General features: G+C 36.0%; 1 protein-coding gene across 1 annotated transcript; it reads left to right on the top strand.

Moving 5' to 3' along the window:
* The first annotated feature begins 38,341 nt into the window (after nucleotides 1-38,341).
* On the top strand, nucleotides 38,342-138,095 carry LOC129218051 (alanine--glyoxylate aminotransferase-like). Its single transcript, XM_054852235.1, has 11 exons — nucleotides 38,342-38,751; nucleotides 46,814-46,972; nucleotides 50,807-50,999; nucleotides 73,329-73,393; nucleotides 74,669-74,769; nucleotides 108,003-108,073; nucleotides 115,294-115,378; nucleotides 124,623-124,718; nucleotides 126,703-126,868; nucleotides 126,955-127,037; nucleotides 137,780-138,095. Exons 2-11 carry the CDS (start codon nucleotides 46,817-46,819, stop codon nucleotides 137,934-137,936), a joined length of 1,173 nt encoding a protein of 390 aa, XP_054708210.1. The 5' UTR covers nucleotides 38,342-38,751; nucleotides 46,814-46,816; the 3' UTR covers nucleotides 137,937-138,095.
* Nucleotides 138,096-144,179: the final 6,084 nt, after the last annotated feature.

Genomic DNA, 144,179 nt, shown 5'->3' with positions numbered 1-144,179 from the left:
AAATAAATACCTTTGTGTCAAAAAGTAAAATAAGAAGTGACACAACGTCAGAAAAACACAAATTACAGATTACTCCAGACACGTGCTTCGGCGTTACAAGGAAACGCCTTTTTCAATGCAAAAAAAAAAAAAATGAGCTTTCGGATGTCTTTTCCTCCATAAGCTCATTTCTTTTGCGTTGAAAAAGGCGTTCCTTGTAACGCCGAAACACGTGTCTGCAGTAGTCTGCAATCGTGCTTTTTGGCTTTGTTATTTCTTATTTTACATTCTAGATTGTTTACTATATGCAGTAGAACGAACCTTCCATGGCCGAATCTTCGGATACTCCGAACAGTTTTTTTTTTTTTTTTTTTTTTTTTATGGAAAATATTACCGGAAGAGAACTAAATGTGTTAAAGAAAAAAAAAGAAAAAGAATTTTTCAGCACATATTGATTTGAAACACAAAATTGAAAAAAAAAAAAAAAAACAGAAAAAAACCCGCAATACAGGATTACCTCATTTACCTTTAACTAAAAATATTAAAATAAACTTTACTTGAAATTTACTTTACATTAAAGATGTTTTGAGGTGAAGAGACAGGTCGAGTTTTCACTGGTGAAGTGATGATACTTTTGACGAGGAAGAAACACTATTCCTTAGGTCTCATAAACATAATGTCTGTTCGTGAAACCTAGAGTCTTTTACTATGTTTCACTGATTTTAAATATTTTTTTCCTATAGCAGAACTATATTTTACTTTTTCAGCTTCAGAATGAAAAGTAAGAATATTCTCTGATCAATTTCTTCTAAAACCAGTCATCTTGTGTTGAATGTATACTAGAAATAAAAATGGGATTGAATATTTATTTCGTTGAAATGGAAATTTCTTTGCATAGGTATTCGCTGCAATGAGATTTTACTGTACTATTTAATGATTTTTTTTTATCATTGATTAAATTTATTATTATTTTATTTATTTATTTATTTATTTTATTTTATTTTATTTTATTTTATTTTATTTTTTTTTTTTTTTTTTGATATTTTTTTGACTTAAGATTTTCTCTTCAAATTTACCAGCTGTTAGTGAATCTTGCTATTATAAAACTACGCATTCCACAATTGTGTTTGTGGCAAAGAAAGGAGGGCTAATGGAATGCACTGATACGACAGCGAACCTGTTTCCGTATTCATCTATCTCTCCTGGGAGTGTCTGAAGTCCTTTATTCGCATCGCATTCTAAGCCTTTCTGAATAGATATCTTTTTGGGGTGCAAACAGCTCACACACACGTGTTGTATTTTCTACCTTGTCACTCTATAATAGTAAAAGCAACGCGATGTGATAACTGCTATTTCTTAACCGACTCACGTATTTGCACGTAATATCACGTTTTGTTAAAAAGCCCACAAGACGGACTTGCACGTAGAAAACTGCCAGAGAAAAAGCTACCTCCAAAAGGCCCAGGCCGTGAAATTCCTTCTTCGTTCCCCCTCTGATCTCCCGGGGAGAGAGGCGTTGCTTTATCTTCCCCTTCTACACGCTCTGTTAAATCCGAAAGGACACTTGTAAAACCTTTCATTTGTACCTTACTATTCAAGTTGTAATGGAAATCGCGGTGGAGACATCCTAACTAGCATTTTATTTTAAATTATCTTATTAATTTGTTAGGAGCTTTGATGAAGGCATATTTGAATGTGTAATATGAAATCATTGTAATTTATATCACACAGTCAACTATGACTATCAGACGTAATAAATCAGTGGCTATATAAAAGAGGTACTAATGCTGATGGGAAAAAGTTCTTGAAATAAGTTTAATAGCAATCATCATCATATAAAAGCCAGAATCTGTAATCGAATAACGCTCTAACATTACCAAGACTGGATGTCGCGCCATAGAATGCGAGATGGTGTTACTTTGATCTTGAACCACTTAAAATTCAGTAATTTCATTTATAATTTGATTATAGTTTTCGGCAACGTAGCGTGTCAAAATAGAGCAGAGCAGTGCTCTATTTTTTTACTATTTTACTATTAAGGTTTTATTATTTTAAATTTAATAAGTGAATTTGTGAAACATTCAGAAGAGGTAACTTGGTTGTCCGTTTTCAGCTCATACCATTAGGCAAAACAAGACGCATGTTTTATTTTGCTAAGCGTTTTGTAAAAAGTCAAATTATACTATAGTGAAATCCCGTTACAACAAACTTCAAAGGACCCTGCAATACCTTCGTTATAACGGGAGTTTCATTGCAATTTAATTTACGCCTCGCAATGGCAATTAAAAGAGGAATAAAGGAGGAATTTCAGGAATAAACATTTACTTTGCTAAAACAGATATTTTGTTGCATTGCTATTTGAAGTAACGGGATTTCACTGAATAAAAATGTAACGTGTAACTACAAAAGTATGTATCTTCAGTTCCAATTTTTTCGTTAATGCGGCTTTTTCTCTCATTTCAACAACGTCATGAAATAGAGAGTTTCAAAGTGGCCCTCTATTTTTTTTTTTAAAGTAGCGCCAAACTTACTGCCCTTGAAGCTGATCGATCTGGCCCGAATCTAAAATTATATTTTGTTAGCTTCCAAAACAACCGATTCTATTTTCGGCACTCTTAAAAACAGGTGAAAACTTCATATCAATTAAAAAAGCTTGAAATAGTTGATAAAAGCAATTCTTGGTTTGAAATTTTTTTTCCTTTTGAGCGTTTTCCCATGGTATCAAGAAAACAAAATTGAGAATATTTAGCTTTTGTATGTGTTCCGGGCCGAGAAATTTATGAAAATCGTGCTCACATGTATCCCAGGAATGTTCATTTGTGCCTTCCCTACCCTCATTGCGGCACATGTGAACAATTGAAGACAATTTTTTTTTTTTTTTTTTTTGAAACCATATATAATAGAGAATTTTTTTAAAAATCTCAAAACATTCCATGACTCTAAGAAAAAACTATTCAATCATGGAAGTATTTTTGCGCTGAGAAATTGATAATAATTTTTGAAATATAAACAAATGAAATAAAAAGAAAAGAGGATCACGAGCTGACTATTTTGTTACGAACAAATACAGTGCGGCGGGCCCAAAAAAAATCTTTATATTTAGTTGGCAATTAAAAACTTTACATGCAAACTTCTTATTATAATTTTACTTGGCATGCTCCGTTGTTATTTGCTCGAATACCGAATATTCGTCTAGATTGTGGCCGAATATTTGGTATTCGGCCAATTCACAAAGGAGCATGCCAAGTAAAATCACGACAAGAAAAAGTTATGTAAAATATTTAATTGCTAACCAAATGTAAAGTTTTTTTTGCCAGCACTGCACAAACTATGCAGAATCTATTTTTATATTTTTGTGAAAGTATCTCTTATACCCACGGAGATATAAGCATTTCTTTCAAAAATGCCCATTTTATTTTAAGGTTTTCGGCTCAGAGCACGCAGAGTTTTCCGTTACTAAACTTTCAAAATATTTGACAGCATACAAGAGAAACATAACAATAAAATTTTAAATTCAAATATTGAAAATTTGTTGAAATATGAACGTTTAAACAGTTGAGTTTTCACTGCGCATGCGTGAAAGACATCAATTTATAACCTTAGTAATCCAAAGCCCAGATAGATTCTGCACCTCGTGATAAAATTCCAGCTCGATATCTTAAAAATTCAAAAGGTTATCAGCGACGTAATGAGCCGAATTTCAATAATTCTTTGATAGGCGACGACTCGTGAGGGATCGTTCGCAAATAATCTGTTTTTATCACGAATTACTCTGAATGACGGTTGGCAAGTGTTACCAGTTAGCGGACAATCCCCCACGAGTCTTCGCGTATCAAAGAATTACTGAAATTCGGCTCATTAGATATCTTACAACTTTTTGAATTTTTAAGATATCGAGCTGGAATTTTATCACGAGGAGCAGAATCTATCTAGGCTTTGGATTACTAAGGTTATAAATTGATATCTTTCGTACATGCGCAGTGAAAACTCAACTGCTTTATACGTTCATATTTCAACAAATTTTTAATATTTTAATTTCAAATTTAATTATTATGTTTATCTTGAATGCTGTCAAATATTCTGACAGTTTAGTAACAGTTGACGGAAAACTCTGCGTGCTATGAGCCGAAAACCTTAAAATAAAATAGGCATTTTTGAAAGAAATGCTTATATCTCCGTGGGTATAAGAGATACTTTCATAAAAATATAAAAATAGATTCTATATAGTTTGCACAGTGCTGGCAAAAAAATAAAATCTTTACATTTGGTTAACAATTGAAAATTTTACATAACTTTTTCTTGTCGTGATTTCACTTGACATGCTCCCTTGTGAATTGGCCGAATACCAAATATTCGGTCACAATCTAGAAGAATATTCGGTATTCGACCAAATAACAACGGAGCATGCCAAGTAAAATTATAAAAAGAAGTTTGCATGTAAAGGTTTTAATTGCCAACTAAATGTAAATTTTTTTTGCCGGCACTGTATTATGTAGGTTAGTTTGGTTTGCTTTTTAGTTACATTAAAATTTAGGTCACAATACGTGCGTAAAAGTGAAATTTCGACTAAGACGAACAAAAATTTCTGATATCTTCACTGGAAACATTTGTAATTGAATACCAGTAAACAGTGGTGGCTCGTGGGAGGTAGAGGGGTCCCGGTCTCCCTCCCTTTTTTCAGACAATAATTTATAACATTGATTTATTTAACCTTTTTTGTGCGAAAGTGCTTGAAATAAAAAAGAAATAAAAAAAGGATTGTACCGTATTTTCCTGCGTATAAATGCGGTAAGGGGAGGGGGGTGCGAGTGCGCCCATTATCTGGCTCCCTCACTTTTTCAAGGCACGAGCCGCCACTGCCAGTAAATAGTACTATCACTAAATATATCAGTGCTGTATGTACGGTGTGGATTTTTAGGGTTCAAACCACCTCCGAAAATTTTCAAGCCATTCCAAAAAATGCTTTTTATTGCTTTTTTTTTTTTTTTTTGCTAAAAAATTTGTTATTACTATATATTTCATTCATTTATCTATTTTCGCACTTCACTTGAAAAAAAAATACACAATTGCTATTGAAAGAGTGTGAAAACTCACGACTTTATCTTTAATATTTATTATTTATAATGTAATTATTGCGAACATTCTTTTTTACGAAACGATACAGCGAAGCAAATTTTCCTCCAAATTTTAAATACTTGACTCACGCTGAGAAAAAGATTAAAATTCTTTAAATTTGAAAGTGCATTTCTATTATTTAATGTACCTTATTCCTAAAAAAATATGACTTCAAGAGGCATCACTTCGAATGCGCGTATATAAGTACACGCATCTAATCTATTTGAGTTTTTATAAAAAGAAGTATAGTGAATGAATTGGATTTCTTTCCTTTATTTATGAGATGCGTCATTTTTTACATTAGTATGTTAATGTCCTTAAGGCAGCATCTCTCCTTTAAATAACCTATTGTAGCAAAAAACAATAAATAAACAAATTAAATCAAATTTCATTAACCATATAAATTTAACGAGAAATAGGTTAGGTAAAATCCTCCCCGAAATAAATGCCTGATTACGGTCCTGAAATATGTATTAGAAGTACGTATCAGAATTAGGAAAAAAAATCCCTACAACTTTAACTATAAAATCTTAGATTAGAAGAAATTTTCACGAAATTATTTTGAAAAAAAAAAAAAAAAATGCATAATAGTGGAACTACCCAATGTCTTTTTGGTATTTCTTTTCTAACTCCCAACCCCTTCCCATCTGCCGTGTTTTACATCAAATATTTATCGACTTATTATCGTCTGTAACGTTTATATTTCTTTGTGTTAATTTAATATCATCAGCGTTATCTAGTTTCTCTCTCTCTCTTGTTAGTAATTGTAACAACAAAAGAAATTAGACGGAATAGTGGAAATATTTTTATGGAATGTGAAAATGTTGACAATGTTTTTCTCGCCTGTTATTGGCAAAAAATTAAATATTTCATATTTTAAAGTAAATAATGTGCTTGCTTAATTTTGTTTTAACCATACAAAATTTTTCGCAGAAAAAAAATTAGGAAAATTGACCAATATATTATTTGATTATCCGGGGAAATTATTCGATTAAGTGGGGATACTTTACATTGCATCTATGGAGAAATATTTGATCCAAAAAAAATTTATTTGTATAGGCGGTGAAAATTAGTAGTTTCTGAACGGAAAAATATACTGTAATTTATAAAAATATGGTTCAACAAAAAAAATTATTATTATTGTTAATACTTTTCAAAATTGGCTATTTTTCTGATGTAAAATAATTTATTTTGGAGAAAATTTAGGAATTCTAAAAGACCTTTTCTTCATTGCAAGAAAATACAGCTATAGATTCAACTTCCACAACTCCACGTGGCTCCAATGAAGCGTAGAAGGGAAAAGAATGTGGGCGGAACTGGAACTTCACTTGTCATGATTCAAAAGGGATTATCTCCTTTAGACTCAACCTTGTTTCGTCTTGTTTGGGGGAAGGCATTTCACAGGTGAAAGTACGTGGCCACCAGAATGGCATTGTGAACTGGGAAGCCCTGTGCTAAAAAAAGCATTTTTTGGAAATTCCTGTTTTCGTGGGCGGGTTAAATCTTATTTTTTTTTAAAAAGGAAAAACAGGAAGAACATATTGATTAGAAGGAAAACTACTAGCCTCAACTTGGGGTTTGGGACCACAAAAAGCAACAGCATAAGTAAAGGTGGTTTTGAACGATTTTACGGAACAATTTGCATTATTTTTACCATAGAAATTCAAATATTTCGGGGGGCAGCATCCCTTCCCCTTCGTTCTCCTAAACTACATCATTGCAGATTGATACATTTAATTGATTCACGTTATGCCACGATTTTTTTGCACTACGTTTAGTTTACACAAACTAAAACGCCACACAAGTTTAGATTCAGCTGACTCTTTGTAATAAAATAAAAACGTCCAACTAGATTCTCTCTCTGTTTACATATATTTATAATCGACTAGTATGGGGGACAACTGCCCCCTTTTCTTCCAAAAGAAAAGGTTCCTATTATTTTATAAAAATTAAAAAATGTAGCATCGAATTGAAAGAAGTACCATATGACCATTAATCCCAATATTTGAGGTCGTGCCCCGGACATTTTGAGAAAAAGTCTGTTAATCAATAATGACGTTAAAATTAAATTTTAGAAAAAGTCACCTGTACAGGCACCGCCTACCTACCCCCCTCCCCTCATGTATCTCCAACTTTTTTGTGCACCAGCTGCTTATATTCTCTCTAATTATATCTTTATCTCTCGCACTCTTGCAAGGAAAGTGACACAACTCAAAATTTGAGAAAAACGTACTAGATATTTATTTTAAATCTAAATTTAGTGCTCTTTTTTTGCCAACAAAACTCGCACAATACTTCTGGCATATGTCGAATTTCTCGGGTAGAGAAAGAATTTCCGATCCCGCAATGCGATATAATTTCAAGTCGTCAGGATGCATCCCACCCCTCCTAGGAGCTCTGAAACATTTAACTGAGACACCCAGCATATATAATTATGCATCATGATTCGCTGCAGTTTTTTCAGTTCGAGCTTTACCAGGTGTATGAGAAGCGTTTCGGAATTTCATCTTAAAATAATTAATATTTTCCTTTGAAAACATTTGCATAAAAGGTGCAATACGTAATATTTTTCTATTTTTAAATAAAAACTTGAAGCACTTGGTGATTAATAAGTTTAACATCGTTTAAAACAGCACCAATTTGCAAAAAAAAAAAAAAAAAAGGTGCAGATAGAAGGGTATTGCAGTGAAGAAGAGGATTGCAATGAGAAACTTGTAATATAAGATGTGAGCTTTGGATGTTATAAGGTAATCAGAACATCCAATAAAGTCCATACCTAAGTTTAAAAAATTTTTGCTATGAAAAAGGTCTTTCTTGCCCCCCCCCCCTTTTTCCCGAAACATGTGACTGGAGTTTTTGGTAAACTTGTGCTGTTTCCAAAGTTGTTGATTTTTTCCCCATTTACTTTTTAGTTCAGATATTTATTTATTTCATACTAGGAAATTTATTAAGAGCTTGACGGAAAGGCATTCTGTAGAGAAAAGAAAAGCGCAAAACAGATATCCGTATAACAAGTTAGAATTTTATCTTGAGAGGGGTTTGTCGTAACAGTTCGTAAATAAATATATTTCAGAAGACTTGAATTGCAAATATCAGTCCAAGTTCAGGATTAATTGTAAGTGATAAGTATTGTAGATTACCTCGAATGTTTAGGGGAGTACTCTCATCACATTGAATTTGCTCTAAAAACCTTTCATACTTCCTCTTCAAGAGTTCATAAAGCATAAGAGTTTCGTGAAGGTATTACATACTTCATAAAAAATAATTTAATTAATGGAAAAGTATGCATTTTATACCAATAAGCTCGTACCTTTTTGCTTCGAAAAACGGGCTTGTAACTCGAAAACAGATGTCAGCATTTTTTTTTTGGGGGGGGGGGAATTTGCATTTTTTTAAAACCAAAATGGTGCTTTTATTTCATTATTTTAAACCGCTTGTAAACATGATCTTTTTTATTTGCAAACATTAAAAATTTAATTTTACGGAACTGTGTTGTGTGACAAGAAAATTTTCCTCTCAATTCCGGATTTAACGCAAAAAATCGAAAAGAATTAATAATAATAATAAAAAAAAAGATACATGACATAACCCACATTATTAGATAAAGTTCATATTCCATCGGACAATAGTGTCACTTTGAGTTCCTAGGGACGCTAGTGCCATGAACTTTCATTTTATAAGAGAGATTAAATTTATGATATTTTTGAAAAAGTATAATTGACAGGTTATTTATATTTGAACAGATAAATAAAGATTTTATGTTGGCACGCTAGTTATACTTTTATATTTATTTCAGACTAAGATTTCTAATTCAAATCTTTTTGTATTTGATAATTAATTATAATGAAAACTTCATTTTCCGCATTTTGCGAGAATATTCATTTTTAGTACCTAATTTCAATCTAAAAATACACAATTTCTGAGTACACATCCATTTCAAGCAGCGTTAGGATGAACTTACTCATAGCTCTCGAACACGTGCGCCTGTCCAGTGAGCGGAAATAAATTAGATCGACAACTGACTCTCCACCTACTCGCGGTTGCTCCATTTTCGGAATTTATCTTATGACACCCGCGGTTAGTTGCTTCGAGTACTGCAGGAAAGTCCACTGCCCCTACTCAAGGGGCTCGGGCTACGCAGTTAAAGGCACATAAACCTCACCCCGAGCTCAGCTCGGGCTACGCAGTTAAGAGGTTAAAACCGCAGTCATTTTCGTGAGCTCCGAAAGCCTGAAATAGTCTCTGGTTAACATTTTTTCGGTCACGGAAATTTCGTCCGAGAAAGTACCGACACCGTTCGATTTAAGACGTTAGCAATCGCAAGAAACTTCCTAACATACTCGAAACATCTCCGTGGACGTGTATGGCATTCTTAGAATCTTGAATCATCGACCACGGAGCAGCGAGAAAATCCGCCACTCTCCTGACGATGCGCAAGGCTACCGTTCCACGCAGCGTGGCATTTTCCGCCTCGTTCACCTCTTCCTTCGACTCATTCATGACCGCATCCTTTAAAAACGACGAAGATGGCTTCATGGTTTGTTTTTTAACTACCCACACTTTACTTTAACTAATACGCCTATCACGAGCGCGTAAGAAACGTCCGTAAATCGTTGAAGGGGAATTTCGTCGATGAGAACAGAAACTCGAACGTGATACTTAAGGTAATGGCAAAACTAGCATGACGAGGAAAAAAAATGGTTGGGTAAAAGAATTCGTGCTAATCTCGTATTGAAACAAACCTACTCTTAAATAACCAAAAAAAAAATTTTTTTTTTTTTTTTTTTTCACCTTTGGTAAAATTGAAATTTGAATCTGTATGACCCATCAATTTTTTTTCGTTTCATCGAGTTTTGTCCCATTTTTTCTCCAAGTAGCCGCAACTGACGCGATTACCGAATTCTCAAATCTCTACTCCATTCCGAAACCCGGATTCCTTCGGAATTTCACTCGCGTCAACGATTCCTCGTTCGCAGGAAACCTGTTCCTTTTCTCCAGAGCTCTGAGGACAGTCGACGTCTTTCGGAGGAACCAAATTGGTATCGGATTCGGAACCCTCTAATTCTCGTTCGGAAGAAAAAGGTTTTCCGTCTTTGTCGCGATTGGAAGTCGCGAAACAAAAAAATCTACCACTGGTTAATTTCGAGAGCTTTTTCGAATCGTCGAACGCTTGTTCGGCAAACAGTTTCGTGAGATACTTAGGTAAGGCGGCGGAAAAGGCTTCACGACAGAATTGATGCTCTTCGTCGGTCTTCCAAGATCCATCGACGTACGTCAGACCAATGTCTTTTAAAAATTGAATGACGTTAGAGGATTCCAAGGCTTTTAACGGAAACTTTAGTTGCAATTTCCCGTCACCCAACCGAATGCTAAAATATTCCACGTCGCCGTGTCCTTCGGTAAGGGAAGTTCTGTAATCACCCACGTTCACGTTCTCGATTAAAATTTCTCTCGTCGGGATCATCGTCTTTATTTGTTCGTTTCCTGTTACGCGGGTGCATCTCTTCCTAAGTCATGCTCTTCATCAAACGATCAACGAATACGTAAAACTTTATGACTCAAAAAATGACAAAGTCCAAGCGAAATAAACGAAGATTGAAACCTTCAACACATCAAAAAAAAAAAAAAAATTATTATTATTATTATTTTTATGCCTTTGGAAAAAATTAACTTTGAAATTGAATCTCATGACTATTGGGTGCAAATCCTAAGTGTTGAATTTTTTCAATCCATGCGATATTTTTGTTTCGCGGACGCACCTCTCCCTAGCTCTCCATCAAAAGATCATCCAATGCGTCGACCGTATGGTCACCCGTCGAATCAAGTGAAATAACGCTCTCGTCGTCGGTTTTCATTTTTTTCGCCGATCCGTGCACGCCTTCGTCAGGTTCGTCGCAGATTGCCGGTAAAAGACTTGATTCGTTTTCCGCGCAAACGTCTTCTAGGGTTCTCTTCGCGGAATCGGTCACCGGCTTTACACTCGTCTCGTCTTCGTCACCGTTTTCGTTTTCGTAGGGCACGAAATTGAATTTGGCCTTAGCGCGTTCCTCGAAGCTGTCGTCGAAGAACGAACGGTCGAAGATCAACATGTCTTTGCATTTACCTCCGAGCTTGAAAAAGTGCGAGCCGTCGCTTTGGAAGATCATGCGATTCGTTAATTGGAGGTGTAAGATCCCGTAAAAATCGTCGCGGTAGCCGTACGTTTCCAAGATCCTGGTCCTTGAAACGTTCGCGATCGCTCCGTTTTCGAATACCTTGGTATGGAGGGGACACCATTGTTTCTTTCTCCGCGATAAATTGGCCCGACGACACCAAATGCAAGCGAACGTACAATCGGGAATGAAAAACCGACTAGTACCGTAGTAATTCGGCACGGATTCCTCCAGGTCCGACGCCAAACCCAAACCGATGGCTTCCAAGGCATCGCATTGCTTTTCGATGAGGATGGTGGTCACCGTCGTCACGTCGGTTGGGTTCTGTTTGAATTCGAACGTGGCGAATCGCCACAAACCGAATACGAGCACCTGTAAATGATCGGAGTGGGCGATTTTCTGTAGCTTACAATTAGCCTTCTGCATGTGAGGAAGCCATCTGACTTTCGAAATCGGATTGTTTTCAACAACGTCTCTCCATTGCGGTGTGACGAGATTTATCACGGTCGGACGCATCATTTTGAAATCATTGAGATATTCAGAAACGAAGGGATTCTGCAAGACGCGAAGAAGGTTCGTTCCCTCGTCGTTCATTTTCCTTTATTAACAGAATTTTTCGATGGATGAAAAAATTACCCTTTTTAATTCAAAACACCAAACTAGAGATTCTTAGAGGCGTTCGATCTTTATGTGTAGTGTTTACTTTAAAGGAAAAAAAAAAAAAATTTTTTTTTTTAAACGTTCGCTCTCGAACTCCAAGCGATCGGGAAAATCGTTCGGAGAAATCAAAGTCTTTTCACGTCGAAGGTTCGTCTCGTTTTTTTCCGCGTCGTCCATTTTGACGAAATGATGTTTCTTGGCCCCGCACGCGACACAGGTACCGTACGCCATGGGTCTATGGTTTTTCGAGTAAGATCACACGACGTCCTTCGTTTCCGTGGGGTTCTTGCATTTGTTGCATCGGATTAGCATTGCGCTTTTCTTTTCTTTCGGAAGAAGCGCAACGCTAATCCGATGCAACACATGCAAGATTCTCCCCTTCCAAGATTGGCACTCGAGCGAATACTGGCCGAGCCTTTTTTTTTTCCTCCCGTCCCTCCTTTCGTGACACGGAACGGGTTCCGACCTATCGCGAGAAGGGAGGGCGTTTTCAGGGATGCGCGCGTCTTTCTCGTCTCTCCCCTTAAATAGCGGCTCGCATCGCAAGACTTGCCGTCCTTCTTCTCTCTCTCGTCATGGCGAAGGCGACGCCCGTCTGTCCCACGAAATTGCTGTATCGTCTCGAGGCCGGCGATCTTTACGTCCCGGTCTACGATCCGCCTTACGAGTACAACCTGAGGATCCTCACGTTCCGGGACGGTTCGAAGTTCCTAAGGTATTTCGTCCTCAACGGTAAAGTCTTATTCGTGGACGAATTCCTCTGTGTCTTGGACCCCAGACATCCTTCTGACGACGACGACGGCCAAGAACCCACGTCTTCGACGGAATTGTGCCGAGAACACTTTCACGCGGGGGTCCTGGCTCTCGATTACGAACAACAACAACGGAAGAGAAACGGGGAACGAGAAGAACGGAAACCCGTAACGCCCGACGGATCACCGAAACTCTCTCGGTCGTCTTGGCCACCGAGTTCTCAACCAGCGGGATCCCGCAGCGAAAGCCCGAAGGATGACGATGACGACGAGGAGGGGAATAATCCGTACAAGAGCTACGGTCATCACCGAAGAATGCGACGATTACTTCAAGACGGTTGTCAGTTACGAAAAAATGCGAGGCGTTCGAGAATTCTTGCTCGGATCTTCTAAAAGGAAGCGTTTTGCCGACTGAAGCAGCCCCGACTCTCGTAAAGAAAGCCAGTTCTTTGGATTTCCAAGTCGCACGTCGGTTCTTTGCACGAGAACTAACGTGCGAAAAAAAAATCCCAGTATTGGTTTCCGTTCGTGACGCTGTTTGTTTTCGCGGTTTTTTTCCTTTTTGGGAATTTAAGCGAATGTTCGATCTCAGGTTTAAAAAACACTAGGCGATCGATGATCGTTGCGTTCCATCGTTCGTTTCCAGAGACTCACGCGGAACAAAGGAGTAACCCATCGACTCTGCTATTTCAAGGTAAAAAAAATTACGTCAATGTAAAGATGCTCGAATTCCGTTGAAAATGACAAAGTCCAATTCGTCGAAACCTTTCACGATCCAAAAGCAATTACATTTGTTTCGAGATCGTTCTAATTTGTAGGAGGGTCTTGGTTTTGGAAGAAATGAAAGGCCAACGACTTGAGCACGACGTTTACCGATTTCAAGTGCTCGTGTTTCTCGTCGCAACTCTGCGATTTTCGTTTTGCAAGGCGTTCTCCGAATCGTTTTCCCCCTTCGAATCGTCTTTCAACGCGGGCGGCGTTTTCGTTCTTCGAGTCCCGATCTTCTCGCGAATCGGTGAAAGATGCGCACTCGAATCCTAAGGCAACGCGAAACGGGGATTTAAAACTTGGACTTGAGAACGAGCCACCGTTTTCTTTGCCTTACGCCATGTTAAATTTTCGTGTAGGCGGTAAAAAAAAGGCGCAACGTTCAGGATCTAATCGAGTACCTGAGACAGATCCGATGGAGTAGTCGCAACGTCGTGTAGTGAAAATTTCAATGGTACAAGGCTAAAACCCAAGGAAGCCTTCGTTTTAGCCTTACGGCATGTAAAATTCCATGTAGAGGTAAAAAAAATGACGTCACGTGGTGGATCTAATCGTTTCCCCCGTGTAGGATCCGATCGTTTACCCCAGAGGGATCCGATCCTTTTCCCCAGAGGGATCCGATCATTTACCCCAGAGAGATCCGATCGTTTACCCCAGAGAGATCCGATCGTTTACCCAACATTCGATCCGATCGTTTACCCAACATGCGATCCGATCGTTTACCCCAGAGGGATCCGATCATTTACCCGACATTCGATCCGATCGATTACTCGTCACGTGGCGTATTCGAAGTTTCTATGGTACAAGGCTAAAACCCAAGAAAGCCCCCCAGTTTCAGCCTCCTTGTAAAATTCCCATGTAGGCTATTCCATGTTTCGCTTTGCAAGACCCACCAGTTACTTTAACCCAATCAAGCATTCTTTTTTCCCGCAATACCGATCGCGATTCGTTTCACGAACAAACGGATGTTTGATGTCAGGTTAAAAAAACACTAAGCGATCGACGATCGTTGCGTTCCCTCGTTCGTTTTCAGAGACTCAAGCGGAAAAAAAATAATAACCTATCGGCTTTGCTATTTCAAGGTAAAAAAAATTACGTCAATGAAGACCCGAATCGTTACGTGTTTTCACCGCAGAGTGATCATTGAGACTCTCACGTCGAAATACTTGGCAATTCTTCTGAGTCGTGGCTTCTTTTAACGGCGAAACGAAGATCATCGCGTTTTCTTGGCTGCACGCATGAAACAAGCTTTGTTCCGAGCGGTCCGCGAAGGTAAAAAAAGTGTTTCCTATTTCAGCAACTTCGCGTCCTCGAGCGAGAGAAACGACGTAGAGATCCCATTGCGCTAGTCCGAAAAAAGTCCAATTCATCGAAACATCGCGCGATCTAAGCTCGAGCTTTCAAATTCAAAAGTACATAAAAAAAAAAAAAAAAAAAAAAATTTTGATGTACCTTTGAACTTGTTCTTGAACTTTGTCATTTTTTTGAACACGAATTTTTTTTTTTCTAAACCTGACGTAAACTCTTGGCGAAATCATTAGCGCGTTTCCTTGTTCTGCACGGATGAAAGACGTTTGCTTCACGAAACCCACGCAGGTTGAGTTAGCCGATCCACACTCTGATTTCTTTGAGAAAAACGAGACCCGTTTAAAGATTCCATTTCCTCGACAAATTAAATGAAAGTCCCATTCCTAAAAAAAAACGAATCCCGATAGAGGCAAGCTCAACGTTTGGTTTTCGTAAAGCCTTGGTTTCCTAGAAGCGAATCGCCGATCTTCGACGTCGCTCATCGACGTAACGCTGAAATCAAAGTCAAGTGGATTCCGACGTGACCACTCAGAACGCCGAATTGGCTCGGGCGCGCATGAGCAGAAGAATCAAGTTTTCGCCTCGGCGAGGAACGACGCCGACGCTAAGCGTGTTCGATTCTAGGAACCAATGCTTAAGTTAGGTCGACGTGATTGGATGTCAGTTAGCCATGAAATGCGAAAAGGGCCGCTTCGAAGACGAGTTCCGTACCGCGAGCAGACCGTAAAATTACGGATCTCTTCGTGTTTCCCGGTTCGCGACCGTACAAAGATTTAAATGCCCAATGTGCCCAGGAGAAAGAAGGAACGTTGTTGTTTCGCTCGTGACCTAGCGAAGTAACGTCTCTACCGTAGGAGAAACCGAGATGATCATTGATCGGACTTTTACCTGCTGCGTAGGAAATTGCAAGAGCAGCTACGAAATGCCTATTTGTTCGGTTTTCCCAAAAAACTACGATGTACGAAGTAAACACGTTGCTCTCCGCTCTCATCGAGTCGGGAATTCAAGAAAAAACGTCCGTCAAGTCTCGCAAAACAAATATTTTTCATCCTTGCAGCACAAGTAAACGGGTTACCCATTTCGTCAAGTGTTTGCATCTAGTTTGGAGAATAATTCCAAAGTCCAACACGGTTAAAAGTCAAAAGCTCGTCATTTAAAATTTCGAGCTCTCAAAAAAATATTATGAAAAATTTTTTTTTTTTTTTTTTTTTTTTTTAAACCTGACGTAAACTCTTGGCGAAATCATTAGCGCGTTTCCTTGTTCTGCACGGATGAAAGACGTTTCCTTCACGAAGCCCACGCAGGTTGAGTTAGCCGATCCACCCTCTGATTTACGAGGGATTCGTTTCTCTCGAGGACGTGAAATTCCTGAAAGGGGAACACTGCGCGAACCTCGCCCATTAAAAGGTCTTCATCCGTGCAGCAGAATTGAAATTGAAATTCCATGCCGCGAGAGGACCGTAAAATACGAGACGTTTCGCACTTTACGGTCAAAGACCGTGTTAGAAGGCATTGTTCCAAGACGCCCTTCCGGGACGCCATCCAAGGAATCGCAGTATTTTTTTAAATATTTAACGCTTATGCCAATAGCATTTCGGAACAAAGAGATGGGCTATTCCGCGATTCACCAGAAATAACGTCCTCAATTACGAACTCTGCCACATTCGAAGAGGTAGGGAAATGATCATCGCTCATCAATCCCAAGATTCCGGCGATGGCGTCCCACGGTACTTATAATGCGGTATTCGACCGCAAAACACGAAACATTCCGTATTTTACGGTCTTCACGCGGTACTCTTGCTTCGAGCATCTTTGTGTTTTTTTTTAGGGTAGCTACCGAAGCAGTAAGCATTCGGTAGCTACCCTAATGTTTGGGGTTTTTTTCTAAGTCCACGGTCACGAAATGCTAGAAAGTGTTCGTTGTCCCGTGAGCGATTCTGGGCGTGGAGTCAAATGTGAAGAAAAAAACATAGACGTCTTTTGAAGCCAGCATGTCGGTTTGAGGAAAAAAACCCGTTAGCAATTTCGCACGCAAAAGGAAGATCGTCGTGCGTTCTCGTTGGACGACAAATGCCTGTTTCGCGACGCAGGTAAAAAATGGCCCTGCAACTACTGCGAGAAAAAATGAGCTTACGCAAAAAATCAAATTTCGTGAGAACGAAAAAATGAAGTCCGATTCCGTAAAAAAAATTTCATGATTCAAGCAAGCTCAAAGAAATTTGCAAAAAAAAAAAATTTTTTTTTTCCTAAAATTAATTTGTTAGGGCTTTCATGGCTCAGGACTTTAGGATTTTCGAAAAAAATTGGTTTTTGTCTTTTTACCCGAATTGGAAATTTTCGCGTCCGTTCAACATGTTCCGTCATTCCAGCGATTTCAAACGTTCTTTTAATTTCCAACTCGCTTCCGTCATGTTCTCACAGAGCCATTTCACGATCAAGTTCAGGGCCTCCGACGTCTTCCCCAGTTCGGACAAGAGTTTACCGTTCCAACCCTGCACCTGAGCGAGCCACTCTCGGTAAATTTCCTTGATCTGAGTCTGCGCTTCGGTACGAACTCTCTCGATCTCCACGTCTTTACGGGACAACTTATCGTCGCAGTCCTTGTAGACGTATTCCTCTCTAAGTTCGGCGATTTCCGTCTTGAGGTTGGAATTTAGTTTCTCCAGGCGCCGGGAAAGCTTAGAAAGGTTGGTCTTCTCGTGCTTCAAGGCGTCGTTCTTGTTCTTCGAATAGGTTGCTTCCGTCTTCAGTACGGCCATTTCGTTTCTCAACGCGACGTTCTCGTTCTTCACGGCATCGATTTCCGTCTTCAGCGCAGCGTCTTCCGCCGTTCGAGTCGTCGGTTCTCTTCCCTCAACCGACGGGTTTCTGCCTGGCACTCGAACTTGAATCGCTCCATTTCGTCGGCCATGCGTTTCTGTCGGGGACCGAGCTCGTAGAGTACTTTACCTTCCAAGGCCTCGAAGAAGTCATTTCCGCAGGCCACCTGTTTCCGCAGCCAATCCGAATCGGAGAGCGATTCGTTTTCCGCATTGCGCAACAAGGGCATCACGTAACCGTTCGAGAGGAACAACGCGTTCTCCGGCATCCGGTTCGTTCCTGGTTTCCTTAAGGGTTCGGGTTCCAAGTCTCTCCTCAGGGGAACGACGCATCGCCTCAGAGAACACGCCTCCGAGAGCGGAGACATCCATTCCCTCTTGTGGCTCACGGCATTCGTCTTCTTTTCCAAGTGCCATCCGTCGATGCGTTTGCTACCGTTGGCCTGGAGCATGTACGCCTGCAAACCACTTTCGAATCGCATGCTCCTGAAGAGCGGAGCGTGCAACTGCACGGGTCTCTCGATGTAGTAATGGTGGTAAAAATGAGGACCGCCGTCGGAGTCTTCTTCGTTCCCTGATTCCGTCTGCCGCCAGTCTTCTTCCCAGTCTCTCGGGGGAACGTGCCCGAGGTTCCGGAACGTCCCGTCGCACGTCGATTTCGGCATCGAGACGTAAGCGATGACCCTCGCCAAATGCATGGCGTTCTTGATGGGTTTGCAGAGTTTCAGTTTCTCGTTCTTTGCGACCCTCCCGTCGGAAGAACGGACGCCCGCCCAGAACCGCTTGAAGGCGTCCGGACCCTTCGGGGAGCAAACCACCAGGTGCCGATGAAGGATGTTGGCCCAGCCGGCATGCTGCTGCAGCCCGAAAATCTTCGACGTTTTCTTGAATCCGTCGCAGAGGCAACTCCAGGGCAGTACCAAGATCGACGATTCCGCGAACAGGCGTCGGAACTCGGAGAAAAGGGCCGCTTTCAGCATGACGTGGTACCACGACGCCACGCCATCGGTCTCGTATTGCTTCATGACGTATTCCAAGTCGGATCCCAATCCCGACTCTTCGCTGAGAACGCCCTCGGGAATCTCACGGAAGAAGGTGCGCGTGCGGAATCTCGCCAGCAAATCGCCGATCTCGTAAAATCCTTCGTAACCGCTCCTCCTCTCGTGACCATTCATGTCCTTCGGGCGACACGTCATCCGAGGCTTGCCCATTCGCGAATCGTAGCAAGACGAACAGACGTCGAGCAAACCTTCGTCGTCATCGGTCTCGTTGCGTTCTCGTTCTTCTTCCTCGTTGCGTTCTTCTTCTCGTCGTCGTTCTGCGTCTCGCGTTTTCTCGATTCGTACCAACAGGCACGACGACGCGTGTTTCGCGTTATAACGCACACCGGGTCTCTCGAACTCTATCCCGCACCAGGGACAGAAACACCGTTCGGGCAAGGCATGAACCTCAGCGACGTGCTCTCTCATCTCGAGCACCGATTTCCCCGTCCCGCACGAGAAACAAGTCAAGGAAACGTCTCGGTATCGCACGATGCGGTTCTTGTAGCCGTTCCTACCTAATTCGCGTTTCCGATCGTTCAGGGCAGACATCCCTTTTTTACGTTCAAGGCTCGTTGAGAAAAAAATGTAGTTCCGTTTCAAGAAAACGCCGGACAAACACACCGACGGTTCAGAAAAATACGAAATCTTTCACGTTTCCCAGGTAACCTTAGAAGAACAAAGTGATTAAACGAGAAAAAATAAGCGAAAGTTCTGAAAAAAAAATCTTTCAACGCTTCGAAACACGCGAGACCTTTTAAATACGTAAAAAAAAAAAACTTAGGCGTTGGGCGATGGGCCCTTCGGGCCCTTTTCATTTGAATGCTGGCAAGGTGGCATTCAAAAGAGTTTTACGCAATTTGAATTGCAATACCTGTATGATCTTAGCTTCAGCGGTCAAGCGAATTCCGGATGTCGTTAGATGAATTCTTAGAGAGAATCAGTTATCCAAAACCATGGACCAATGCATGATGATGAATGGAAACAGCATCGAGAACATTAGTCGGAATCCAGAGGCATTTGAACACATTCTAGAGGACGTAGGATTTTATTTCAAGACCATTGGACCAGAGTTCATTGGTACGATACCAAATATCAGGAGATAAAACCTAAAGACGAGCGAAACATGAAGCACGAAGCATGAAGAATGAAGCATGAAGAATGAAGCATGAAGAATGAAGCAAGAAACATGAAGCAGGAAGCATGACGCATGAAGAATGAAGCACGAAGCATGAAGCACGGAGCATGAAGAATGAATCAAGAAGCATGAAGCATGGAGCACGAAGCACGAGGCATGAAGCATGAAGCACGAAGCATGAAGCACGAAGCATGAAGCACGAAGCATGAAGAATGAATCAAGAAGCATGAAGCATGGAGCACGAAGCACGAGGCATGAAGCATGAAGCATGAAGCACGAAGCATGAAGCACGAAGCAAGAAGCACGAAGCATGAAGCACGAAGCATGAAGAATGAATCATGAAGCATTAATAGACGAGAACCGTAAATTCTACGGAAGTTAAAAATGTATGGTCTGAAAAATCAAAGGACATCAACTGCGGTTAAATGAGAACAATAAGCAATTCAAATTGCTCAAATTTTTTTTCTTTTTTTTTCACGTATTGAGTTTTGAACTCCCGCAGATCTCGAATCCTCAAAAGATTGAAGTTAACGTTTTTTTTTCGAGGGTTTCTTTTCTCGCCGAATCTCCTTCAAATCATCACGCATCGTTCTCGCCGAATCTCCTTTTCATCCGTCCCGCATCACGTTGCACTCATGAATCACCCCGCATCCCATTCCAAACACCCTTCCGAACGTCTCGCTCAACCATTTCAACGACAACCATTCCCAGTCGCAAGTAGCGGATCGCCAGTAGCTGGAAAAGTAATGCATTTGCCAATTTGACCTCAATCTGTCAATCAATGTCAATTTGACCTCAATCTGTCAATCAATCAATCAATCAATCAATCAATCTGTCAATCGATCAATCAATGTCAAAACTTTTTTTTTTTTCGAACTTCAATTTGTATTTGGCTCAGGGAAAAAATGAGAGCTCATCAAACGACGAGCAATTTGTTTCGGGACTCGCGAAACAGGTGACCTTCATGACGTCACATGCCAGCCACGCCCACTGGGTGACGTCATGAAGGTCACGCGTCGCGGTTTTCGACCGCCAGGGAATACGGAATAGTCCGATTTGCGGTTCGTCACTTTTGTGTCTCGAGTGATTGGTTCATGAGATGTGACGAGTTGGTTTTTGTCATTTTTTAGGGGACCAACGAAAAGGGATTTTGCAGCACGCAGCTAAGAGACGGCAATGATCTTCGTTTCGTCTTTAAAAGGAGCCACGATCTGCGGTGAGATTTTTCGGTAAAAGACCGGCTCAACGACGATTAGGTTTCGCGCATTCGTTAAAGAAATTAGAACATGGATCGGCTAACTCTTTTACGCCTGGGTCTCGTAAAATTAATTAAATTAATTAGCAGCGAGCTAATTAGCAGCAATCAAACACAATTAGTAGCAAGCTCAATCAGAACCGTAAAAAAAAAGAAAAAAAAAAGCTTTAGCTTCCTTTTGGATTGGGAGGCGTTTCGACGAGTTGGACTTTGTCATTTTTTTGAACCAACGAAAAGGGATCTTACAGGACGTAGCCAAGAAACCGTAGTGATCTTCGTTTCGTGTTTAAGAGAAGCCACGACTCAGGGGAATCACTCTGCGGTTAAAATAACGTTTTCTTCGGTAAAAATTTTCGGGTTTTTTTGGTAAAAGACCGGCTCAGCGACGATTACGTTTCGCGCATTCGTGAAAGAAATGAGAGGGTGAATCGGCTAACTCTTTTATGCCTGGGTCTCGTGAAGTTTACGTCGGGTTTAGAAAACAATTCGGGTTAAAAAAAGTGACAAAATTCGAAACATGGCTAAAACTCGGGCTTTCAAACACAATTAGCAGCAAGCTCAATCACAACCGTAAAAAAAAAAAAATCCTTTTTTTTTTTTTTTTTTTTTTTTTTTTTTACGGTTGTGGTTGAGGTTTCGGAGATCTCGAATCTTGAACTTTTTCAAATATTGGAACATTACGCTTTTGTTTTGAGGGTTTCGTTTTCCTACGTGATGGATCATGGCGTCGCGAGAGACCTCTCCTCTCCTTTCGTGGCCAGTCGACGTCGATCCCGGAGACGGTCGCTTTCTATGGAACGAGGCATGTCAATGACCGCGTGCGAACCGTAAATCTGCGGTCTTTAAGACAGATCGCGGTCTTTTACCGCGGTCAGACAGTCCCTCAATATTTTTTTCGAGCAACGGGACCCCGGAGGAAAAACCAAAGACGGGGCAACCAACCGCTCGGTGAGCATATGGGTTTCAGCGCCCCCACACGATCGTCGCGAGAACCTCCGCAACGCTGTAACAGGGCTCGGAGAGCGCCTCCTAGTGATTTTTTCCAGGAACCTTCGCAACGCTGTAAGAGAAACGGACTCGGAGAGCGCCTCCTAGTGATTTTTTCCAGGAACCTTCGCAACGCTGTAGGAGAAACGGGCTTGGAGAGCGCCACCTAGTGATTTTTTCCAGGAACCTTCGCAACGCTGTAAGAGAAACGGACTTGGAGAGCGCCTCCTAGTGATTTTTTACGAGAATCACTTCAGAACTGTTCGCGAACCTTGGTCATCGTCACGAAACAGCGCCATCTGCCTCGTTCACGACGCCACCTCGCGAATTTTTACGAGAACCACTTCAGATCTGTACGCGAACCTTGGTTAGCCTCGCCTGGAAACAGCGCCATCTGCGTCGTTCACGATGCCACCTCGCGAATTTTTACGAGAACCATCTTAGAACTGTACGCGAACCTTGGTCAAATCGCCTGGAAACAGCGCCATATGCCTCGTTCACGATGCCACCTTGCGAATTTTACGAGAACCATCTTAGAACTGTATGCGAACCTTTTTCGATTTCGCTTGGAAACAGCGCCATCTGCCTCGTTCACGAGGCCATCTCGCGATTTTTACGAGAATCACTTCACACCTGTACAAGAATCTTGGTTAGCCTTGCATGGAAACAGCGCCATCTGCGTCGTTCACGATGCCACCTGACGAATTTTACGAGAACCATCTTAGACCTGTACGCGAACCTTGGTCAAATCGCCTGGAAACAGCGCCATCTGCGTCGTTCACGAGGCCACCTGACGAATTTTACGAGAACCATCTTAGACCTGTATGCGAACCTTGGTCAAATCGCCTGGAAACAGCACCATCTGCGTCGTTCACGAGGGCACCTGACGAATTTTACGAGAACCACTTCAGACCTGTACCCGAATCTTGGTTAGCCTCGCATGGAAACAGCGCCAGCTGCTCGTTCACGAGGCCACCTGACGAATTTTACGAGAACCACTTCAGACCAGTACGCGAACCTTGGTCAAATCGCCTGGAAACAGCGCCATCTGCTCGTTCACGTTGTCACCTGGTGAATTTTTACGAGAATCACTTCAGAACTGCGCGCGAACGTTAGTGTTTGTTTTCGATTCGAACGTTACTTTCTGTAGGTTCACGCAAACACGGTTAAAAAAACGTAATCTCCTTAGATCTCTTAGAGGTTCTGGACCTCAGGGGTTCGGAGGAAGAGAGAATGGCATTTAGAAAAAAAATTGAAGTTTGATGAAAATCGGAATACGGATCCAACGATCCCTCAAACACTCGAACTCAAATATTTTTGAAGTTTGAAGATTCGATTAGGAATGAGATTCAAAAAATTGAACTTGTATTTTTTTGGAAATCATCAACGTGAAATGACGACGATCGCTTTCTTTTGAGATTGTCACGTTTTTCAAGTCAAGTGTTTTTTTTTCTTCAAACAACTTACATTTTTACTTCACGCGTTGAAGATGTTGGCATTTTAAAACTTTACGACTCCAAAAATGACAAAGTCCAGCATTTGCGAAATAAACGAAGATTGAAACCTCCAACACATCCAAAGAGTTCCTTTAAAAAAAAATGAAAAAAAAAATAAAAATTTCATGTTTAAATTTTAGGTTCTTGATCTTAGGGTTTCAAAAAAAATGGGACTTTGAAAATTTCGAAAGTTTGCAGGAAATTGGATCTGCTTCCGATCGATCGATTATTTCAACGTTTTCCTCCGGGCCTTACCAAGATTGCAAGGATCTACGGCCCGAGACAAGCGCTAACTTTAGCTACGGCCAACTCCAGTAATTTCGCATTCATGTCCTGCAGCAACCTCTCCATGTTTCTGATGTACGAAATCTTTTCCCCGTACGTCTTGGCGAGTGTCCGATACTTCTGCGAATCGAAGAAATGTTTCGTCGTCCTGATCCGGCATCTACTACGGCCACCACTCGAGTCGAAGCAACGACGACGGCACAGCGGGCACGTCCGGTCCGAATTCGTCCGCTTGGCGGTAGCGAACCATTCTGAAATACAAGCCTGATGAAAAGAGTGACCGCACGCTAGTTTTTTCCCGTCGCAACGGACGATTGCGTCCAGGCAAACGGAACATGTCAATCGTCCTCCCCTTCGCTCTCTCGCTGAAACGTCGCGAAGCTCTTCCATGTCCGATACTTCGGCGACGACCATCTCCAACCGATCGTCGGGAAATCGTTCCGTGAGAGCCTTTCTCGTCTCGTTCAGTAGTCGCGTCAAATCGAAGTACGTAAATAGGTAACGATCGGGATGGATGCCCATAGCGAAGAAGGGCTCGATTTTGCTCACGAAATCCAATTCGAAGTCCTCCAATTCCAGCAAAACTGCGTTGCAAGCGATCAATTTCGTATTCCGAATCATGACGGAAATCGTTGATTCGAAACGTGCTGCTGGAATCTTTTGTAGCTCACAGAGGAAGGCAAAAAAAAATTTTTTTTTTTTTTTTTTTTTTGAGAGAGTTTAAAGTGTTTTGTGTTTTGGGAAGTTTGAATGTTTTTTTGCTCTGGGGAATTCGAATGTTTTTTTGTTTTGGGAGTATGAATGTTTTTTTGTTTTGGGAGTTTGAATGTTTTTTTGTTTTGGGAGTTTGAATGTTTTTTTGTTTTGGGACTTTGAATGTTTTTTTTTGTTTTGGGAATTCGAATGTTTTTTTTGTTTTGGGAATTCGAATGTTTTTTTGTTTTGGGAAATTTGAATGTTTTTTTGTTTTGGGAGTTTGAATGTTTTTTTGTTTTGGGAGTTTGAATGTTTTTTGTTGTCATTAAAAAACCTTAGTCGGTAAGGAAATAAATGATCGAAACACACACACACACTAACACACACACACACACACACACTTAAAAACTACACACGTTTCCATCAAACCACGTACCGTTCAAGATGCTGGTTACTCTCTCCCTCTTTCGAGCTTCTATGACGCACAAAACTAAAAAAACTACGCACGATGAAATGAGCGATGCGAGCTGCTTTGCATTTTCTTTTTTCGACACCAACTCATACATCGTAAAAACACCCAGCAACCTAACAGATAAAAGCACGCACGCGTGTTTGCTCGAAACGCCCTTTTCGAGACCTGTGTAGATGTTAAATCCAATCTAAACTTTAAACAACAAATACAAACTTTAAAAAATAAACTACACTTGTTTCTATTAAACCACATATCGTTCAAGATGTCCTTTTTTTCGAGACCTTAAAAAAACCGAGGTGTTAATGTTTGCGTGTGTGTGAAATAAAACAGTACACAATCGTTTCGCGAGCTTTTATTGTTTCCGTCCTGCAAAAAGAAAAAAAAAGAAACGTCCAAGGGTCTTCATCTGTAAATTTAGTTGTTCACAGAGAATAGTTCGTGTAATCCAAGTTCTATTCTCCGAGTACTGCTGAAAACATTGGCATACACACTCAAAAAAAAAATAGCATTAGTATGAGGATGCTCATTGAAATATTAGAGAAAAAGAGAGAGAGAGAGAGAGAGCGAGAGAGATAAATAAAAATGACTTACCCGTCTTCATCTGTAAATTTAGTTGTTCCAAGTTCTATTCGTCGACGCTTTCGCAGTTTATAAAATTTTGATCTGGATTGGAACCATCTTACGTTGTCACCGGTGGGTTTCCAACGGATACAATCCTAGTTATTTACGGACCAATTAATAAGTCCCACGCGAAATAAGATGCCAAAGAGATAGAGAGATATTTGTCGACGCTTTCGTAGTTTATAAAATTTTGATCTGGATTGGAACCATCTTACGTTGTCACCGTTAGGTTTTCAACGGTTACAATCCTAGTTATTTACGGACCAATTAATAAGTCCCACGCGAAATAAGATGCCAAAGAGATAGAGAGATAAATTAAAATGACTTACCCGTGTTCATCTGTAGTAAAATTTTTTCACAGAGAATAGTTCGTGTAATCCATGTTCTATTCTCTGGTTACGGCTTGAAGACGTCTGCACTGCTTCGGAGAGGAGGAAACACCGTAATTCCGCACAAAACTTGGTCTTCATCTGTAGTCACGAAGAATAGTTCGCGTAATCCATGTTCTATTCTCCGGGTACGGCTTGAAGATGTCTGCACTGTTTCGGTCCAGCTTCTTCGGGGGGTCCAGTTGATCCAAGATCCCGCCCTGAAAAAAAAAACAAAAGAAACAACGGCAGCGACACAAATATCTAATACAACATACATAAACGTAACAGACTATACACAAAAGGCTGTAAGGATCCTTACAAGTACCTAGTTGTATTCGATTTGCTATAAACTTACGAATTTTTTAAAACGCGGACAGTAAAATATCGCAATTTACTGTTTGGGCTAAAATAAAAATTTAACTTAAAACTGCAATTCGAATACCACTAGAAACGAACACATTACAAAAAAAAAATAGATCATATACCAACACACATACACAAACACAGAGAGAGAGAGAGAGAGGGAGAAATAAATACTTAAAACATACTTACTTTGCCGTGAAAATTTCCAAATTGAAGTCCAGTTGGTTTGCAGATGGCGAGTCCAAGTATAGAGTTACAAGTCCAACAGATGGCAGAGGCATTTACAAAGTTAAAACAGCTGACAAAGTTTGAATAACCATTCTAGAAGAGGAACGGAGTTTTATACTCACAGAAATAGGTCACGCAAAAAATTTGCAGCAATCACAGATCGAAACCTCAAAAAATCTTGAGGGAAAAAAAAAACTGACCTTGACCTTGACCCTGACCTTGAACTTAACATTGACCTTGACCTTGACCCTTCAACACTTATTACCTGCGTCCATGGGGGGTCCATACCACCGTCCTTTAGTGGTATCCAGCAAGCCAAGGGTTTCATACTTACCTAAACGCTGAAAGAGCTCCGGAGGCACGTCTTCACTCTTCGGAGTACCAGATCCAACTGATCCAAACTAGGCAAACGCGCTCCCTTTTATACCCATCAGCCAGTCGTAGCTCAAAATACGAAAAAAATTTGTAACTCGAGAACGGTTCAACGTAGAGACTTGAAACCACCATCATTGGATGAAGAATTAAATTCTCCATCTAGTAAAAATAGTTTCGAGTCTCTGCGTCCATTCGTTCTCGAGTTATGAATTACTTTAGATTTAGCGGAAAATCTAAAAAAATTCGTAACTCGAGGACGAATGAACGTAGAGACCCGAAACCGGTGTCAATCGAAGCAAAATTAAATTTTCCATCTAATCATGGTGGTTTCAAGTCTCTACACCGATTCATTCTCGAGTTACGAATTTTTTTTAGATTTTCCGCTAAACATAAAAAAATTCGTAACTCGAGAACGAATCGGTGTAGAGACTTGAAACTACCATGATTAGATGGAGATTTTAATTCTACATCTAGTAAAGGTAGTTTCGTGTCTCTACGTCCATTCGTTCTCGAGTTACGAATTAGTTCATGTTTAGCGTTAAATCTAAAGTAATTCATAACTCGAAAACGAATGAACGTAGAGACTCGAAACCGGTGTCAATCGACGGGGAACAAAATTTACCTTCGAATGACACCGGTTTCATCACTCCGAGAGACGTTCAGATTTAGCGGAAAATCTAAAAAAAAAATCGTAACTCGAGAAAGAATGGACGTAGGGACTCGGAACCGGTGTCAATCGACGAAGAATAAAATTTACCTTCGAAAGACACCGGTTTCAAGTCTCTACACCGATTCGTTCTCGAGATACGAATTTTTTTATGTTTAACGCTAAATCTAAAAAAATTCGTAACTCGAGAACGAATGGACGTAGAGACTTGAAACTACCATCATTGCATGAAGAATTAAATTTTCCATCTTGTAAAGGTAGTTTCGTGTCTCTACACCGATTCGTTTTTGAGCTACGAATTTTTTTAGATTTAACGGTAAATCTAAAGTAATTCATAACTCGAGAACGAATGGACGTAGAGACTTGAAACTGCCATGATTAGATGGAAAATTTAATTTTACTTCGAATGACACCGGTTTTGAGTCTCTACGTTCATTTGTTCTCAAGTTACGAATTTGTTTAGATTAGCGTTAAATCTAAAAAAATTCGTAACTCGAGAACGAATCGACGTAGAGATTCGGAAGTACCATCATTAGACGACGAACAAAAATTACCTTCAAATGATACCCGTCGCATTTCCATCGGTCGTTTTCTCGGAGTTACGAATTATTTCAGGTTTAACACTAAATCTAAAAAAATTCGTTGTTCGAAAACGAATCGGTGTAGAGACACGAAACTACCTTTACTAGATGGAGAATTTAATTCTTCATGGAATGATGGTAGTTTCAAGTCTCTACGTCCATTCGTTCTCGAGTTATGAATTACTTTAGATTTAACGCTAAACATGAACTAATTCGTAACTTGAGAACGAATGGACGTAGAGACACGAAACTACCTTTACTAGATGTAGAATTAAAATCTCCATCTAATCATGGTAGTTTCAAGTCTCTACACCGATTCGTTCTCGAGTTACGATTTTTTTATGTTTAGCGGAAAATCTAAAAAAAATTCGTAACTCGAGAACGAATCGGTGTAGAGACTTGAAACCACCATGATTGGATGGAAAATTTAATTTTGCTTCGATTGACACCGGTTTCGGGTCTCTACGTCCATTCGTCCTTGAGTTACGAATTTTTTTTAGATTTTCCGCTAAATCTAAAGTAATTCATAACTCGAGAACGAATGGACGCAGAGACTCGAAACTATTTTTACTAGATGGAAAATTTAATTCTTCATCCAATGATGGTAGTTTCAAGTCTCTACGTTGAACCGTTCTCGAGTTACAAATTTTTTTCGTATTCTAAGCTACGACTAGCTGATGGGTATAAAAGGGAGCGCGTTTGCCTAGTTTTGATCAGTTGGATCTGGTACTCCGAAGAGTGAAGACGTGCCTCCGGAGCTCCTTCAGCGTTTAGGTAAGTATGAAACCCTTGGCTTGCTGGATACCACTAAAGGAGGGTGGTATGGACCCCCCATGGACGCAGGTAATAAGTGTTGAAGGGTCAAGGTCAAGGTCAATGTCAAGTTCAAGGTCAAGGTCAGTTTTTTTTCCCCTCAAGATTTTTTGAGGTTTCGATCTGTGATTGCTGCAAATTTTTTGCGTGACCTATTTCTGTGAGTATAAAACTCCGTTCCTCTTCTAGAATGGTTATTCTAACTTTGTCAGCTGTTTTAACTTTGTAAATACATTTTCCCATCTGTTGGACTTGTAGTTTTTTCATCTGTTAGAACTTTGTGTGAATACCTCGGCCACCTGTTGGAACTTGTAATTCTTGAAGGAGTGAAGTTGTAAATACCTCTGCCATCTGTTGGACTTGTAACTCTATACTTGGACTCGCCATCTGCAAACCAACTGGACTTCAATTTGGAAATTTTCACGGCAAAGTAAGTATGTTTTATGTATTTATTTCTCTCTCTCTCTCTCTCTCTGTGTGTGTGTGTTTGTGTATGTAAGTTGGTATATGATCTATTTTTTTTTTTGTAATGTGTTCGTTTCTAGTGGTATTCGAATTGCAGTTTTAAGTTAAATTTTTATTTTAGCCCAAACAGTAAACTGCGATATTTTACAGTCCGCGTTTTAAAAAATTCGTAAGTTTATAGCAAATCGAATACAACTAGGTACTTGTAAGGATCCTTACAGCCTTTTGTGTATAGTCTGTTACGTTTATGTATGTTGTATTAGATATTTGTGTCGCTGCCGTTGTTTCTTTTGTTTTTTTTTTCAGGGGGGGATCTTGGATCAACTGGACCCCCCGAAGAAGCTGGACCGAAACAGTGCAGACATCTTCAAGCCGTACCCGGAGAATAGAACATGGATTACACGAACTATTCTCCGTAACTACAGATGAAGACCAAGTTTTGTGCGGAATTCCGGTGTTTCCTCCTCTCCGAAGCAGTGCAGACGTCCTCAAGCCGTACCCGGAGAATAGAACATGGATTACACGAACTATTCTCCGTGAACAATTTTTTGCTACAGATGAAGACGGGTAAGTCATTTTAATTTATCTCTCTATCTCTTTGGCATCTTATTTCGCGTGGGACTTATTAATTGGTCCGTAAATAACTAGGATTGTAACCGTTGGAAACCTAACCGTGACAACGTAAGATGGTTCCAATCCAGATCAAAATTTTATAAACTACGAAAGCGTCGACAAATATCTCTCTCTATCTCTTTGGCATCTTATTTCGCGTGGGACTTATTAATTGGTCCGTAAATAACTAGGATTGTAACCGTTGGAAACCTAACGGTGACAACGTAAGATGGTTCCAATCCAGATAAAAATTTTATAAACTACAAAAGCGTCGACAAATATCTCTCTCTATCTCTTTGGCATCTTATTTCGCGTGGAACTTATTAATTGGTCCGTAAATAACTAGGATTGTAACCGTTGGAAACCTAACGGTGACAATGTAAGATGGTTCCAATCCAGATCAAAATTTTATAAACTACAGATGAAGACGAATAGAACTCTATCTCTTTGGCATCTTATTTCGCGTGGGACTTATTAATTGGTCCGTAAATAACTAGGATGGTATCCGTTGGAAACCTAACGGTGACAACGTAAGATGGTTCCAATCCAGATCAAAATTTTATAAACTACGAAAGCGTCGACGAATAGAACTTGGAACAACTAAATTTACAGATGAAGACGGGTAAGTCATTTTTATTTATCTCACTCGCTCTCTCTCTCTCTCTCTCTCTCTCTAATACTTCAATGAGGATCCTCATTCTAATGCTATTTTTTTTGGAGTGTGTATGCCAATGTTTTCAGCAGTACCCGGAGAATAGAACTTGGATTACACGAACTATTCTCTGTGAACAACTAAATTTACAGATGAAGACCCTTGGACGTCTCTTTCTTTTCTTTTTGCAGGACGGAAACAATAAAAGCTCTCGAAACGATTGTGTACTGTTTTATTTCACACACACGCAAACATTAACACCTCGGTTTTTTTAAGGTCTCGAAAAAAAGGACATCTTGTACGATATGTGGTTTGATTGAAACAAGTGTAGTTTATTTTTTAAAGTTTGTATTTGTTGTTTAAAGTTTAGATTGGATTTAACATCGACACAGGTGAATTTAACATCGGGTAGTGGTTGCGGTGGGCTCCAATCTGAAAACAATTATGTGTTTACGATGTAAATCTCGAAACTTTATGTTTTGAGCGGTAATATTTCACGTCTTGAAACTTTCGAACAAATCCCAAACGCTTTTACGATGTAAATCTCGAAACTTTATGTTTCGAGTGGTAATATTTCACGTCTCGAAACTTTCGAACAAATCCCAAACGCTTTTACGGTGTAAATCTCGGAACTTTATGTTCCAAACAAATCCAAACGCGTTTACTATGTAAATCTCGGAACTTTATGTTCCGAGTGGTAATATTTCACGTCTCTATGTTCCAAACACAAATCCAAACGCGTTTACTATGTAAATCTCGGAACTTTATGTTCCGATTGGTAATATTTTCACGCATATGAGTCTCGAAACTTTACGTTCCGAGCAAATTCAAACGCGTTTACGATGTAGTTTAACATCGGGTAGTGGTTATGGTGGGTCCAATCTAAAAAAAATTCGAACGCGTTTACGATGTAAATCTCGGAACTTTATGTTCCGAGTGGTAATATTTTCACGCATATGAGTCTCGAAACTTTACGTTCCGAGCAAATTCAAACGCGTTTACGATGTAATTCTTGGAGCTTCATCCCCATGCAATATAGGTTTCCGGAAACTAATTCTCAGAATTGAAAAAAGGGGATTGCATGAAATCGCAAACGTTTATGTGGGATCGTTTTTTTTTTCCTTCGATGATCTGAAACGCGTAGAAAAATACGATCGCGTGCGTGTTTTTTACCAGTCTTGTATTTTTTGTGTGTTGGGTGTTTTTTACGTTCTTGTGAGTCTCGAAAAGAGCGTTTTGAGCAAACCCGCGTGCGTGCTTTTATCTGTTAGGTTGGTGGGTGTTTTTACGATGTATGAGTTGGTGTCGAAAAAAGAAAATGCAAAGCATCTCGCGGACATTTGATCGTGCGTAGTTTTTTTAGTTTTGTGTGTCATAGAAGCTCGAAAGAGGGAGAGAGTAACGAGCATCTTGAACGGTACGTGGTTTGATGGAAGCGTGTGTAGTTTTTAAGTGTGTGTGTGTGTGTGTGTGTTTCGATCATTTTTTTCCTTACCGACTAAGGTTTTTAATGACAACAAAAAACATTCGAACTCCCAAAACAAAAAAACATTCAAACTCCCAAAACAAAAAAACATTCAAATTTCCCAAAACAAAAAAACATTCGAATTCCCAAAACAAAAAAAACATTCGAATTCCCAAAACAAAAAAAGCATTCAAACTCCCAAAACAAAAAAACATTCAAACTCCCAAAACAAAAAAACATTCAAACTCCCAAAACAAAAAAACATTCGAATTCCCAAAACAAAAAAACATTCGAATTCCCAAAACAAAAAAAACATTCAAACTCCCAAAACAAAAAAACATTCAAACTCCCAAAACAAAAAAACATTCAAACTCCCAAAACAAAAAAACATTCAAACTCCCATAACAAAAAAACATTCAAACTCCCAAAACAAAAAAACATTCAAACTCCCAAAACAAAAAAACATTCGAATTCCCCAGAGCAAAAAAACATTCAAACTCCCAAAACAAAAAAACATTCGAATTCCCCAGAGCAAAAAAACATTCAAACTTCCCAAAACACAAAACACTTTAAAATCTCAAAAAAAAAAAAAAAATTTTTTTCTTTTTTTTTTTTTTTTGCCTTCCTCTGTGAGCTACAAAAGATTCCAGCAGCACGTTTCGAATCAACGATTTCCGTCATGATTCGGAATACGAAATTGATCGCTTGCAACGCAGTTTTGCGTGAATTGGAGGACTTCGAATTGGATTTCGTGAGCAAAATCAAGCCCTTCCTCGCCATGGGCATCCATCCCGATCGTTACCTAATTACGTATTCGATTCGACGCGACTACTGAACGAGACGAGAAAGGATCTCACGGAACGATTTCCCGACGATCGGTTGGAGATGGTCGTCGCCGAAGTATCGGACATGGAAGAGCTTCGCGACGTTTCAGCGAGAGAGCAAAGGGGAGGACGATTGACATGTTCCGTTTGCCTGGACGCAATTGTCCGTTGCGACGGGAAAAACTAGCGTGCGGTCACTCTTTTCATCAGGCTTGTATTTCAGAATGGTTCGCTACCGCCAAGCGGACGAATTCGGACCGGACGTGCCCGCTGTGCCGTCGTCGTTGCTTCGACTCGAGTGGTGGCCGTAGTAGATGCCGGATCAGGACGACGAAAAATTTCTTCGATTCGCAGAAGTATCGGACACTCGCCAAGACGTACGGGGAAAAGATTTCGTACATCAGAAACATGGAGAGGTTGCTGCAGGAAATGAATGCGAAATTACTGGAGTTGGCCGTAGCTAAAGTGAGCGCTTGTCTCGGGCCGTAGATCCTTGCAATCTTGGTAAGGCCCGGAGGAAAACGTTGAAATAATCGATCGATCGGAAGCAGATCCAATTTCCTGCAAACTTTCGAAATTTTCAAAGTCCCATTTTTTTTGAAACCCTAAGATCAAGAACCTAAAATTTAAACATGAAAAAAATTTTTTTTTTATTTTTTAAAGGAACTCTTTGGATGTGTTGGAGGTTTCAATCTTCGTTTATTTCGCAAATGCTGGACTTTGTCCTTTTTGGAGTCGTAAAGTTTAAAAATGCCAACATCTTCAACGCGTGAAGTAAAAATGTAAGTTGTTTGAAGAAAAAAAAAACACTTGACTTGAAAAACGTGACAATCTCAAAAGAAAGCGATCGTCGTCATTTCAGTTTGATGATTTCCAAAAAAATACAAGTTCAATTTTTTGAATCTCATTCCTAATCGAATCTTCAAACTTCAAAAATATTTGAGTTCGAGTGTTTGAGGGATCGTTGGATCCGTATTCCGATTTTCATCAAACTTCAATTTTTTTTCTAAATGCCATTCTCTCTTCCTCCGAACCCCTGAGGTCCAGAACCTCTAAGAGATCTAAGGAGATTACGTTTTTTTAACCGTGTTTGCGTGAACCTACAGAAAGTAACGTTCGAATCGAAAACAAACACTAACGTTCGCGCGCAGTTCTGAAGTGATTCTCGTAAAAATTCACCAGGTGACAACGTGAACGAGCAGATGGCGCTGTTTCCAGGCGATTTGACCAAGGTTTCCGTACTAGTCTGAAGTGGTTCTCGTAAAATTCGTCAGGTGGCCTCGTGAACGAGCAGATGGCGCTGTTTCCATGCGAGGCTAAACAGATTCGGGTACAGGTCTGAAGTGGTTCTCGTAAAATTCGTCATGTGCCCTCGTGAACGACGCAGATGGCGCTGTTTCCAGGCGATTTGACCAAGGTTCGCATACAGGTCTAAGATGGTTCTCGTAAAATTCGTCAGGTGGCCTCGTGAACGACGCAGATGGCGCTGTTTCCAGGCGATTTGACCAAGGTTCGCGTACAGGTCTAAGATGGTTCTCGTAAAATTCGTCAGGTAGCATCGTGAACGACGCAGATGGCGCTGTTTCCATGCGAGGCTAACCAAGATTCTTGTACAGGTCTGAAGTGATTCTCGTAAAAATCGCGAGATGGCCTCGTGAACGCGGCAGATGGCGCTGTTTCCAAGCGAAATCGAAAAAGGTTCGCATACAGTTCTAAGATGGTTCTCGTAAAAATCGCAAGGTGGCATCGTGAACGAGGCATATGGCGCTGTTTCCAGGCGATTTGACCAAGGTTCGCGTACAGTTCTAAGATGGTTCTCGTAAAAATTCGCGAGGTGGCGTCGTGAACGAGGCAGATGGCGCTGTTTCTTGACGATGACCAAGGTTCGCGAACAGTTCTGAAGTGATTCTCGTAAAAAATCACTAGGAGGCGCTCTCCTAGCCCGTTTCTCTTACAGCGTTGCGAAGGTTCTTGGAAAAAAATCACTAGGTGGCGCTCTCCAAGCCCGTTTCTCTTACAGCGTTGCGAAGGTTCCTGGAAAAAATCACTAGGAGGCGCTCTCCGAGCCCTGTTACAGCGTTGCGGAGGTTCTCGCGACGATCGTGTGGGGGCGCCGAAACCCATATGCTCACCGAGCGGTTGGTTGCCCCGTCTTTGGTTTTTCCTCCGGGGTCCCGTTGCTCGAAAAAAATATTGAGGGACTGTACCTACGGGGTTTGGCGCCATGGCGAACTTCAGAAATTGCCCCCCCCCCCCCAGTTAGCCCCAGAAGTAGAAGTCACCGAAGGTCACTGTGACTTCCCAAAAACGTTTTTTTTGGGGGGGGGGGGACATTCGACGAATTGATTTGATAAATCAGGAGACACAACTTCAAAATTTCCCCCACTTTTTTTTTTAATTGTTTTCAATGATGCCCAATGTTCCTTCGCAGTAGATGTTATGTATATGTGTGCATGCTCGAATTTTATCATTCGGTAAAGTTGGGATTTCATTCAGCAAATTGAGAATTTTTCCCTCCCCAAAAATTTTAGTTCTTCCCACATCATTTCACATAAATTTAATTAAACCAATACTATTTGCAATGCGTTAATAAATACAAGTTATGTACGTTCTTGAGCCAAATGCGAATCAACATTGTTCGTTCCGTTTATAGCGCAATGTATCTATTATTTTTCAAAACACCTTTAACCTTTAATAGAGTTTTTTTCAAATCAGAAACCACTAGGAGAATGTACAATAAACATAACTTACACATTTACTAAAAAAAAGAAAGAAACCTTAATTTTAAAAAATAAATAAAATAAAAATCCAAGCATTTAAAAAATGCTATTATAGCAAAAAAAAAAAGCATGACTAATCTGAAATTGACTAAAAAGCACGACCGTTTACCATTTACATACAGGCAAAATAAAAGTAATAAATTCATATTAGCTAATTAAGGCCTCCCAATATTTTGTTCAAATAAGATTATGCTTATATTATCTCTTACAATAAGACTTAGCCTAAGAAAAACAATTCCCTTCAAACTATACACTACAAAATATCGCCCCTCCCCGAAAAAAAAAAGGAATCATTCGGCATAGAACGCCCTCCACCACCGCTCCCAGTTAAACAAATTGTGTGAATAAGTCTAGCTAACTTAATGAATCGGAATAGAATTTCACGAGAGGGGTAAAATTCCCTTATTATTATAATTATTAATTAAGGATTGTTTCATTTTCCCCTCTAGCTCTTTTGCCAGTTTTTTTTTTTTTTTTTTGAGCAATCACGATTGCTTATTGTTCTCACTTGACTGTTTTTGGCGTCCTATCATTTTATTTTCCCACCGCCACCCTCGCACCATCACCGTCGACCGGCTCCTCACGATGCTGCTCCTCTAGCGAAAGCTGTCTCCAGGTCGCATCCATGTAATACACACACGCGCATACATACACAACTACACACACACACAAATACATACACCTACACACACAAACAAAAACACACACACATACACACAACTACCCACAAATTCATGCCTGCACACAGAAACAAACACATATGCCTACACACACATACACATACCCCCCCCCACACACACATTCATACACACAACTACCCACACACTTATGCCAGCACACAGACACAAACACACATGCCTACACACACTTTGCTTGCGTTCGACGAGCACGACTGGTAGCGACCGGTTAGTTAATCACGTGACAGCTAATGATCACGTGCTCCAATCAACTGCTTAGAATGGTAACCGGTTGATCATAGGACGCTGCGGTTAGTAAATGGTTACTTACTGGTCGACCGGTGAGGTTCGTCGAACGCAACCATACACATACCCCCTACACACAAACACACATAACCCCCACACACAAACATACACGCCTACATACACCCACTCGTGATTGCGAAAAACATAATTTGAATTCAAGATGTCAAAGATCAAATTAATTGTTTTTTTTTTTTTTTTTTGAGCAATCACGATTGCTTATTGTTCTCATTTGACCGTTTTTGAGGTCCGTGCCTTTTTCAGCTTGGACCAGAAGCCTCTGCAGCACCACCGCCCACCGTCCTCTGCAGGCGGCGCGGCGCGGCTGCTTCGGCCCTGAGCTATCCGCTTCTCCTGGTCGGAGGCGTCCATGTCCTACACGTACGCTCACATACATACACACACACACACGCCTACGTGCATACACACAGGTCTACGCACACACACAAGCCTACACACTTACACACACAACTAAGCACATGTAACCGCCCAAGAGGAGATGCAGGCCTGGGGGGGGGGGGGCAGGAGCTGTTTCTAGAAACAATAACTCCAATGAGTAGGGTCCTGTCTCAGTTCGTGATTGCGAAAAACATAATTTGAATTCAAAATTTCAGAATTGAAATTAATTTTCTTTTATTATTATTATTATTATTATTATTTTTTTTTTTTGCAGAAGTATTTTTCTACTTGTATGGTCAATTTTTCAAAAAAATTTTCAAAACAAACCTGTTTTTCTTTCCTTTTTTTAAATATTAGTCGAAATGTCCCCCCCCCCCTTCAGCTGCTGCGCCCCTGGCGAGAGCCACTCCTGTCAACCCCTTGGTACGCTGCTACCTTTGTCGATAATTCCTTGACATTTCTATCACCTGGTTTGTTTACATCATATTATCATAAAACTAGATAGGCTTGGTTTCGAGTACAAAAAAAAAAAAAAAAAGAAAGAAAGAAAAAGAAAAAAGGAAAAAAAAAAACCAATAGCGAACAACACCCATTCTAGCCACTGTTAAAACCACTGAAGTTTACCTCGCTGTTGGAGAGAGCGCCATCTAGTGGTAGGCTCGGTTTCGAGTACAGAAAAAACGTCGCAGAACAACGGTATATGATTCTGATAAAGCGGATCTTTAGCCAGAGGCACAACTTAATGCTAGGAGGAAAGACTTGTGCACGTTGGGGTGCATTTGGAAACAAGGGTCGGTGCCTCGGTGCCACTCGGAAACGCTGCGGTCGTTTTTTGTAGGGACTCTAGTTTTTTGGCGATCGACTTGGTAGCAACGGTAGCAACCTGTCGTAGCGCAGTCTGGAAGCGGTTAGCGAGGTCACATACGTCACAAAGCCTGTGTTGGCCAATCCGGTCGTGTTTCATGTTTTGATCGTAACGCACGTGACTTTCCCCCCCCCATTACGAAAGTTATGCTTTGATTGGAGCGTCGTTTGCTGCTGAACAACTACCGCGGTGTAACCACGAGCGTTCGGAAACACAGCTGTTCTACCAGGTTTTCTAGAGAAATTCCAAATACGTCATAAACTCACCGGTCTAACCACGCGGTTTAACCGGTGGATCGTTTCCGAACTCAGCCTTGATGTACATATGAATCACACAATGATTACACATGAATGATGATCACATTACGATTAGTTGGTGTAGTAAAATTTGAAATTTATGGAGATTCACAAAATTCCGTTGAAATGATGTTTTTCCTCCAAATGAAAGAAGGAGGATGAAATGGAAATGTTTGCGCGGCTCGTTTGAATTTCTTTTCTCGATATTCGTACTGAACATCGAAAATTTTATTGTCACAATATGCGTTCTTAACATTTTCTTTTCTTTTTTTTTTTTTTTGACTTCAGACGAGAAATATTCGGTTACTATTTCACCTGCATTTTTGATAGAGTTTGCACATCAGTAATTTTTAGATAAGCACTTTTATCGTATTTGCAAGGTATCGTTGTTATCTCTTAATGTGATTGAATTGAAAACAATAGGTGTATAAATGTTTCCTTAAGGTTTTTATTTTTTCGCCTGCTTTTGTTCGTAAGTAATATTTTTCTCAATGATTGAAGTTTTAAGCTACTTGATCTCTATGACATTATAAACTAAATATTTTGTTCTGAATATTTCTTATCATGTACACCAAATCACGATCTAATTCTTACTAGCAGCTCTTTTCCTCATAAAATATTTACTCTATGTTTGTGTGAATATTTTGGTACAAATACTGTCATGATGATTGCCCAACCAAAACATTACTTAAAAGTTTAAAGTAGAAAGTTTTAGATCATCTGTTAGTTGCTTCCACTTATTTCTAAACCTGCAGAAACATCGTGTAGGGCAAAAATTCCCCAAGGATGCTACAATCAAATCTCAGTCAAAATATTGTTTCAACTATAGATAGTAAATGTCATGTCTGCGAAAGTAGGATGGAAAAACTTGATGTTGCTCAACCAATGTTTGGATAATAGCGATAACTATGTAGAAAAAATAAGCATGTGTTGGTAACTTGTTGAGTATGCAGCCAGGCCAGTCATTTCAAAATTTTCTGTTGTGTGTGGGGGGGGGGAGGGGGAGGAGCAAAGGACATCTGTTCAATTAATTTTTAGGGAAAAAACAACAAAATATGGACGAAAATGCCTAATTTCAAAATGTTTGTAAAATCCAAGGGGTCAGTTGCCCTTCTATACTTTGATTGTCCAAATGAAGAACCTACAGCCTGGTACCTTTATCTTCTAAAACATCTTGATATTTTAAGAAATTTAATTACTTACAAATTTATCAAAAGGTGGCTTGTATAGGGGGAAGGGGCAACTGCCCCCTCACTTTCAAGTCTAGGGACCTTGCGCTCTTACTTTTCAGAGTTACTTCCACTTTTCAGTGGAAGGAAGAAGTCCACACTGGCCATCCGTTCAGATTTTAGATTTCAATTTCCAAATTTTTAGAGGTCCTTTAATGAGTGATGTCAATAATATAGTCCAGTTATAAAAAAAAATCAGTTTCAGGGCAATGCCCCCTAACCCTTAACACCCTAAACTTCTTTTGACCCCCCTCCCTGTTTTTGGTGCACCAGCTGCCTATGATTTACTGCTATATTCCCAGACATAGATTCAGGTCCGTGACCAAAAATTCATAAAGGGAGGGTTTTAAAGTTATTACTCCTTGCCCACATTGTCAAGAAACTAATGGGTCATTGATTTCCGTTTGATCGTCGCAATCAGGAGCTATGGCACAGCCACAGGATGGGTTTTGTGGTAAAAACCCCTCCCAGGGCTGAAACAAATTCATTTCCCCTGCACAAATTAAGGGGGAAAAAACAGTATTTGAACTTTTCCTAGCCGGGTGCGTTTCAACTAAATATCTTACCGTTTTTAATGATCGGGAAGTAGTCATGCATTACTTTCCAATTCTTAAATATACAAGTCATGTTTCATGATGAGCAGTTTAAAGAGCTGAAATGATCCCAACAAAGCGCTAGAGGGTCTTGGTCCTTTAGCATCATAGGCGGCTTGTTTGGGGGGGGAGGGCGGTCAAAGAGGGCAACTGCCCCCTACATTTCCAAATGTAAAGGGGCCTTGCCCCCCTCACTTTTCAGTGTTAAAAATTAATGATGGATTGAAAAATTATTTTTTATAGGCTTTATTGATTTATTTTACGAAAGTAAAAAGCTAAAGATCCTAAAGGAATTAACTTTGCTTATCTTATTTCATCAGAGTGGAACTTTACAAAGGAGGGAGAGTCTATGGTGGCCATCTGTGCCGATTTTTGATGCTTGATTCCACAGCGTTTTAGAAGTTCTGAAATCATTAATATTAAAAGCCATTCAGTAATATAGCTCAATTTTCCAAAAAAAAAAAAAGTCTCAGGGGTCATGCCCCCTAACCCCTACACTACACTTCTTTTGACACCCCCCCCTTTTTTCATGCACCAGCTGCCTATGCTTAGCACTTCTATTGCTGCACAAATCTTTATTGCAAAACCAAGTGAGAGGAAGCCTTCCCAATTCTGATCTAAAGATCAAACTGTTATTAGCTAGCGTTTGACAATCGTAAAGACATTGATGTATTTGAGGAAGACTTTTCAATGTACTCGCAAAAAAAAAAAAAAAAAAAAAGAAATGAATATAAGTTTAAAATAAAGCTAATGAAAAATATACTGAGCTGTTTCTCTCTTTCTTAGTTTTAAAGTCATAATGATATTAATGCAAATTATAAAATATTTTAAAGCAAGTTATTTAAATGAATAATTACTCATCCACAGAAACTCTTTGCTTAGGAAAAATTGAATATTTTCACATTATAAATGAATGGGAAAGAAAGCAATAATTTTGGATTTTGAAAACCCTCGCCAAAAATTGTTTCTGACTGCATCACTGATAAGGGATGCAACAGAGGTAAGGGTTTCAACCCTGGTTTTAAACCATGTTACCAAGGGCGCCCATATAGGGGGGTAAGTGGGGGCTCAAGGCCCACCTTAGAACTTTCTTGCTTTTAGTACTTTTTTATTTGCAAAATGAAAAAAAAAAAAACATTTTTTCTCCACAAATTTAGGAATAAGTTATTAAAAATGTTAAATTTTAATAACTCTAATCTGTGCTTAAATTAGTTTAAATATGGAAAATATCCTGCTAATCCATGGGGAAATATGCGCCTCCCCCCTTTAAATTTTTGTATATGGGCGGCCATGTTACCAATACTACCATGATATTTTTTTACATGTATAACTACTGTTATGACCCCCCACCCACCTAGTGGCCAGTATCAGATCCAAGGGGTGGGGGTGCTAAGAGGGGCTATAGTCCCCTTCAATTTTCAGAGACTTTTAATACTGCAAAATTTCAGAGACTTTTAATACTGCAATACATTTGCGAATTTAAATGTGCATTACATTTAAATATAACTACTATATATAGTGGTATATTTATAGAAAAGAGGGGGAGCTAGGAGACTGTAGCCCCTCCCATTCTCCCATTTGGTCAAAACATAAAAACAGATTAAAATGTGATCTGCAATGGAATGGAAAAGCTTGGAGGAAATAGTTTCGTTCTGCAATTTTTTTTTTTTTTTTTAAATCTGAAAGTTATAACTTTAAAACTAAACCATTCACATATATTTAACTAAGTCCTCAGGTTAAGAGAGCTATAGCCAACCCCCCCCCCCCCCCATGAGGTCAGAAAAACAAAACCAAAATTTCAAAGATTTCAAATACTTCAATACTTTTCCAAATTTAAATCTGCATTATATTTAAGTAAATATATACACTGTGGCATATTAACGGTGAGTTGAGGGGGGGGGGGGGGGCTAAAGGAACTGTAGCTCCTTCTCCCATTCGGTCAAAACGTACAACAGATTACAATGGGATTTGCAATGGCATGGGAAGACTTGGAGGAAATAGCTTCATCCTGATGATATCAGTTTCAAATTCAAAGCTATATATTTTATTTCATTCTCAGGTTAACGAGCCTATAGCCCCCCCCCCCCCCTCCTCCTTCCAATGAAGTCAGAACTTGCACTGGATAAAACCGAATTTAAGGAGATTTTAAACACTGCAATACTTTTACAAAGAGAGCCTAAAACTGCTTTTAGGCCTCTAATGTCATCAAAAATTACTTGCATTTTTAGTACACTATTTTCAAATATTTCTGGAGAAAATTTTCTACGTTTTTTTTTTTTTTTTCCAATTTACATAATATTCACCCCCTTTTTTGTACAAACATAGAATGAAATTTATTTTGGAGTTTTAATTTCAAACTACTTCAGGCGTGAAACTGCTCCTATATGTACATTTACCGTCGCCTAAGTGAGCTTATGTTTTTAGTACGGAGAAGGGATCCCGAATCTCCTTAACCTAACAATACCATAAAAAAAGCATTAAGATTGCGTTTCTAGCTTTAATGTAGAAATTTTGTAGTGACAGAACTCAAACACTATGGCTAAAAAAGATTCCTTTTTAGGACTTCAAGCTTGAAGCATATCCTTTGGAGACAACTCATTTCATCAAAATGTAAATTAAAATTGTGTTTTTAGAACTTCAATATCAATCAGAAGACAGCCCGGAACCCCAAGGCGTCTTCTAGCATCGTCCATGAGGGCCTGAAATGCCATTTTTAAAGACTTCGATTTCAAAAAAATCTGGAGAAGATCTTCGAACACTCACTCTTTTCCTAATATTACTATAAAAATATAGAATAAATTGTGTGTTTGAAACTTCATTTTCTAAATTTAGCCGAAGAAGATACCTAAATTCTTCTCTACACGCTTAACATCTTTAAACAGAACCAAAAATTGCTCTTCTAAGATTTCAACTTTTATAAACTTCCGGAGGGGTAGACTCAAGAACCTCCTCCCTAGTATCAAACACAGATGGCTTTAAATTTCGTTTTAGAAAAATTCCTCAGGAGAATCCCTGAATCTTTTTTCTTCACATGCAACCTAAAAATGACTTTTGGAAAGAGATTTCGGGAGGGAAAGAGGCCGATATAGTCAAGAGGAGGCAGGGGGTATTCTTTCCTCTATGCTTACCAAACCTAAACCTTAAGTCACATCTTTAGGACCTCACTTTTGAAAAAATTCCGGAATAAAGACCTGACATCACTTTCGTGACATTAGGAGATTAAGGCGTACAGTTGAGTTTTTTTCGATCTTTAGGGTCAATAAACTTCCAGAGACAGCCCGTGAACTTTTTCTATTTCCCCAGATGAAACGCCACCAAGGACAAGCCTTTTGAAGACTTAGTTGTTAAAAATATTTTCATAGAGAGCCTCCAAAAATTTCCATTTTCTAAACTTAACCAATCATCGACTAAAATTGTGTCTTTCCAGACTTTACTGACGAAACTTTTCCAGAGGGTCTCCCAACCCTCTTAATTTCCTAAACGTCACCAGTTATAGCCTAAATTGGACTGTTCAATGTCAAAAGACTTCCGGAGGAGAGCCACCTAGTACCGGAAGTTGTGTAAAACTCCTTCTTAAAAGACTCCAATTTTGAAAATTTTCAAAGTAAATCACCAAAGAATTCCTCTCCTAGCTTCTCCAAAGGTAGCTTGATTTTCCCGAGTGCTAGAGGGAAAAACTTTGAGAGAGAGCAGCGAAATCTTTAGGGCCCTTCCCTAGGCAAGCAGTTTTCAATGTTAATAAGTCTTCATGCTAATTTTTTTCAATTTTCTTCATTCAATTTCTTAGGTCGTTGGGCCCCTTAAGGACGCCCCTCCTAACATCGGTGGGGTCTGCGGGTACGTAAATCTGGGCCTGCCCTGGACCTTCACAGATAGCATAAAATTGCGTTTTTAACCTTTTATTTGTACAAATTTCTGGAAAAGAGCATTCAATTCCCTATATCGCTAAAGCAAGCTTGAAATTCACTGTAGTAAGGGAAAATATTCGGGAAGGAACCTCAACCCCATCTCACCTAACTTTACCGCCAAAACGTTTTGAAAATTTCATTTCTGGCATCAATTTTTAAATTTCTGCGGGGAGAGTCCTGACCCCTTCACAACATCTGCTTCTTTTTACTACCTTTCTCTAGCAATGGCTGGGGTATAATGTTTATACTCTAGCTTTTATCTTCGTTTTTTCGATAGGGAGCCATACCATGTTTGCAGACCTCTTTCTGTTCATGCGAATGTGTTTTTATCTACCAGTGTGATAATCTACTCAGCTTTATAAGAGGTTTTTGCCTGAGCATGGTTTTAGCTACTTCAGACTTATGAGCATAAATTTAGAACGCAGCTGCAATCTCCGGATGCTGCAACTGACATTTTCAGTGTTTGCTTACAATTCCGTCTTAGCTCTGGTCATGGGGCCGTAATTTGTAGCTGTATATCCACTTATTTCCCGAGGGACTCCCATCTGGTATGTCACGTCAGTGACAGGAACAGGGGACCCTCGGGGGTAATGTATATCCAAATGATGTGCATATAGTGTTTTCTGACCTTTGAAATGTTCACGAAATTATTTATATTCTTCAGTATACTATATAAGTTTATTTCAAGTAAAAAACCGTATTTAAAGTCCTGAATTTAAATTTTGCGGGAGAGGGACCCCTTGTAGAGAAAATTTCATATTGTTTAAACAAGGGTGGATGTCCCTCTAAGAGCGATGCCCCCCCCCCCCCAACTGAGATTGACAGTATCCACAAAAACGACGAAAAAGACCCTCTAAAACGGTGACGCTCCACTTGGACTGAGGTTAGCCCCTCCCCCTCCTTGCTCAAGTTCTAGATCCACCACTTCTAGTGGCCACAGCCAGAGTTTTCAAAATACAATTTCAGTCAGTAAAATGGGGAATGTAATAAATTGTAGCAATGCTTCAAATTTTCATTTTGCTCTGTATTGATTTTTCTCAAATGATAGAGGTTTAACCCTTAAAACCTTTCCCCTTGGACAGTGCTTTACATAAATTCATTTTTGTAATGGGAACTCTCGTAAAGCATGTGTAAGGGGAGGTGGGGGCACGTTGATCCACTTTTTTGCTTATCATTTTTCATCTTACCAAAAAAATTTAATGAGCAGTTCAATTTTCTACAATAAGTTTTACTAACCACTTCTCAACACCACAGATTTTTCTGGAAGTGTTGAATTGATAAATTTTTTTATATTAATATTTTAACAGAACTTCGTAAGTCCGCCTGGTGAGGCACATTGGATCGCATAACTCAAACAATATTTGTTGTAATTTTAATAATAAATACTATCAAACTTTGTAACTACCTCTTTTTTGTGTGTAGGGTGAAAAATATGGAGTTTAAAGATCAATATACCATATTAAATTGATGTTAATAGATAAATCTTCTTCATTTAAAAACAGCAATAAGTATTCACCATTAGTACACAAGTATTTTTTAAAATTCAAACAAAAAATCAATTATTGAACATTCATGAGACAATTAATGCAGGTTAAAGTTAATTAAAGATGCGTTAAATGATATCTGGGAATGTAAGTGCTACTTCTTGAGCTTTGGAAGTAGCACTTTTATTGGACTGGGTTTTGGAAGGTTACTTTTATGCAAAGTTACATCAATATTTGAGGAGAAAAGATCTTTTTTCTTCTTCATTGCATTGCATCTTCTTATACTAATACCATATATTTCAAAGAAAAAGTACAATAAAATTAACAGCTTTAAGTTAGCACGTCTTTGTGTTCTAAAATCAAAATTGGATAATCTTAAGTAAAACTATATTTTTTTATTGCTTTAATCAATTATTTGTTTTATTTTGTTTCTATGTAGTAATGCTTGTTTAGTAAAAAAAAAAAAAAAATGTTTAATACAGGAACTTTGTTCACTCTTACAAAACAATTGTCTGCAAAAATTTAAAAGTATATTTGAAAATATAAATAGTAAAAAAGTGCAGAGAGATATGAAATAAATCTTTTGGTAAAATTAATTTAGTATAATTTTTGTTAAATAATTATAAAATATATCTTTGCTTTTTTTACCCTAGGTTTAGGTTAATATTATTTCAAAACATGTGTAACATGAAATGAAATGAATATATAATATAGAAACAGTGAGAATATTGTTATAATTATTGAGATTTAAGAGAAAAAAAAGTTTTAAAATTATGTGGGGTAGATTGGTTTGGTCCAACATGCCCCACAAAGAGTAGACCAACCTACCTCACCTTCTTAATCTGAAAAAGTGCTGTCATACTTTTTTTCTTTTTGACAAAAAATGAAAACATTGCCAATTAGTATGAACTAAATAAACTAACTTTAAGAAAGGAGTTCAATTTTTTTCCCCGCAATCTTGATGAAAACCATTAAAAAAATTAAGTTAGTTTCCAGAAAATTACTCAGGACTACTGAAATAACACTTTCTGGAATAAAAATTGTTCAATATACCATGTGATTTCATTATCAGATTTGTAGGACCATATGTTCTATTTGTTAGTCATAAAATAAAATAAAAAATATCAATAGTATTAAAATAATTGAGACCGGTCCAACGTGCCCCACCTCCTCCTACCTCTTCTAATGAAAGTGGAGGAAACATGATTAATTCTTAATAATTAAGCTCATTTAATGTAATACATGTATGTGCTGTAAAATAATTATTTTTAAAAATTATTTGACTTTAAGATAATACTTTTTCACTACATAATTTTTCAGATAATGGCTTTTATGATTCCCCCTCCTTCATCATTACTCTTACCTCTTCATATTCCTCAAAAACTTCTTTTGGGCCCTGGACCATCAAACTGTTCGGAAAATATATTGAAAGCATCTTCTTTCCAGATGCTTGGTCATTTAGATGAAGATTTTCTGAATGTAGGTACAATAATTTATATTAAATTATGCATTATTATCTATCTATTGCTTGATGAAGGTTTCCTTGGATTTTAGATGATGCTAAGACCTGTTGATTTGAGTCCTGATTGACTTTAAGCCAAATTTCTCACCTTAGCCAAAATTGACATTTAAAGAGATTAAAACCATAAATGTCTTCTAGTAACTAAAAATTAATATATTACCTATGTAATTTATGTACTTCTGACCTTCAGAAATTTAAAATTAGAATCTAAACATATTTCAATGGACATTAAAAATATATCAAACTGTTTTGTTGTTGCATCAATCCCTATTGTGAGTCGAAACAATTTTTTTTTCTTTCTTCAGAACCACTGACTAACTATGCTAACTTTTCAAAAACTGATTTCTTATCGTTACGAAGTTTGAACCAAATTAATTGTAATGAGCATTTTTGCAATCATCTGCTTCAACCTGTGTATTAGATGTTGAATAAAAGTTGAACAAAATGAGCATGTGATCAGGCCCGTGAAACTAGCAAGACACAAGCTATTATACAGCTTGAGGAGTTTGAGTTTTCCAGGGAGGAGATTCTATTTCATTTGAAAAAAATTAAAGCAGCTAAAGCTCTGGGACCAGATCATATTTATCCAAAAATTTTAGTTGAATGTGCAAAGGAATTATTGGATAATATTTTAAATATTTTCAATGCTTCTTATAACTTAGGGACAGTGCCAGAGGACTGAAAACTGGCTAACATAACATCCCTCTTCAAGAAAAGGTCTAAAGGTAATGCAGGGAATTATAGACCTGTAAGTTTGACTTCAGTAAGCAGTGGCGCAGCCATGGGAGGGGTTTTGGGGTTAAAACCCCTCCCAGAACACAAGCACATTCATTTCCTCCGTTAAAATCAAGGGAATAAAAGCAGAGAGTGTTTGAGCTTTTCCAAGCAGAATAGGTTTCAACAAAATATCTTACTACTTTTAATGATCGGGAAGCAGTCGAAAATTACTTTTCAATTCTTAAATATAAATGTTATATTTCATGATGAGCACTCCACATTCCCACCGGTATAAGATAGCTAAAATGGTGTTAATAAAGCTCTACAGGGTATCGTGGTCCCTCAGCAGTTCCATCATTGCACAAATCCTTTTTAGGGAAATTTAGAGAGAGGAAGCCTACAAAGAGAGAGAGTCTACTGCACCAGATTTTCTGATGCTCTTTACCAATTCTCATCTAAAGATCGAAACAGTTATTAGCTAGCATTTGACACTCATCAAGACATGAATGTATTTGAGGAAGAGGTTTTAAATGATCTGGAAGAAAAAAAAATGAATGCAAGATTTAAGTAAAAATAATGATAAATATTCTGTGCTTTTTCCCACTTCATTTTATAGTGATATCAATATGAATTATTAATTGTTTTTAAGCAAGTACTTAGAATGAATAATTACTTATATATAGAAACTCTTTGATATTGAATAATTACGCATTGTAAATGAATGGGAAAGAAAGCAACAGTTTTCGATTTTGAAAACCTCTCCCAGAAAAATTTTCTAACTGCGCCACTGGTTGTAAGATTTTTGAAACTTTGATCAAGATTAGGATTGTGAGTTTCTTAGAGACTAATTGTCTGTTGACTAGTTTGCGTATGGTTTCAGGAAAGGTTAATCCTGTGCTACTAATTTATTACATTTCTATGACAAGGTTACATTGGCTTTAGAAAACAAGTGGATGTTGTTTATATTGATTTTCAAAAAGCTTTTGATGAGGTACCGCATGTTGTTCTTCTCTGCAAACTAGGTGCTATAGGAATAGGAAGAAAAACTTTAGTTTGGGTTAGGAATTGGCTGATTGGAAGGAAACAAAGAGTTGTTGTGAGGGGAAATCATTCTAAATGGAGTGATATTTTAAGCCGGATTCCTCAGGAATCAGTTTTAGGGCCTCTGTTGCTTATTATTTTTATGAATGACATCAATGAAGATATTTTTGGAAACATCAATTGTTTTGCTGATGATGTAAAAGTTATGGGGATTGTAAAAAATGAAGAACAAGTAAAATAGCTTCAAGAGAATTTAGATCATATTACTAAGTGGGCGGATAGGTGGGGTATGGCAGTTAATAAAGGGAAATGTCAAGCGCTACACTTAGGTCATGGAAATAAGTGTACAAGTTATCATTTACAGGGTTCAGTCATTAGTTAGGCAGAAAATGTTATTGATCTGGGTATCTTAATAAATGAGGATTTCAAGTTTAGTCAACAGTGCAGCATTGCAAGTAACAAAGCCAACAGAATGCTTGGGTTTATCGATAGATCTATTTCAAACAAATCTATGTAGGTTCTCCTGCCTTTATATAGGAGTATGCTGTTCAGTTTTGGTTGCCTTATCTGTGGAAAGATATTTTTGTATTGGAAAGGGTTCAAAGAAAGGTAACTAGATTAGTAAGGGAACTTTCAGATTTAGATTATGATACCAGACGTAATACGCTTAATGTGTATAGCCTGAAACAAAAGAGAGTCAGAGAGGACATGATTCAGGTGTTTATCAAAATGAAAGATGGTAGTGGATTAAATTTTATCACGGAAAGCAGGAGGAGGGGTCATTGTTTTAAGCTATTCAAATATCAGGCTAACCTAGAAATTAGGAAAAATTACCACTTTAGTAGGGTCGTGGGCCCTTGGAACAGCTTAACAGAAGAGGCGGTAATGAGCAAAGGGGTGGATAACTTTAAGAAGGCCATTGATCATTATTGGGGACTAATAAACTGACTAGGACCAGCCTAGCGGAGCCCAGAAGCCTGTTGCTAACAGTCACATTTGTATTTCTGATTTGGAATTTTTCTTATGGGGGGGGAGTACAATGGATGCATGCTCAATGCATTTTTTATCAAAAAACAACAAAAACCGGGACCACTTATGTGTAATAATATTAATTTTTCATTTCTGGGAGGGAGAGTAATTAACCTCCCTCGACCCCCCCCCCCCCAAATGATGCGCCTGCATGTGGTGTTCAAGAAAACAAATTTTATAAAAAATATGGAAAAAGAGGCCATACTTTTCTGCAGAGTTGGATTAGTGGTGACTTAGTTAAGTGCTGGTTGCAATGAGATGTAAATATTAAAAGTATCTACTACATAATATTTAAATGTAATAATATTATTACATATATGTAATATATGGGTGAATAGTGTAAATATAATGAGTAAACATGAGTAGTGTAAATATAAAATATTGAGCTTGGAGTGGCAGTAGCTTTTTTTTTTATTAATGGGATTGGGATTTTGATTTTGTGCAATATGAATTACAACCTTTTTGTTCGAAAAAAGAAAAACCTCAAGCTTCAGAGCCTTCCAACTCTATGTCCTTACTTTTTGGTTCCCTGGGGCCATGCCCCAGGAGCTCACACCTTAATCTGGCCCTGTCTTTTTGAAAATTTTAAATGTTCTCAACCCATTGATATATACAAGGTCGTGTACAGTGGGAAGGGAAACAGGAACACCTTTGGCCCAAGCCCAAAGGGGGGCCAAGATTTTTTAAAAGAGGGTTAAATATATGCAGGGACATAGGGGTAAACAATATGGAGGAGGGCTAGTAAAAGTCATTTGTGACAAGCCCTAAAATGTCTGTGCATGCCCCAGAATATATATAATATATAATCTCAAAGCAGCTTTCCTTTGTCTTTAGCGTTTTAAAATTTTGTTTATTCCTCCCTGCTGTTATTTTTGCTTTTTTAATTGTTTATTACTGTTATTGTTTGTATATTGCTTTGCATATTTTTAGTTAAATGTTTTTTTTCTGTGTTTTTTGTTTTATGTTATAATATATTATCCTTTCCATTTTTTTAATGCTTTAAGATAATGGAAGAAGTGAAAAATGGAATCAAATATGCTTTTCAAACAAATAATCCCATGACTTTTGCGGTCAGTGGAACAGGACATTGTGCAATGGAAGCAGCCCTTTGTAACATTTTGGAGCAGAGAGACGTCCTTCTTGTTGCATCATCAAGTATTTGGGGAGACAGAGCTGTTGAAATTGGAAGACGAATAGGTAAAAACAAATATTCACAATTTTCTGTTATATTTTTGTCTCATTTGCATAAACTTGTTAAATGTTAGTCTATTTTGAAGAGGCATGAGATTCTTCCTTAGATCCGCAATTTTTCTCTTTTTTGTCATTTTCCTCTTTTTTTGTTATTTCTGTAATGTTTTCCTGAAATTCGTTTTTTTCTATGGTAATGTGTAAAATTGTTATTTTTTTCCCTTGGCGAGGCTACTGTTGAAAGAAGGTTTTCAATGTATTTATTTGGGGCAAAGCAAAATGTTCACTAATGATCCCTTCAAAGTTGTTCACTTTTTGTCTTTTTTTTCTGTGTTTATCTTGTGTTATCGGTACTTTAAATTTCACTATTAAACTACTATTTTTGATCATAAGATTTAATCTTATTGTAAAAAATATCAGGAAAGACTTTTAAATTTTTTTTCTCTCTTCCTGTTCTTATTTACTGTATCAATTGCATTGAAATGTGCAATCTCTTTGTATTCTTGGCAGGATTTCAAATTTTTGCCTTCAGAGCGTTCAGCAATTGTCTTAAAAGTGTAGATAAACGTTTTTGAATATTTTCTTTTAATCTAGATTTTGAAAAAATTCACGTTTGCAGAAGAAAAATACAAGTTCTTTACAGTAAAAGAACCAATGTAACTTTAATACCTTTCAAGTCAAAGTAAAATGTGTCAAAATATGGTTTTTAAAGTTTATCAAAATTTAGAACATTTGTGTAGTTTTGGTGTATTAAAAAATATTCAGAAGTAGAAAATTTGCACAACAGTTTGCGAAATTTTAATCCTTAAATCATGGTACCAAAATGAAACACATCCCTTTTTTCTTTTGCCAAACTACAATAGTGAAAAGATGCAGCTGCCTGTTTTGGTGGTTGACTCCCGCTTTTCAGCGAATCCCTGCTTTTTCGTTCTTTTCTTTTTTCACTCCCATTTTTTTATTAACTTTCCCTTTGAAAAAATTAATGTTTTGATATTTGAGTAAAATTTTTGATGATTAATTTTACCACTTTTTGATTGTTCATAGGTGTATTTGATTATAAAATGCCCCCCCCCCTCCAACCCACCACATATTGCACCAGAGATCCCTTCAGTTTTTCACCGTAAATTCAGCGACGAGTTTGGTAGACTCAAACAGTTTAGAATTATTTTTAAACTTCCACATATCTTTCTGTTTGCCATTGCTTTTTGAGCTTCCATTTCTAGAATAAAGACAGGAATGACCTTGTAATGCAATGGAAAGCAATTTTTAGTGAATTAAATATGTATTTTGCTAAAAATTACTTTTTTTGTAGAATTTGTATCTATTTTGAAAATGAATTATTTTATTCAATGAGCTTTTAAAAAATATATCTACTATTTGAATATTTAAATTAAATTTTCTTAATTTGTTCTTCATTTTAGTAAAACTTTGTATTTCAAAAACATGTCAACATCAATCATGTGCTTTGGCGAATGTTGCATGTTGTGTTTCATCCATTTGGGTCCTCTAAATCTCCCCCCCCCCCACTCCCATTTTGAAAAATGAACTTTTTTTCCTATGTCAGTTTAAATTGACTTATTTACCAGTTAAAATTGACTTTTACAGTTACAATACAGTTTAAATTGACTTTTTTTCCTATGTCAGTTTAAATTGACTGGCGGTTTTGGCCACTAGAGGGCGCCTGTGATGCAGGGAGTGTTATTGCTGCTAATTTGATAAGTGTTTTTTTACTATAATTTTTCATTATTACTGTCTAGTTTTAGGTTTTTTTACTTCACTTTATCATGTAATTTAGTTTTATTGTGTTTTGGGGGCTCATTTTTGCTGTTATTGTATTCTTGAAGTGTTTTTGCATTTTTTGGAGCTAAGCCTAACATGTGGTGATCTCCTGGTTTTTGATCTTGTGTGCTTTATTGGGTGTAGCAACTGTTTATTTACTGCTGTTTTTAGTATTTATTCTGTGTTTTTTTTGCATTTTTATCTTTCTGTTTTGCCTTTTGGAACATATTCACTGAGTAGAAATGGGTGTTATATGCATTATGAAAGAGGTAAAGAGTGGGAAGGGGGACAGGTGGATCTCTTGTGATTTATGTCATATGTTCTGCCTGTATAAGGGGGAAAATGAGTCTGTTTTTGAGGAGGATTATATTTGCACTAAATGTGCTGAACTCTCAGACTTAAGACTTAAGATGCTAGTTTTGGAAGCCCAGTTAGCATTAGGGTGTAGGCCAGTTGTAGAGGGTATAAATGTTCCAGAGATTAAGGGGGAAGTTTCAAATGAGGATTTAGATTGGGAAACTAAGGGTGTAATTTTGGGGGACTCTATGGTAAGGGAGGTGGGTAACACAGTTGGGAGAGTAAAGCGTAAGGTGGCTAGGTGTTGTTTACCAGGGGCTCGGGTAAAAGACGTTAATATGGTTGCTGAAAAGAAGGGAGTATTGAATAAGGAGGACATGGTTACTTTGTGGGTGGGAACAAATGATGTAGGCCACAGTAAAAATGAGGAGTTTTCTAGGGAATGGGAATCCCTGTTGGATAAAGCAACCAGCTTTTCGACGAATGTCCAAGTGGTTGGTTTGCTTCCAAGGTATGGGGTGCATAGGAGCTGGCTAAATCAACGTGCAAGGTGTATGAACTTGCTACTGAAGTCAATTTGCGAAAAGCGCAGTATCAGGTTCATTGATGTATGGAGTCATTGTAAACGGGATTGGATTGCTAGGGATGGCCTGCAGCTGAGCTCTACAGGGGTCAAAATGGTTAGTGGATTAATTTTAAGGGCTTTGGAGTCAAAAAACTAAGTTGGAATGGGGAGCATGGTTCAAGCATCAGGTATCGAGAGAATGAAATTTTTTTGGGTATTGCTAGAAATGGAAATAAAGTGACGAACAAGAGTAGTAATGTTAACAATTGTAATTTAGGAAATTTCAGGGTGTTAAATGAAAGCAACTTAGGCATGCTTAAAGTTTTCTATACCAATGCTCGCAGTATTAGGAACAAGATGGATGAATTGAAAAGCATAGTTATGAATGAGAAGTTGGATGTTATTGGAATTACAGAGACATGGGCTACCGAATCTGATGTAGAGTTATTACATATTGCTGGGTATAATTTGTTCAGACAGGATAGAGTAGGTAAAAGAGGTGGTGGGGTTTTATTTTATGTTAGAGACAATTTTATTTGCAATGAATTGGTCATAAATGATAAGCCTACTGATATTGATATGGTTTGGCTGGAGTTGATGAGTAGTAAGGGCAAAAAGCTACGCTTTGGAAACATTTATAGGCCACCTAATTCAAACCAGGGACAAGATGAACAGATGTACCGTATTATTAGTGACATGTCCAGTAAGGGATCCGTTATCATAATGGGGGATTTCAATTTTCCGGGTATTGATTGGAATAATTTTTGTCCTGGTAATGGCAAAGAAGAGGAATTTTTAAAAGTAATTGGTGACTGTTTCTTAGATCAAGTTGTAACTCAGGGAACTCGAGAGGAGGCGATTTTGGATCTAGTTTTTTGTGACATAGGTAGTTTTGTTCAGGGGTTGTGTGTAGGGGCGCATATTGGAGATAGTGATCATAACAGCATTAGGTTCCGTGTTAAATTTGAAGTGTGCAAAGATGATAATTTTAGGTTTGTGCCCAATTTCAGAAACACTGATTTTGTTGCACTTAGGCAGAGCTTGAAAGAGGTTTTTTCGTCAGGATTGGAAAATAGCGACGTAGATCAGCAGTGGACGGAATTTAAGGATAAACTTGCTAAAACGGTTGGGGACTATGTTCCATTTCGGAGAAAAGGTGTTAGTACCAAAATTTGGCCCATGTGGTTCTCCAGGGAGACTAAAGAAGCTCTTAATTATAAGCAAGCCACTTTTCGTAAGTTTAAAGAAACTGGTCAGAGTGCGGAGAGGCTCCAGTATGGTAAGGCAAGGCGAAATTTTAAGTATTTGGTACGGATTCAGAAAAGGGAATTGGAGCAAAGGCTGGCAGATGACATTGATGGGAACCTAAGAGGTTTTTTGCTTACGCTAATTCTGGGAAAGCTCGAAACAGTCAAATTGGGCCTTTGGTTAATGAGTATGGAAATTTAATCCAAAACGATAGGGATATTGCAAATGTTCTAAATAACTTTTCTTCCAGTGTGTTTAACGATAACTGTATCTCAACAGTTGACACTAACAAGACACAAGCTATTATACAGCTTGAGGATTTTGTATTTTCCAGAGAGGAGGTTTTATTTCATTTGAAAAAGATTAAAGCAACTAAAGCTCCGGGACCAGATAATATTTATCCAAAAATTTTAGTTGAATGCACAGAGGAATTAGTGGATGTTATTTTGAATATTTTCAATGCTTCTTATAACTCGGGGACGGTGCCAGAGGACTGGAAGCTGGCTAACATAACGCCACTCTTCAAGAAGGGGTCTAAAGGTATTGCTGGGAATTATAGACCTGTAAGTTTGACTTCAGTGATTTGTAAGATTTTCGAAACTTTGATCAAAATTAAGATCATGAAATTCTTAGAGACTAACGGTCTGTTGACTAGTTTGCAGCATGGTTTCAGGAAAGGTAAATCCTGTACTACTAATTTATTGCATTTCTACGACAAGGTTACCTCAGCTTTAGATAACAAAAAATGTGTGGATGTTGTTTATATTGATTTTCAAAAAGCTTTTGACAAGGTACCGCATGTTGCTCTTCTCAGCAAGTTAGCTGACATTGGAATAGGAGGAAAAACTTTACTTTGGGTTAGAAATTGGCTTACTGGTAGAAAGCAAAGAGTAGTTGTGAGAGGAAATCATTCTAATTGGAGTGATGTTTTAAGTGGGGTTCCTCAGGGATCAGTTTTAGGGCCTCTTTTGTTTATTATATTTATGAATGACATCAATGAAAATATTTCGGGAAGCATGAATTGTTTTGCTGACGATGTAAAAGTTATGGGGATTGTCGAAAATGAAGAACAAGTAAAACAGCTGCAAGAGGATTTAGATCATATTACTAAGTGGGCAGATAAATGGGGTATGGCAGTTAATGTAGGGAAATGTCAAGTGCTACACTTAGGTCATGGAAATAAGCGTATGAGATATCGTTTACAGGGTTCAGTCATAAATCAGGCAGAAAATGTTATGGATCTGGGTATCTTTATAAATCAGGACTTCAAGTTTAGTCAACAGTGCAGTATTGCTAGTAACAAAGCCAACAAAATGCTTGGGTTCATCAATAGATCTATTTCAAACAAATCTAAGAAAGTTCTTCTGCCTTTATATAGGAGTTTAGTAAGACCTCATTTGGAGTATGCTGTTCAGTTTTGGTCGCCTTATCTGAAGAAAGATATTTTTGTATTGGAAAGGGTTCAAAGAAGGGTAACTAAATTAGTAAGGGGACTCTCAGATTTAGATTATGATACCAGACTTAATAGGCTTAACATGTATAGCCTGGAGCAAAGGAGAGTCAGAGGGGACATGATTCAGTTATTTAAATTTATCAAAATGAAAGATGTAAATGGATTAAATTTTTGCGGGGAAAGCAGGACAAGGGGTCATTGTTTTAAGCTATTTAAATCTCAGGCTAACTTGGAAATCAGGAAAAACTACTACTTTAGCAGGGTCGTGGGCACTTGGAATAGCTTACCGGAAGAGGCGGTAATGAGCAAAGGAGTGGATAGCTTTAAGAGGGCCATTGATCTTCATTGGGGACTAATTAATTGACTAGGACCAGCCTAGCTGGGCCCAGAGCCTGTTGCTGGTCGTCACATTTGTATTTGTATTTGTATTTGGTTTCTTATTTTAATATTATTATTTTATGACACATTATTGATTTTAACATGATTGATTTTACGGAGAAGTATAAATTTTGAACAAGTATTCTTATTTTTCATTTGTTTTGAACATACATATGCTTGCATTGGTTTCTTAGATTTTTCATAGTACAGTGCCCGCCGCTTATTAAAATCACATTCGTTCTGAGGACATTTGATTTTATAAAGCGGCTGATTTTATAAACCGACACTCATGCACTGAAAAAAAATATAAGGTTTTCAAGTATAAATACTCTAAAAAAGGAATAAATTACAATTACCGTATTTTCGGGAATAAGCGCCGCGGTGCATACAAGAAAAACAGTAAAAATAATGCCTGTGCGGCGCATATAATGAGTGCGGCGGGTACAGTGTCGTTTTTATTTTTTTCAAGTAAAAAAAAAATATCTGAGTTTTTGTCAAAAAGTTGAAAATGCTGCCAATAGATGGCGCCACATCGATTCCTTTTATTTTGCGAAATCCTTTGCCCTTCGACCTAAGGCGACGAGGTCGAAACGGGGAGGGAGAGGAGGTGAGTCAGCGATTGCACGTGTTTCACTGAGGAGAGAAACGCAGAATCACGTGGGTGAGCAAGCACCATCGGAGCGAAGGGGGGACAGTGGGTCAGGGGAGGAGCATTGTTAGGGGGGGGGTAGCCGTTCCAGTTCTCTAAAGGGGATTTACTCTTGTCACAAAAGTGGGTTGCTCGGAGTGGTCAAGCGACCTAATTGGAAACTTGTTTCTCTGTCTCCTAGCTCTAATTTTAGTCACTCACATCGTCGCTTCTTTTGCTATAGTTCGTGCGTTTCTTGCTTATCTTTTTTTCACCGAGTTACTTTGAAATGGCTCCTAAACGACTGAGAAGCTATACTGCAGCCTTCAAGTTAGAAGTAGTTTCGAAGGCAGAATCAATAGGAACAGAGGCGTAGGAACTTTGTAGAAGTAGGGAGAGCTGGGACAGTAAAAGAAGTGTCTGGAATCTGAGGGGTAGAAGCAGAGGCGCAACCAGAAAATAATTTTTTTTAAGGGGGAGACGGGGGGGGGGGTGAGGCTTTTAAACGTTTTTCCCCATAAAAAATTGACTTCGAAGCTTCCATCTCTTCTTGAATATTGTATATATACAATTGTTTATGGAGAGAATGAGGTGATTAAACTTCTGGTTTTGAAAAGGAGTCGATTAGTACTCGAAGATGAGTACGTAGAAATAGAGGTGTTTCGGGGTCTCTTCCGGAAAATTTTCAAAATTCTTGTTTTAAAATCGAACTTATAGGTGATCTTTGATAATGTTAAGGGGAGATAAGGTTTGAAAACCCTCCCTGAAAAATTTTCGAAATTAATGTCTTAAAACGCGATTATATACCATATTTGTTGCCTTTAGTGAAAATATGACTCGAAGGATTGTCCTCGATCGATTTTTCAAACGATTTACATCTCCGTCCCAATATTTCGAATTGGAAGTCCTAAAAACGTAATTGTAGACAACCTTCAATGATGGCAGGGGAAAAGGCTGTACTAGGGCTCTACTCTGGAAATTTTTCAAAATTGAAGTCCTAATAAAGGGCGTTTTTCAATGATGTAATCAGAAAAAGTTCAGAGGTTTCTTAATTTTTTCGAAATTGTAGTTGCTGAAAAACGCGACTGTGGATCATATTTGTTGGCGTTAGGGGTCCAGCAATTTTTTTGAAATTGAAGTCCCAAAAATGGAATATTACATAATCTCCCATGTTGTTGGAGGGCAAGGCATTCAAAGAACTCTCTTCCGGAAATTTTCAGGGAATTGAGCCTTGAAAACAAAATTTCAGGCGCTTTGTAATAGTTTTGGAGGAAAGGGGATGCTTCGACAGCGTAGCATTTAGAAGACTTTCTTATTTTCTGAGAACTAGAAAAAAGGGAATGGATGAAACAGGAGGGAGGAAAAACAGAACGTTGGATATGTGTTAAAATGAATTGTTCACTATATATTATATTGTTCAGATAAATTTTTAGTTTAAAGTCTTTGAGTCTTTGATAGAAACTATAAAATATTGTTGGCTTTTTTTCTGCAATAATAGATGAAAGGTAACAATTTTGGCTTAAAAATATATCTGTAAGTGATGAAAAAATCGTAATTTTGAGAAAGCAAAAAAAAAAAAAATAATAATAATAATTTGAATTTTGACATCTGGAATTCAAATTATGTTTTTCGCAATCACGAGTGTGTGTGTGTGTGTGTATGTAGGCGTGTGTGTTTGTGTCTGTGTGCAGGTATGAGTGTGTGGGTAGTTATGTGTATGAGTGTTTGTGGTAGGGGGGGGGAATGTGTATGTGTGTGTAGGAATATGTGTCTGTGTGTAGGCATGAGTGTGTGGGTAGTTGTGTGTATGAGTGTTTGTGGGTAGGGGGGAATGTGTATGTGTGTAGGCATATATGTATGAGTGTTTGTGGTGGGGGGGGAATGTGTATGTGTGTGCGTAGGAATATGTGTTTGCGTCTGTGTGTAGGCATGAGTGTGTGGGTAGTTGTGTGTATGAGTGTTTGTGGTAGGGGGAATGTGTATGTGTGTGTAGGCATGAGTGTGTGGGTAGTTGTGTGTATACAAAAACAGAAAGCTGACGTTTTCCGCCGTAAAATCAATGATAAATAAGCTCAAAACATTTTGGAACAACGTCTTACTTAAAAATAAAAATAAATTCAACATTTTGGGTTAAATTGTTGCATAATTGTAAATAGAAAAAAAAAATGAGAAATTAAATCTAAAGAACTTAGTTGGGATCAGTTAATCAGGACAGTGAAGGTGTTCTTGTTTGAGGGTGCAGGACTTGGAAGTTTGAAATTTTTCGATGAATCATGCTGTTCAGTGAAATATTTTTAAAAACAATTTTAAATTATTAGCCCAAAATTTGGCAATCGGAAACAACTCTGTTTTTTTTAATCAAGATAACGATAAGAAGCACACGTTTGCGTTTGGTGCCTCAAATATTGTCATTAAGCTTAGAAATATCTCCTCAATCGCCATATTTAAACTTAATAGAACATATTTGGAGATATCTGGTGGATATATTACGAAAATACACTATTGAAACGGAAAACGAATTAGAAACAGTAAGACTCGAAGTGTGGCTGAACACTTACTCAGAAATTGTTCAAAAAAGAATGAAAGAAAAAAAAAAAAAACAATGAAATCTATTCCCAGACGTTTAAAAGCTGTTGCTGATACTGCATGATATTCTACTAAATAATAACTTAGTAAAAAGTTAGATTATTTACTAGTTTTTTGACATTTTTTCAAAGTGTACGAAGACTTTGATGAGATCAAGTTTCTGGCACTTTTTGATTATTGATTTCTTAAAAATCAAGTTTTATTATGTTATTAACAATTTTCATGTAGTTTTGTTAAAAAATAAATCATAGATCTTATAACTAAATACCCGTTCCAAAATATTAATTTTAACGAATCGATAATGGCGTATTTCATTGAAAATCGTAAGTGTACGAATACTTTTGGGAGCCACTGTAAGTTTTTGGAAAGTTGAAATTATTTGAACAAGTTCAACATTATTTGAACAAGTACAAACAATCTTAGTAACCTTTTTTCAGTCATGTCTGGAACACCTTCCATGTTATTCATATTTAAATGCCAAACTGGCTCATTATTATCTCTTTTTGTGATCATTGGACTCATGGCGAATCCAGGGGGGCTATGAGGCTGCAGCCACCCCCATACCAGAAATAAATTCTTTCACCCTCTGTCTATGCATCTTAATGTTAAAAAATATATATATAATATCCTACATCCATTCTATCTTTATCAATTAATTTGTTTTCACTCTTCTTAAGGTTGATACACAAATTTGCGATAGTGACAGATACAGGAGTGTTAGTTTTCCGAAATTTCCCTTCAAATTTCTGAACTTTTTCCCTACCTGTTCTAAATATTTATACATTTACTCACTGAAAGAAGGAAAGGAGAAAAAAGTGTAGGTATAATAGCTACTTGTTTTTCTTTCTTTCTCTCTCTTTAATTTTCGTGTTTAATATCAATTCTTAAAATTTTGTCTTCTTTCTCGCTGTTTTTCACTATTTGTTTAACATCTTTCAGCTTTTCTTTCTTCTATTTCATTTACATCACCTTGTCAGCGTAATTGTTTTGCATCCTTAACAAGAATTGAAAATTTTGCCTTCAAATTGCATAACAAATATGTCTAAACAAATGAAAAAACTTTGGATATACATTTAAAATTTAGAATTTTAACACTGAATACTAAATTTCAGATAATTTCAAATTTAACTCAGAAAGATTCATTAGCCATTAACACCCCTAGATAGCAGATAATGATACAGAACACTTTCGTTTACATCGATAAACTTTGGTAATGACAAGGAGACCTCAGCAAGAATTTTAACTACCTCAGCCGCCCCCAGAATAAAATTCTGGATTCGCCACCGCATTGGACAAATGAACCGCGTGCAAAACCAATAAAAATATGAACTGAACTGCAATGCCGCTCTCGAAAGCCGAAACACGAGCTCAAGGTGGGAGCAAATCCATATTGGTACTGGTACTGATTTTCGCTGGCCGCGGGGGTAGAGCCCACTTTTCCGCATTTCTGGAATCAAGAGATATTTTAACAGTAAAAAAAAAGGGTGAAGGTGAATTCAAGTGCACTGACCACTCCGTCTGCCCCCTGCTTTTGTTGCTTATTGGGTGGAAATTCCGAAATTCCCAGAAAAGGCAGATCACATTTTTGAAATCGGGTTTGAGGAAATCAATGTACGGCAATAAGCTGCAATGCTAGAATTTTCCGGGGGAGCTGAGCCGGTTTGAAATATTCCAGTGGGAGCTCAAGCTCCCCTAGCTCCCCCGGTTCCGACGCCTATGAATAGGAAATCGTCCTGCGGCCAGAGAATTTGGAATCGATGAGAGATGCGTTCGCCGTTGGAGGACATAAAAGTCCACTATCGAAGCAATGCCGAAGGCAAAACGTGCTAGACGGGGACGAGCAGCTCACTGGCCGGAGTTGGAGCGAGACCTCAAAAAGTGGATCTTGGAGCAGCGTTCAAAAGGACTCTTCGTTACAACTGTTCGGGTCCGAATTCAGGCCCGGAACATCGCTGCGAACATGAGCATCGCCAATTTCAAAGGCAATGCGAATTGGTGCTTCCGCTTCATGAAGAGAAACAAATTGTCTGTCAGGTTCCGGACAACTGTGGGGCAAAGCCTTCCGGCCGATTGGGAGGAAAAGAAGCAGAAGTTTCTGGCCTACGTCGAAAGGCTGAAGATTGAAAAGAACTTCCTGCCATCACAACTTGTGAACATGGATGAAGTCCCCTTGACATTCGACAGCCCGCCGACAAGAACAGTAACTTCTGCTGGGGAAAGGAGCGTCCCCATTACGACCACAGGAAACGAAAAGACTTCGTTTACCTGTGTTTTAGCATGTACGGCCAGCGGGGAGAAGTTAAAACCTATGCTTATCTTTAAGCGAAATATGCTCCCCAAGGACACCTTCCCATCGACCCTCATTATACACTGCAACGAGAAGGGCTGGATGAATGAGCCTCTGATGTTAGACTTGATAACTTACGATGTTTAAACGAAAAGCCGAAACGCTAAATTTCGTAAGTCAGTCAACAATGTTACATGCTTATACAAGCAGAGATAATATCACACAGTGGAAGGTGCAGAATCAAATGTTAATGTGAAGAAATGAACATTGGAAACTTGTTTAAAATCTTACCAAAAATTTATTGGTCCGTAGAAACTAAAATAAATAAACTAACAAAATAAGTTTATAAGAATAAACCCTGGCCATAAGTGGAGGCGGAGATCGCAACTCCCCAACACCTATCGGACCTAACTCACAAGAGGCTGACGAACACAAAAGAGAGAGAGAGAACCATTGGAATCGTTCACTATTTATACTTGCCTCATTTGCATATGATTGGGCATCAAAGGATGCCAACCTAAAACTGAAACTTTACACGTTCCGAAAGAGTTGAGAAGTTAATTTAATTTGAATAATGTAAATTTTATATTACATTACATTAGGAATGAGAACGCGGATAAATATCGTTTACCGATGTCTATCATATCCCCCCTTCTCATTCAGTAATGTTATTAAACTTTGAATTTTTATACAATTTTAATAGATTCAAGTATAACCCAAAAAAATCCACAAAGGGCCAGGCTTAATCTTTTACAAAAATTTAACAATTCAACAATAAACAAATATGGATATATATCCATCATAATACATCATCCATCAGCAGCTGCAGCTCAATGCATCACCGCTTATTTGATTGAAGTCCTTTCTCAAAAAGGTCCTTCTTGCCTATAGATGATTCAAAGTCCAAGGAACTAGTAGTAAGTCCAAGATTAACATTTCCACTTCAAACTATCTTGTCAAACTGTAATTGACAAAAATACTCGAAACTGTATCTTTGAAAAAGATGGGCACAATGATTTGACAAAAAAAAATTTTTTTTCACAATGACAAAATCATTTAAAATGCTAAGTTTCTAAAGATAAACTCTTGTCATTGAATCAAATTCCTCCATCTCAAAGATTAAACGAACGAGAAATTTGAAAAAGAATTTCAGTTGTTACAAAAATATTTATACTTTAATACCCCATTATATTTATTATACTAAACAATTTAATACTATAATAATTAACGAAATATTTGTTCACAAAAACGATTCAGTTCAAAACGGGTCTGCTGCTTCGTAAAAATATCGGCCTTGTTGGATTTACTACCTACATGTTTTACGGTAAAAATGTCCCGTTGAATCAAATCACGAACAAAAAATAATTTTACATCAACATGTTTTGTATAGTGATTTTCAATCGGAGATTTAACAAAGTCAATGGCCGATTGATTATCAACGTACATTACAGATTTAATTTTACTTTTTCTAACAATTCCCCAGCGTAAACATTCGTTTAATACACGGTCAAACCACATAAGCTCTTTAGACACTTCACAAAGGGCCACAAATTCACTTTCCATCGTGGAAAGGCTAATACAACGTTCCTTGAAGGTTCGCCTTTCAATCGGCACATTATCCAACAAAATTAACTGCCCCCCCCCCCCCCCCCCCCCCGAGTGAAGTTCGATCATCTCGATTAGCTGCATAATCGGCGTCAGAAAAAGCTATTAATTGGGTTCTATTACAATTTAATATAAGTTTTAAATCTTTTGTTTGAAAAACATAACCCAGAAGTTTTAAAAGACCGTTCCAATGAATGACACCAGGATTGCTTTGAAATTGACTGAAGATATTGACCGCATAACAAATGTCCGGTCTCGTTCTGCTCGCAATGAAAGAAAGACAACCCAACAAATTACAATAAGGAATCTTTGACATTTCAAATTTTTCATTTTCTGTATTAGGACAATTCGATTTCGAAAAAACAGTACCTTTACAAATGGGCAATGATGAAACCGGAAAATTAAAATGTTTGAACTTTTCAAAAACTTCAATGATATATTTCGTTTGAAACAAATTCAAACCATTTTCAGTTCTTTCAAATTCAACACCTAACAGTTTTTTCGTTTTTCCGAGAACTTTTAAGTCAAAATTTTTCCTAAGTAAATTTAAAACATGATTTAAATTCTTATCTTTCCATGCGAGCAAAACAATATCGTCAACATACAACAATAAAATGACACATGGATTACAAATATAAACACAATTACATTCTTCAAATTTCTGAAAACCAATTTTCAATAAAACACTGTTTATCTCCAAAAACCACATACGGCCACTCTGGTGCAATCCGTAAATTGCTTTGTTAAGCTTACAAACTAGATTTTCTTTCCCTTCTATTGCAAAACCCGGTGGTTGTCTCATAAAGATGCATTCTTTTAGAGGTGCATATAAATAAGCATTTTTTACATCGCACTGCAAATTGAACCAACCTTCTGATATTTTCAAAGAAAAGAAAAATAGAACCAATGAAAAATGAATCGTCGGACTAAAAGTCTGATCGTACGATTCAGGGGATTGTGCATATCCCTGAGCAAAAAGTCTCCCATGATACCTAACAATTTTTCCTGATTCATCTCTTTTAACATTGAAAACCCATCTTGATCTGATTGGTTTTTCATTTGCAGGCAAAGATGTTAAATCCCACACTTTTCTAGAATGCATAACCTCTAATTCATCCCTCATTGAATCTAACCACTGGTCCTTTTGCTTGGATTTAAGAACCTGTTTGTAATTCTTAGGAATTACAATTTCATCATCTAGTCATAAGTTACATGAATTTAAATGAACAGTTTGATCAGAAATTTCACTTTGATATAGATTTTTACCATTAAAATCAAATAAATGTGGCTTAAACAAAATAGCATTTATAGAACAATATTTTTCAACATCATTTAAAGAACGCAATTGTTTAGAAGAATGTTTCTCATAAAAATAAATATCAGTAGGAGATTTATCTGACCTTGGGATTGCTTTCCTCACCCATTCTGTTTCACGCAGCTGGGCGCGTGTTGGGTTTTCCCCATTTTCACTCAAGTCAGAATTCGAATCTGATTCATCCCCGCTCGTCTCGCTTTCACTCTCATCAGAAGATAAGAATTTAGACGGCGTACTCGGGCTTTCACTTCCGTTATCCGATTCGGAATTCGATTCATTTTCTGAATTTTCAGAATCTGATTGAATATTTGACCATTTGAGACAGGGACCCAGCACAGCTCCACTAGAATCACTCTCTGATATATTTTAAAAAGTTTCTTTGTAATAAACATTTTCATTAAAATTTACATTTATACTTTCAAAAATTTTTCCGCTTTCGGGAATCCAGATACGAAAACCCTTAGTGTTAAATGAATAGCCCAAAAATATACCTTTTTTGACTTTAACATCAAGTTTATGTCTCTGCTGACGGGGTGTTCCAAGATAACACAAAACACCGAAAGGTTTGACGTGCCTAGCACTTGGCTTACGTCCACCATATAACTCAAAAGGTGTTTTAGTTTGTCCTGAGTGACAAATCCTATTCCAAGTTTAATTGAAATAAAGCATAGCATCCGGCCAAAATCTTTTACTTAGCCCGCTTTCTTCCAATAATACTGTTGCATCATTAGCGGCGGAGCGATTGTACACTTCGGCCAAACCATTCATCTCTGGACTGAAAATATTGGTTAACTCATGTTTTATACCGTTATCCAAACAATAATTGTCAAAAACTTTATTTACGAATTCTCCCCCGTTGTCAGTTCTAACAGCTTTTACTTTGAGATTTAAAAATCTTTCAGCACGCTTTATGTGCCTTATGAAAGTTTCTGGTACTTTGTTCTTTTCACTAATTGGATACAAAGCAGATTTACGTGAAAAATCATCAATGATTGATAAATAAAAACGTTCCCCCTTATTTCCCTTAATATTACATGGACCCCACACATCAGCATGAAGTAATTCGAGGGGACACTTGGACCGTATTTTACCTATTGGTTTAAATGAAACACGTTTAAATTTACCAATTTTACAATTTTCACAATCTATTTTTACATTTTTGAATTTAGGCAGGCCATGGACACACTCAAATTCACCGCTCTTTCTGATACTATCGGTGTTAATATGTGCCAGCCTTCTATGCCACAATTCTAATTTTTCTACATTAGAGCATTCAATTTTCTCATTTTCGAAATGATCATTACTTTTATTTGGTTTTATATTTTCTTGATACGATTTATTATACAAAATTTGAGGTTTTACAAAATAAATGCCATTTCTTAAAATTGCTCTAAATATAAATCCATTTCGACCAGATATCGCCACGGAGCCGTTTCCCCCTTCAAACTTAGCACCCCCCTTATTGAATTTAGTACCCGATAACAAATTTTGACGCAGATTAGGAGAGTACATTACATCTTTTAAAACAATGATAGTATCATCAAACTTTAATTTCACAGTTCCCATCCCCAAAATGGGGAAAGTTTCATTTCTAACGGCTACAGCCATTTCTTTGTTTCGCAATGGTTTAAAGTCCTCAAAAGTACTATGAATGTTGACGAAATGATGGGTGGAACCAGTGTCGAAAATAAATTCATCTGGGTCTTCTGATACTTCATTTAGATGTACTTCGGAAATGAAAAAGTTCTGGTACTTACACGCTTCCTTTTCCACTGATGGGGAACTGCACCTTGCAGTTTTCTTGCTCGCCTTCCTCTTATTCCGGATTGGTGATCTTGACTTTCTGTTTCGTTGTTCGAGGTCCTTGTCAACACTCTTATAGCCGGGTTTATTACAATTAAAACAAACTAGTTTCCCTTTTACTCCTTTCTTGTCAAAGTTACCCAGTTTCTTTACAAAGTTAACCCTGCCGATAATTTTATCATCCTCATCTTTTAGTCGAATTCGCGATTCCTCGGCAATAAGTTCGCTGACTACTTTATTAAATGTGAATTCCTGTGCAGTAGTTCTAAGAATAACTTGACAAATATTGTCAAATTCTGAGGGCAAATGACGCAAAATTTGAAAAATCAAATAATTTTCAGAGAAATTCGCGTCTATAGCATTAATTCTTTCGAAAATTTGCCGAGTACGTGCAGCGAAAAGATTTATCGACTCTTCCTCTTTTATACGACATTGGGATAATTCCGAAAACAATGTCATATGCTGACAACGATTGTCAGGAAAGAAGTGATCTTTCAAAGCCTTCCAGGCATCGGCCGCGTTAACCTGATTTTCGATTATCTTTTTGAAATTTTTCTCCAAATTTAAATAAATTATGGATAGGGCCACATCTTGTCGATTTTGAAAATTACGAATCTCTTGCTCAGTAGCCTTTTTTCATCATTAGAAAAAGGTTCTTTTTCAATGCCATTTACAATCTTCCACAGACCTTGTTCCATTATGACAAATTTAATATCCGATGGCCAACTCACATAGTTGTCAGACCTTAATTTTTCGATAGGAACACTCTGGGATGCCATGATTGATAAGAACATGAAAAACGCCAAAAAAAAAAATAAATAAATAAAAAAAACCTAATTTCAAAAAAAAAAAACAACCAACAAAATCTCAAAATATCCCCGAAAAAAAACCTAAAAAGTGCAACTGTTACAGCTTCCCCCCTGGAACAAGTCCAGGTCTTCCGCTGAATTTAGCAGCCACTATTCTGCCTAACACCAAACCAACTATATCCCCCCATAAAATGCAAACGAAACGTCTGAGAAAAGTTTACACTACACATGGCTTAAAGATTCGATACAAATTTCCAAAAAGTAAAAGAAAAACTTCTATTTTCACAGTTTTCATTCAATGCCGATGCGGGGAAAACAATTTGAAAAGATTTCCAAACACTTGTCATCTACCGATTCAGCAAAAAGACAAGTCAGTTACAACATTCCATTTCATCACAAAAACACGAAGTCTAATACTCTACTCTGCTGACAATTCGAAAACATCTTAATACATTTATATTACTCATGATACTGAACACGTAATTATTATGATACAATTGGGTAGGGCTGGGCCCATAACCCTTATGATAACTTACGATGTTTAAACGAAAAGCCGAAAGGCTAAATTTCGTAAGTCAGTCAACAATGTTACATGCTTATACAAGCAGAGATAATATCACACAGTGGAAGGTGCAGAATCAAATGTTAATGTGAAGAAATGAACATTGGAAACTTGTTTAAAATCTTACCAAAAATTTATTGGTCCATAGAAACTAAAATAAATAAACTAACAAAATAAGTTTATAAGAATAAACCCTGGCCATAAGTGGAGGCGGAGTTCGCAACTCCCCAACACCTATCGGACCTAACTCACAAGAGGCTGACGAACACAAAAGAGAGAGAGAGAACCATTGGAATCGTTCACTATTTATACTTGCCTCATTTGCATATGATTGGGCATCAAAGGATGCCAACCTAAAACTGAAACTTTACACGTTCCGAAAGAGTTGAGAAGTTAATTTAATTTGAATAAAGTAAATTTTATATTACATTACATTAGGAATGAGAACGCGGATAAATATCGTTTACCGATGTCTATCAGGACTGACTCAACGAAATTAGGCGCAAGAGAAAAGGCTCTTTCTTCCAGCCGAGTGGCATGCTAATTTTCAACTCCATGGCGGCGCACAAGACCGACGCTGTGAAGGAGGGCGCTCGGACATGTTCGGCTTCCCTAGCCGTCATCCGGGGGGGGGGGGGGGGGGCTGACAAAGAAATTACAGCCGTTGGATTTGGCTCCCAATCATGCCTTCAAGTGCCACATGCGGCAACAATGGGAGTCATGGATGGCAAACGGTCTTCACGACTACACGAAGGGCGGCAACCTCAGGAAAGCGTCGTTCGGAGAAGTGGCCAAGTGGGTGGATGCAGCTTGGAATGCTGTGAAGCCTAGCACCATCATTTCCGGCTTCGCGCAGCCAGGAATAATTCCCCCAGTCCCGGATGTAGCAGAGGAAGATGGCGATTCCGACGATGGAGAAAATAGTCCGGAGTTAGATGAAGGCTTCTTGGGGCTGTTTGCGTCGGACAGCGAGGAGAGTGTTGGCATAAAATATTATTTTATTTTATTTTTTTTCTCGGTCCACAGCCGATAATTTAAAGAAAATAATTTAAAGTTAAATGTACCTACTTTAAGCCCAGTCTGGTAAAAGTAGAACTTGTCAACTAGTTGGTGCTAACACTTCAATCGACAATTCCCCCACGCCATAATTAATGGCGACTGTTTACTGAAACCATTGAAGATTGCATGTCCCGATGTGTCGATTCAGAAAAAGTTGAGTTGTCAGCTGATTGATTCGAATTAATTCCACTTGTCGACCGCACGTGCTATGGAGAGGAGTACGAATATTCGCGGCAGTGGAATAAACAAATGAGTGATGGTTGAAGTAGAAGTTAGTGTGGTGACGTCATCGAGGCATGGAATCTCATTGGCTGATAAAACATATATATTGTGGCGAGTGGCAGCACTCTGGGCAGTCTCTCGCTTCTCTCAACGATCCCCAGTTGTTTTGATCGTGAAGCCTAGTCCGGCTCACGTGTGGGGGGGGGGGTTTCCCCGCGATGCTAGCGGGGTTTTTTTGTGGTGTGTAAATCTAAATCTTCCAAGTCCTGGAATTAGTATGAGTCCAGGTGAAGAAACACTTGTGTTGTGTCCGGCCAATTAATATTGCCGGGGAAGTGAGTTCCTATATGTCTACCTGAGATGTTCACCGATCTACGAACTGTCTAATGTTGCCTTCCCATTACGGACGTTCCTGAAGTGTGATCCGGGGGGACCTTTTGTGTTGCTTCAAGTTGATCCTTCGGACTGGCCAGCGACTACATCGACATATTGGTGACATTTTTCCTTTATTTACTGGAACCACTTTTGTTATGATATTTTGGGGGTGTTATTTTATGGGGATGTTATAAAAATTCTAGTCATATTTAATAAATGTATTTTTCTGAAACATGTTTTTTTGCTTGTCTCCAACTTGACATTACACGGCCAGTTAATGTTGGCTTAGTTTAAATATCTTAACCTTTGGATTTTAAACTTAACTTTAATTATGCCAACAGAGAGTGAATTCGACGGATTCTGAATCGCCGATTCGTAGTGGATGCGACCCACTTACCAAAGCGTGCCTATAGTGGATGCGACCCACTGATCAAAGCGTGCCTATAGTGGCGCCGACCACTTAAAAAAACGTGGAGCGCTATGAGGAGATGGGTCCGCGTCCCGCGATCTGGATAACCAACCAATGTCTCCTCCCCAGGTATTTAGATTATATTAATAGTAAAAATTTCTATTGTTAGGTTAATTAAAAATATTTCTTTTATTTACATTTCATTCCAGCCTTTTTTTACTACTAACTGTGCTTTTAAGTTGTTTAATGGCGGGAGCGGCGCTTATACCGGGTGCGGCGCTTATATTAAATTATTTTTTGGGGTAGAAAATATTACGATGCGGCGCATACACCGGGTGCGGCGCTTATTCCCGAAAATACGGTAGTTGTATTTTATTTTTAGTCTAGTTGTATTGTATTATTTTAGTTCAGTTGCAAAATACAGTTGATATTTTAACTTACATAAGGTACATTTTTAAAATTTCACAAGGGTCTTAAAATATTGACTTATTGTTGTTTGAGTAAGAGAATTTGAAAGTAAAGATTGAGAAATCCCTAATTTAATTGCAACATCACACTAACTACATTTAGGAAACTTGTCATACTTATTCAAAATTTCGGATTAATCTTTCACACTCAAGTCATCACGACTTGCTAGCTAACAATTTTAATTTAATTGTAAAAATGAACTGTCAACCCCTGTAGATAGCTGAATGTGCACGAACTGATTGAAACTCAGTGGCCTGGCTGCAAGTCGAAACAGATATGCGAAGTGGAAACAGGCTGCTAAATATATGGCTCTGAAACAGTTCTCTTGTGGCTGCTTCATTCTTCTTTTTTTTTTTCATTCAACTAACTCCCCCAAGAAAAAAAAACGTACAACCTTCACCTTTTTTTTTCCGTTTTTGTTTATGTGAATTTGTTATTTTATTAGTGCTGCACTGTTTTAAATCTTGAAAGAAAAAAAAAATTCCTGGTTCTATTCAGAGAAGAATTGGCATATGCTCTCTAAAATTTTGATTTTATAAAACGGCGAGGATGATTTTATTAAAGGATAACTCTAACATATTTTGATATAGTAATGATTCTGTTCTTCCAGATTTGATTTTATAAACCGGCTGATTTTATAATCCAGTGATTTTGTTAGTGGCGGGCACTGTAATTTTTCTTGTTGGGACCTATGCAATTGAGCTGAATGTTATTAAATGAATATTCATATTTTTTGACTGTTTCATTTGTTTTGTTATGTTGGAGAAGTTGATAACTGATTTTGGAGCATATCAAAAGTGTCTTCTATTAGGCAACTTGCATTGAAAGACTAAAAACTGTATTTTTCTTTTCCTTTGCCTCACTAAATATTTATGAATTTACCACACTTTTTTGAATAACAGAATTCTCGTCTTTAGTGCTTTTATCACCAGAAGCTATCTTGCTTTGCACATGAAAAGATTGAAAAAAAAAAAAAAAACTTAATGTTGCCAAAAAACAAAAAACAGATTTTTGATTAAAAAAAATATTTCCAGATTTTATTTATTTTTTTTTGAGGTTGGCAACCCTGATTATGTTTTCAGCAATGAAATTAAATCTTTCTCTAAACACTTATATGCTATGATCTCCCACATCAAATTTGGTAAATATTTTTTGAAGAATTTGAAGAAAAAAAAAATTACAATAGGAGAGGATAGATAATTACAAAAGCCATTTATTTCTTATTTTTCACTGGTTTCAAGAAGCCACCCTGCATAATATCTTTGTTAAAGTACTTTGAATTCTACTGTGAATTTGGTCTCCCATGAAAATTTCAAACAGATTTAAATGTATGACTTAAACATTTTGTATGTTTTTCTGTTTTTAAATTTCCATATTTACTGCTCTCATTTTTACTTCCTTTTACAAAAAAGGAAGTATTGTATTCGCGAAAAAATTTTTACTCAAAAATCGCCCTTAATTTCCATTTTGCTCACCCCCAAATGAATGTTGAGTTTTTTTTTCGATTCGACCACATGCGGAAAAGTGCCTAAGAATGTATAGACACGCGAAATATCCATTTTGACCATCACCGAGGTAATTACAACGACTTTTCTCGTGACGTCTGTATGTATGTGCGTATGTGTGTATGTGCGTATGTGCGTATGTATCTCGCATAACTCAAAAATGGTATGCCCTAGAAAGTTGAAATTTGGTACATAGACTCGTAGTGGGGTCTAGTTGTGCACCTCCCCTTTTGGTTGCTTTCGGATGTTCCTAAGGGGGTCTTTTGCACCTTTTTGGGGGGAAATCATTGTTAATTTCGATGTAAACTCAAGTGGCGTTATAATTTGTCGGACACTTGGCGATATATCGCCAGTCTTTTGGTCGCCAAGTTTTGTCGCCAACTTGGCGACAAATTTGGCGGAGTTTTTTTTTTTTTGGTTTCAATTTGGCCATTGTTGGTGATATTTAGAGAATAAATATTGAATCACATTAAAATAGCAAATAATGGGGAAATGACATTAAATTGGAGTAAAAGGAAGTCATGTGATGCACACATCAGCTCGTTTCTTTTCAGCAATCTCATGTATGTTGTGAGAAAAATGTACAATTTTTAGTAAAATTTAGAATATGAAACTTGGTGAGCAGTTTTTTGTATGATGATTACTTTCCATACTCCCTGAGTTTAAAATTTTATACCATCATTCTAATCATTTTTATAAAAATTAAAGATAAAAATAAATTTTAAGTAAGAATTTGTAATAGCTAGTTTAGTTGTTAATATCTCAAATCGTGTGTCGACTTTAGACATTTCAAGGGATTTTAAGTTGGCGAAACCAAGAGAGCTGACTATACTACTCTGATAATTGTGTGTGTGTTTTGCTTTGAGTTTTATATTTAGTTACTCAGTTTAGTACTAATATGAGTGCATAAATATATCAAAGATGGGGACTTAAGAATCCATATCCATCAATTAAAACATATGCATGTTTTTTTTTTTATAAATAGGTGCTGATTGTTACCAATTAAGCATTGAAAGTGGTGATATCCTTAGTGTAAATGAATTAGAGAAGGTACATTTTAGTTATCTTTTTAATGCTATTGATCAGGTCTGTCAGATTTAAAAAAAAAAAAAAAACTAGCTGTTTTTTTTTGTTTAAAACCTTTTAAAAAAGCTGACTTTTCTTTGAAAAAGCCTGCTTTTTTTAAGGAATTTTTTGTATTGTAATTTCATCAAAATGATAGTTATATTTATATCCATAAGGCAGTTATTACTGTATTAACAAATTTCATGAAACAATACTAAAACTTAGGTAGTTGTTAGATAACATTGTACAGTACAAGTATTAAAAGAAAAAAAAACTATTACTATTCATTTGGAAATTAGTCTTGTTAAATGGAATTTAAATGACTTACATTGTGCTTTAGTTTTCTGACAGGAGCCAAAGCTTTAAAAAGAAAAACAAAAATAAAAAAAAACTGCCAAATGACATCCAATTTTTACAGGGTGCATCAAGCAGCTTTTTCCGCTTGTCTAATTCACTGCCTCACGTAAGCTACTTATAGTGTGGTATGTGCACACATAACGCATGATGTATATGTCTAATTTTTCGTTTTCAGCAGATCGTCCAGGGCAGACCCGAATACTCGCTCATCTGGTTACCAGACGAATGCTCTACCGATCGAGCTATTCAGCACTGTTGCTCGCAGCTCAAGTTAAACTTATAAATTTATCTGAAAAACTTAATCCGATGATTTCAAACAGGTTTTTTTGACAGAAAAGATAATTTTAAGACCATGGGTCTATTTTTCGTCATTAGTTAGTTCAATAAGCTTTAAAATGAGGTATAAATCAAAGAAATCAATCAAGAATTGAAGAAGATTTTGGGTAGGAACAAAAAACAGGCTACAAAGATAGTATATAAGGATATTTTTGAAAAAATATGATGCTTAGCCTCCTGGGGAGAAGGGGTTGCTCTATTGGAAAGGTGGCTCAAATTTGATAACAATTGTAGTGAAATAAAAATACTATGCCTATGAAAGTGCAAAGGTTTAATCTCCTCTTTATTTTTGATTTTAACAATTTAATTTTAAAAGTTAAAATTTTTGGATGATACACTATGCTTCATTGGATCATTGGTAATTCTTTCATAGTCCTCATTGTTTTGAAATGATCAAACAGCTTACATATTTCAGTATAATTTTTTCGCAAAAGTCTACTTGGTCAAGAACTGAATGATATAGTAAATAATACAACTTTTTACACTTTTGCAACTATTCGTAACTACAGTGAATATTGCTAATGTAATGCTGAAAGTGATTTTTGAAGGTATACATTGTTGTTCTAGGCTTTGAACAATTTCCTGCCAAAAGCAGCTTTTTTCTGTCATGGCGACAGTAGTACTGGAGTGTTACAACCTTTAGATGGGTTTGCTGGTGTTCTCAAAAAGTAAATTTGCTCTTTATTTTAAAATTCTCATTTTTACATTAATATATTTGAGAACATTTATTAATATGGATAACTTAAATAACACTTAACAGATGAGTCATTCCATGTCAAATCAACCACAAAAATGGGATTTTAGCACCCACTGTCTTGGATATGGATGAAATTTGACATACCTCTCTCTTTTCAAGTAAAAAGCAACCCCCCCCCCAAGTATTTTTTCTTTCAACCTCAATGTGTCTTGATTTTAGCCTTTTGAAATTTTGCATAATAGTTTTCCTTGATATGATTTTTTTTTTAAATTTTTAATATGAAAATTGAAATTTGGATATAATTTTTTTTCATAAAAAGTGTTGTCAAAATTCTGAATTGCGACATGAGCGTCAGCTTTAAAAATAATTTAGAATCAGAATTCTCAGTAATTATAACAAAATTTTTAATATAAACTGTGTTGAATGACTGCAAGACTTGAAAGTGAGCTAGGTTTAATTCAAAATATTTGCTTCTATCGAGAAACGTATATTGGTATTTATTATAGGATTTATAATATTTTATTTGAACTGCACTTTTGCAAGGGTCTGGCCAGAGGATATTTGGGTCCGTTAACAAACCCTTCACAAAAATACGATCAACCAAAACGGACCTTTCACAAAATCCCGATCAATCAAAATGACCCTTCACAAAATTCTGATAAACAAGAAGGGATCTTTCACAAATTGTTTATTGAAAGAGCAAATTTAAAAGTAAAATAACGCATATTTCCGTGTATAAAACCGATAAATTTTTTAACCTTTTTAAAAGTCAAATTAGAGGAATCAGCTTATACAAAATTTTCTAATTTTGAAAAGAAAAAAAATTGGCACTCTTGTGATGCTCCTGCAAGCGTTAAATAATTGCTACTGCCAAATAAATATAATGCTTGTTGTTTTTTTCTTGAAAAGAAATTAACAGCTGAAATTAAGTTTGGTTTTAAATAATTTTGTTTGTTTGTTTTATCAAGTTAATTAGCAGCTGTGTTGTTGTAAACTTTTCTGAAAAGGCGAACGGTAAACACTTTTCTCCCAGCTCATGATTTAATAAACAATAATAATATACATCAGCGAAATGAACTTAGCATTGCAAAGGGATGGTAAGGGTGGGGGAAAAATATGATTGCTTCAGATAGGGTTACAAACTTCAAAATTATCCCCACTTATCATCTGGCATTAAATTATATGTTTAAACATTTATAATGACTTGATTAGAAAATATTCTCATCATTTTATTAGCTTGTCAATATTTGCGTTTTTACGGTGGGTGTGGAGCAATGTTTAACTGTTATTTTGGAAGAAAATTATTTGGGTTTGATTTTTCGATGCTAACAAGGATGATAAACTTTAAATAAACTCTTTTACTTACCGTTTTTTTTCTTTAGATTTCTACATTTTGAAAAATGCAATCTTTTAACATCCAATATTAGAATCATGTTTTGTTCTTTTTCAAACTAACTTCGCTTTATTAGGATGCAAATAAAAAGTCTTTTTATTTTTATTAGAACTCTTATTTCAAGTTTTTTTTAAGTAGAATTCCATTTTCTTTCATGAATCAAAAAATAAAATGCTGAATCGATGGTTTATTATTTTTTTTGCTTCAACTGTGTGTCCACAGATATTAATGATATGTTTATCATAGGACTCTAAAATGCAATTTTCAAATAATTTTATCAAAAATATTTCTTTTACAAGCCGTTTTTATACTTTTGAAGCCATCACTTTTGTGATATAGTAATCACATATTTTTCATTGATTCGCGTTTTTATTTCATGTGTTCTGATTTTTTATTTAATGGCGTCGTTTCCGAGTTTTCGGCGACCATGTTTTCCCTTCTTCCTCCCGCGATGTGTTGTCTCCCGCCTTTTTCGCTCATTGGCCGTAGGCGTGGTCTTGTTCGGTGATGTCATTTTCCCGCGTTCCCATTCGCTGCGCTAGGTGATGCCGCGTATGGATATCTGTTTTTCACGCGACCGCGTGGGTTTTTAGTTGGATGTCTCAAAATATTTACGTGGAGAGTCGTGTGCTAGCCGTGATACGTGACGGAGCGTTGGTTGGGAGCACGGACGCTTGACCTGTGAATGAGTCGTATGCAATGGCGACGACTGCGATGCAAAATCTTGATGCATCGGCATAAAAAAGGATGTAAATTGTAAAATAATTGCACAGGAGCCTTAGAGCCCTGTATCTCTAAAAAAATGATAGTTTAGTTACGAATGTGATCCTATATTTAATCTAGTTTTTCTAAAAAAAGATTGAAAAATGTTCGCTTCCACGTGGAAGTAGCTCCGATCATGCACGGATGAAAACCCTTTCTTTTTTTACACGATGATCATTGCATATGATCAGAAAGGACTGGTGATGCACCTGTAGCTGGTGAGACCAGGATAGTGAAAGCGGTACGCGCGGTCGACATGAATTTAGTTCTGATTCCCGCTGCGCCATTTTCGTCCTGTGTAATGGTGATTTCTCCGTCATCGCCGTGGTATAGCGGCCGGCTCCATGGGGTTTTACATCATCTTCCTCGCTGATGTCTCTACGATGAGTTCTTTCGCTGCAACAACAGGTCGCGCCCTTTTTTAAGCCTCCCCATGTACGATGCACATCCCTCTGCTGTGACAACGTAATTCTCTGCAATAGACTGAACTGTGAACTTAACTTACCTAAATTTTTCATATTGTAATCTTTTATATTCCCTTCCATGTTTTGATTACGCCGCGGGAGCTCCCTAGGATCTTGATATTCGTCGTGTAAGTGATGATCATCGGAATAAATTTTCACATGTGACGCGAAATGAGTTGTGCTTATTGTGTCTCCACTACATGGGGGTAAGTCAAACCTTTTCTCTGTGTTCCACGTAGGCACCAAACATTGAGATGTCCTGGAGTTTTGCGGAAACACTTAAAATACGATCGGCCTAAATTTTTTTCCTCATTTGTTTTTTTTTTTTTTTAAATTTAAGTTGGTGGTTCATGTTTTCTAACAAATTCGAAAGAATTAACCACATTTCCACCACAAGTGGTGCCTTTTAACCAGTGTTTTGGTGCTTGCATGGAATTATTTTTAGTGAGATAAATGTGTGCAAAAATATTTGAGATTTTAATTGTTCTTTTGTTATATTGCATAATATGATCTTTTGTATTTTTGATATGCTGTGTAGTATGTTTTATGATAACATTATTGTGTTTCATTTATTAATGGGGGGAAAGTTTTGGTTTTGAAAGTGTTTTTTTTTTTGCACACATTTGTGTTATTGCATGCACAGAGTTACTGTTGCCAGAATTTGTTTATTATGTTTTTATGGTTTTCAATTACCCATGTGAGCAGTTAACGATAATTGGGCTATTTTTGAATTGTGTAATCTCTAATTTGGCATCGTGGATCCTACCACTAAGGGGTGTTACAGTCTCCGAACTCGTGGACTTCCACCACCTTTTGGACTATTAGAAAGTAATTCTGTTAGGCGAGGCAAAATGGCCAATGATAGTCAATCCGACGACGGGATGAATATGCCCAACAATAACAGATCCATAAATTTTCCCATTACAGCTTTTGCTGGGGATCCTGAAAGTTTGGAGTGGTTTTTGTCACAAGTGAGCCAAATGAAAGAGATTAATGGATGGGATGATGCTACTGTCCTTTTTTTTTTGAAAACTAAACTCACGGGGTCTGCACAATTTTATTTTTAAACAAATCCAAGTTGTATGGCAATTGTAAAATTTCATGAAGCATGTGAAAAGTTGCGTGCATTTTTTTCATTACCAGTGATGTCGTCTGTGTCTTTGGCACAATTTCAGGCCATCACACACGTCCAGGGCGAAAATATGCTCAGCCTTGCTCATAGGATCGAAAGAGCGGCTCATCAGGCATACACAAAATTGAAGGATGATAAGGCTTTGTCTCATATTAAGAGTATGCAGTTTATTCAGGCTGTTCCAAAATGCCTTAAGGATAAATTGATTGACTGCGATACTGCTGAATTTCAAGAATTAGTTAACAAAGCCCACAAAATTTTTTGTATGCTTGAGGGATCCCATCTTTCAATGACTAATGCTTTACATACACAGGGCCAGAGCAGTGCAAACCCACAAGTTGAAGCATTGGCTCAACAGGTCCAAAATTTGACTGCGACTTTAGATAAATTTATCAAATCATGTCGCATATGCTCACAGGGAAGCCACCTTTTGTCTGATTGCCCTATGTGGAACTCTCGGAGTAATAAACCTGACTCTTCAAATTCTCGGTCAAATGAATCGACTCGACCCAGTTCTGTTCACTGTTTATTTTGTGGTAAACCAAATCATGTAATGGCTGTGTGCCGGGCATTTTTAGCCACAAACGCCAGTATGCCGAGACCTATTAATCAGGCACCTGAATTTTCTGCTCCTCGATTTCTACATAGGCCAAGATTTGACCCACCTTTTCAACATAACCCTGTTAGGGAAAATTTTCAACCAAATCAATTTGCTCCTCAGCAGTCTTTAAACTTCAGGGGGGTTCATCAATAGGGGATGCCATGACTCCACCCTCCGACACCAATTCTCAAAATGTCCCTAGGTATTCAAATACATATCCCGACTTAAGCAAATTTTTGAATGAGCCAATGGCAAACTCTCCACAGCATGTAGGGGAATTTTTAATGTCCTTTTCGACTCAGGCCGATAAAAAAAAGATTCATGAGTACATATTTAATCCATACACTAACTGCACCCTGCCTATCGTTATTGCTAATTTTGGTGATTTGAATATACCTTTACTCTTAGATAGTGGGTCGACTGTCTGTTTGTTTCCCTGATGTGTTTTTGATGATGTTAAGAGTGCTACTAAATGCAGATATTTATCTCGGGGGGTTCACATCCAAACAATCAATTCAACTCTTAATTTTGCTTGTTGTGCTGAAATTTCATTTAAAGTGGGTAATTTTTTTTTTCAAACATGCCTTTTATGTATCAGATTTTTCGCCAAATTTATTTCAGGGTATTTTAGGGTTTGACTTCATGAAAAAGCACAATGTTATAATCGATCCAAGGAATGATATGGTCACTTTTGACAATATGAAGGCTGCGTTGGTTACTCCGACGGAATTAAAGGGTCAGCCAAAATTAGTTAATGCAATTTGCAATGATAAAATTTTTCCTGTGCACTTAGAAAAAAAATTAATTGTTCCCCCTGGTGAAACTGCACTTGCATTTCTTAAAGTTAAGAATGTATCCCAATTAAATTGTGAATTTTTTTTGATCCTGACATGTCACATCCTGCAATGGAAGTTCATCCCGCAATTCAATCTGTCGAAACATCACGATTTTCTACTTGGTCCGAAATGTTGGAAATATCCCCATTCACATTAATAAGGGGGCAGCTTTTGGTACCGCTTTTTCTGAATTTGAAATTTCAAGACCAAATGATACTTCTGTAAATATTGAAGATCAATTTTGTAATTTAATCACTGTTTCGGAGGAAACTTTAGCTCTTCGTAAAGCTGAACTCTCTCCGTCTGATTTTAAGTTAGATCACCTACCTAATGATAAAAAGGAAATTTTGTTAGATTTGGCTCTTAAAAATTATCCTACATTTAGTAAATCGTTAAAAGCATTAGGGTGTACCGACGTAATTAAACCAACTATTTAATTAAGAAATGAAAACCCAATCCGAACTTTGCCTTTTCCGATCCCGCAGGCACTTAAAGAACAGGTAAAAGATGAACTCGCTGAATTACAGGAGGCTGGAATTATTAAATGGAATGTTAGCTCCTGGCAATGCCCTATGATCCTGGTTCGTAAAAAAAAGACCCTAATAACCCATTAGCTCCTCCAAAGTATCGCATGGCGTTGGACTTACGTTTGCTCAACTCAGTTATTGAGAATTCCTCATATCCAATGCCAAAAATCATTAGTATCATTGATGACACCTTCACTCTGCTTATTGGCAAATTGCCCTGCCAGAGGAACTTCAGGATATTATTACTTTTTCTACCGAGTTTGGCTCCTTTGCAAATTGCAGACTCCCCTTTGGTCTAAAGTCAAGTTCGTCGTTTTTTCAATGTTTGTCTGATCGTATAATTGCCGAGCTAAATTGTCAGGGAATTTTGGGTATTTTTGCATTTCAGGATGACTACTTGGTTGGGAGTCAAAACTTTGATGACATGGTTCACAAATTACAAGCTATCTTTGCCACTTTAGCCAAGTACAACTTAACCTTGTCTCCTGCTAAGTGTGTTTTCTTTACTGACAACATTGACTATCTCGGGTTTAATATCTCCCACAACAAAATTGCCCCTATTTCCTCTAATGAGGCTAAGATCACAAAATTTGCTCCTCCTAAAACTGTCCGTCAGGTTAAGAGTTTTTTAGGCCTTTGTAGTTTTTATCGCAATTTAAGTCCAAAATTTGCACATCTGACTGCTGTATTAAATGCGTTAACAAAAAAGAATGCTAAATTTGTGGGAGGAGATTCATCAGGAAGCTTTAGACAAACTGCAAAATATTTTTTTCTCTCAACCATTTGTTGCCCTACCAAATTAGGATGAACCTTTTTATGTGCACACTGATGCCAGTGGGTTAGCCATTGCAGCTGTGTTATTACAAGACCATGAGGGTACTTTGAAGCCTGTTTCATATTACAGTAGGTCTTTGTCGAAGTCTGAGAAAAATTACCCCCCTATAAAATTAGAACTGTTGGCAATTTACAGTGGGGTGACAGCTTTTAAAACGTATCTATTTGGACGTACCTTTGTTTTGATGACTGATAGTGAGCCACTTGTAGTGTATGGGAAAACATCTTCACCAGCCGATGTCACCACACGGTGGTTACTTGAACTGAGCCATTACTCTTTCGAAAAGAAATATTTGCCCGGAAAATTAAATTGTTTAGCCGACTTTTTTTCTCGTTCACCAGATCCTGATTTACGGGAACCTGCCATGAATCCGGATGTGGATTGTGGAGGCGAGCCTAATTTTGCCATTCGCTGAAATTAATGCTCTTATTGATAGTAATGATTTTTCTTTAGACCCACCAAATGAGGTATCTAATGAATCCTTCTTAATTGCTCAAAAGAACGATACTAATATCCAGGAAATTGTTTCATGCCTAAATTCTGCTTCTTTAGCTCATCCAAAGTGTTATCAATATTTTTATATTTCACAGCCTTCTGGGTTATTGATGCACATACAAAATAAGTCTTCTTCTCAAATTGTTGTTCCGTCTAGTTTAAAGGGTAAAATTTTGAAGATTGCTCACATGTCTCACATCGGTGTCAAAAAAACATATGAAATTGTGTCTGCAAAGTATTTTTGGAAGGGAATGTTTTCTGATGTGCAAAATTATGTGTTGAGTTGTCACGAATGTATTAAATTCAAGCCTTATTCACCTAAACCCGCCCCTTTACAGAATATGTGGATTCCTCGTCGCCCTGCTGAATTTGTGAGTGTCGACATTCTGGGTCCTATAAAAGATTTTGGGCATATTTTAACCGTTGTTGACCACTTTTCAAAACATCTCACTTTGTATCCATTGAGTAACTTAACTGCCAATACTGTTGCCAAACATTTGTTGAACTACATTTCCATTCATGGGAGAATGGCATTTTTGCTCTCTGATTTGGGTCGGCTGTTTGATTCTGATGTTTTTCATACTTTAAATAAAGCACTAGGGATTAAAATCTGTCATTCTTCTCCTAATCACCCGGCTTGTAAAGCTGTTTCTGAAAGAGTGAACACGTCAATCAAGAATAGTCTCCTTACATTACGAAGTAAAAGGGTATCCCTAAATAACGCCATTGCAATTCATCAGTCGGTATATAATTCTTCTAAGCATTCTTCAACTGGATACACTCCTAATTTTTTGCATTTTGGACGCGAGTTGTCTTTGTTTTTTGATACATTCCGGGATGACATTCAGCCACAATTTTTGAACACTGCTCATTATATAACTGAAATTTTGAATGATTTAAAAATTGCATATGAGTCTGCGTACTCTGCATTGGAACATGCTCAAGTGACTCAAAATTCCAGACAGAAGGATAAATTCAAGCTCAGAGTTTTAAATGTTGGGGATATTGTTTATTTAAAATCTTCTTCGACCTTTCGACCAAAATTCTTAGGACCTTACTCCATCACCGCGAAAGTGACTGATGTCAATTACAAGATAAAAATATTAAGTGACGACACCGCTAAGCCTTTCTTAGTACACATTAATCGCCTTCGCCTTCCACCTAAACGTCGGACTGATTTAGAATTTGATGTAATTGAGTCTAGTGTGCCTCAAGCACCTAGGTACTGTTTACGTAATCAAAATGTTTAAAATTTTATGTGATGCACCCTCTGTTGCAATTTTAGTTGTGCTGGTCGTGACTTTATCCTAGGTTTTTGCAACATTTGGTCCCTCATGTATCATCATGTTTTGTTTTGTTTTTAATTTGTTTTGTTTTTTGTAATCTGCATTGAGAATTGGGGTTGGTGATAGTCATGTCCTCTATGATTTGTTTCATGCAAATTGCTGTTTGCATTTTACTTTGTCCTTTTTCAAGTTTTGCTTTTCCGTGATGCTAGCTACATTGTTTAGCTAAAACTTGTTTTTATTTGTTTTCATTATGTGTAGAAAGTTTCTACATTAATGTGCGAAGTAAATACATGACCTTTTTCACGAATTTGTCTCCTTAAACCATGGTTCCCGATTTTGTCAACTATTAACTGTATACTGATGCAATACAGTGTTTTCTAACTGATCGTATCCTTTTTCTGTTTGTTCAAAAAAAAAAAAAAAAATCGCAATTTTTGTTGTGTTTTGGGCTGTTAAATTTAAATGCAACAATGCACATATCAATGCCCTGTGTAGAAAAATCGTATAGTCTACGTACAAAAATTTAAGATGTTAAAAATTTTTGTTATGCCATGTGTTTGTGCAAATATATCATTGCACGTGGGTTATTTTCTCATGATCAATCTTGAAAACAAGTAAAAATTTTTGTTTAAATGTGTCTGGTGTTTCCTTTACAGATAAAATGATTTTGACGTCATCATAATATGGACTTAAAATATTCATGTGATGAATTTGTCTGTTATTGATGTTCTTGGTGATTTTGTGGTGTCGTTTATTTTTGATGTATGTCATATAGTCCCGTGTTTTTTATGTATGTCATATGGTCATGGGTACTTTCTGGCAACCGTCATTCTGTGTCATTGACTATCTCACTGGGTTTTGTTTTTTTTCCATTAGGCATTTAAATGTGACTTACCCTTTTATGTAAATTTTTGTCTTTTAGGATATGTAATGCGTGGGTTTGTTGTTGCAGTGTTATAATTTTTTATCGCGGACAATTCAAAAAAATTTTTTTTCTTCTTTCACCGGGTATAATGTGATATAGTAATCACATATTTTTCATTGATTCGCGTTTTTGTTTTTTGTTCTGATTTTTTATTTAATGGCGTTGTTTCCGAGTTTTCGGCGGCCATGTTTTCCCTTCTTCCTCCCGTGATGTGTTGTCTCCCGCCTTTTTCGCTCATTGGCCGTGGGCGTGGTCTTGTTTGGTGATGTCATTTTCCCGCGTTCCCATTCGCTGCGCTAGGTGACGCCGCGTATGGATATCTGTTTTTCACGCGACCGTGTGGGTTTTTAGTTGGATGTCTCATACAATTTCCATGGAGAGTCGTGTGCTAGCCGTGATACGTGACGGAGCGTTGGTTGGGAGCACGGACGCTTGACCTGTGAATGAGTCGTATGCAATGGCGACGACTGCGATGCAAAATCTTGATGCATCGGCATAAAAAAGGATGTAAATTGTAAAATAATTGCACAGGAGCCTTAGAGCCCTGTATCTCTAAAAAAAATGATAGTTTAGTTACGAATGTGATCCTATATTTAATCTAGTTTTTCTAAAAAAAGATTGAAAAATGTTCGCGTCTACGTGGAAGTAGCTCCGATCATGCACGGATGAAAACCCTTTCTTTTTTTACACGATGATCATTGCATATGATCAGAAAGGACTGGTGATGCACCTGTAGCTGGTGAGACCAATATAGTGAAAGCGGTACGCGCGGTCGACATGAATTTAGTTCTGATTCCCGCTGCGCCATTTTCGTCCTGTGTAATTGTTGGGGAGAATTTCCACAATTAATAATTATATGAGAAAAACAATAAACAATTTTTCAAATATGAACTTGACTCTATATTACGAACTTCCAATATAGATCTAGAATCTCAAAATTTGAGAAAAACAACAATACACTTTGCTGAAAAAAATTCAAAATTTCAAAGAACAATCATCTTGAAATGTCCCTTTTTTTTTTCTTTCGTACTCTCTCGTACGTCGTAACTCATAGTACGTTTTCACGTAATTTTCATCAAAATTCTAAAACAAATTCTTGATCAAAGTCCTTTTTAATTTTTCAATCACTTTTTTCTGGTTTTATTTATAACGATGACAGTAGGTTAATCTGAAATATAAAATAAAAACCCACAGTAACTGTTCGAATCAGCATATAAAATATCAAAGTCTAGAAAATAGTATAGTATAAGCATCTATTGAGAAATGTTTATAACGAAATATAAATAAGCTCTTTTACTATCTATCCATTTCTCACTAAATTATTTCATTTACAAAAAGATCACTAAAAATCTTCATCAAAAAAATGTCCCCATCTATGCTAAAAGACTGTATGATAATTTTAACTGATTAAAATTTCATTTTTACCAATTCAATATTTTTTTTAAAGAACATTTTTGCACCATTATTTATTTAATGAAGGAAAATTACAAATTCTAACGGGAACTAGTGGTGTTTCCAATATTCAAAAATAGGGTCTCACAAAATGAAAAACAAATACACCCGCGATAGACCTTCATGCAACAATAAACTCCCTCTATCCTAACTCCCGGGAAGACTCTGACAATTACATTTTCACTTTTAACGAGACGTAACAAAAAGCTGTTCGCAACCCGGTTGATAGGAAGAAAAAGCCACCGAAACATTCAGGTGGGCAATTAAATTGTTAGAACTTGCAAAAAAACATTTCACAAAACATGATGCAAAGAAAAAAAATTTAAAGTACATTAAACAATTTTCAAAAATTTTTAAAAAATGTTTCTAAATTATATTATATTTGAACAAAAAAAAATAATAAATCTTTGAATTTCTAATCGGGTGAGAGGTTTCGTGAATATGTCCGACATGTTATCTTTGCTTTTGACATATCTCACGTTAAAAATATTTTTATGAACTTTAAATCTAACGTAGCCTGATTATCCACATACAAAATAGATTTAATTTTACAACTTTTAACAATTTTTATTTTGATGCATTCGTCAATTATACGATCAAACCACATGAGCTCTTTTGCACATTCGGTCATGGCTATAAATTCAGCTTCCATCGTTGAAAGGCTAACGCTTCGTTCTTTGAACGTGCGCCATTCAATTGGAGCTTTATCAAGTAAAACAAGTTGACCGCCTTATGAGGTTCTATCATCTTTATTTGTGGCGAAATCAGCATCCGAAAAAGTTATAAGTTGAACATTTTCACATTTTAAGTTTAATTTTAAATCTTTAGTATGGTAAACATATCCTAGTAATTTCAACAATCCATCCCAGTGTACAATTCTTGGGTTGCTTTGAAATTGGCTGAAAATGTTAACAGCATATGATATATCAGGACGTGTTCTACTAGAAATAAATGATAAACACCCTAATAAACTCTTGTATGGATATTTTGACATTTCGTCAATCTCAGCTTGAGTAGTAGGACAATTTAACTTTGAATAAACACATCCTTTACTAATAGGTAAAGAAGAAATAGGAATTTTAAATTTACTAAATCTTTCATAAACTACACGAATGTATTCAATTTGATGTAAATTTAAGCCATTTCCTTCATTTTCAAATTCTACACCTAGTAGCTTTTTAGTTTTACCTAAAATTTTAATGTCAACATGTTTTTGAAGTAAATTCAAAGCATCTTTAATATCCCTGTCCTTCTTACTGAATAACACAATGTCATCCACATATAAGAGTAAAATCACATTATCAGTATAATAAACACAATTACATGATAAAAATTTATGAAAACCAATTTTAAGCAATATATTTTCAATTTCATAAAACCACAGACGACCGCTTTGGTGCAGGCCGTATATAGCTTTATTCAATTTACACACATAATTTTCTTTTCCCTTTTCAATAAAACCTGGGGGTTGCTTCATATATATTATTTCATCAATAGGAGCATATAGGTACGCACTTTTAACGTCACATTGGATATGTAGCCAATTTTCTCTTGATACCAATAAAGAAAAGAAAAAGCGAATGGTACTAAAGCAGACTACTGGGCAGAAGGTTAGATCAAAATCTAGTCCCCTCACTTGATTAGTCCCCTGAGCGACTAGTCTACTTTTATAAACTTCACCATTTTCCCCTTTCTTTAAATTATAAACCCATCTACATCCGATAGGATTAACATTTTCCGGTAATTTGACTAAATTCCAAACATTTCTATTACGCATAGTGCCTATTTCAATTTCCATTGATTTTTGCCATTCCCCCCTTTCATTAGATTTTAATGACTGTTTATATGTTCTAGGGATTTTAATTTCTGTGTCTAGTCAGGAAACATGAGTTAAAATTTTAGATTGATTTGAAACTTCACCCTGAAAATCATCATTGCCTTTGAAATTAAATAATTCCGGATCATACGCTATGTTTTCACGAAGACAATATTTTTGAACATCATTCAACGATCTTAATCTTTTGCTATTCCCCTTTTCAAAATAATATACGTCGTTTCTTGAACCATCAGGTCTAGGGACAAATTTCCGAATCCACCTAGCTTCCCGCATTGGTTTGCGACTAGAATCATCCCCCTCACTGTCTGAACTTTCCGCTCCCCCTTCAGAGCTACTTTCAACATCTAATTCTCTGAAGCGATTCGAATCTTCGCTTTCTTTCGAAGAATTCTTATCTTCTGCCTGAGGCGAAAGAGGCCAGAAAAGGGTATTTTCTTTTCCGCGTGATTCCTGCTCGGAAGTAAATTCGTCCTTGAAAAAGGAATTCTCTTTGAAAGATACGTTGATTGTTTCAATGACTTTATCTTTGTCTGGAAGATAAACGCGAAATCCTTTACGATTGAACGCGTATCCGATTAAAACGCCTTTTTCGGCTTTTAGGTCTAGTTTCTTTCTTAATTGTCGTGGGATACCGGCAAAACAAGTAGTTCCGAATGCTTTTAAATGTCTTACAGACGGTTTTCTTCCCCCGTAAAGTTCAAAAGGAGTCTTTTCTTGACTTGAATGACAAATCCTATTCCATGTGTATACAAAATATAACATCGCGTCAGGCCAAAAATTGGTTGGCAAACCACTTTCTTTTAACAAAACGCGTGCACTATTTGTTACTGTCCGGTTAAAATTTTCAATTAATCCATTTTGCTTGCTCTGGTGTGTACACATTTGTGAGTTCATGATGTATACCCATATTCTGACAAAACCCGTCTAATTCCTGATTTACAAATTCCGTCCCGTTATCAGATCTGATACTAACAAACTTTTTGCCGATAAATCTTTCGGCTCTCAGAATATGTTGTTTTACAATTCCCGGAACCTGACTTTTTGACTTAATAGGATACAATGAACACCTTTTAGAATAGTCATCAATAATAGAAAGAAAATAATTTTCTCCGTTTCTACCCTCTACTTCACATTTTCCCCAAACATCCATATGCAATAATTGCAATGGCTGGGTACTTCTTACTCTATCAATTGACTTGAAACTAACACGCTTAAATTTTCCTAATTTACAAACATCACAGTTTAATTTAACATGTTTAAACTTAGGTAGGCCACGAACAGCTGAAAGATTACTAGTTTTACGAATACTTTCAGTGTTTACGTGTCCACAGCGTTTATGCCAAGTTTCAATGTCGCTTTGACAGCATTCTACAGAAGGTTCTTTATTTACATGACTAGAACTAGGAGAATTTTAAAACTTTTTACAATTAACATTATAAACTCCATTATTGAGTTCAGCTTTAAAAATTAATCCCTGTTTGTCGGATACCTCCACGAAACCTCCCCCACCTTTAAATTTTGCACCACCCTGGTCAAACTTGGTGCCAGACAAAATATTTCGTCTCAAACGGGGAGAATACATTACATCTTTGAGAATTACAGTTCTTTTACCGAACTTAACTTTGATTTCCCCTTTGCCCTCAATCGGGAAAGTTTGCTTTTTCACGGCAACAGCCATGTTTACATCATTTAGGGGTTCAAATGTCCTAAACCAGTTCTTATTTGAGCAACAGTGATTTGATGCGGCAGTGTCAAAAATAAATGTATTCCCTTTATCTTGGGTCTGACTAAGATTTGCCTCTGACAAGAAATACAAAGGATACTCACATCTGTTATTTGAAGGTGATCGGCGACGCTCCTGGAACTTCCTTCTAGAACTCCATCGGCAATTTCTACTTCTTGGGCTCGTACCTTCTTCCCTCCATTCTTTCCGGGATTGGTGTTGGTTTCCTCTTTTATTTCTTTCTTGCGAAGTCAATCTTTGACGGTCTTCATTTTTGACATAAGGGCATCTGCTTCTTATATGCCCATCTTCATGACACTTGTAACATCGAATTTTAGATTTAACTTGGAAAACATGCATCTCATTTGTCTTCTCTTTCATTTCTTGACGGTTTTCTTCAATAATTAGGTCAACCAGGATTTTCTCGAATGTGAAATCTTCATTTTTCCTCATCAAAATCTGTTGAATCAGATGATCATACGTTTCTGGTAAACTTTGCAGTAATTTAAAAGAAATACAGTCCTCCGGGAAATTCGGATAAGCAACTTTGATTTTGTCGAAAATTCTCTGCAGACGCGCCGCGAATAAATTCAGCTTTTCTCCATTCTCTTTCTTGCATTGATTCAGCTCAATGAAGAGTTGCATACTTATACATCTATTCTCCGGAAAAAAATGTAATTTTAGCTTTTTCCAAGATTCGCATGGATCTTCTATAGTTTCAACTATTTTTCTTAGATTTTGTTCAATATTCAAGAAGATTAGAGAGACTGCAGTTCGCTTCCTCACAATAAATTCTTTCACATCTTTTTCTGTTACATTCGTCTTCTCATTAATGACTGGTTCTTTCTCTTTTCCGTTAGTGATGTCCCATACATTCCGTTCCATGAGAAGGAACTTCATATTCGTCGACCATTCGAGGTAATTCTTGTTGTTGAGCTTTTCAATCTGAATCGCGAAATTTGCCATTTTTCTTTTTTTTTTCAAACTTTAGTATTCTTGAATTTTGGTAAAATCTTTTAAGTCGCTTCTATCTTGGTCGCCCCCCCCATCTCAACATTCCAATAACTTCATCTTCAGATGGGTCATCAAATTTGCAGGTTCCAAAAAAATTTTCCAAAATTTCTGAAAAATATCGAAATGTACATCATCCAACGGTACATGTACTTTTGGCAGCAGTACAACCCCGCCTTTTTACAGATGCATGTACACTCTTTATCATTTCCTAGTCTTATCCAAAAATATTTTCACTAGGTCTGCACAGGAAAGGGACTGGGCCCATAACCCCGTGTTGGGGAGAATTTCTAATCTAATAATATCTCCCCAATGTTTCTTTGATACTAGCAGAGTGAGTTCGGAAATAAGAACTTGACAAACTATTTCTAACTTTCATGAAGTTTATTTAAACGATAATGTAAATAGATAAAAACACGCTGTAAATGATAAAAATAAATACTAACAACATAATCTCTCCACATGCTACTTCTGCATGAGATAACTAACAGTGCAACGCAAACTGCATGACTATTGACTAAAAACTTTGATGAAATAGACCCATTGGGAAATAAGCTAAGTCCAGCTAATCATTTCTAATAAAGGGCGAACGGCACGAACAAGCAAGTTCGAATGCCGAACGAGCGACCGCCTACCACGACGAGAGATGATCAAAGAGAGAGAGAACTAAAGCCGCGAGCAGTTTAAATATCCCCCCGGATCATTAGCATATCCGAGTTACGTGAACGGACACATCACTGCTATCGTTGAGCACACGTGCCATCAGATTCCTTCTAGAAGCATCTATGACGTCATCCACAACGGAGTTCCAGCCAAGGGTGAACGAAAGTGAAACAAACATTCGGTCGATTCGACCAATGTGAATGAGTGCTGATAAGATTCTTTTACCCCAGTCATGCAGAATGATTGGTAATACATTATAAGTAAGGAAAAACATTCTTTTACTCTTGGTGTTGTGAGGTGATGAGATAGGATTATTTACTGTTGTTATTAACAGGCATTTATGCCTAACAGTAATGGTGATTTCTCCGTCATCGCCGTGGTATAGCGGCCGGCTCCATGGGGTTTTACATCATCTTCCTCGCTGATGTCTCTACGATGAGTTCTTTCGCTGCAACAACAGGCCGCGCCCTTTTTTAAGCCTCCCCATGTACGATGCACATCCCTCTGCTGTGACAAAGTAATTCCCTGCAATAGACTGGACTGTGAACTTAACTTACCTAAATTTTTCATATTGTAATCTTTTATATTCCCTTCCATGTTTTGATTACGCCGCGGGAGCTCCCTAGGATCTTGATATTCGTCGTGTAAGTGATGATCATCGGAATAAATTTTCACATGTGACGCGAAATGAGTTGTGCTTATTGTGTCTCCACTACATGGGGGTAAGTCAAACCTTTTCTCTGTGTTCCACGTAGGCACCAAACATTGAGATGTCCTGGAGTTTTGCGGAAACACTTAAAATACGATCGGCCTAAATTTTTTTCCTCATTTGTTTTTTTTTTTTTTTTTTTTTTTAAATTTAAGTTGGTGGTTCATGTTTTCTAACAAATTCGAAAGAATTAACCACATTTCCACCACAACTTTGAGAATTGCAATCTCTTTGCATCCGCTATGGGAATCCGATTTTTCGAATTTTTGATGTTTAAAACGCTTTGTTAAGAGGTAAACAAATAAAATCTCTTTTTATTTTTGTTAAAATCACGGAATTTAGAAGTTTTAAACAAATTTCTGTGCTTTTTAAAAGTGTCTTGGGTCAAAAAGTTAAATGCTAAACCCTTGTCTGAAATTGTTTTTTGTTACAATTATTTTAAATACTGTAAAGGAATATTTCTATGATAATTTAACATAATGTAGACTGGTAGATAAACTCTGATATTTGGGGAGAACGATGCCCCCCCCCCTCTGCCAAATACTAGAAAAACACCCCAGAACGATATTCTCAACATAGAAACGGAAAACACTGAACTTTAAGTTTAAATGATGCATTTTGTGCCATGTCTAAATTCTAAAATTTCGTTTTAACATTTTTTTTTTTTTTTTTTTGCAAATTATTTGATTTTTCACAAAAAACGGACCCTGTGAAAAATCCTCAACAGAACCCTGTTTTGTTATAAATTAAGAGTTGTATTTTTTTTTAAATTTTCATATTGTCTTAAATTGACAGTTTTCAATATGCATAATTATTGCAAGCAATTTTTGAAGTTCACGATATTCATTTCTAATATTTATTTTTAATTTGTTTAAACTTTGAACTGAAAAAAAATCTTAAGTATTAATATGTATAAATTTCAGTTCAAACTTCAAGACAATGTGTGACAGATTTTTTGCCTGTATCAAAATAGGGAAGCAGGGGAACAGAATCCCCCTCAAAGTCCCTAAAAGATTTTTGTTGGATATGTTAGAACGCATTAATAATCATTTTCCAAAAAAAAAAAAAGAAAGAAATATTATTTGAAATTTTGACAATGATGTTTTCAATGAAAAATTTTAAAATTTCCAGTTTTTTGATATTTTTTTTGTATTACTAAATATAAATTTAGTTTGTTGGCTTATTTTTTCCTAAAATTCTTGAATTGTTCATATATATATATTCAAAAAGTTACTGGATCTTTTATTGTGAGGAATTGAGAAGTATTGTTTTTAAACAGTTACATTTCATTCTGAAACACTGTGGAAGAACGTTAATGCAAAATGACAAAAATTTAAAAAGTCAAGCATTAAAAACTATTTTTAATAGAGAAAAAATATTTTAGGAGGTATACTTACAACTATAAAAAGAATAAATTTAGGGTAGACCGACCAGTGAATGAACACTTAGCGCAATTTCATTTTCAAATATTTATAGCATTGTGAGCAATTGTAGTATTTGGCATATGGCAGTAAAAACATTTTAGATGATACATGTAATTTTTTTTTAGAGAATTAGCAGAAATTTTTTAGTTCTGCATCAGGATTTTTGGTGGGTTAAAATATAAAAAATTGCCCCAGTCCAGTGAGTGAACACCTCTACCAGTGGACAAACATAGCATTTTCCAGTCTCTTACTTTCTGGAAATGTATAGAAGGCTATTTCTACTGTCAATTCATTTAATAAAAATGTTTTTAAACCTTATTTTTTCAAAAAAAATTATGAGCTGTTCATTTACTGGTCGATCTATTCTATCAAGTTTCATTGCAATCTGAGATGGTGGATGGTTTGGATCTGGTTAAGCTGACATAGATGGGCTTTGTCAGTATGTGCTTTCCATTCTGATTTCTTGAAATGGGCTTCATAGCTTTATATTTTTCTTAGAAACTTTGTTAAGATATAAAACTGCACATCTTTCTGTATACTATTGAGTGGGGGGGGGATCCTATAGACACTTGTAAAGTTCAAAACAAAAGAGATACAAAGCTAACATGAGCAGATCTCCTGATTTTGGCGGGACAGTTTCACTTTTTGTCTTTCTCCCCCTGCTAAAATATCCCTCTTTTCCATTTAAGTCCTGCTTTTCTATCCAAGTTCCATCAAGTAGGGGAAACATAAATAAGCTACATTTTTCAAACCTTTTTAGATGCACATAAAATTTGAAATATATATTTTTCATCAAAATAAATTCTCTCCTGTATTCAAGGAATTTTTAAATTTTGGAAGACAATGAAAATTTGCTAACAACAACTGTTTCTAACTGTCCGGTAAATATGACTGACACTTTGTAGGTATAAATTTGCTGTCAGCTTTTGATATTTTGAGCTTGATTCAAAAACATTTTTCATGTACGACCTAAAAATCTTTCATTTGGTGTCATACTTATCCCCCCCCCCCTAGCCTGCCCTGTTAGTGATACATCCTGATTTTTAGTTTGAAGATTCTGGCCACATTATCCAAAGCATGATATCATCGGCTGAGTACTACAGCTAGGTTAGTTCCAATTTGGAAAAAATAGAATGATTTACTTTTGTTAAAAAATTTTGTTGGAAACAAGACATAAATACTTCTAATTAAATAAAATTTAGAAATAGTAGTTTAATAACATTAAAGTCAAGTCTTTGCATTCCCAAAACTCATGAAAAAGCATTAATTTGTTGAGTTTTCCACGAAGCTGTATGAAAAAAGCAAAATTGTAGTTACCTACTTGCAGCATTCACCCCACAATATGTATATATACGAAGTAGGATCAAAAAGTACCCAGAATTGGTTAATGAAAATATTTTGAAAGAATATTTTCTTAAAAATACTCTCCTTCTGCATCTGTACACTTTCTTCACCAATCTGAAAAATCGGCATGTTCAAATCATTATGAAAGCTCTTGCAAGTTGTCAAAAGTGCTTGACATTCTCGTCTGTGGTGAAAATGGAAAGTAGCAAAATTCTAGTTGTTCTCTCTCAGAAACGCATCTCTCATTTTCAAGTATTCTTCTATTGTTCGACAAATTTCCAATGATTCTTTCCTTTCTGGGTCAAAATAATGCTCCAATCTCATGAAGTAAGAGAACTTTCAAGTTTTAATATGTATAACCTAGAGCAAAGAAGAGTCAGAGGAGGGCATAATTCAGTTGTTTAATTTTATCAAAATGAAAGATGTTAATGAGTTAAATTTTTACTGGGAAAGCAGGACAAGAGGTCATTGTTTTAAGTTATTCAAATCTCAGGCTAACCTGAAAATTAGGAAAAATTAATTCCTTTGTGGCTACTTGGAACAGCTTACCAGAAGAGGTGGTAATGTGCAAGTAGGTAGATAGCTTTAAGTGGGCTATTAATCTTCATTGAGGATTAATAAATTGAGAAGGACCAGCCAAGCTGGGCCTAGAGCCTGCTGTTGATCGTCCCATTTGTAGTTGTATATTTGAAGTCATCCTCAATTTAACAAGAAGTTTACGTAATTCGACAAAAAGTTTAATTGGAGCATGAAGCTAACAGAAGCGTATGATAATGCCCTTTCTTTTTAAAATATTTATTTGTGAATGATTACATACATAATATTAAATTGCATAACTTGAGCTTTAATACCCACTACTAAAAACTAATTTTAATGTGTAAACATATAGGTATAACCTGAATGTTATTTTAAAGTTTTTTGAAATGATCTGTATAACGTCAAACCTCTGGTACCAAGGTGTACATTATAATGGTCTTCTAATGCATTATAAATGCCAGTTAGTGTTTCCTTCAAGCATTTTTAGTTGGATTCTAAGCCCTGCCCCTTTTATGACAACCTTCGATGCTCATTGCACTCTTTTTTGCATCTCTCAACGTACCCTACTTACTCTTTTGGAGTTTATCAGCTTATATACAAATACAAATGTGACGACCAGCAACAGGCTCTTGGCCCAGCTAGGCTGGTTCTAGTCAATTTATTAGTCTCCAATGAAGATCAATGGCCCTCTAAAAGCTATCCACCCCCTTGATCATTACCACCTCTTCCGGTAAGCTGTTCCGAGTGCCCACAACCCTACTTAAGTAGCAGTTTTTCCTTATATCCAGGTTAGGGGGCCTGAGATTTGAATAGCTTAAAACAATGACCCCTTGTCCTGCTTTCAGTGCAAAAATTTAATCCATTAACATCATTCATTTTGATAAATTTAAACAACTGAATCATGTCTCCTCTGATCCTCATTTGCTCCAGGCTATACATATTAAGCCTATTGAGTCTGGTATCATAATCTAAATCTGAAAGTCTCCTTACTAGTCTAGTTACCCTTCTTTGAACCCTTTCCAATACACAAATATCTTTCCTCAGATAAGGCAACCAAAGCTGCACAGCATACTTCAAATGGGGTCTTACTAAACTCCTATATAAAGGCAGAAGAACCTTCTTGGATTTGTTTGAAATAGATTTATTGATAAACCCAAGCATTCTCTGTTGGCTTTGTTACTTGCAAGGCTGCACTGTTGACTAAACTTGCATTCCTGATTTATTAAGGTACCCAGATCCATAACATTTTCTGCCTGACTAATGATTAAACCCTGTAAACGATAACTTGTATGCTCATTTCCATAACATAAGTGTAGCACTTGACATTTCCCTACATTAACTGCCATACCCCACTTATCCACCCACTTAGTAATATAATCTAAATCCTCTTGAAGCTGTTTTACCTGTTCTTCATTTTCTACAATCCCCATAACTTTTACATCACCAGTGATACAATTCATGCTTCCAGAAATATTCTCATTGACGTCATGCATAAAAATAATAAGCAGGAGAGGCCCTAAAACTGAACCCTGAGGAACCCCGCTTAAAACATCACGCCATTTAGAATGATTTCCCCTCACAACTACTCTTTGTTTCCTTCCAGTCAGCCAATTTCTAACCCAAAATAAAGTTTTTCCTCCTATTCCTATATCAGCTAATTTGCTGAGAAGAGCAACATGCGGAACCTTATCAAAAGCTTTTTGAAAATCAATACAAACAACATCCACACACTTTTTGTTATCTAAAGCCAAGGTAACCTTGTCGTAGAAATGCAATAAATTAGTAGCACACGATTTACCTTTCCTGAACCCATACTGCAAACTAGTCAACAGACTATTAGTCTCTAAGAAATTCATAATAATTTTGATCTAAGTTTCAAAAATCTTTCAAACCACTGAAGTCAGACTTACAGGTCTATAATTCCCAGCATTACCTTTAGACCCTTTCTTGAAGAGCGGCAATATGTTAGCGAGCACTATGTTAGCCAAGCATTGAAAATATTTAAAATAACATCCACTAATTCCTCTGCACATTCTACTAAAATGTTTGGATAAATATTATCTGGTCCCGGAGCTTTAGTTGCTTTAATTTTTTTTCAAATGAAATAGAACCTCCTCCCTGGAAAACAGAAAGTCCTCAAGCCACATAAAAGCTTGTGTCTTGCTAGTGTCAACTGTTGAGATGATCAAAAGCAAATTTTCTTCTCAAAGGATAAAAATGTACTATGGCCTGGTTTTGAAAGATAAATCTGTTTTCCTCGTCCACTAGAATAAGGAAAGGAGTGATGTCCGATTCACCCAATACTAATCACCTCCCCCCCACTTTTTTTTAAATCTCAGCTTGATATCTTTTTTTTTTTTTTTTGGCTTGTGAAAATCTTATCAATCACATTAAATTACTCTGAAATAAAGTTCAATGTTTTGTCTTGTGATCAGATGACTTGCTCTACACATTGTCTTTTTTTAATTAATCGTCGGTATAGAAAGTGCAAATGAGAACTTATTTGTTCTATATTAGAATTAAAAACATTTGCAATGCAGTCAATCACTCTTATCAAATCTAGCAGTGGCTATTTGAAGAATAATTCCTAGTACATAAAATCAAGAACAGTGAGAAGTAATACAAGTGGGTCCATCATTATATATAGGAAAAAAAAATTGTTTAACATTAGAATATACAACTTACTACAATAAATTCCCGATTATCTGTGGCCTTCAGGCCCGTGCTGGATCACCGGGGCGCCGGGACGAATCCCGGTGCGCCCTTCTCTTACGGCGCCCCTTTCTTCAACTTTTTGCATTTTGACTGCAACTGTAAACTTTTTCAGAAATCACCCCAACTATATTTTTTGAAACCATTATGAATGAAAATAATCCAATTTAATAAAAGGATAAATGTGTCAACCAAAAACTGAATACGAAAGCGAACAATTCAGAGCTGGATCTAGGGAGAGCAAGCCGGAGCTCTTGTCCCCGCAGGGCCTGCTCTATTAGTTTTGCACCCCAGGCGATGTTGACAAGTGCTACCCCATGAGCATATGCTCACTGCTACATTTTGAGCTGCAAAAAAAAAAAAATAATAATAAGGAACAAACTTCAGTTTTTTTTCTCTCCTTTTTTTTTCTTTGTTTCCTTACATTTTGCCATCCTGAAATTTGCTGCTCCTAAAATCTGCCACCCTAAGTGATGACACAGGTCACCTATACCTCAGCCCCCGGCGGAATTTCTGGGGGCGGCAAATTCATCCAATTTGTGTTTCGCTGAACCCTGTATGTGTTTTCATTGAAACTTAATATAAAGACTTGAAGAAAGGTGAATAGATGAGGCTTTGAACCAGTTAGGCACAAATGGGAACAAAAGCTGAATGGCCTTCCCTTGACTTCACCAAATATTGCCTAAAAATGCATTTTCATACCTCCAATTTCGAAAAATGTCCGAAGGAGAACCCACCTCCTAACCTAACGTATCAACATGTAGCCTAAAATTGAATTTTTAAAACTGATATTTGTCAGAAAGGATTGCGTAGCAAAGATAGTCTGAAATTGGGTTGTTAATATTCCAATGTGGAAAACTTTCCGAGGGAGATCTCCAAATCCTCCTCTACCTTACGTCTGTAAAATTAGCCTAAAATTGAATTTTCGAAACTTCAATTTTGAAAAACTGCGGACCCCTTCCTCCTCCCATTCTTTTTCCTAAGAAAATTTTCAAAAGCATAAGAGAAAAGAGGAATTACAGTTTTAAGAATTTCAGAGGGTGAATCCCCGGGTTCCCCCTTTCCAAAGATAGTCTAACTTTGACTAAGTTTCGAATACGTTTTGGGAGAAAATTTCGAATCATCTCCCTGCGCTCCCCCCCCCCCTTCCACTTAACCAAGCAAACTCTCATGCTGCATTTCTAAAACTTCAAAGTCAAACAGCAACCGTAGCTGAGACGTCAAATCCCAGCATCTGCAAAGATAGTGCAAAAAAAAATTACGTCTTAAATGCTTGTATTCAATACAACTTGCAGCGAAAATCATTGAATCCTATTCCATTCCCTGCCCATCGCCAGCAAAGATAGAGTTCAAAATTCAAAATTTTCTTGAAAAAACCTCCGAATTTTTCGCATTCCCTTAACGACATAAAATTGCGTTTTCAAAAGTTTTATTTTGGAAAATGTCCTGGAACGGCTCCGGAATGCCAAACGTCACCAAGTTTATCTCATAGTAACTTCAGTTTTGAAAAATAATTTCACGGAAACCTCAAACCTTCATTTACTAAAATTAGCTAGTTTGACGTCCATTTAGAGAATTTCTCTAGGAGAAAATCCAGATTCTTAAATTTTCCCCCACAAAAGATTGACTTACACTAAGTTAAAAAAAATTCTGGAAGTTCGTTCGACCTGCGATTCCTCTTCCCTCCCCTACCCCTTTTCTGTCTTTTCTCTGACATTCCACAGGCTACCTAAAATTGGCCTTTTAGTACGTGTAACTTTTGAAATCTATCTTTCATTCAAAGCAATAAATTGCACAAAAGGAATTTATCCGTTTTAAATTTATCAAAGGTTTTATAAATTTACTCTAATTTTTTTCTCATGTTAATTAAACGTTGATAGATATTTAAATAAAGGTGGGTAAGGGTGGCAGTTTCAAGTCAAGACATTCCCAAGAGTAATGCTCCTCTCTGCCTAAAAATTCCTACAGAGACAAGTGTCCCTTACCCTCCTCTCACCCTTAAAGTTCTAATCCGTATGGTCAGACCTGAAACAGAAATGGATTTACGATAGGAGATTGGTTAAGAAAAGAATCCGAGAGAAGGCCTCCAAAACACCTCATTCCATAGCAACACAAAACATCGTCTGCAACAGCATTTTCACAATCTAAATTTCTACAAGTTTTTCAGAAGTGAGCTCCCGAGACCTTAAGCCCATGCCTCCGAAGATAGTCCAAAATTTTGCGTTCTGGAGCTTCTGTTTCTAAACACGGCCTTGAAAGATAACTTGAATCCCATATCTTCGCCTGCATTACCAAAGAAGGTCAAACATCACGTTTTTAAAAGTCCGATATCGAAAAACTTCCGGAGGACAAAAGATCACAAAATCTCTCCTCTCCTTAACATCACATTTTTTTTCTAAAATTGCGTTTTTGAACTTGAATATCAAACATTTCCGGCGGTGCTGAGCGAACCTTCGCCTAACGCCATCAAAGATGACCTACAGTTGCAATTTAAAAATTTAGAGTGAACCAGATCCCCTCTATTGAAACACGAAAATCGTTCGAAGTAGCGTTTGGAGAACTTCAATAACAAAATTGACTGAGGAGGAGTTCTCGAATCTGATTATTTCTCATGAAACTACTGAAACAGGTTAACTCCCGCAAGTTTAAAATTTTAACTTTGAAAAATTCTGGGGGAAGGTCCCAATCCTCCAAAGATTGCGGTTTTTGGAACTTAAATTATGAAAGCTTTACCAAGGAAGTTCCAAACAACGTCCCTTCCCAACATCGAAAGAAGGCCGGCGATTGCATTTTTGTGACTTCAATTTCAAAAAAAATCCGATGAAGAGCTCTTAAATTCATAATTCCCTATTCCATAATATCATCGAAGATCGTCTAACAAAGCTATTTTTGAAAGTGCTGTTTTGAAAAATTACCGGGGGAGCATACCAGAACCCCATCTCTTCCTCTAATGTCATGGCCCATAAAAATCCCGTTTTTAGACCTCAATATTGAAATATTTTCGGGGAGAGGTTTCAGAAACTTTCATTTTCTTTAAAATCATTGGAGAAAGAATGTCTAAAATTGTGTTTCTAGAGCTCCAATATCGAAACATACGTGAGGGAGAGTTCTGAGTCCAATGCCTTTTCTTCTAGTGTCATCAAAGATGACTCACAATTTTGTTTTTTGGACTTCAACTCCGAAAATTTTCCGGGGGAGATCCCCCGAAGCCCCCTTTTCACAGTTAATAAAAGTGGTAAAAAAAGATGTCATCTTGATATTACTACTTTTCATTTATAAAAAAGTAGTACCATTAAAGATTTAACTGATTATCAATTCTAACTGCCGAGTCCTCAAACAAATCTATGGTTGAACGGTTTGAAAAAAGTTAATGGATCCAGAATACTGTTGATTTTTTTTTTTTTTAATTTCTTGTCTCTCGAAACACTTAATTTTCATTTAAATTCTTTTAATCAAATACGTATATTGTTTTATTTAAAAAAAATGACATGCCTCATTTCTTAACTTCTTTTATTTTATTTTATTTTTATTAGTCACTCTCTCCCCCCCCCCCCATATAATGAATTAGCTATATCCTCCCCCCAACTATTGTAGGGATACACCCCTTACTTGAAAAAACAGGCGCCCCCATGCTGGTCTTTCCGCCGTCCTCTTTCGGTGCCCAGCACGGGCCTGGTGGGCCTTTCACTCTTTTAATTTTTTTAATTATTTTCGTTGTTGATAAACTGAATGTAGATAAAGACACATTTTTTAAAAAGTTCAAAATCTGAATCTATTTTTAGACATTCCTATTTCTTTCTTCTCCTTCCCATCCAATGAATCAAACTGTTCTAGGCCACCAAAACCTAATTAGTTGAAACCTGATTTTTAGATTCACATTAGTCACAGCGTTAAATCTATATATTACTGATTTTTAGATCTGCTCTACTTATTTATTTTTAAATCTTCACTAAGATACGTAAAGGAGTGACCGGATCGGTCTTGGAAAAATGCCCCTGCCCTATGCATTTTTGGTGTTACCTAGCTTAATCTGTTGCAGTGAATCTGCTTACACGATTTGCTCTTGTATGTGTGTAATACATTTGCAATAATGAACGACCTTTTTTTAGCTTTTACAGGGGTGCATGAAAATGCGTGTGCGTTTTTATGTACCCTGTTATCGTTTTAGCTATATTTTACATGTATGGGTCATTCCATGCGAAATGAGCAAATCAGCTGTGGCTGACATGTCACAGATTTCAATGAAAATTTTTATTTAGGTAAACCATGCATATCTATGAGGAAATGCAAAGTATGGAAGTTTAAAAACTGTTTGTTGCTTTGTTATTGACATTAGAAGTTGATGCTTACACTAAGCCTAAATTTTCGGAGTTCATTGCTGCCAGTTTGTGACTCAATAACTCCATAAGTTATAAACGTACACTTAAAAAATAAATATTTCCGCATTCTATAAACAAATCTCTATTGGGAAAAAGCAAAGTAAAATTTATTCGGATTTTTTTTTGAATCTGAGATATTAACAAATATTGAAATTTTGCCAATTTACTTCAGATTACAAATCACTCTTCTAGCTCTTTTAATGAAAATATAAGAGTGAATTTGATTCAGATTGAAAAACTATCTATAACTAACTATCTGCTCTAATTTAGTTACTGTTTATGAATTTCTTGATGACGAAATCGTACTTTAAAAAATCGAAAATTTCTTTTTTTCCTCTATTTCAGATGTTTTTTTGAAGATGAGGGAATGCTCTAAATTTACTCAAGTTTTTTTAATGTAATGTATTGAAGTGTCTTTTAGATGCTATTAAATTTTAATCATTGGTATCAGCGTATATTTGCTACTAGAGTAACTTGAACTTAGGCAAAATTTCATTAGTTAGTTCTTTTTATTGTAAGTTTAGCAAAACTAACCATTTCTTTCGTGTATCATTTTCTCAAAAGCATGTTTATGAAGTATTTGCTAAAATGTACATTTTTTTGAATCGAAATAAATGTTAGCAATACTTGCTTTTGCATCATTGAGTCGTTTATCTAGTGTTATGAATTCTCGTAATTTCACATAAGAGTCAATCCATACAGTTTCCATACAGTATAAACTACTCATTCATGTTCAAATAGTTCTAAGTTATAAAATTAAAATAATTATTTTGAAAATTACAATATGTTTTGTCAATATAATGTATTATATGGGGCACAATATGCGTAATTTAAGAAGGTGCAATGAAGTTTTCACACTTTTTATTTCTGTTTTAGTGTGTGAATTGACTAGGAAAATTGCACAATTTCAAAGACCTGTATCTTTTTTACAAACCAAATACAAAAAACAATATGCATAACATGTATAGTACTTGAATGGAATATTCAATTGGCCACGAAATTTTATTTTTAATTCCATCCCCTTTTGGTTTACATGGGTCTAAAAATGTCATTTTTGTCATTTTTCCGATTTTTGAGGGGCTGTAATCTATGACGGGTGCACAAACACACAGCAACAGTTACATATTCTTTTTAGCATGGCTCCAGTAATTAGCTTTTGCTGTATTTCATTTTGTGTTTCCGTCCCCTACGCGAGTTATCTCCCTTTGAAATGAGTAAAATTTTTACATTTGACCCTGAACTTGAACCTCTTGCCGTTATTTCAATTATTAACTTACAGCCACGTAACTCAGCATGTAAGACTATCAATTTATGCATTTTAACATCAAAGCGTTAAAGTAATTGTCATAAATGTAATTCAAATAGATTTTGGCCAAAATGCAAAGATCTAAAAGTACCATTTTTGACTACGACAAATCACTTTTGATGACCTCTAAAAAATCAAGGGTCCAGTTGAGAGAAAAAATAAAAGTGGTTTTAAACATTTTTCCTATCCAGCTTTTGGGGATATAAATTTCAAAAAAATTAAAAATGGTCGAGCGCACAAATCCATCGAACCTGTATGGATTGACCCATAAAACACAAAGAAAATGCTATTTTTCTGAATTTTATTTTACGTTTAGAAATCAAAAACCAATTTCGAGTTTCTTCAAGCAAATAGTAGAAACACAGCTCTATATTCTTGTAAAATTTTGAAGTTGTCTGAATTTTCCCTCATTTGAATTTTTGTGTCTATGTAAAGGGGAAAATCTTCATTTTACAAAATGGCACTATGTTTAAAACTGATTTTGAAGACAAAGGAGTTAAAATACAACTTCAAAAGTAAGGTATTTCTTTTATGATACTTGGCACATTATTGGGTATTAATTTCATCAAAGCTAATGCATTCCTTAAAGATTGAGATTAAAAAATAAAATGCTTAATTATGAGAAAATTGAAACATTTTCAGTTTTTGAGACTCGGTTAAAAGTTAACTATAATAACTTTGAAAATTTTACTGACATCAGATTAATTTTCCTACTCCATAGATGGCAACAACATATAACTTTTATATTTTCATTAAATAGTTAATAAGATACAAGCCTTCAAAAATGCAACATTTAGCATTTATGAGAATGCTGTTCAATTTGACCAATTTTCAATTGCATGTAAGTATTCAAATAAAAAATTTTAAGCAAAAATATTTTAGATATTTTTATATAGGCAGAAATGGAACCTGTATACCAAATTTCATAAAAATCTGTTACCATGTGACCACCACTTTTTTGCAAATTTTGCTCATTTCGTATGGAATGACCCGTATGCAAGTGTTGTTGATCTTTTTAAGCTATTGCATACACTATCATTGCTTTTACCTAATATGCAGATTATCCGGGAATTCGCTTTTCGGCGGTTAGAGTATCACCCTATTCCGCGCATAATCGGTGGTCTACTGTATACCACTTTTAGAGGGGGAAAATGAGAATTGGAAACCCTTCTGTAAGAACCCTTACTTTCAGAGAAAAATCAGAATCACTAAGTTACATTTGCTGGTAATAAATGCTTTTAAAATAATGAATATGAAAAGTACTTTTTATTGTGTATATAAAGGTTTCATTTTTTTCGGTGTCATGTTTTGTAATTGATTTGTCATTGTGATAAAGATTTTTCTGAACAGAAAGATTTCACCATTTTAATTTTCACTTATCAGGGCTTTTATTCTGAGTTAGCTATACCTGAAATATATTGGAATAAAACCCCAAGAGAGATAAGGGTTTTAATATTTGGATACACAATATTCGTTTTTCTTCCATCATTGTTTCCAATGTTATTGTCATTTTTCGGTTAAAAAAAGGGCAGACACTGCTGCTTTAGATTTGATTTACTTCTGTTAAAAGTTAACCTTTGGTTTTGGTGCACCCTACCTGTAACTTAGTGATGGAAATCTAACCTTTAAACGACTGATGTATGAAAAGTTTAATTTAGCCTGAACTTCCTGGAACTTTAATTTAAATGCAGGGATCTGTCTGGGATTTTTCATAAAGTCCGTATTTTGTGAAAAATCAAATGATTTTGTGAAAAATGAATTAGTTTTGTGAAAAATCAGATAATTTTGCAAAAATGAAAAAACAATTTTTTGTAAAATCAAAATTACAAAATTTTGAGACTGCATCATTGAAACTTTAAGTTGGGTGTTTTCCTCTTTTCTGTTGAGTATATCATTCTTGAGGGTTTTTCTAGTTTTTGATTGGGAGGGGGGAGGGGGGAGTGGCATTGCTCTGTGGGAGATGGGCACCCCACAAGTATCAATATCTATATACCATTCAGCATTGTGTTAAATTATACTAGAAATTTTATCTGCATAGTTTAAAATAGTTGAAAAAAAAATCAGGTAGGGGTTCAGCATTTAACTTTTTGACCCATGACACTCTTAAAAAGCACAGAATTTCATTTAAAACTCATAATTTTTGTAATTTCAATAAAAAGAAAAAGAAATTTTATCTGAAAAAATAATAAAATATGATTTTCATTTCAGATGTGAACATATTGCTTTTTTCAAAATGAAAGCATCAAAAGTATTAAAATGGAAAATAAAAAAGTGTATTAAAGTTAATCATCCTTGTTAGCATCAAAAATTCAAACCTTTTTATTTTTTCCCACTAAATAACATTTTAACATTGCATCGTAAAAACAAATATTGCCAAGTTGGTAAAAGGATAAGAATTATTTTATAATCAAGTCACTACAAAGGTTTAACGCAAGACACTAAATGACGATAATTTTAAAACTGGTAACCCTTTCTGAAGCGATCACATTTCATCCCCTCAACTACTATCCTTTTGCGGTTCCAAGTTCATTTCGCTGACATATATTATTGTTATTTTTATTATGGTTGTTCAAGTCAGGGGGGGGGGGAGTGCTTACACTGCCTTTTTGAAGAAATTTACATCAGCACTGCTGCAAACAGTTATGATAAAACAAACATGCTATATTATTTGAAACAAAACTGACTTTCAGCTGTTAATTTCTTTTAACCCATTAATACCTAGCGTCCCTTTTTAGGGACGGTCCAAAAATTGTGTCTCAATTTCCCAAAAGTAAACATTTCAACTCAATAATTGTGCTCATTTATTACTTTAGTATTGTTTCAATTCGTTACTAGCAGACGGCAGCACATAATCGTTATAAAGTGTGTTCTGTAACCATTTTGTTATGATCTTCGTGAAGAATTTCATTGTTCACAATGTCAAGAACAAAAAAGTAAGTTTTCAAAATTTTTAACAAGTAAATCAATTTGTATTTGATACATATGTTACTTTGATCAATATTTCAGTTTACCTTTTCTTGCATTTTTGTAGATTTTAAAAATTTTATGGATTTTATAGCAATTTAAGAGCGTCCCTAAAAAGGGACGCTAGGCAGTAAAGGCTGCATTGTTGAATCGTTGCTAGTTTCTTGCTTAGAATTCAAAATTGGCCTCAAAAGAAGTTATTAAATGTTTTTAGACTAAAAAATAGGCAATATGTTTTATTTTTAAAAATTAAAAAGACTAATTAATAATAAAACTACCTTTTTTAAAGATATTTCAGTAACAATTTTTTCTGCAATTTCGAAAAATACTTAGGTAAATTTGAAAAGCTAACTGTTTCAAAAATTAACTTCTTTGAAACCTGAGTTATTTTTTGACATTAATAATCTTCAGTAACTCATTGAGATTTTCTCATTGTTTTGTCTGACTTTGAAGAAGCCTTAGCACTTCTGGAACAGCTCTCTGATGATAAAGAATTCAAGGAGGCTGATATATGCATTTTTCCACCTTCACAAGTTAGTGAAATTACTGACGAATACAGTGGGCCGGATGACTCAGTTGATGTTAATCAATTATCAGGTCAATAGTTGAAATCTTCTGCTACAATGACCATTAGAAAAGTTAATCAGGGTAAGGTAGTATGTGTTGGAGATAGTCAGTCAAGTGACAGTGATGATGTTGAGCAGCATCTTCCAAGCAAACGCAGAAAAATAAAGAAAAAAAATACAGAAAGAAATTGGGTTAAGAAAGATATATCCATCAATAAAAAAAATAATAATGTATGGAATGTGGAAACACCAAGCTTTTTGAATGTTGAATGGACACCAGTGTCAATATTTGAAGAGTTTTTTACAGATGAAATACTGGATGAATTTGTTTTTCAGAGCACCCTCTATGCTCGACAAAAAAACAATACATACTCTTCTATAACGCGAGAGGAGCTGCGTTTATTCTTGGCTATCCTATTAACAAGTGGATATGCATGCTTGCCCCAGCGGAGACTCTACTGGAGTTCATCAACTGATGTCAACGACATAGCAATTAGTTCTGCAATGAGTAGAAATCGATTTGAGCAAATTATGCAGTATTTACATTTTGCTGACGCCAAACTCAACAAAAATGACAAAGTCGGAAAGTTTTTTTTTTTCGAGTATTAAATCGTCGGCAAAAAAATATTTGTCGTTGAAAAAGCATGTACCCTCTGATGCCTAGCGTCCCTTTTTAGGGACAATTTTTCTGTTATTAATAAAACATTTATTTTTTGCATTAGATTTTTCTAATTATTTTTCCTGTCTATTAAACACTATTTGCAACCCGTAAACAAAAAATCTTTGAAAAAAAAAATGTCAGGCATTAATGGGTTAAAGAAACAAACAGGCATTTTACTCTTTGGCAGTATTAGTTATTTATCGCTTGCAAGAACATCACAAGAGTACCAAAATTTCTTTTTTTTTTGCAAAATTAGTAGATCCTGTGTAAGCTGATCCCTCTAATTTAACTTTAAAATTGATTCCAAAAATTATCAGTTTATGTGCGGAAATATATATTATTTTGATTTCAGATTTGCTCTTTCTCAATAAACAATTTGTGAAAGGTCCGTTTTGATTTATGAGAATTTTGTGAAGGGTTCATTTTGGTTGATCGGGATTTTGTGAAATGTCCGCTTTGGTTGATTGGATTTTTGTGAAGGGTCTGTTAAAGAATCCAAATTTCCTCTGGCCAGACCCCTGAAATGTTTTTATTTAACTCAGATTTTGATGTAAGATTTATGTTCCTATTTATTACTGCATTTAAAGTAGATTACTTTATTTATGATAAATTCTTCTTTGTAATTTATTTTACAAACAAATATTTCAACTATTACAGAAATAATTGCCTAATGATTGTTGACTGTGTGGCTTCATTAGGAGCAGCTCCAGTATTCATGGACCAGTTAGGTAGGTAGGGCTACATAGATGAAGTGAAAATCTAGATCTTACAGAAATCAATTTACAGGGGGTGTATCCATCGTATAACATGGTTAATTCGTTCTGGGCAATTCCATGGTGTCAGACGTAAAAAATGAAGAAAAATTTCTCAGTTTTACAAATACAAATACAAATACAAATGTGACGACCAGCAACAGGCTCTGGGCCCAGCTAGGCTGGTCCTAGTCAATTAATTAGTCCCCAATGAAGATCAATGGCCCTCTTAAAGTTATCCACTCCCTTGCTCATTACCGCCTCTTCCGGTAAGCTATTCCAAGTGCCCACGACCCTGCTAAAGTAGTAGTTTTTCCTGATTTCCAAGTTAGCCTGAGATTTAAATAGCTTAAAACAATGACCCCTTGTCCTGCTTTCCCCGCAAAAATTTAATCCATTTACATCTTTCATTTTGATAAATTTAAATAACTGAATCATGTCCCCTCTGACTCTCCTTTGCTCCAGGCTATACATGTTAAGCCTATTAAGTCTGGTATCATAATCTAAATCTGAGAGTCCCCTTACTAATTTAGTTACCCTTCTTTGAACCCTTTCCAATACGAAAATATCTTTCTTCAGATAAGGCGACCAAAACTGAACAGCATACTCCAAATGAGGTCTTACTAAACTCCTATATAAAGGCAGAAGAACTTTCTTAGATTTGTTTGAAATAGATCTCTTGATGAACCCAAGCATTTTGTTGGCTTTGTTACTAGCAATACTGCACTGTTGACTAAACTTGAAGTCCTGATTTATAAAGACACCCAGATCCATAACATTTTCTGCCTGATTTATGACTGAACCCTGTAAATGATATCTCATACGCTTATTTCCATGACCTAAGTGTAGCACTTGACATTTCCCTACATTAACTGCCATACCCCATTTATCTGCCCACTTAGTAATATGATCTAAATCCTCTTGCAGCTGTTTTACTTGTTCTTCATTTTCGACAATCCCCATAACTTTTACATCGTCAGCAAAACAATTCATGCTTCCAGAAATATTTTCATTGATGTCATTCATAAATATAATAAACAAAAGAGGCCCTAAAACTGATCCCTGAGGAACCCCACTTAAAACATCACTCCAATTAGAATGATTTCCTCTCACAACTACTCTTTGCTTCCTACCAGTAAGCCAATTTCTAACCCAAAGTAAAGTTTTTCCTCCTATTCCAATGTCAGCTAACTTGCTGAGAAGAGCAACATGCGGTACCTTGTCAAAAGCTTTTTGAAAGTCAATATAAACAACATCCACACATTTTTTGTTATCTAAAGCTGAGGTAACCTTGTCGTAGAAATGCAATAAATTAGTAGTACAGGATTTACCTTTCCTGAAACCATACTGCAAACTAGTCAACAGACTATTAGTCTCTAAAAAACTGAAAGTGTGAGGATCAAGAATTCCATTTACCAAATATAAACTGTTCCAAAATGATCAAATTTATTTACAAGATACTTACTACATCCCGCTGAACAAAAAAATCATGTTAGTTTTTCAAAATAGATCCCTAAAGTATAAATTAAAAAAATATAAAGACTTGGTGTCGGACGTAAACACACAAATAGTGAAATTGATGGTTCACTTAAAAATGATTAAAAGTCTGTGAATTGGTTTACATTTTAATTTTAAAAACAGCATAATTCTAAAGTACACTTATGATTGAAGCATATATTACAGTTTTCAAATGATATTATAAGGAATAAAATTATTTAAAAAAATATATTTAGCTTGGTGTCGGACGTAAATTTTCGGTGTCGGACGTAAATTGTTCATATTGGATGTAAACTATTGCTCTTAAATGTAAATACATAACAATGATTACTGTTATAAATATGTAAATTATGGGTTACATATACTGAAACAAAATTTACCAAGTAAATTCAAAAGTAGGGTTGATTGGGGGAAGTGGGACATTGGGGTAAGTGGGTCACCCTCCAAAAACTGAAATATCCATATGGTTTTTATACTTTTTTACATTGATCATGTCATGGTTCATCATAGTGATTAGTTTTGCATATATTTGGGTTAAGTGGAATTTTTTTTTCTAGGTCAGAGAACTTAGTCAAAAAAAAAATCTGAACAATATTTTTTGGCGAGTTTAAGCAGCATTTTTTAAAGAAGTGTTTCCCGGTTAGCATTTATTTTTTATGATCATTAAACATTCATGTACAGTTTAACTTAAAGTGCATACTGCAGTCAGAATTTTTGAGTAAAATATTATTAAAAACAGTTTTAGAGGAGGGGCTCCACTTACCCCGTAAAATTTTGATATAAGACATCCCCACACTATGGGGTAAGTAGTTCCCCCCCCCCCCCGCTAACAGTGAGGATTTGAAAATCAAAAGCAACTTTGATAAAATATTTGTATTACTGAAATACAAGACAACTATGATGACTTAGTAGGAATTGATAGTTCAGCTACAAAAGCTGGTGATTAGTTCTTTGTGAAACTTACATGAAAGAAAACCATCAAGATTTATATAGGTTGAATGTTGATAATGGTTCTTCCTTGCCCAACTTTACATAGACGCCGTCATTTAGTGTTTCTAATTTCTTTTTACACTTATAGTTTTGGCAAATTTGTCAAAATTGATCTTAATCAACTGTATTACGCTCATTCAACACACCTTTTCTCAAAAGGGGTCCTACTTACCCCTATCAACCCTAAATGTATATACAATAAATTCACTAAGTTGCTTTTTATGAATGTTTCACTTCAACTTTGAAGGCAAAAAAAGGAGAAACACAGTTGAAAACATATGCTATTTAAAGGAATGTAACAGTGTCGGACGTAAAATTTTCTTTATATCCGACACCTAGATTTTAGTAAAAAATATTCACTTGTTACAAAATGAAAATAGGTTACATCAAAGAGATTGAAATTCTTACTTTGTACCCAAAAATACATGTATATAGCTTTGAAATTATTGGCTCAGCATAATTAACTGGCCATTTTGGTGTCGGACGTAAAACACTTAATGTACCCTAGAGGAATTCTTTTACAAATCTAAATGAATTATATTTTGACGCATTTTTGCAGCATCACCAGCAACACTCTGTATCTTTAAATGGTTATTCATCTCAATTCATAAAATTAGCATGAATGTTTTGGAAAAAACAGAATTTCTTCTCGAGTCTCCAAATATGGCTTGAAAATACTCAAGATGTTGACCTTGGTTTAACCTGCTGTAATTTATTTATAACTGAAGTGATCAAATTTTAGACAGGCATTTCAAAATATACAACTCTTTACCTTTAAAATGACACCTCATTTGTTTACGTATTTCAATTTTGAAAATTTGATCATCTGGTTGACCTTATCATGGAACTGCCCATCTGTGTTGTATCAAAACTGTGTTATACGAGACTTTTTTATAAAAAAAATATTATGGTTAATTTGTTCTGTGTAGTATCAAAACTGTGTTATACGTGACTTTTTTATAAAAAAAATTTTTAAACCCATTTTTTAACCTAATTAATCATGTACATAGCATAAATCATGTCAATGTGTACCATGTTATATCCAAACCATATTCTGTGTTATATCGAAACTGTGTTATACGAGACCTTGAAATAATGTAAATCAAGGAATGTGTACCGTGTTATATCAAAACCAATTCATAACATACAAAGACCCACTGATTTTAAAAATAAGAGTTGTTATAAACGATAAAACTTAATCATTTTACATACCTTAAATTAAAACTGTTATGCACAACAAAAAGAAACTTAATCTGCTTTTCTTTCTGTATTAAGAACAAAACACATTCTACAAGAAAAAATATCTGCGCTTTTCTATAGCAATAAAGTTCGTCTGAGCAACAAACAACAAGCAAAATTTAAAATAAATAAAATCATTCTATTTATTTTATTTCATATTTTGTTTTGACTACATTTTTCATTTATCGTTTGCCAAATTTAGCTTATGTTTAATCTTAATGTTATTTTTTTTTCAATGTATTGGAAGCAAAACAATATTCACCTTTTTGCTTTTAGAACACTGATGAGAAAAATCAAGTATGTATTTAAAAGTTGATAGTGTTATACAGGGAAACCAAACTTTTGAGCCCAAGACAGACAATTTTTCGCAAAAGTTTCATAAAAACAAAGTAAAACTTATTGCAGTTGTTATCATACATTTTTAACAGTGTATTGAAGAAAAAATTGAATTCATTCTTTTAAAATTTGTGCTTCATCAAAACCACGTAGTTATGAATTAAAGTTTTGTACCGTGTAATATCAAAACTGTGTTATAATAATTGCAAATTTGGTACTGTGTAATATTGAAACCGTGTTGTAGAAGTACCGTGTTATACAAGGGACACCTGTATATGATAATCTATAAAATCTTGAGCTTTTATGTAATCTTGTTCCTTGTGAAGTGAAATATTTTGCCTGTTATTAATTTTTAAAATTTTACCATATATTTTACATCAGTGTTGAACTTTTACTACAATAGACTTACTACTTGATGGTTTTAAAATGTTTATAAGCTATTTTTCACCTTTTAATAATTTATTAAATTTGAATAACTTGATTTATTTTGGTTTGATTAGAATTCTAAAATGAGTCCTTGTAATGCTTTGCTAATAAAATTTAAATGATACCTATTAAATATCTTGTGATTAATTAAAATGTTATAATAATCTATCCTTTAAGGTGCATTTAGTGGTATTGCATATGCTCCCCCTCCCCCTCCTCCTTCCTTAAAACCAAAGTTAATTATATTTAAAAAATTAGTTTCAAAGAAAAAAATAATTATGTAATTGTTGTCAGCCAAGTAGTAGAAAGCTTTTAATTATGAAGGATGTTAAAATTCCTGTTGATTTCCCATGGTCAAAATTAGCAAATAATTGTTTATCTTCTTCGTTGCTTGTCATCCTCCTCCTACGTTGTTTATCACATACAGGGTGTTCCGTTTTAACCTGCAAGACTTTTATTTACTGTGCATATGTGTGAATGTACCTTGGATAACACAAAAAAGGTTAGTTTATCTTTTTTGTCAGCAATTGGACATTCCAAAAGGAATGTTAACACATTCTTTGCGGCAAATCAATGGCAACTTTACTTATGAAGTCATTATCATCAAAGCATCTCATAATCCATATCTTGTAGTTGAAGAATATTTTGTGCCACTTAGTGGGTGTTTGTTGGTTTGCTGTTTAATGACTCTCTATTTAACGATGTTCTCTATTTAAAGACGACTTTTCTTGGTCCCAGATGCTCCACTGTAGTTTTAGAAGCATTCTATTTAAGGACAATTTTTTGTGGTCCCTTGAAAGTGGTTCAATATATAAACAACCGTATTTACTGTATTTAGTTAATAAGTTTTACACTAGCAAAAGATTTCAAATTTCATTTAAAAAGTCAACTTTTTAGCTACTAAACAATTTTACTTAAAATATAAGTGAGGCACCTCAGATTAAGCCGAACCTTGAACTTTGGAGACTTGAATTTTCGACTCACTGCTGTGTATTGCTTGTGTGGCTGTAAATCTAAAACCAACTTTTGAAGCCTACTGAACCTCCCCTTTATATTTAGTGCACTGTCATACCAGTCCTTTTAAATCTTGGAAAGGTAAGTCTAGGCATACGAGAACATCTTTTATATATTAAATATTCTTTCCATGATATCTGGAGTTTGAAATAGACCTATAAATTCCTCAAAAAGTTCACAACTATCATTGACACTCCTCGAGCAAAAAGAAACTCCTCAAGTAAAGCCTTCTCACTCTTCCTAAAAAAACGCCCTAGCCCCACTTAGTCAATGCTAGTGAATGTAAGTGCTACCAAAAAGGAATGTTGTGAACAGCATGGGATCTAATTGCCGGAAACTGATCTTTTTAAACATTAAATCAAAAAAAAAAAAAAAAAAGAAAATGTAATGCTAAAATCTTTTTTTAATTTCTCCTGCAAATTTCTACTATATTGAAACACAATAATGCATACAAATATGGATAAAGGAAAAATATTAAAGGTAAATCAATGGGTGGGCATTGAAATCTGCTTAGCAGAACGCAAGCAGCCGAGGGGCCATGGCTTGAAGATCACTACTTTACTCAGAAGGATCAAACAAGACCTGAAAGACCTTCCAAGGTTGACGATAAAATTGTGAGTGTTAGTGGAAGAAAATCCTAGAAAACTGCTGAAAAGTTATGGAGAAACTGAAAATTGATAATTGTACCGTGTTTTACCATTTAAAACAACTTGGATATGTTTCCAAGCATGATAACTTCATTGACATCTTCTCATGGAAAGGAATTATCTAGCGTGAGAAATTCTTTAACACGCACTGTAATCTGTTGATCTTAAGCCATCTTATTATCATCTGCTTTGAACCTTACAAAGTAATGTAGATGGCAAAAATTTTGGACAAGAAAGATGTACAAGAGCACCTTCCAAACATTTTTCAAGAAAAGCTAAGATCTTTCTTCAAAAATGGAACTGGTAGCTTAGTACATTAAAGAAGGTCTGTCATATAGAGTAGTACAGATTATAGGCTTCAATAATCAAGTTATAAGTTTAAAACTTGTTTATTTGATGGTTATGAATAGATCAGGGCCAAACTTATGCAATTATCCAGTTATTGTTGCTTCATTTTTTTTTTCATAATATTTTAACCTGTATAGTGTATGAATTAAAATGTGTAAATGTTTCGGTTGATCACTTTAACTGGTAAGTTGTGCCAATTTTGTTCAAATTATTGCTTTATGGAACAAAAAATTCAATATTTGTGCTGAGAATTTACTAACGACTAAAATTCTTTATAGGTTGTAAAAAATATTTTTATACAGGCTTCGTGGGTTTTTTTAATATGATTTTCTATCTGCATCCTGTGAGTTACAAATTGTCTAATAAGCTAGTTGTAGTATTTGTAAACAAGTCTTAACACAATTATGCACTTCTAATGAAGAAAAATTTGCATCAAATAGTTTAACTATTTAAAACCAGTTGTGCAAAAATGATGACAGCAGCAAAATATGTCTGATGAAAAATAATTGTTTTATTGGCAATGTTGTTCTTTTTAGTAAGTATATTTGCATCAACTTTATGCACCAATAATTTGCCATTATATTTGTTATGTATGGTTTGTGTTTTGAAATTCTTCAGAACTTTTCTTCGTATCTGTATACATGAAATGTTTTCTTTGTTACCATTATTTTAATGGTAATTCATAGTTGTATCTTTTAGGCATAGATGTTTTATATAGTGGCTCACAAAAAATACTGAATGCCCCTCCTGGATTATCACCTATTAGTTTTAGCAATAATGCTGTGTAAGTAAATAAGCTTTATTTTCTAATGATATTACGTCCTTAACTATGTTTTGAGAATGATTAATATGGTATGGTATGTAATTTAATGAATGTAATGTGCAGTGCTTGCTAAAAACCTTTGGACAATTTACATCATATTATTTGTATGTGTCTGCCTTGCATTCGTTAACTTTTTTACTTCTAAGACTTGTAGAAATATTGCAAATAAATTATTTCTTTAAAATAACTATCAAAGGATTAAATCATCTTTCCAATTTACCATAAAACATGTTTTAAATCACATACTAACATTAGAAACATTGTGGTGCAAGCAGATAAGTCTCCTCTATTCATATGTTCAGAAATCTGTGAGAATTTATTTCAAGTCCTTCCCTGGTTTTATTATTCTGAGGGGAAAAAAAGCCCAAAACATTTGTTGAAATTCAAGAAATAAGATTCTCGCTCTAGACTGACCATTTGTGCAATAATTAGTTTAAAAGGACAATAAAGATATGAAAAGTAACATTTGAAGTTCAGGTATTTTCCTTTTTCACCCCATTGGTGAACTAAAAGATATATGGCACAACGAAATATATGTCCTAGATTAGGGACTGTAACTTTGAAGAAGCGTTTGAAGGTAAAACATTACTTTGACATTTCTCAAAGTTGGGAGAGTGGAATGCGCACTGCAATTATCAAATAAAAGAAGAACTTTAATTTTTTTTTGACTGCATGGGTTTGACAAAACAGATAGCCATCCATTAAATACAGTCAATTTGCAATAACTCGAAGTTTGATAACTCAAATATGACTATAACATGAATTTTTTATCAAGTCCCGAATTTTTTATCAAGTCCCCCCTTGAAGAAGCGTTAGAAGGTGAAACATTACTTTGACATTTCTCAAAGTTGGGAGAGTGGAATGCGCACTGCAATTATCAAATAAAAGAAGAACTTTAATTTTTTTTTACTGCATGGGTTTGACAAAACAGATAGCCACCTATTAAATACAGTCAATTTGCAATAACTCGAAGTCCGATAACTCAAATATTACTATAACATGAATTTTTTATCAAGTTCCGACCCCTTTGTCTTTAATTCCATGCCAATTATTCTCAATATCTCGAAGTTAACTTCCTATAACTCAAAGTTTTTTCAAAGATAGCTCGAAATTTATTTCGAAAGAACGAAATAAAAAATAAATAGAAAGAAAGAAGTGGCTATGAGAGAAAAATTAATTCACCTTCATTCAGGTGTTACACGTGCGGAAATGAGTTAGCTTGTTTTCTTTTGTTGTACTGTACTGTTTACACTTTGACATGTTGCTGGACGAATTTGCTTTTAGGCTGTTAAGTTGTCAAGTCAACTGACTGTACTTTTATTCAAAGGCTGACCTAAGTTATGATGCATTCCCCTTCATTCTTTAGTCCGATCATTTGCTAATAAGTTCCTGAGAGACATAGTGAGTTTTCTTTACTATTAAAGATATCTAAGCAAGTTCTCTGTCATTGATATTAAAAGAAAAAGAGAAACTTCTAAAGCAATAGAATCCATGAATCAGAATTTGAAACGAATGAAGATGTGCACCTTTCCTGAAGTAAAATCAGCTCTATTCAAGTGGTTCCAGCAGTATTGAATTCAAAACCATGCTTTTGATTTTTTGCTCTCGATATTTTTGATTAAACAGTGCATATTGTGCTTAAAAACTTTTAGTTTCTGTAATTTTGTCTGTTATATGTATATATTAATTAAAATATTTGATGGTTTTTAGTATTAAAATGTCCAAAACGGAAACTAGTGGTAAGTCAAATTTCCGATAAGTCGAAGTTTTTCGTTGTTCCCTTTACATTGGAGTTATCGCAAATTGACTTTATATTACTTGTCATCAATGATTTCTTATTAGATTTTTGTACAAAAGCAGGGCTGCCACTGGCATCTAATACAACTATTTTGAAGCAAAGACAACTACGGAGACTGTTTTTTACAAAAAAACAAGAAGGTCTACTTTCCTCCCCCCCTCCCTTTTTTTTCCCTAAAATGGAAAAACATCAAAAATTTGCGGATAAGTTTACCCTTACTTTTCAAAGAAAGAAAAGCAGGACTGTTTTGCCTCATTAATTTTTTAGAAAATTAGCATTTTAAAAAGTAAGACGATGAAATGTGGTAAAATTTTTCACTCTTAGAAATGAATGATGTTCTTATTTTTGCATGACAAGTTCTGTTTTTGGGATCTTTTTTTTTAAGGGTCCATTTTTGCAATTGTGATTTTTGTAAATGGTTTTCCTTTCACAATTTTGCAAAGAGTATGTTTCTGCAACTACAATTTTTGTTAACTGTTGTTTTTATTCTGAAAGTATGTTGGTAAAATTTTGCCTTTTAATTTCTCATTACCTTACGTTGACGTTTTGAAAGCAAGTACTAAATGCAGCGGGAGCAAAAATATCGCCAATCTGGCGCTTCTTAGCGCATCTTATGCAGTCAGTCTTGTACTGTTGCCTTTAACTAATGGTCAGCTAATGTAAAATTATACCAGAACAATGTCAGTACTCGTTTCTTTAGTGTTTGTTTATAAGAGTCGGACTTAAATCTGGAAAATGTGTTTTTGAAGTTTTTTTTTCAAGAGTTTATGGAAAATTTGCCTCCTGTTTAGGTCTAGCCCCCTGTTTTAAGTAGTGTTGCCTACTTATCATGCAGCCAAGATATGCATTTATGGAAGCATTATTGCATAATTGTGACATAAATGCTGTTTTATAAAAAAAAATGAAACACAGTTATAGAAACTATTTTCTGCATCAGTTAACTGTTTTGCAGATTTTTTATATTACAGACTACTAAGGCAACAATTTTTAGTCGCAACTTAGTGGATTCCTGCAAAAGGAAATGACTTGAAAAGAAATGATGGAGAGGGGGGTTCAGTAGAGCTAAGCACTGCGACCAGAGATCTATTGTACTAAACCCCAAACAGAAGTCTTAAAACAGACCAGTAGCCGAAGCAAAGATTAGCAGGCATTTAATGGGAATATCATAGGTCTCCCAAGGATCAAGCAAGTGGCGGCCTAGGTGTTCAAACCTGTAGGCAGAAAAGACATCGCAATCACACAGGATATGTGCAGCAATTTCCTTATGACAGTGAAAGCCTCTACAAATTGGGTCATCAGTGACGCCCATTATAGTAAGATGCTGCTTCAAGGTACAATGACCAGTAAGGAGGCCGTTAGCCCTTCTGACACTGTTACGGTTCAGACTTAAGAGCTCCTTTGCCCTAATACTAGGGCAACCTCTATTAAGTTCTTTTGCCTGCCGCTGTTCATCAAGGTTGCGCCAGTTATAGTAGGGAAGGGTGGTACTAAAAGTTCCATGGGTAAGTTGTTCCCTTTGATATAGCTCAATGAAGAAAAAAGAAAAATGTATTTTGTAAATACCTGGTAAAATGGAATGTTGCAGCGCACAGATGGCAGCCATATTAACGAGGCCAGTGCCGTCAAGTATATTAAAAGCTGAACACGTGCATCACTGATCTACTTTTCCAAATATTTTCGTTTTTGAAATTTTTGGTCTTTTTCATGCACTTTAAATGATTGAGTTTAGTTTTTTAGTGTTTTATGCAACTACCTACTGTGTATCCTAAAATACTCAATACTCCGCTGAACTGATTTACGTTTCGTTATTTAAACTATAATGTAATCTTTCAAGCACTTGTGCTTGTGGGGCTAGTTGTTCCTTCTCTGTGGGGCAAGTTGTTCCGAGGAACAGCTAGCTCGAAGAAACTTCTTGCCCCTGTTTATTTATATCAGCAGTGCAGTAAACAAAACACAATATTAAATGTATATATTCACCACCCTGAAACATAGAAATCAGAGAATGTCGACTCTCACCGGTGATTCACCAAAAATATTTGATTGTTCTTTTGTAGACAGATAGAAAAATATGATTTTTTTTTTCTAAATATGAAACAAAATGTCTTTCATATCTTAATATGAAAATATAAAATTTGTTGTTCTAGAGCTGGACTACTTTGCAGTGATTTGAGAAAGTAGCCAAAGAGGTAAAACAGGTCAATGTTACTCAGACAAGGCAGATGTCCCATTAAACAGATCATATCCTACGCAAGTGGATCTGTCTAGGCTTTACCGGCTTAGCCGTCATTAACCAGAGACTGTTATTTCTCCGTTGTGAGTTTCGCCAGGTCAAATTAGTTTAGAACTTTCATTATTAAAGGTGTAAATTAAAAACGCAAGTAACCTTCCTTTTCGTAATCCAGAGAAAGCTAGTTGCAACAGTCGCTGAAAATGGTAATTCGAATATCATGCATATGGGGTGCCACGGTTAGTGTATTAGCGGAATTCAGGGATATTTGTTTATGTTGCACTCTAGGTAGAAAAAACAATACCAGCACAAACAAGAGCAAATGAAACTCAAGAACACTGACATACATTCAAACGATGCTAGAGGCAGACTACTAGTAACCCTAAAAGGGACAACTATGTAGAAAATTTGCATAAATGCAAAAAAAGAATCGCTCATTATGACAAACGGATACAGAAAATCCTGGAAACAGATTAACCAAATCAAATCAACTTAGGTTATGCCAAAAACATTTAAAGCAGGAGTTTTTTTTTTCTAGCAAAATTGGATCGGTCACTCATTTACAGACATGTTGAGTATAGGTGCAAAAATCAGGTTTAAACTAGTCATATTTCAGCGACCAAGAAGAGTTTGATGTCTTTGGGAAAAAAAGGCGAAGAAAGAAAATGGAATGTCTAAAAATAGTATTTTCAAAATTCAGTAATTTATAAACACAAAAATAATTGAATAAATAAACAATCAATAATAAAATCCACAATAACAATATCTGCCCGCGAGTAATCAGAAGTTTATTGTTATCATTTGCACTAACCTCTTTTATGGATCGTCTGCGAAGTATCGTATCATTTATAGTCAAAGATGGTTTTCTGTTATGATTGCAGACTGAACTAGTCATCATAGCTTATAAGCTACAGAAGCTGTTAAATATTTTATTTTAATTTTACTTCATTCTTCTATTCTTACTATATTTTACTATGTTAATATAGACATAAATGCTAAAATGTATAAAAAAAAGTTTAGTTTGTTTTAAATTTAAAAAAATATATATTTTTGATTATTCGGACAATATTGCTTATTGGTCTTTAAATAAACACTTGTTTTTAATCAACATTTATTTTTTTTATCACAAAATATACCTTTATCAAATTACTTGTCTCGAAACGTAGTTCATCTCAAAAACATCATTGTTAAACATGTTCGTATTAATATTGGAACAACTTGCCCCACACGCGGAACAATTAGCCCCAAGAAGGGGCAAGTTGTTCCTTCTTGGCTTTCGGTACTATAAAATTAATTATAAAAAAATCTTACAAAATAATACCCAAAAAACAGTTGTTACATCATAAGGGCATATATTACTCTATTTTAATCTCAGAATAATAATTCTAGAACTACATTTCCATAACACATTTTGAGCTTGTTTAAAAAACGTAACTTCTAGCCCTGCTCTCCCCTACTGTTTTCTACCAAAATTATCAAAAACTGCAGTCCTAATTAGATTTTTCAAAATCCCTGTTGCTGACTCAGAACCAACAAAAGGGATATCAGAGCCTTTCCGAGCAAGATAGTCGGCTTTTTCATTTCCCTGTACTCCGAGTGTCCAGGTACCCAACAAAGGGTAACTTTGTTCAGTTTTGCAAGATTGCAGAGCAAATTATAGCAATCCCAAACAATGTGGGATGTCATAACAACCTTATTAAGTACGTTTAAGGCAGCCTGACTATCAAGAGCATATATGAACACATCAATCTCTATAGCCACAACTCAAGCAAATATCGCAACACACCAGGATAGCATAAATTTCAGCCTAAAAAACAGAAGTAAACTTGCTCAAAGAAGAATAATACTCAATACTATCACCGAGACAAAAAAAACCTCCCCTTCAATCATTTTAGAACCATCAGGGGGGGGGGGTGTACCAGAGAGTGAACCTTTGCCATGAGATAAGGCAACATCCCTCCAGTCACTCTGAGAAGTAAAGATAACCCCCCCCCCCTCTGGGGGTCTTAATAAGTCAGGATTTAAAGTTTAGCCAACAGTGCAGCATTGCTAGTAACAAGGCCAATAAGATGCTTGGGTATATCAATAGATCTATTTCAAACAAATCTAAAGAAGTTCTTCTGCCCTTATACAGAAGTTTGGTAAGACCTCATTTGGAGTATGCTGTTCAGTTTTGGTCTCCTTATCTTAAGAAAGACATTAATGTATTGGAAAGGGTTCAAAGGCGAGCTACAAGGCTAATGAATGGACTTTCTCACTTAGACTATGATTCCAGGCTTAGAAGGTTAAAAATGTACAGTCTTGAGCAAAGAAGAGACCGAGGGGACATGATTCAGTTGTTTAAATTTATTAAAATGAAAGATGTTACAGGGCTGAAGTTTAGCACTGTAAACAGGACAAGGGGTCATTGTTTTAAGCTATTTAAATCTCAGCCTAATATGGATGTTAGGAAAAATTATTATTTTAGCAGGGTAGTGGAACCTTGGAACAGTTTACCGGAAGAGGTGGTAATGAGTAAGGGAGTAGGTAGTTTTAAGAGGGCCATTGATCTTCACTGGGGATTGTAAATTGACTAGGAACCAGTCTAGCTGGGCCCAGAGCCTGTTGCTGGTCGTCACATTTGTATTTGTATTTATAACCTGATATGGCCTGTCAAAAGCATACTCGCCAAGCATGTAGTCACTTGTCAGGCCAGAAAGAGGATGACCAAGTACATCCTCATCAAAATTTTTCTAGGAAAGGTAAAAAGAGTAAGCTTTCTATTGTTTTGGAACGTTTAAGCCTCTCCATACACCAAAAAGCTTCAGCTTCAATCCGCGTATGGAGCAGGCATAAACCTAAAAGTAGTTCCAGGTCAGAAGTAGGCGTTGTCCTAATACATCCACTCATGGCTATGCAGACCATCCTCTGCAGGTTTTGGTAGCTCATTAGCCCAGACAACTTTTAGTGCAGTGCCACCAATTACCTCAACATTGCTATTGAGTATGTCCCTCAGCCACACAGTGGTTTCAGCATAATCACAGTGGACAATTAGTGTGCCAGCATGTGTGACAGCCCTTTGAATTTTTGGAGTGTGCTCCCCCGTGGGGATCAGATCCGTCCTTCTCAGGATTTCAAGTTGGATACTTTCCACCTCATTTTGGGATAACCTCTCCATAGGAAAGGTTTCTCTAATGACAGCCATCTTAAACATACTTTCTGCCTGGGCATAAGTCTTCAAGTGACCTGTCTTCACTCTTTTAAAGGTGGTAGTTTGTGCAGGAGAAGGGGTTGAAACCTCCGACCGAAGCCGTTTGGTTCCACCAACCTTTCCAAGAATGGCTGGCCCAGTGGCTTTCGCTTCCTGTGCCTACTTCCTTTTCTCTTGTCTGCTCTTTTTTGATTTTGTAGGTGCACCCTGCTCCCTAGTGCAGAGTTGGCAGATTGCAGAACTGCATCCTCGTCACCTCCAACAGCAAGGTTGCTAGTTACACCCTTTGCGCCAGGATCCAGCTGCATAGGAGCCGTTTCACAGGCTGTTTGGATACCTTCAGCAGAAGAACCCAACCCTTCTTTTTTTTAATTTCCAATTCATTTTTTGTTTTTTCACTAGTAATTAAATCATCCATGTGAAACCTGAGAACTGGGAGGTAAAAAAGGGTCAACACCCGCATAAGCTCCCTGTGCAGGTGCAAGGCTGGATACAACGAGGACTCGCCTGATTCCTTGAGGGGACTGTTTGAGACATCAAAAAACCCAGAGGCCATTCATCCATCAGCACAGTGCCTCACATCTTAGATTGGGTATCCATTTTAGTCGCCTTTTACGACATGCATGGACTATGTTGGGACTAGTCTACTCCGGTCACCTAGCGGAGTGCTGGCATTCAGTTCACTGTTAATTAAAACAGCTATCCGGGGGGTAGGACAAAGACCAACCAGCTCACCCCCAGGAAATGACTTAATTTTAGAGAAACATCTAGTTTTCTCAAAACAGCTGATCAGAGGAGGAGGAAGTTTCTCAAAGCCATCTTCATTCGCAGCCAAAAGTACCATTACCTGAACTTTGCTATGCTTGCCCCTTCTGCATAGTTTTATTAGGTAGTCACTCAAAAAAGTCTTTTCTCAACCACGTTGAAAATATCCAATGTTTTTACAAGAGAAGGAATTTCCTTTATCCAATCCTCACAAATAATTTCTGGTACAAAGGCTCATCCAGCCATCCATTGCCACCTTTAAATGTTTCATTGTGACTAAGTTTTTTAGAAAAATCTTCTGCTTTTCTCTGAAGCATTTGTCAACTTGCTGTAGCACCTTGGTCTTTCTTTGCATTGACTGAACTATTTTAAGACTCACTCGTCCACTTCTGAAAAAATCATATTTTCGATATTTTTTTTGCTGTTTAACTTGACCAAAATTTTCGCTCCAACTATTCTCAGTTCTTAATTATATTAGAAAGAGTGCTATTGGAAAGCTAAACTTGGTTGAATTTTCGTCCTTTTTCACTAGTGTATTGTCATCCAAAAATTTTCATTTTTTCATCATTGGAAAGAACATTCAACTTCCTTCATGCCTGTCATCTCACTTTCCAAAACAAATCATAATTTTAACTAGAAAGAGCAACCCAGTACAATACCACACTAAACCAGATATCAGAGCTAAATGAGTTGCATTTTGAATGACCTCCGACTATAAACTTAAAAAAATTACTCCTATTTCTCAAATCTGTGAATTCCACCTCCCACCTCATTGTCTAAGTCTCTGCCATCTGCTCTTCTTCCAAATTAAAGCGCAAAACGACTCACTTTCAATTGCTTTCCTAGAAAAACTGTCCTCAAAATGCATGTTTCCCTTATTTACACTGCCCTCTTGGCCCTTGAGTACAATGTTACTGGTTCTGAGTCAAGGAAAGTTTTTATTTTCTGCTTAAAAAAAATGGTTTACTTTAAATTTTGAAAAGGCTATGAGATAAACAGGTTTGACTGTACACCAAATCGGTCTGTTCAGAAGTTAACCTACAAATTTTTCCTTTAATTATAACAGGGTGCTTCACCTTTTGAAAAAATGAATTTTATATATTTGTCACAATAATATTCATTGGAGGTTATTTGTCAGACACAAGCCCTTAGAGCTTCTAGCTTAGTTTTTATATTTTAATCTTTTGTATGTGTGTATAACAACACTCTTTATTTTGTTTTTCAGAGAAACTATAAAAAAAAGGAAAACTAAAGTTACATCTTTTTATATGGATGCTTTATTGCTTGGAAATTACTGGAAATGCGATACAGAACCTACTGTGTAAGGTTTGAATGTTTTGTGAAACATCTTTAACTACCATTTTTCTTGTTCATTATATATATTTATGATAATAATGTAAGACTTTCTGCAAATATATATTTTTGCTGATGATATTGAGAGAATTATTCCCTTAGAAAAACTTCAGATGTCAAATCAAAGAAAGCATCGCTCCAATGATAAAATAAAATAAAAGAACAGTAGTTCCTTAATTTTCAAGAAAGCAGCAAAACATTGGACATTCTCTTTAATTTTTAATTTTATTTTTTTGGGCAATGATTTACATCAGCAGTGCCCAACTGCCCAACCTATGGCGTACCCCTGCCATGCTAAGAGCAAAAATCGTATCTGCATTCTTAGCTCAAAATGAGAAATTGCTGTTGTGTGCCTCCATGTATATGATACAGATGCAACTTTTTTAGAATTTTTAAAAAAAATATTTCCCATTTACAAATGACCATAGAGCATTGTATTTAGGTAAAAAAGGTGACAAAGAATCACTTGATGACCGTAACTCAATTTTGATAAAAAGTGTAGATACCACTTTTGTGCTTAGCATCGCAGAACATTGACCTGTGTGGTGTGTTTCGTTCAGTGAAAAAAGTCAAAAACCACGATCAATCACAATGTTCCAAATTTGGAGCTAAATATTCAGGAAATGGTTAGGAAAACAGATGTTAACTTCGCATCAATAAAATAAGCATCAAGTAATGATTACAATTTTCAGTACATAGTTTTTCGCTTTTTATAAGTTTTCTCGTGTTATCTGTTATTTTGTTAACTAAAAATTTTTGCATGTGTGCTAGCCTGTAAAAGTTATGAGGTCCGGCCCTCTGGTGAGAAATAGTTGGGCACCACTGGTTTATAGAATGTAGAAATACACACACATTTTTATTTTAAAATTACAAAATCTGTTTTAGACATCCATATTTCATTTGTCTCCTTCTCTTAAAATGCCATAAAGCCTTCTAAGGTCACTAAAACTTGACTAGTTGAAACCCAATTTTTACATTTACTCTTTGCACATGTAAATAACTGACCAAACCAGTTTTGTAAAAAAAAAAAAAAATTCTGCATAACATAGCTTGACAGATCTGCTTGGACAATTTGTTGTGTATGAAAAAAAAAGTTTGCATTAATGAGTGATTCTTTTTTAACTTTTACACAATATTTTCACCGACAATTTTCTTTTGGTCAATATTATTATTTTGTAAAGCTATAGTGTACACTAGTATTGTTTTTTTTTTACCTATTTTGTAGATTATTTGAGAAATCCCCCTTATCCATGGTTACTGTGCCAGCCTATTTGGTGGATAGTCCAGAGTTTACTGTATGTCATGCAATGTGTTAGGGAAAATGTAAGGTGCATCTTTTAGATCATGGATAAGTGTACTAGCTATTATTTACTGGGGCTCTGTACTTGGTGGAGCAAAAGCAGTTGTTCATAACTGACAACTGACATGATTTAATAGTGCATCCAAGTCAAATAAATCTGGTTGCATGATTAAGCTATGAGTTTAAGATTAGTCATCAGTGCCCAGTTTAATAAGTAACAATGGCAATAATGATTAAGTCATGAGTTTAAAATTAGTCATCATTGCCGAGCTTTGTAAGAACAATGGCAATAAAAGGCATCACAAAAATCTATAGAATTTTTGCCAGTAATTCTGAGAAAGTTCTTCATTGTACATTTATTTAGTAAAGCCTTACTTGGACCTTGCCTTCTATTTTGGTCCTCTTATCTTGAAAGAATGTTTTATTGGAAATTAGTTCAAAAGAGCGCAACTAGGTTAGCAAGTAAACTTTCAGAGTTATATTGTACTGTAAAATCTCATTTCATTGAATGCCAATTCAACCAAATATCTGTGACCATTCACTTTTTACAAAAGTGTGATTTAATATCATCCACAGAATTACACATGTGTTATCTCCGAGTTTAATTACATGTCTTTCCTATTATTTACATTTCACATTCAAATATTTTTAGATACCATCATACAGCTCCAATAAGTCTGATGTATGCATTAAGAGAAGCACTCTCAATACTAGCTGCAGAAAAACTTGAGAACTGTTGCAGAAGACATCAAATATGTGCTGAATTATTATATAAAAAGCTGGAACAAATGAATCTGACTTTATATGTGCCGAACAAAGTTTGTATAAAAATATCATTACTTATACTTAGTGTATTGACTATTATGTTTACATTTGAGTAATTCATTTCCTTTCATTTGTTTAGTCTCATCGTTTGCCATCTGTTACGACTGTTAAAATCCCTCCTCATGTAGATGGGCAATCTGTAATTATTTATTTGAAAAAAAGGTAACGTTTTAATGCTTTTACGTATCTCTACATAGTATAAAATGAAATCTCTAAAAAGTGTCTGTTTGTTTGAACGTGCAAAACTCGAGAACTATGCGGTCAATTTCGCTGAAATTTTCACAGTATCTTTTTTTTCAGCACCGGAAGGGTTTAAGACCAGTTCGAAAAAAGATCTGATGAATAGTTCTTTTTTTATTCCACTTTAGGCCCATTTTTCACATAAATTCCAAAATGTGGGGGTGAAAAATTACTTGCACATAATATTACATATCGTTGGAAAGGGTAAAATTTTCCACGTTCTATGCAATTTGTTTCAATGCTCCACCTTAATTATTTACCACATAGATCTTATTTACTTCTTGTAGACCATTATTTTCAACCCTTCATACATTTTATTATTTTTTTCTGAAGACTTGTACGCTCATTGTTACAAGATTTTCTGACCGAGCGTTTACCTTTCACCTCCCTTTTGCTGCGATCTTCCCGTCCATGTTTTGCTGAGGGTAAAATACCAGTGGAGGGGGGATTTTTGACGCATTTTTGAAATCCCTTTGCATCCGCTTCTGTAACTCTTTCATTTATGCAGCAGAATGGCATTCTGTCTGTTATGCCATTCTGCCACTCAGTTATTAATACCTTTCTGTAGACTATTATTTTCAAACCTTCTCATATTTAATTTTTTGCTGAAGACTACCACACTCATTCAAAAATATTATCCAGTTCTATCCGAGTTAATTTAAGCCAACACAGTTTGTCAGATTTAGTCTTTATGCTTACCAAAGTTATGGCTCATGAAGATTTTAAGAAAGATCATTTTTTTTTTAAATTCTATTTTGATATTTTATCATGACAAATGTGTAAATGTGTGAAATTAAAGATGCTTTTAGGCAAAGATTGAAGTAGTCCTTAGAACTGTTTTATTGATTTTAAAATAATTATTTTTATACTAGTGCTTAAATTAGTTATTCAAGCTCAAAACCAATTTAAGATAAGTGGCTTTAGTTATTTTTATTCTAAATACTGTACCGCTCCGCAAAATTTTAAATTGCTCCTCAAAATCACCACAGATGCTTCTCAAATTGTTCCTCCGAGGTTAGCAGCCATGACATTATTTCTCAGATGTGGTTGTTTGAGGGGAGGTGAATGCCGTAACTTCCTTAATACCTCACTAAACTTCATAAATAAGGTATTTTTTTAAAAAAAATTCCCCATTTTCAGCAAAAAATAGCCAAACAATTCCCATTTTGACTGTTTTTTTTCAAAAAAAATAATTTATTTTGTTTTTATTACATATTACTTTAATGTGTAGCTTTCTAATATGAAAACCCATTATCTCAGTTGGTTAAAGTGTCATGCTGATAATACGAAAATCATGGGTTTGAACCCAAGGGTAAAAAAAAGTCATATTAATGACTTTTCTCTGCAGCCGAATTTTGATCCAAATTTCTATGAATATAAAATCAAAACTCAATACATGATTCCTAACTACAGTTCTACTGTTGTTAAAATCATGAAACAAAACTTTTTTTTTTCAACATAAGAAGCGCTACAAAACTTTTTAAAAATATTTCAACAAAATAGAGGCAACACTTTAAATGTTCTTTGTTGCTACTGGCAAAAAATAAACAAGTCAGCTTTTGGCTGTTATTTGAAAATTGCCGTTAAAAAAAAATAATTTCTTAATTTTCCCTGTCAGCAGGGGTACAAGACCTTCCGACTCAGGATGGATTTCCATCTTGACATCTCCAAGACGGAGGGCGGGACAGAAAAAAATTCAATGACTTTCCTTCAGTCTTTCTCTTCTTTCAGGAGAAAAATTGGGTGTTTGAAAAATATGCTTTGATTATTTAAAACACGAATTTACATAGACATTCTCTTGAGTTTTCTGCCATGGGTTTGTTTTGTTTGCAACATGCTTTTGGAAGCATGGCTTTTAGACTTTCGCCATTTGACTTTTTTTAGGTATCTCTCTTACTGCTGACTCCCTGATTGCTAAGTTTCTCGCTGATTTTTTTAATTTATCTCCTTTTGTCTCAATTTAAAAAACCTTTTCCCTTGCTATTTTCTATCATCTTTTCACTTGTTCTTAATCATTTGTTTTTTTGTTTTTGCTTGCTTTACACGCACATAAATTAACTTTTTAAAAACGGCAGATACATCTCCCAAATTCACCTTAAGAACAGCAAAAGTTTAGGAATTCCACCCCCTGCCCTTGAAACAGGTGCAAAGCCCCCTATGGCTAAAAGCTGCTTTCTTCTGGCATTGCAACCGAAAGAATTGCAACCATCCGCATTGTTTAGGACTGACCAGGCAGGGATGCCATTTAGAATTCATTTTCTTGATTTTGAGTTAGTTTGTAAAGCTTATTTTAAACAGATATTTTGAGATTTTTTTAAATAAATTTCAATTTCGAAACTAAACGAAATTGCAGAAATATATGAAATCTTGAAATTATAGCATGCATAATTGCAATCAGATTTTATAACGCAGATAACTTACCTCTTTTGACTGAATTGCATATTGAAAATGATGGCTTAGTTAAAATAAATCATTGCCGTTATATTGCCTTAAAATCCAGAGTATATTTTCAAAATTTGAGGTTAATTACAAAATAAAAAAAAGTCGCCATGATATTCATCATGCCATGAATATACTAAATTTTTACTATTAAACTATAACTTATTGCGCGTGCGCATACGAGAAAGAAATGCGACTATTTATTTACTTTTCTAAGGCAGATGCAGCGATACACTATAAAAACGAGAAGTAAAAAAATAAATTCTAAGAATTCTACAAGAAAGGAATGATTCTTTAGGTAAAATTTAACTAATAAAACTGCTTTCAGGAAATTGCTTATGATACCTAGTTATCAAGTTTTCAAATACTACGAATTACCTGAAAACTACAAATTAATTTAAGTTACAAGAAATACATAAACTATCGGTTAAAATTTTAACAACTAAGTAAGGTAATAAAGCATAATTTTTAAGTTTAGGTTTTATAAAAAGTAAAATAGGTGTAAATATTGTTTCATGGATTTTTTGGTGTGACCCCCCCCCCCCCCCCACCCAAGGGGGTCGCATCTCTCTATGGGAATTTCTGAGCATCAAAGCACTTAGCATCTATATAATAAATTTGTCGAAGATCTAACTTAAACTCTAGGTTTGTATGAGGAACAAAAACAGTGACGCACATACACACAAAAAGTACAGCTATTTTATGTATATATATTGAGGCTGCTGCTTGGTTGTGGCTTATGTGATAGCTAACAGCAAAAAAAAAAAAAAAATTATGAACAATTGGTTTATTTCCAACAAATATCGATAGAGTGTTTTCATAGTATATCGTAGATCAAAAGCAAAAAAATCTTCGTATTGTTTCCTGCACACATTGGGGGGAGGAGGGGACACATTCATATATTTTACAAACCTTGAAATGAAGAGATAAAAACCATTAAAAATTCTTCTAGGTGTTTTCCACATGAGTTTTTTTTTTTTTTTTTATTAAAATTTTTTGTGCCAGCATGTATGTTGTACACATAGTTATTCTGACTTCTAAAAATTAGTGACTTTGAAGGTTCACTAGAAATCATACTGTTTGCTTATTGTTCTTAAAATATTTCAAGGGAAAAAATATTTTTTTTAATAGTCTGTCCAATTAAAGGTTTAAATATGCACTCATATTTTAAACTTTAGTAGTAAAGAGAGATGGAAATATCCTTACAATATGATTGTGTTGTGCCTAATGTCTTTGTTCAACTTACTTGTTACGTACAAATAATACCTGTAACAAATATAAAAATTTATAACTATGCTAAACTACTCCTAAATCTTAAATACTACTAAATTATTTTTTAAAGTATTGTGGATGTAAATTTAGTAAGTTAGCGCAAAAACAGACAATTTTGCACGATAAAAACCTCCGATTACCACTGTTACGCTCGAAATAAATTTTTAGACCTTTTTTTCTGTCATTAAGTATAGTAATCATGACTAGATAGTGTAATAGTTTTTTTCTGGTCAAAATTTCCAACTTTCGCAATGTTTCCAATTATCTCCCCCCCCCCAATGACCCCAATTCCTTACAATATAACAGAGTTCTTATAATGAAATACAAGGACATTTTTTTCTTTGCTTTATTTTAAAATTTAAATGAAAACATAATTATAGAAAGGGAAATTTTTTTTTTCAGAAAACATTGTTTCGGGTAGAAACGCTAACATATGCAATGCAACCCAATTTTATACTATAAATTATAAAAATTTGACTAAGCTGTAACAGCAGCCAATTAAATCGCTGGAACATCTTGATGCAAAATAAAGGTGTTATGCCCACGATCAACACCAACCACGATAAACACTAATTTCTGTTTCTAATTGATAGATCGTCAACATTTTAGCCTGAAATTAGTTTAAAAAACAATTATAATTTACGTTTTGGTTAATTTAGGAAACTCAAACAAATTTCTCCGCCCGAAGAAAAATCAGGGCTTTCTATTGATGTGTTAATGGTATGACTCTTTTTCTTTTCTACAAATTAAAAGATTTATGTGAAAATTTTGCATTAAAAAAAGCTATTAGGTGATTATTAATTTTTCTGATTATGGAATATTTAACTGTGACAGAGTATAAGGTTGTGTACTGATATTTTTGTTATGCCTTCGAGTTTAGGAAACAGATAAAAATTGAATTAGACATTTCAGTACATAAGGAGGAAAATAAAAAAAAGTGAAGTCACATTATTAACATGTTAATTGTAATAGCTATATTAAGTATTTTAGTGTCAGGAAACAATGCAATGGAAACTGTGTAAACAATTTGTGGGATTAATGAGTGGTAGGCCTATAGCATATATTTATGAGTCTGTGCGTGACATTAAATGATCTAATTTTCAGAATTTAAAACTTAATTGACAAATAGTGGTTAGTACGGGGGAGGGTCCCCGTACATCCACTACTTGTGGATTAATATTTTGAATGCCCTTTTTTGATCCAGACCAGGAGCAGAGCAACTCCTGCCCCAACACCTCCAGTGGTATTGATTTGGAATGGGAACATGGAGGACTTTGTGACCATGACATTTAACGTGCACCAGTCACCATTAGTGTACACGTGGAACTTCGACCAGCGGGCATTGGATCTATGATTTTCCAGTAAAACAAATCTTTACCAATCAAGCAATCACGTCCTTTTCTTTAGACTCATAAAACTTGCTTTCATTTGTTTAGGCATTCAATTGTTGCATACTTAAATGGTACTCTTCAAAGCAATTTTTATCCACGCAAAGCACAACATTGCATGCTTTACATACTACTGTGGAATGTTTCTGAACATTTCTTTTAGAGCACATTACACATCTTCTTTGTTTCTTTCCATCAGAGGGCCAATGCGACATCATATCAAGACGTGGAAACTTGTTTACATGTTCAACTTTCTTCTCTAATTTTGAACCATTTCCAGCTATCATTTGACGAATAAACTTCATTCTGAAATTTTTGTGTTTCTCTTGAATATGGCTTAGTTTGTACAAAATATAAGCATTTTGCACAGAAAGATCCAAGAGGTGGAAAAATAATTTCTTCGTCCATTTTAAGGACCGTCTCCCAAACGTACAACTGTTTGCCATGCGATCACTGAGATCCACGAAGCCCACATTTTCATTATAGTCCTTTATAATTTCTGGTTTGGAGTTGTTACCACTCAATTTGTTATTAGTTGGCGGTTTATGCATATTACTAAGCATATATACTTCTCTCTTGTCTCTCCAACATAACGCTGTTGTTCCTAAGGAATAACGTAAAACTATTTCACCTATCTTTTTGATTTTTTTTCTTGCTTACTTCCTTCAGAAAATTTTTTCTGTTTTTTGTTATGGTGCCACAAGAGTTAATTTTAAAATCTTAATGTAATTCTAAAAACAGCTCTAATGAAGGAAAAAATTGTCCATGTATAGTTTGTGTCCACGGTTTTTGACGCATTGGGCCATTTTTGTTACCACATTGTGGAAATCGGAAATCTTTCTATTTTCTTGATCATTTCCTAAATATACATTCATATCATACATGTATCCATTTTTATCGCTTATTTTATACATTTTACCCCCCACTGCTTCCGTTTCTTTGGTATATATTAGGAAACAGTACCTTACCTTTAAATTTAACAGTAACTTCATCGATTGCCAATTGTTAAGTGCAAGTATTTTAAAATTTCAAGGAATCTGTCTCGAGCCATGGCTTTTCTAAAAATTGGAGTGTTAATGAGTTCATCATTCGACCAATAATCGGAAATTGAGTCTTTGTATATATGTCCCATTAAAAGAACTAAACCCAAAAAATGCATTAAGTTCTTCAGCAGTGACAGCAGTTCAATCAGGAGCATGTTTCCTATTTTTTGAGAGAATCGAAGATATTGCTGCAGTTGTTTGGTTTCTGTAACGATTCGTCTCATCACATAATAAGGTTGTTAGGGCTTCTGAGAGAAAAACCTGTAAATAATCAATCTCTGTTTTTAATCTGGGTTCAGCTCCTGATTTCACTCCATTTTTTCCAGTTAATGTGTGGACTTGAATTTCATCTACTTCAGCTGGCACTTTCCAAATAAATTTTTGATCAGGTGCATTTGTACTAGGTAATTTATTTTCATCATTAGATGTATTCGTTGTTTAAGGAATCATTTCCATTAAAAGATTCTTTTAATAAGAAAATTTCATTTTCTTCCAAGCAGTCGGAATCACTATCTGCATAATTCTCGCTATCTAGATCATTCATAAGAGTTTCAATTTCTTCATCACTAAGTCTCTTTCCATGATACATTTTCGAAAAAGAACTAGATTTAGAGCAATTGAGAAAATTGAGTTAGATATCTGGATAGTAAAGAAAGAGAAGAAATTTTTTCCACTTAGACGTTCCAAATATACAACAAAAAGGTAAGATAAAATGCGCCAAGGTAAAAGAGACCCCTTTATTTCACCAAATTTCTTATCAGCACCTGCTCTGCATGCTTTGCTTAACATTGCTAATCCTTCTCAGAATGGCTCCAAACTTCCCCTCGCAAGCAACCTGCCGAAGGGGGGAAAGAACTACCCTGGTACAGCTGCTGTACCGACGCTGTAGTAAGGTCCAAATTATTTTGCAGTACTAATGCTTACCGCCATATTTAAAAGGTTAAAATCAGATGCGCACTTAAATGTCTAAAGTGGAATCTGAATCACCGGCTGCAAGTGATTGCTGTCGGGATGAAATGTTTAAGCTAACTTAATGCCTATTCGTGACTGGAGTAAAAGGAGTCAACATACAGTGAAAAATGAGAATTATAGAGGATTTTGAAGACTCAGTAAAAATTGGAACTCTGGAAAGAATCAGGATTCTCTTTAGGGGAAATTCCAAAACTGTAGTCTTAAAAGCAATCTTTAATGAGTAAGGGGGCAGGGTTCAGGAGTCCCCCCCCCCTCGCCTGAAAATTTTTCGAAGCTGAGGTATTAAGAGCTCTGTTTTAGGCAATCTTTAGAGGACTTAAGAATTGGGATTCGAAGGTATTCTCTCATTAAATTTTAGAAATTAAATTCTTATAACTTTAAGACTGTTTTAGTGATGGAATGGTGGAAATGGGTGGTGGTGGGGTCAGCGTCTTTAAAAATTTATAAAACTAGAAGTTCAAAACCCCAAAATTTCGTCAAATTTAGTGAGCTTGGGGGGAATGAGTTTGGGGGGAGGGGGCTCTCGCCCATAAATTTCTCCATGCTGAAGTATTGAAATCCTATTTTGGCTATTTTTGGGTGAGTTAAGAGTTTGGGAATTCAGAGGGGTCTCTCTCGAAACATTTTCAAAATTGAAGTCAAACTTTTGATTGTCTTTGGCAATGTGAGGATTTAAATTTAAACATTAATGTCCAACACAAACTTACACTGTTTATTGTAAGCATGAGGGGATGGGTTCTTGGGAGGGGGAGGGATTCTGCACCACAGCCAAAAAACTTCAGCTTCTGAAGTTTTAAGAGCACTGGTTTTGGCTATCTTTGGATGATTTAAAAGGGAAGGGAGTCGGAAGCTTCTTCCGAAAAGTTTCTGAAATTGAAGTCTTAAAACTTATAATTTGTCATTTGTCATGAAAATAGGTAAAGGGGTACTGTTCCTAAACAAATTTAGAAACTGGAGCCTTAAAAAGCAAATTTATTACATTTGTGGTGAACTTTGGAGAAGGGGTTCCTGAGTTCTCTTCTGAAAGTGTTTCAAAGCTGAGGTATTTAAAATGCTACTTTAAGCTGTATTTGAGTGGCTTGGGGATGTAATTCGAGGCCGTCCCCAGGGTGAGAACTCAGTTCCTTTATTGTTTTTTTTTTAAATTAATGAATATTGGAAAGTGTACCTCGTTTAAAATATTACTACTTCATTGAAGGTTTTTTTTTTTTTTTTTTTTTTTTTTTTTTTGTCAAATTTTACCAAGACAAGGTGGGGGAAGGGTGACAGTTCATTTAGTTGACCATACCCTTTTCACCTTTTCTGGTTTGATACCTCAGGGAGACTGTTCCGATCAGAACTTATTTATGTTGTAAACATGAAAATGTTATGTCCAAATATTTATTTTATTGATGTGATAAAAATGTTTACAATAGGCAAAAAAATAATGGTGGCGAGCCTAAAATGCTTTTACCCCTAACATCATCCAACATCATCTAAAATTGCATTTTTGAAGTTTAGAAATATTGTCAAAAGGTGAATTCCTGAACTCCATTATTTCAATAATGCATGCAAAAAATGCTTTTCCCTTCATGAATAATGATATACCATTTCAGTTTTAATGCTTGCATTTCAAAAAAATTCCAGGGTGAGCTCTCATTTTGAAAATTGCCTAATATTGCAATTTTGGAACTCCCAGTTTGAAAAAATTGCTGTAAGATTTAATATTGCTGTTTTCAAGAGTTACTGTGGAAAATCCAATGCCAATAAAAATTTTAGCATTGACACTTATTTTAAAATATACTGAAGACATTTTTTTTTCAAATTTTTTGCATTTTTAATTAACAACATGCAGTTGAATATTTAGATAGTATTTTCTTGCAGCTGTTCATTTTACTGTCTTTTCTTATTTGCTTAAAAAATATCTCAGTTTATCTGCATTTAAATCTTTATATTCCTAATACTTTTTTTTTTTTTTTGACTTTGCTGGTGAAGAAAAATTTTGAAAACAACTTCTTTCATTGAGAAAAATTACATAAAATGCGTTCCCTTTCTAGAAAACTGGTGTTATTCCAAGGTTTCTTCAATCGTCTATACTTCTGTATAATTAAAATATTTGAGTATTCTTTTAATCTAGTTATCCTCCTTTTTTTTTTTTTTTTTTGAGCAATCACGATTGCTTATTGTTCTCATTTGACTGTTTTTGGCGTCCGTGCCTTTTTCAACTTGGACCAGCGAGCAACACCGCCCACCGTCCTCTGCAGGCGGCGCGGCGGGGCTGCTCCACTCCTGAGCTATCTGTTTCTCCTGGTCAGAGGCGTCCATGTCCTTCACACACTCACACACATACACAGGTTTACGCACACACACAAGCCTACACACTTACACATACAACTATGCACACGTAACCGCCCAGGAGGAGAGGCAGGCTTGGAGGGGGGAACAGGAGCTGTTTCTAGAAACAATAACTCCAATGAGTAGGGTCCTGTCTCAGTTCGTGATTGCGAAAAACATAATTTGAATTCAAAATTTCAGAATTCAAATTAATTTCTTTTTTTTTCCCTGAACATCTGCTTTGTTCCAACTTTCAACATTTGCCAATGCAATCATTAATGAAGGAGAGAAGAAACCATACTGTGTTGCCTACATACTGAATAGCACATGATGCTTCCAGGGTTGCCAATATCAGTCATGAGTTTGTCTCATGAAGCTCCTCACTTCCTATTCCTATTCAGAGTCACAACTGACTACAACTGTATTTATGTCGAGAACTGCATACTAAGTCCCTTGGCTCCATTATTTTATATACCGATAGATGGCAGCACTATCACCGGATCGAACAGTTAATGAGAATTTAGAACTAGTCCAAGAGCTAATAGCTACCTGGTGCTAGCACCCCCAGAGGTATCGTTTCACTTGGAGGACATTGAGACCACGAGCATATTTAACGTCGCCCAGTCCCCTTTAATGACGACGGTGGGTCTTCGACCATCGAGGTTCGAACTCAGGACCCTCCGGCCCCGAATCCGACACTCTACCGATCGGGCTACCACGGCCCTAGCTCCTCAGTTAATTGTCCCGTTTGTGTAATAACGAGTTCTTCCATTCCCTTTAAAACTGACTTGAATGTTTTTAATGTATGATACTTTGGTGTATGCGGTGCCTAAGTAAGGTATCTTTGAAAGATTTTTTATTTAAAAAATTACTTTCTAAAATAACCTTTTTTTTTCTTAAAATTTCTGCTGTTAAGTTTGCATGGATCAGCTAGTTTTATAAAAATACTTTAAAAGAAATATTTCATTAACACTTGCCTTATTGTAATCAGAGTTGTTAATTTAAAAATTAACCCCTGCTATTTTTAAATTAATTTTGATCTGCAAAAATAAAAATTAAAGTTCCACTATTTAAATTAACTAGATTGAAAGCTTTTCAATACCTGAATTATTTTCAAAATAAAACTGTGTTCTAATAAGCATTATTTATTCAACTTTAGTACTTGTAATAATATTGAAAAAAAGTGGAAAGTTAACTACCACTAAATTTAATGTTTTGATTGTGTTTCATTCCTCAGGTGTAATATTGATATTGCTGGAGGTCTTGGATCAACAAAAGGAAAAGTTTGGAGAATTGGTCTAATGGGTCAAAATTGCTCAGCAAAAAACGTTGAACTACTATCAGAATCTCTACAAAAAGCAATAAAATCAAGTGAACTAAAAAGTTCTTTGTAGGTGTATTATATTTTAGACAGTTTTCTCAATACTACTCTGTTAATTTGGAATAATTAAGAGCAGTATGAAGTAAAAGATGCATTATTTATGCTTAGTTTTATATCTTTGAAAGTTTAAATCTACCGATATTCTTTGAACCCATTGTAAGAATAGTTATGAATAAAATATCCTTTGTAATTTTTATTACTTTATGAAAAGTCTCTTGTTTTTTACCCACATTAATGAATAAGTCAATATTAGTAAGTACTATCCAATTTTTATTTTTTCCCTCTTATTTAAATACACCCAAGATTCAAATCATGACTTCATCCATACTTTTCAATAGGCTCTTCTAGATGAGCTATGTGGCATACTATATCATCTGAGATATTACTTAGCTCCTGTTGAAGGTATTGAGGTATAAATCTGCTGATTAGGTGTAAGTGTGATTGCACTCCCTTCCTGGGTCGTAGCTATGCATTGATACAAGGTAGGGCAATTGATTTGCATGAGAGAACGCTCCAAGCAATTTTTAATGGGGAAGAATTTTGCACCTCGGAAAATTATCAAAATTGTCAGTCTAAAAATGTAATTTTAGACAATTTTTGGATATGTTAGGGGCAGGGGAGGTTCAAAGGACTTTCATGCTAAATTTTTCAAAATTACTCTTAAAAATGCAGTTTTAGACCATTAATGCTAAAGGGGGAAAAAAAGCAATTTAATACCATGTATGATGAGATTAGAGAGAAGGGGTTTGAGGACTCACCCTTGGGAAAAAAAATTCGTGACTCAAATTCTAAAAAACAACTGTATACTACTTATGATGAGTTTACGGGGAGCTATGGGCAGTGGTGCATCCAGCAAAAATTTCTGGGAGGGTTTTTCAAAATCGAAAATTGCTTTCTTTCTCAGTCATTTCTAATGCGCTAAATATTTTTCAACATGTATAACCAAACACTTTCTATGGCTTAGTGATAATTCATTTAAGGTTCGTTCAGCATGTGTAACTGCAATCATCTGAAAAAGATTCCTAATTATAAATGTTCTCCTCTTGCCTGTGATCTTAAAATTTTTATTTACTTTCATGACACATTACTGAAAAAGCTTGGAATTTTTATCTTATAATCTAACCCTAAATGAAATTTTTTAATTTTGTATTCAAAAAAGTACTGTTGAGCTTGGCCGTTCAACTTCCAAATCATCCCTTTGACTTTGCTGAGGATTTTATTACTGTTTTCAAGAACATTTGAAGAATTTGATTGTTCATCTCGGACATCATTTTACCTGCTACAAAGTTTTTAATTACATCTTCAAGAAGTATTGCGGAGCCTGCTGTTCATCTTTTATTGTTTTAATTTCACCTGCTTCAAGATTTATACTTTCAAGAAGTATTGCTGAGCTTACCTGTTCATCTTCTATGTTTTTAATTTCACCTGCTTGAAGATTTATGCTTCCAAGAAATATTGCTGAGCCTCCCTGTTCATTTTTCTCCTTATTGCCTTTCACATATCTGAAGATTTAAAATTCTGTTTTAAAGAACATTTGCTGAATTTACCTGTTCATCTTTTACATCAGTCATTTTACCAGCCTGTAAGTTTTTAAGTATGTCTTCTAGAAGTATTACTGAACCTGCCTGTTCATGTTTTATATTTTACTTCACCTGCTGGAAGATTCACCTTTAAAAAGTACTGTGGAGCCTGCTTGTTCATCTTTTATATTTATACTTTCACCTACCTGAAGATTCCTAATTTTAAGAAATATTGCTGAACATGCCTGTTCATCTTTTATATTTTCAGTTTCACTTGCCTGAAGATTTATACTTTTAAGAAATGTTGCCCAGCGTGCCTGTTCATCTTTTATATTTTTAATTTCAGCTGCTTGAAGATATATACAGTCAGACCTCGATATAAGGTCACCCGCATATAAAGTCACCCTGCATATAAGGTCACTTTCCTAAAGTCCAGACTCATTGAATAGGAATTCTGTGTTATGGAATATTGGATGTATGTTCACCTCTCAAATACCGCCATGGCTTATAAGGTCATTTTTGTCTCGCTTTCTTTGAGTAATTTCAATGCCTCACTGATTCAGTTCCACGAATTTTCCCGAGTACATGATCTTTTATCGACAAAATGCCATCTGCCCAACGAATGTAAGAAAAACTTCCACGAAACCCTTTATCCCCTCAGGTTCCAGGAAAAAGACTTGCAGAGACACTGGATAGACGACTGGAGTGAGTAGGAGGGATCATTCACCCCCCCCCCCCCTCCCTTAACGCAAGTAAAAAGCAAGTTTTGTTTCCCTTGGCAGCTACTGTTGGTCTCTGTTAATGCTTTGTGGATTGATTGTGACAGCTTTTGGATAAGGGTCAAGGTCAATAGAGATGGCTTTTAGCAATGCATACAATTTTCAAAAGCAGGTCCCCCATAGTTTCATTTGTCCGCCGTAAGCACAAATTCATTTTCGACCAGCAAATCCAGGGGTCTGTCCAGGAATTTTCACAGGGTCCGTTTTTTGTGAAAAACTAAATAATTTTGTGAAAAAATGAATAAATTTTGTGAAAAATCAAATAATTTCGCAAAAAAAAAATGTTAAAACGAAATTTTATAATTTAGAGGTGGCACAAACTGCATCAATTAAACTTAAAGTTGAGTGTTTTCCTCTTCTACGTCGAGAAGATCATTCTGGAGTGTTTTTCTGATATTTGGCGGGGGGGGGGGGGGAGCATCGCTCTCTCAAGTATCAATATTTATCTACCATTCTACATTTTGTTAAATTATACTACAAATATTTCTCTCCAGTATTTAAAATAATTGTAACAAAAAAATAAATAAATAAAATTCAGAATAGGGTTCAGCATTTAACTTTGTGACCCAAGACACTCTTAAAAAGCACAGAATTTCGTTTTAAACTTATAAATTCCGTGATTTTAACAAAAATAAAAAGTTATTTTAATTGTTCACCTCTTAACAAAGCGTAATAAACATCAAAAATTTCGAAAAATCGGACTCCGATAGCGGATGCAAAGAGATCGCAATTCTCAAAGTGAAGGCATCAAAAGTATAAAAACGACTTGTAAAAGAAATATTTTTGATAAAATTATTTTAAAATTGCATTTTAGGGTCCTATGATAAACATTTCATTAACATCTGTGGACACAGTTGAAGCAAAAAAAATAAAAAATAAATAAATAAATAAAAATAATAAAATAAACCATCTATTCAGCATTTTAATTTTTGACTCATAACAGAAAATGGAATTTTGCTTTAAAAACTTGAAATGAGAGTTCTAACAGAAATAAAGAGACTTTTCATTTGTTTGCATCCTAATAAAGCGAAGTTAGCTCGAAAAAAGAACAAAATATGATCTCATATCGGATGTTAAAAGATAGCATTTTTTAAAATGTAGACATCTAAAGAAAAAAAAAACGGTAATTAAAAGAGTTTATTTAAAGTTAATCATCCTTGTTAGCATCGAAAAATCAAAACCCATATAATTTTCTCCCAAAATAACAATTAAACATCGCACCGCACCATAAAAACGCAAATATTGACAAGCTAGTAAAATGATGAGAATATTTTCTAATCAAGTCATTATAAGGGTTCAACGCCAGACGCTAAGTGGTGATAATTTTGAAGTTGGTAACCCTATCAGAAGCGATCATATTTTTCCCCCACCCTTACTATCCTTTTGCAGTTCCAAGTTCATTTTGCAGATATATATTATTATTGTTTATTAAATCATGAGCGGGGGAGAAAAAGTGCTTACCAATGCCTTTTCAGAAAAGTTTACAACAACACCGCTGCTAATTAGCTGTGATAAAACAAACAAACAACCATTATATTTATTTGGCAGTAGCAATTATTTATCGCTTGCAGGAGCATCGCAAGAGTGCCGATTTTTTTCTTTCAAAATTAGCCGATTTTGTATAAGCTGATCCCTCTAATTTGACTTCAAAAAAGGTTCCAAAAATTATTCGGTTTATACACAGAAATATGCGTTATTTTGCTTTCAGATTTGCTCTTTCAATAAACAATTTGTGACAGATCCGATCTTGTTTATCAGAATTTTGTGAAGGGTCCGTTTTGTTTGATCGGGATTTTGTGAAAGGTCCGTTTTGTTTGATCGGGATTTTGTGAAAGGTCCGTTTTGGTGGATCGGATTTTTGTGAAGGGTCAGTTAACGGACCCAAATATCCTCTGGCCAGACCCCTGAAATCACTTGAAATTATCTCATTCTAGCTGTTTCTTCACTTTTATTAACTTCTGAATTAAAGTGTTAACAAATAATTTCCTAATTTCTAACTAATTGCATTGATTTTAATTAACTCAACTTAATTAAAACATCATACCTTAATCAAGTGATATAGTTTTGAAAACATATTTTAGAATGTTTTTTTGATAAAAATGTATGAACCAGTTATAAGGTCACTCCGCTTACAAGGTCACATTCTCAAAGTCTCGAGGAGTGACCTCATATCGAGGTCCGAGTGTACTTTCAAGAAGGTTTGCTGAACCTTCCTGCAATGCAAGATATTTTGATTCTAGTCAAAGGGGCCAGGACCTCCTTTTGGATCTGCATTTTTGCACCACACCTGAATGTTCTGCCCTCAGAAATTGCTGCCCAGAGCAAAGGCACTGTCTCCTCTTGATCTGGTACAAAGCAGTTAATTTCTGATTTTAGCTTATCTCCCAAAAAATGTGCTGCAAAAAATTAAAATTCTGAAGTTGTAGTTTGTTGCTCATATATACTTGCCTCCCATGTCTCCCTTGTATCTGCAAGACAAAAGTTCTAGTTAGAAGTGGTTGTGAATGTATCTCATTAATATAGGGCTATTACTGAAATTATTTCTGAGTGTTTAGGATCCATGCAAGCTTGGAGGAGAAGCAGTAGTGGCAGTCTTTGGGGCCTTCTTAATAGCGCTCTTTATTGCTTCAGGTACGGGCATTCGCACTGCTATTGCCCCTCTCCTGTATCCCTGCCTGAGTGCAGCATAGATAGTAATAAATTCTACAGAATGATGGGTCTTTTTTGAAATCAGCCTCTTTCAAATAGATCTTAGTTCTTCTACCTTGTACATAAGCTTGCCAACACCTTCTTTGGAGTTGGTTCAGTTTTCACTTCCTTTTCTCAAGAAAGCTATTAATTTATTTGGAAAGGATTGAAATTAGAATAAGTTATACAGTTATTAAGTGGGTTTATTGATATAGATTATTATTTCAGTCTTTAAATACTTACTATGCATAGTCTTTAGCTAAGAAAATCTTTTGAAGATATGAGCCTTTTCTTTAAATTCATTAAAATAAGCTAAAATTTCTGCACAAATGTCAAAAACCTGGAGGCATTTTTTTTTTAAAGCTTTTCAAATTTCAAGCTAATCTTGCAATTTGGTTTTGTAGGCCTTTCCAATAGGCAATTGTTTATGAGAATGAGCTGTTACTTGCAGTGAGGTGGTTTTAAGAAGGCTATTGATCTTCAATTGGGATTGATTCTTCATTTAAGAGCAGACCAGTTGTATAATTTTTTTCTGTGGTCTGCGATGCAAATTAAATATCTCAGAAAACAAGTCTGCAAGGTAAACCAACATTAAATTAGAGCCCCCAGAACCTGTTACTGGTCGTCATTCTTGTCTTTGCATTTAAATTGTATGTTTAAGTTTAATTCAGGGTTAAGGCTGCTGTTATAAGCACTACAATTATACTCTGTGTTTCTGTGTGGATGGAAAATATTGCAAAAAAATCATACATATGTGCAAACAGGGCCGGAATCAGACTTAAGGGGTTTTTTTATGTTGGTGGCGAAGCAGGCCAATTTTTTTAAGTTTTATTTTCCTCTTCGTTATATGTGTCTTTTAATCTGATACAAAAAGCCATGTTCATCTTTTCATTATTTTAAAGCTGCCCAGTTGTTTGTGTTGGAGAAACCTTGGAGGGAGAGGGGATATCTGGAGATTGATTCAAGGACCCCCCCCCCCCCCCCCAAAGATTGATTTAAATACCAAATCGTTTTAACTTCCTAAGAAACTCCTGTTTAAGTTTTTTAAAAAAATACTATGCATTTCAAATTGCAATATTTTTTTCCTCATTACAAGAAGTGCAGAAAGCAAAACCAAATAGAGAGAAGAAGTGCACTACTTTTTCCTTGTGCAGATTATCAATAGAAGAAAGATAAAAGCAAGCAATACCAAAAACTTCCAAAATACTGAATTTGGAATTAAATAATTAGCAAGATGTGAAACATGTGATTCACAAAAATTTATCTCAA

The sequence above is a fragment of the Uloborus diversus genome, chromosome 3 (genome assembly GCF_026930045.1).
Source record: "Uloborus diversus isolate 005 chromosome 3, Udiv.v.3.1, whole genome shotgun sequence".
NCBI lineage: Eukaryota > Metazoa > Arthropoda > Arachnida > Araneae > Uloboridae > Uloborus > Uloborus diversus.
This window is presented reverse-complemented; position numbering and strand designations above follow the sequence as displayed.

Bases quoted from the DNA above. Each gene is read 5' to 3' on its own strand.
- LOC129218051 (XM_054852235.1), top strand. From the start codon at position 46,817: ATGGCTTTTATGATTCCCCCTCCTTCATCATTACTCTTACCTCTTCAT. The intron at 51,000-73,328 runs GTAAAAACAAAT...TTTTATAAATAG, and splicing joins TGAAATTGGAAGACGAATAG to GTGCTGATTGTTACCAATTA. The intron at 74,770-108,002 runs GTAAATTTGCTC...CAACTATTACAG, and splicing joins TTTGCTGGTGTTCTCAAAAA to AAATAATTGCCTAATGATTG.